Source organism: Caretta caretta, chromosome 3 (assembly GCF_965140235.1).
Source record: "Caretta caretta isolate rCarCar2 chromosome 3, rCarCar1.hap1, whole genome shotgun sequence".
Lineage (NCBI taxonomy): Eukaryota > Metazoa > Chordata > Testudines > Cheloniidae > Caretta > Caretta caretta.
In genome coordinates this window covers 4,272,966-4,415,368 of record NC_134208.1, presented here as the reverse complement: position 1 = coordinate 4,415,368, position 142,403 = coordinate 4,272,966, and the positions used below count along the sequence as shown (strand labels likewise).

At 53.6% G+C, this 142,403-nt stretch overlaps 2 protein-coding genes and 1 long non-coding RNA gene across 4 annotated transcripts; 1 reads left to right on the top strand and 2 right to left on the bottom strand.

Moving 5' to 3' along the window:
- Window positions 1-29,019: 29,019 nt before the first annotated feature.
- Window positions 29,020-120,132, bottom strand: KCNK3 (potassium two pore domain channel subfamily K member 3). The gene is made up of 2 exons (XM_048846072.2): window positions 118,227-120,132; window positions 29,020-38,092 (listed from the first exon to the last, which is right to left on the bottom strand). Exons 1-2 carry the CDS (start codon window positions 118,507-118,509, stop codon window positions 37,206-37,208), a joined length of 1,170 nt encoding a protein of 389 aa, XP_048702029.1. The 5' UTR covers window positions 118,510-120,132; the 3' UTR covers window positions 29,020-37,205.
- Window positions 118,343-137,614, top strand: LOC125634807 (uncharacterized). 2 transcript variants are annotated; one of them, XM_075126285.1, is made up of 4 exons: window positions 118,343-118,455; window positions 122,891-122,998; window positions 134,256-134,341; window positions 134,551-137,614. In XM_075126285.1, exon 4 carries the CDS (start codon window positions 134,668-134,670, stop codon window positions 137,158-137,160), a length of 2,493 nt encoding a protein of 830 aa, XP_074982386.1. In that variant the 5' UTR covers window positions 118,343-118,455; window positions 122,891-122,998; window positions 134,256-134,341; window positions 134,551-134,667; the 3' UTR covers window positions 137,161-137,614. The 2 variants fall into 2 exon arrangements, with proteins under 2 accessions (XP_074982386.1, XP_048702017.2); XM_048846060.2 differs by lacking the exon at window positions 134,256-134,341.
- Window positions 123,704-125,201, bottom strand: LOC142071494 (uncharacterized). Its single transcript, XR_012667520.1, has 2 exons — window positions 125,028-125,201; window positions 123,704-123,855 (listed from the first exon to the last, which is right to left on the bottom strand). It is a non-coding gene; the product is annotated as an uncharacterized LOC142071494 (long non-coding RNA).
- Window positions 137,615-142,403: the final 4,789 nt, after the last annotated feature.

Sequence of the window (142,403 nt, the reverse complement as noted above, 5' to 3'; positions counted from 1 at the left end):
GATGACCATTTGCATCGGTGCATTCATCAGCCATGTATGCAATTTTTTTGAATGTGATGAGAGAGTTCTTCACTTTTTCAGCTGTTGAGTCTTTCACTGTTGCACCGCACGCTTCTAGCCAGTCAGTTGAGTTTCTTGCAGAAAGACAGCGAGCATTTGCTGGTCTTGTTCGGAACCAGTGTTCAGCTTCAGGATGAACAAGTGACAATGCACTTAACATTGGCCTCCAGTTTGCAGTGTGTGGTATCTCTTGCTTAAATAGAAAGTAGGATGCCACAGCCATGTTGGTTCGCATGAACTGTGTTGTGTAACAGCCTCATTAACACTCACCGGTGTTGTCCTTGGTCAGTGGAGACTCGGAGTTCAGAGGTGCTTTCACATGAGTTCACCTCCCAGGTGGGGGGCAAGAAGGCACCTTGCTCGTTCCTCCAGCTGCTCACTGTTCGCTCTGGCCACTGTTGTTCGTTGTGCCACCATTCACGCCATCGCTCCGTTCCCAATGGCCCTGCGCCGTCACCTTCAGCTGCCACCTGCCACTGTGACCTCTGCGAGTGGGTCTCTGGAGGTTCCACCCAGCTCTCCGTGATTTCAGCGGAGCTCTCAGTGGGGGAACCTCGCTGTTAGAGCAGCCTGGGTCGTCTCTTCCACAGAAGCACTATCCCCCAGCAGGTCTAAGCACGGAGACCTGATTATCAGTGATTTCAGCTGTAGTGGTCACTTAACAAAACAAGAGAGGATCTATGGAGCCTAATCAGCTCTGTCTTTAAACAGTGGAGAGGGGCAGGTCAAATCGTACTTGTGCCTCCGGCAGACCACCAAGCAAAACACCTGTCCCCACCCTCTCTTGATGCCCTCACTCAGTGGAGGCTAAGTACCTTTCTACTGCCCTTTACTCCTACAATATAAACAACAACATTTCATTACCCCCTCCCCCCTGCATTCAAGTGATTTGTAACCCAACCCCAGCCAAACTCTATCACTTGGGCAACACAGCTCTGTTTGCTGGATACGTAGGTAGATTAGGTGGGAATGTAAATACAATCTGGTCCTGAAGCCTTTCCCCGCAGCAGCCGCCAGCTCATCACTGGTTGTCAGGGAGAGCTCATTTAGACTTTGCTTACAAATCATCATTTGAAATGATTAGGTTGGCCAACATCACCGAAATGAATGCACTGACACTGTCATAAAAAACAAGAGCGGTATAAGGAAGCTAGTCTATGTTCATACTTTTCAAATCTATGATACTTTTTCAGATACATGTATTTTATCATATACTGTATATGCTTTTAAGTGTGTATTAATGTTTCAATTTCAATTCAAACATCCAAACAATCCCTACATTGGCAACACTGCATGTAACTAGTTCCCAAAACGGGGGGTGGGGGGTTGTTGGGGAAATTCAGGGAGGTATACACCCCCTATAGGGTGTGTGTGTAGGGAAATCCCTGCCCCTCTGTGCCAGAATGAGGCCAGCCTGCCTCATTACATCGATTCATCCCTTCTTCCATTCCTTGTAGGCTTTCTGCTTCCTTTTAATAACCGGCTTGAGATGCTTGATCATCCAGCCTGGTCTGCAACCCTTCCCTATGAATTTATTCCCCTTGCTGGGATGCAGGCTTCAGCTAGCTTCTGCAACTTTGACTTCAAATAATTCCAAGCCTCCTCCATGTTCAGATCCTTGAATTCTTCAGTCCAATCCACTTCACTAATTAATTCCTTGAATTTTTTAAAATGTGCACCTTTGAAATCAAGAACCTTAGTGACAAACCTATTACTGGCTTTTCCTGCATTTAGTTTAAACTGAATTAGCTCATGATCACTCGAACCAAGGCTGTCCTCTACCACCCGTTCTTCTGAGAGGGCCTCAATACACACCAATACCAAATCTAAAATGGCCTCACCTCTTGTTGATTCACTGACTATTTGGTGAAGAAATCTGTGAGCCATCACATCTAGGAAAATCTGGATCCTACCACTGTTAGTAGCACTTGTCCTCCAATCTATAGCTGAGAAATTGAAGTCTCCCATAATCACACAATTCCCAGTAGTATTTATTTAATTGGAGACATTAAAGAGGTCTCTATCCACACCCAGCAGTGTCCCAGTGTAGCCTCCGGTGGCTTTCTTCCCCAAGTGATTCGGACCCAAACGGATTCTGTTTTACCCATTCCATCACGTCCCATTTCTTTGCAGTCTGCCGCATCATTAATATACACTGCTGCTCCGCCACCTTTACCTGGAGTTCTGTCTTTCCTGAACAGCACGTACCCTTCAATCCCTGCATGCCAGTCGTGACTACAGTTCCACCTTGTTTCTGTTATCCCTAAAATATCTGGGTTCGCTTCCTGCACCAGGAATTCGAGCTCCCCCATGTTGCTACCCGGGCTCCTTGCATTGGTGTGCAGACGTCTTCGTTGTTTCTGCTCGGCTTTGCCCAGACTCCTCCCCGATCGGGTCCAGTCATTCTACTGCCAGTATCACCCACCATACTGTTAGTGTCACTGGTATCACCGCTACCTTTCCTCTTGTCCATTCTCCTACCCTCCGCTGGTCCTTTCTCCATTGCTGTGCCCTCTCTTACTTGATTTGCCTCCGGCTCTCTATTAGAATCAGGCGTGGAGATTACATGAGCATCTCCCAGCCATCTCCCCCGAGTTCCTCGTTTTAAAGCTCTTTTAATCAGTTGCGCCAACCTCCCAGAAGTCGATTTCCCTCCCTACTCAGGTGGAGTCCATCCCAAGGGAACAGTTCTCTGTCCGTGAATGCCTCCCAGTGGTCAAACATCCCAAAGCTCTCCTGATAGCACCACTGCCTGAGCCATCTGTTGAGCATCATAATCTTGTCTCGCCTTCATTATCCTCCTCCAGGGACAGGTAGAATCCCACTGACGATCACCTGAGCCTCCATTTCTTTAAGCATCTCCCCAGCCTGCCACAGTCTCCCTTGATGTGTTCCAGTGAGAATCTAGCAGGATCGTTTGTTCCCACGTGAAGGACAATCAGTGGAGTCTTCCCTTCCCTGTTAGGATCCTCTTCAGCCTCAGGTCCACATCCTGTATCTTAGCTCCTGTCAGACAGGACACCCTTCTGTTCTCCGGATCAGGCCCGTCTGTTCTTCTTAGTATGGAGGTCTCAGTCGCATAGGCCTGCCTATTCTTGGTGTTGGTGCAATTCTCCAGCCTTTCTCCTCCTGTTCTCTCTGGTAGGGTCTGATCTGCAGAAAGCCACATATCTGCTGCTGCCGTTGGAGTCAGAGAAGCTCAGCACATCAGCCCCGGTGATCCCCTGTTCTGGGGTCCGTGGGTAGAAATATGGGCTGTGTCTCAGGTTAGGCACCCCAAAATCAGTGGCCACTTTTGGAAATTTGGGTCATAACGGTCTTGTGCCTCAGTTTCCCCATCTGTGAATAAGGAATAATTATCCTGTTTCTCCCTTTCTAACACGCTCTGAGATCTAGGGATGAAAAACACTTCAGAAATGCTGTTGTATTTCCATGTTGTTGTAAGCTACTCGTCAGAGCAGAGCTTCCCAAACCTTTGCCTAGGGCTGACCTCCTGTCCATGGAAAGATTCTTCCCTGGACCCACCTTCCCCATCAGTTCCTGATTCCATGACATCCTGGGGTTACCACAGTGGCTGCTGGCCATGGTAAAAGGGATGCTAGTGTTTTCTGCTTCTTTGCATGTGATTGGGCAGCTGGATACAAGCAGGCACCAGCCCCATGTGACCAGCCAGCTCTCCGTGGACCCCACTTCTGCAGATCCCTAGTGTGATCCAGGCTCCACAGACTGGAAACCACACCTGTAGAGGAAACACTTTGCCATGGCTGAAATGCAGCCACCTCGGGGGCAAGATGCAGCACCCGTTTAACAGCTCACAGCAACACCGCACAAGAGTTCAGGGCAGGAAGGGAAGAAGAAGATGTCACACTGACACTTCAGGGGGCATGTAGGGATGCAGAATGGATGTGCTAGAGTTGAAATTTTGCTTTGAGTACCCAGGGTAACCCCTCTACTCACCTGTAAAGTACTGTGGACTCTTTATCCAGCACAAGTGAGCAGGGCTTCTGTTTCACATCTCATTCAAAAGAGAGCATGATGCCGGGGTGTTGACTCAGAAGGGAGAGTGCCCGCTACTGGATCTCCGGCACCTTGATCACATATTCCTCGAAGCCACAGCTCTGCTGATTTCCAGGGTCCAGCCTCACCTCTTGTAAGGCACTGAGGAGCGGGAACTGTCTCTACCTGCCCCAAATCCCCCTCTTGGTGTACCCCAGCTGCCAGTACCTTGCTGAGAGCCTGATCCTCCTTTCCCATAGGCAGGGCTTGATTTGTCATGGAAGAGCTGCTGGGGGCCAAGCACTTTTATTTAATTTCATAACTGATGTGTGTTGACCTGAATTTTATGCGTTAGTTGTTATGGCTCGCTACTGATCGCATCCAACCAGAAGATTTATAGGTTTTTGTCCAATGCAGGGTCCAAGAACTCAGAGAGTTCTATATCGGGAGAGGACTCTTGGGGTGCTTGGCAAAAACACTTACACTGAGGACAATACCAAATTGATAAAAGCTTTATTGAGATTAACAAAAGAATAATAAATGCTGTGAAACTTATGACTGCAAAACAGTAAAAGAATTGCAAAACTCCTAGTGGTAACATTCCTATTATAAGTACTTTAACCTAAAATACTCACACCCTTCCTTGAGGGCCCGGTAATAGGAGGTGAAGGACCAGCCTTATTCCTGGCATGCCCGATAACACGATGGTGCTGGCTTCCCCAAGTAGTTGGGAATGTTGAGTAGTTATACTGTACTGCCCAAGGTTAGCGGATAGCGTGATGGAAGATAGAATGACGGGTCGATAAAAAGATAGTCTATAGACTATAGGAGAACAAAGAGAAGAAAAAGCTCCCTAAGATATCCTTACATGGTATTTTATAGGGTTCTGACACTATGTAATTCAGGCCCAATCTACTATACCCAAATCTTATTTCCGTATCCTACGGTTAGTGGATTCTGACCTTTACTCTCTACATATTAAAGGACTGTCTCACTCCAAAAACTGCCAGCCTAGGCTCTCTTGGTGACTTCCAGGTTTGTGATGTACCCTGCAGTTACCAACCGGTTGCAGATGTTGGATAAACCTATTCAGTGTTGTGTTCAGGGACCATTTTTATCTGTGTCAAAGGTTGCCAGCTTTCATGCTGACTTACTCTTAACTGATCATACTTTTAGCTATTTAGCTGATCTTACTGGATACAGGCCGGGAGGCTTCTTGAATTTCAGCAAAATTTATTCTATGTATAATTATTAGGAAACACATATTGTATGCCTCAACACATCCTAATTTCATAGGAATTAATACTAATAAAACATAAGAATCATATACGAAATGGATTAATTCAAAAAGAGAAACATATTATTTGATACAGCTGGCTGGATTAGTAGGATATAATAGCTAGCAAAGTAATCCTATGGGCTACATGTGGCAAATCCAGAGGGGCCGGGGCTACGAACCGCCAGGCCCAGAGGGGCCGGGGCTCAGCCCTGGCAAGTCCTGGCACAAATTAAGCCCTGCCTGTAGGTTTGGAGCTGAAGAGCTGGTCAGCTGATGGAGATACCCTGTGATCCCAAGAGGAGACAAATGGGCCCAAGAAGGGGACAGAGGCTCGGAAGCAGGACAGTGGGCGGGAGCCCCAGCCTCCTGTAGGAGAGGCCTCCAAAGATGAGGCCCATTCAGCAGGCCAAGGTGTGATGCTGGCCATGGGTGTTTTGGGGGCTAGGGGCATGGGCAGTGGACGGGAGCCCCAGATAACAGGAGCCCTTCCCTTCCTCAGACTCAGGCCCTCTCTGGCGATGAGTGGCAGCACCGTGCGAGGGGGCTGAGCTCTAGCAGAGAAGAGCAGTCCTCTTCAATGGACTCAGCTGCAACATGGACTCCCAGTCACCCCTAGTTCTGCCGAGGGGCCACCATGGCTGCACGGGCAAGGTGGGCTAAGCAGGGCGCCCCGCCACCCTTCCCCAGCCCCCTCCACTTCTCCGCTGAGCAGCACTGGGCCGCCCTGGCCTTCAGGAGCTGCCTTTGTTGGACAGGTCCTTATTGGCTTTGGAAAGGGCCACACCAGATGAGGCACAAGGATCACCGTGCTCCTTCCGACCAGAGACGGGCCAAATCCCCAGCCAGAGCTGGGGGTTGAATCCCCTCCCATTTGGCCTTATTCCTAAGTGGAGTGCGCCAGTTAGCTTAACGAGGAGGACTGAACTGGGTTACGTAGCTTCCTTTTCCTCCTGGATTAGCCAGTCCCAGCCCGTGGCGGGCGGCTCTCTGGCCTCAGAAAGAGCGCTGTTTGGTTTCTGTCAGCGACTCCACAGCCAGTTCGCTCGGTTTACCAGCAAAAGGACGGGGGGGAGATGAAGACGCTGCAGCCCCGGCTGAGGATCTGGCTAAGAGTCAAGCTGGGTTTTTTCCTTCTCAGGCCTCACCCTAGTCACAGAGATTTTTCAGGTCCAGTGCTGCCCTGGGAAGCCATTGGTTTCCACGATACCCGGGCAATCCCCTTGGTTTCAATCACTCCTGTGTAACCGAGGGTACCATCTGGCTCTGCATTTGCAGTTCGGCTTGGGAATCTGTTGCTGATGCCAGGGCCAGAGTGAAATCCGGCTTGCTCTCCCCGAGCTGTGCAGGGCCAGCAGTCCTAGAAGGCAGCGAGCTCTTGTTTTGGTCCGTAGGGTCAGCTGATTTGACCCGGAGATGGACACAGGCCAAGGGGGCAGAGCTGCATGGTCACAGCAGGGCAGACTCCAACCTACAAACATCTAAACCCATACATCGATGGGGCTGAAAAATCCAGCTCCCAGCTTGGAACGCATGTCGGCTTTGTGAAGGGGAAGGGGATCAGCCAGGGACCATGAGCACAGCACCGGACAGCACCTCCTAGGTCATCAAACCCAGTCTCCTGCTATTGCAGGCACAGAATGCTGTTCATAAACGCATTAGGCGCCCTCTTCGGTTGTTGGCCTATCAGCATCTCTTTCGAGGACCCCAGCCGCTCTTCCCTGGACCTGATCCGCTAGAAAGTGGAATGTTGGTTTCACGCCTGGAAGGGCAGCTCTGAGCCGGGGCACGGGGCAGCAGCAGAGTCTGGAAGCTGCCGGTCTAACCTCCGCAGGGTCACCAGGGTGCAATGGTCTGCCTCTGACCACATCAGGGGACAGCGCCCTTGTCTGTCATGCGGATCGGTTTAGACCCTGCAAGCGAAGCAGGGTCAGGTTGGATTAGTGTGTGGATAAGAGACTGCTACGGGTAATGCAGCAGACTGCTGCAGGGACTGAGCCATGAACCAATCTGGGTCAGCAATGAACTCAAATGCTAGGATGGTGCTCATGAGCGATGCCCAGAGGGCAACTAAAACCAAAGTCCTGACTCCGCCTGATCTCCTGAGGAGGGGTGTTAACTCTGGTGTCCTGGCCAGAGTCACATTTGGGTAATAATACTGCCTATCTACAATTCCCTTCACATTGTCCACTGGAGAGAGAATCGTTCTACATTCTGCGCTACACTGCTGTGTTCCACCCCAGAGGTGGCTGCATGTGCAACTGTTTGTCTGTAAATGGGCATTGTATGAATGGCAGTTTTGTTATTGCTATCCACAAGGGAGGAGGTGGGGTACAGAATCTGGTGTTTCCATGATCATTTGCATACTGGATCTTTTCCTTAGCTTGCAGCTCTGCACAGGCTCACCCCAAGACACTGGTCATGAATTGGAAGTTGATATTTGTGCTGGGGGATGGGGAACCAGAGAGACACGAAGCCAGCATTTTCTGGTTCTTGTCTGAAGCAGCAAAACAAGTAGTAAAGTAACGATCCAGGACCTTAGTCAGGGTTGGAAGGCTCAGAATATCACCTCCATATTTTGCAAAGTCTGTGCAGTTTCTTTGCTTCCCATTCCTTTAATGCATCAATGCTTATTTCTTAAAAAAGAAAAAAAAAGAAAGCAAACCAACAGAACTCATGTGCATGCAGGCCAGAGTTCACAGGCAGCCCTACAATAGCAAACCAACGTATGTAGTCTCCCCAACTGAGCAATCGTCTACAATAACAAAGCAATGTACACAACCCACCTTAATTGAACAACCCTATAATAACAAATTGGAGAAATCAGCCCACTCTAAATAAGCAAACCTATAACAAATCCATGCATTTAGATCTTCTTAACTGAACAGCCCTACAATAACAATCCCCTGCATGCAGGTTGTCCCAGGTGAGCAACCCTACAATAACAAACCAACGTACGCAACCCACCTCAAGTGAACAACCTTATAATCACTAAACCGGTATGCTTAGCCCAGTGCTCATGAGCAATCCTACAATAACAAACCAGCACACACAACATGTTTTGTGCGGCCTGGCCCAGTTTGTCCTAATTGCTAATCATTGCCCAAGGGTGGCTGAGGGCGAGGGCAGCACATGAGCGGATGCAGGTGCCTTGAAGGTGTTAGCCGTGAAGCCCACTAGATTTGCGGTTGGATTTGAGGAAGCATGTGTTGTTATTCCAGTGGGTCTCGGGGGTGAAATTCACCCCAGGCACTGATTAAGCCGCACTGCCAGCCGTCTGCATGGGGATTACTTGCACCCGGAGTTTTATAGTGCCAGTTCCTAGCGATCTTTTTGCCATACAGAGACCGGGCTCAGATTCCAGCTGTTACTTGGAGATGTTAGATAGCTGCCTTAGCAATAACAGGGCCCTGTCCAGTCCAGGCTCCTCCCCATGTATGCAGTGTGTGGGTCAAACCAGACATTTATCTCTCCAGACAAGCCAGAATCCTCGTCTGACAAATGGACTCAAATCCATCCTGTCACCCTGCCCGAGAGGAGAAACGCGGCAGGAGATCAAGGGAGGTTTTTCCGCAGATGTCAAAATTGGCTCGATTCCAGTTGCTTAAAATTGTCTGATTATCCTCCAGAGACAGCTGTAAACTTGCAAAGCTTTCCTGCAGGTTCCCGTGGTGCTGGGCGGCTTCTAGGGACCTCCCACTTCAGTGTGTTCTTGCAATTCCTACGGGGCCCTTGTATGGAGCTTTCCTTCGTTCCCATGGGTCCTTCACAGCAGAACATCCCACCAGTTCCCAGTGGTTCCTTCTGTGGGGAGTAATGCCCCAGGCCCCCTCAATTCACAGCCTACCTGTGGGGCCAAGGGGTCCCTTATGCGGCACATTCCCTGACGCATATTGGCCTTCATCTTTTGCAGTTTCCAGTGGCTCATCCGGAGGCAGAACACTCCTACAGAGTCCTTTGGAGCAGAAGATCCACGCAAGTCCCAGCGGTCATGTTGTAGGTACCTCAGGGCTGAGCAATCCCAGAGACCCTACATGGCACCTGTATTTCCCCTTCATGATCTGCCCAGGATCCCTAAACCCCAGGCTCCTCTGCCACCACCTCTCTTGGGTAGAGACTCACATCTCTCTCCTTCCTCACTGGGGCTTTCCCAGGCTTCCCACTTCCTGGCTGACACTGCAATATCCCCAGCAAGCCAGACTGCCTAAACAGGCCAGCGTCCGTGCTCTGCTCTCTCTCCAAAGGCTGTGAACAGCTGCACTTGCCAGCAGTTGTCAGTTACCACCCAGCCCTTTCTAAGCAAGCACATTTATTCTTAAGGTGAAAGCATGAAAGAGAAAACATCTTAAAAACAATAAAAGAACCGACACTGCCTGCTAACAGGCTAACCAGATGGCACCCCAGCTCCAACAAAGGCTCTAGGAGGAGTTGGTCCTTCCAATCCCACCAAGGGGCTTTTCCTGTCATTACAAGCCCATAACAACCTTAGCTCAGGGCCCCCTTGAATAGCTCAGTGTTTCCTTTATACAGCCTGGGCTTTTGATCTTCAGATTCCAGGAACAGGTAATCAGCAGACCATGGTGCCCCCATAGGGCATAGCTTCAAAAGGTTGGAGTTTTGAATCACTGGGGGTGGGAGTGGGATTTGCATTCACCTCCCACTAGATGTTTCCCAAGAAATCAACTTCACACACATTATCCCATAAGACCGTTCTTGTCCACCACATTGGTCAATACAGTCCTTTCACCATCCAGGCCCACCATCATACATGACCATTGCATTGAATACAGTGGACTCCGGCCACACTTAGACATAATTTGATAAGGTTGTTTCAAGGATATTGCAAGAAATTGCCCTGTCCATCGCAAGGTCCCTCCATTCTCACAGCTGCCTCTGAAATAGGACATTCCCACAGAGCCCCTACAAGCAGGACAACCCTGCAGGTCTCCAGGAGGGAAGTTCTGAGAGCAAGGACTCTGGGAGGTGACCATAAAAGCACCAGGGTTTCATTTTCTGCTCACATGCCTCAGGATTAACTCCACTGAAATTAGAATGGTTCCATTGGACAGAGGATGGGATTGATCTTATGGGACTGAAGGGGGACTGGGAAAGCTGGTGGCAATTCCCAGCTCTGCTACACACTTCTTGTGTGGCCTTAAGCAAGTTATTTAATCGTCCTGGGTCCCATAGTCCCCATCTGTGTGTCATAGAGTTTAAGGCCAGAAGGAACCATCAGGACATCTCCTCTGACCTCCTGTAGATCAAAGGCCACCAACACCACCCAACACCCGCACAGGGAACCCAACAATCAAAATTAGACCAACGTATTACACTGAAATGGGGCTGATAATACCTCCCTACCACAAAGGGGTGTTTTGTGAGGTGCTAACAGCGATCAGAGCCACATAAGAACCTTGATTGGTAGATAAAATTGATGTGAGATCAGAATCAGGGCTGGGGTATAGCGTATTGGTCACCCTGGGAATAAAGACGCTACTTCATGAACTCCTTTCCTAGTGGGGGTGTTATCTGAGACAGTGTGGTCCAGAGAACAGGGGCCAAGAGGTTAGGAGCCCTGGGGTTTATTTCAAGATCTGTCATTAATATGCTGTGCTACCTTGCACAATTCACTTCCTCTCCCTTTGCCTCAGTTTCCCCACCTGTGAAATGGGGTAATAGCATTGACTGATGTGTGCTCATTGAGATTAGCATTTTGACCCAGCCCATCTCTGCAGTGTGAGTCCAGCTCTGTTGGAGAAAAAAAGTGGTTTGCAGACTTTGGTTTGAATTTGTAAATGAGTTTGCTTTGCCTGTGTCCCTGCCCCCTTTGTGTTCATTGCCCATAAACCTTCTGCTGAATGAATTTGTTGTCAAGAGAGCCAGGGAAAACGGAGGGTTTTGAACGAAGAGTGGGGAATATTCATGGGAAGTGAAATTCAAATTTGCCTTTGTACTGGGGACACGGATTGTGAGAGGTATATGTATCTGCCCAGTTTGTATTATTATAATATTGTTGTCTTTGCACCTAGGAGCCCCAGTCATGGAGCAGGGCACATTGTTCTAGGTGCTGTACAAATTAAGAACAAAAAGACAGTCCCTGCCTCAAAGTGTTAATAGTCTGAGTTAGGAGGTATACAGACCCTGAACTGGGCCTGAAGGGGGTTAAATGGGCTCAGGTAGCCCCGTCCCTCTGGTCCTGATGCTCATGCTCCAGCTGGAGAAGCGGGTTAAAGGGAGCTCAGAAGCCCAGGTAAAGGTGCTGGACAGGCTGCAGGAGAGAGGACTCTTTTGGAAAGCCAGACAGATGGTTGAGCTTGAAGAGGGGAACACAGAGTGGGTGAGGCCCACAGGCTGAGCCTTCTCCAACCAGCACCTGCTTTGAGAACCAGCAGGTCCTGCAGCGCCCTGCTCCTTAGTTTTAACCAAAAAAGAAAAGAAAAGAAAAGAAAAGAAAAGAAAAGAAAAGAACAGTTGGCTGTTTTAGACCTTATCTGAAGGATCACATAAGTAAGAAGTAGCCCAGGGTAGCAGACTTAGACTCTCTGCAGGAAGTAGGGTGACTGGATAGAAAGTGTGAAAAATCGAGAAGGGGCTGGGGGGTAATGGGTGCCTATATAAGAAAAAGCCCCAAATATCGGGACTGTCCCTATAAAATTGGGATATCTGGTCACCCTAGCAGGAAGGACTCTACCAGTGGGACCTGATGAAGAGGGAGGGTCTGCGTCCCTCTACTACACCCTACCCAAGAGCAAAGGTCCAGATGCAGGTTGGGGCCAAAATACTTCCATCCAGGGGCAGGAACCAGGCACCTCTGCTTCCCCTGACAGAGAGCCAAGGGGCTGGAGGACAGATGCACTAATTGCTAGGCCACCTGGCCTTCCAAGCGCCCTCTCACATACCCCTCTCTCTGTTTCCTCCACAGAGGATGCAAGTCAGCTACAGGACCCAGCTAGGAGATTTTGTCTTTTAGCTCAACCTAGAAAGGCTCATGCTCTTAACTTGAGAGGTCATGGGTTCTATCACCAAACCTTGATGAGACCCAAGAACCTCTTAATGCCAATTGGCCAGGGGGTTACAGGAATAGCCTGATTCTGGTATGTACATTCTAGTTCATGAAAGAATGTCATATGGGGGCTCAAATGAAAGGCAGTGGCTCACTGGTCCTTCATGTTATGTATATATACTGGAAATATGTTTTAAACTCTATCAAATGTCACTATCAATATACCTCAGTGCTCTGGTGTTCAGCAAAGTGCTGGTCCTGACCTGACTCTTACAAGCTGACGTGTCCTGTTCCTGTGGGAAAAGCAGACCTGGTAGTTTTGTGAGTAGCCAATGTCAGGGGCTGGATATCGAACACTTCAAAGGTACTCGGGCTTGGGGTGCACCTATTCTTAACCTGCAAGGCAGAGTAAGGACTGGCAGAGCCCAGAGGAGAGTGCTTGGGTGGCTGACAGGCTGGGGGTGTTAGGAAGCGGACAGCTAGCTAAACCCAAACCAGATTCTCTCCTGGGGGAGGCCAGGAGTAACAAAGTGAGGCTGGGGGTAACATGGTCTGGAGTACCCTGAGAACCATTACCTGGAACCATACTTTGCTTATCCAATCAGTGAACAGAAAAAAAAACCCATGTGACTTCTTTGCCCAATGAATGTCTCGCTGAACTATCTGCCGCCTCCTTCCTCCTTTTTGTTGCTCTTCTCTGATTTCCCTCCCGCGTGTGTTTCTGCCCCTACCACACAGGTACGACCGCGGAGCTGGTTTGACTGGAGCCTTCAGCAGACCCATAGATGTTCAGGCCAGAAGGGACGGTCATGCCCACCCAGGCTGGGCAGGGCTGTAGCGGTAAACAAAGAAGAGGGCAAACTAACCTTAGGCAGTGGTACGATAGGCAGGAAAGCTGTGCAGCGATGCCTTTATGCTGAATTGGGTTTAGGCTAGGATGACAGCGGGGCAAAAACCAGACGTGCCATTAAAATATATTTCTGGCTGAGCGTAACCAGCCAGTACGTAACACGCACGTCAGCTGTGGGGGTTGTGCGGCTCGGATTTGCTTGTCACAGCAGAGTGGGAATGAGTAAATGCTTATCCGTGAAGGAGAGGTGGGTAAAGTGCCATATTCCCCAAATGAGTAAACTGTTTACCCGTTGTAGCAAAGCGAAGACTCGCTGGCACGGCATCTCCTGCTGGTCGTCTGGGAATTAGCTCTTTTCCAGCCTATGGCGCGCCCTCTGCAGGCTGGTGTCTCGCCTGCCTCTGGCCCCGTGACCCTCCCGGACCCCGGTGCCCTTTACCTCGGGGTTCTGCCCCAGCAGTTACCCCACGCTCTGGGTCTCCCCTCTAAACTCACCTTGCCTCAGTGGCTACTGCCAGTCCTCATCTAGCCCCTGCTCACTGGGGCAGATGGGTAATGGCCACCCATCACCAGCAAGGGGGTAGGACCTGCTGCCTTCGCCTATCCCCGGGCTGCCCCTCTGCAGCCCCAGTACCTCTGGAGGCCTTCACCAAGGCCTGCAGCCTGGGGGTTTACCAGGCTGGAGCTCCCCAGCTCCTCTTGCCCTAATCCCCAGCACTGCTCCAGTTTCAGGTACCGTATGTTCCCCAGCAGCTAGGCCCTCTCCCTCCAGAGTTCACAGCCCTTTCATAGGGCCAGCTGTGGCCTGACTGGGGCGTGGCTGCGGCTGTGGCCCCCAGTCAGCCTTGCTTTTCCCAGCTGCAGCCCTCTCCAGGGCTGCCTTTATCCCCTGTTCTGCAGGAGTGGGGCAGCCATCCCCACTACACCTGTGTTTACCCTCCCCTGATCTCCGGCTGAGCTCAGGCCAGCGGGTGTCACCCTGTGATTCCTGCATCAAACCCAGAACTTGTGCTTGCCTAGAGCAGGTGGATTAGAAAGACACACCCAGTCTTGATTTAAAGACTCCAAGTGATGGAAAATCCATCCTGTCCCTAAGTAAATTGTGCCAATGATTAATTACCCTTGGGGTAAAAAAACCCATGCCTGGCTTCTAGGCTGAATGTGTCTAGCTTCAGCCTCCAGCCACTGGATGGCGTTAGAGAGACTATCATGTCCCTGCTCTATGTAGCCCAAAACGCACTGGGCCCAATTCATCTCCATTGACTTCAATGGATGAGTCGGGAGCATTCACTTTTCTTATTAGCTGCCGTGTCACATTCCAAGCTGGCTTCTCACCTGCTGACTGCTCCCACCCTCCGGTTTCTATATCTGGGAAAGCTAAGCTACCTTGTCTACTCAGCTTGTGCAAACGCATTCAGTCCCCAGGCCGATCTGCCTGGCAGAGGATCACTGCTGCTTAAACGGTGCCATACGGCACGCAGATCCCCGCGTCTGACGTCTGAGCCTGGCTCTCTCCTAGGACGATGACATAGATGCTCTCTGGGATGGGTGACAACGTGGATGGAGGCAGGCTGCTGTTTCCTGAGCACAATTAGCAATTAGACCACATCACCGTGACATCTCTGTAGCTGATGCTTCTGGCATGATGCACCGCGGGTTGGCTGCATGCAGAGAGCTTTGCAAACAGCTCTCGGGGCTCTTCAAAAGGAGGTGGGAGATCTGCGGCTTGGAAATGGGGACTGGGAGGCTGCTACTTCAGATGCTAACATCTAGATTACTTTGCACTGGCACAAACTGTTAAACTGCAGTCTCTGAAGCCTTCATCCGGAGGAGAAAAAGCAGGCAGGCAAAATTACGGCCTTTGTGGTTAAGACGCAGGAGAGGGTGTCAGGAAATGGGGTTTCGTTTCCCATCTCTGCAGCTGATATCTTGTCTGACTTTGGGGAAATCACTTAGCCTCTTGCTTTGCTCATCTATAAACTGATGCTAATGATCCCTAGTGCACAGGCTCATTGCAAAGCTAATTTAATTGGCCTTGTAAAGTGCTTTGAGATCCTGGGATGGAAGGTGCTACAGAAGTGCAAGGGATTGTAATGAACTGGTGTGTGTGTGTGTGTGTGGGGGGGAGACGGAGACGGAGACTTGAAGGCTAGGACTATAACAGGATTTAAAAGAGAACTAGATAAATTCATGGAGGTTAAGTCCATTAATGGTTATTAGCCAGGATGGATAAGGAATGGAGTCCCTAGCCTCTGTTTGTCAGAGGGTGGAGAAGGATGGCAGGAGAAAGATCACTTGATCATTACCTGTTAGGTTTACTCCCTCTGGGGCACCTGGTATTGGCCACTGTCGGCAGACAGGATACTGGGCTGGATGGACCTTTGGTCTGATCCAGTATGGCCATTCTTATGTTCTTATGTACCACTGCCCTCTAGTGGTTGGAATCAGAACCTCCGTACTGTGTGTCATAAGTCCTATATTGCTAACAAGTACAAAACATACAGAGCTTATAATCTAAAGGGAAAATGACCTGAATTAGGGCCATAAACAGACTGAAGGAAGAGAGACAGGGAGATGGGAACAGATCACGTCATTCCTCAGCTCTGAGAGTAGGTTCTCATCTTAAGAGCTGTGTTGCTTTTATTATGGAGACATGGTACCTTCTCGAGAGATGGATCTGAAGCTGCGGAAAGCTGAATTTTCCACCCTCTCTAAATTCTGCTCCCAAAGTCTGATCATCCTGAAAAGTGAGAGGTCAGGTCAGGGTCCAGGGTAGACATTATTAGGAACATTTAAATTCATTTGGCCTCTGGATTCCTGTGGTACAGGGCACCCTAAATAATCAGCCATTTTTAAAGTTGCAAAAGTCCCATGCTTGTTTGTGCACCAATATGAAAATGTACTGAAAGCACCAGCTGCGACCTAGACAGTGTGTGTGTGTGTGGGGGGGGGCGTGGACAAGGGCTAATCAGGAGCGTGAAGGAATTGGCGCTCTGAAAGGAATTTCTGTTATACAGAGGCCGTGGAAGTGCACCACCGGAGCCGTGCTTCGAGACATGTCACAACGTATAAGCAGCCGTGCCGAGCGCAGCAAAGCAAAGGCTCCATGAAAGATTAATGTTTGCAGGCAGAGAGACTGCGGCATCCAAAACACACAGGCCTCACGTCACCCTCTCTGTATTAGCTAAGCCTTATGGACACATCCTGTTAAAAACAAACTTGATCAATTACCCCTCCTGCGATGGCTTCTCTGCAGCCATGTGGAAGGATTTAGAGTCAATTAACTCCCTTAATTAAAGGTATTTGAGTATTTTAATTATCTTCCTGACCAAATATGAACCTACCAGACAGCCTAGGGAACAAGATCAGAACATGTCTAGCTGTACCTCTGGTATGTTTCTTAAAGGGACAATGCCACAATCAAGCAAATTTTCGACAGTTTTAATGAAAGAGACACTGGTTTTGGCAGGGTTGTGTGTTGGCCCTTTAAGGGGCCAACACACAACAGCTTGTTACAGCTTCTTCCTTAGCCCAGCTAGTAGTGGTCTGTTGTGTAGTGGCGAAGTTTCCAAGTTCAAATCTTGTTGCTGAGGTAGTTGCAATTTGACCTTGTTTTCACACACCTCAGGACCAGGAGAAACATTGGGCATGTTTAGTTTGGGCATGTTTAGTTTAAAGACAAAAAACACCTGAGGGACCTGATAACAGTCTCCAGATGTGTCAGGGGCTGTCATAAAGAGAATGGGGATCAGTTGTTCTCCGTCTCCGCTGAAGGTAGGAGGAGAAGTAATGGGCTTACTCCGCAGCAATGGAGAGTTAGATTAGATATTAGGAAAAGCTTGTTAACTCTGAGGGGAGTACAGCTCTGGAATAGGCTTCGAAGGGAGGTTGTGGAATCCCCCTCACTGGAGCTTTTCAAGAGCAGGCTGGAAAAACACACTTGTCAGGGACGGTCTAGGTTTGCTTGGTCCTCTCAGCGCAGAGGGTCAGACTACATGGTCTCTTAAGGTCCCCTCCAGCCAGACATTTCTATGATTCCATGATTTCCAGGGGTGTTAAAAACTCCCCCAACAAAAGTAGGTCTTAAGAAATCAGAATTTCCGCCACACTGTAACAATGCATGAGAAGCTGAAAATGGAACTGACCAGAGCTGGGAGAAACGTTTTCATCCAATCATTTTTTTCAACAAAAACGTGGCTTTTCAACAAAAGTGGTTTGGTCAAAATTTTCAATGAAAAGCCTTTTTTTAAAACCCAAACCCTTTCACAAAAGTGAAAACCAAACATTCTGGAAATTGCTTTGAAAAACCAGAATGTTTGGTTTTCACTTTTGTTTTTTTCATTTAAAAACACCTGCTTTTTCCCCCCTGGAAAATTAAAAAACCAAACAAATACCCCCTCCCCTGCCCCCAAGTCTCCCACAAACCTTATTTGGCATTTTTTGAGCAGCTCCACTAAAACTGAAAGGGGGAAGTGACCCAGTCTAGTTCCATTGCCTAAAGCCCATGCCCGAAGGCAGAAGCTGCAGAATGCCCGGACGCTGCACAAACGGAGAGATAGTGGGAGATGGTCTCTACCTGTAAAGCTCGCAATCGTTAGGTTGTTCTCTCCTTTTCAGACAGGGGCGCAATGAAGTGAGTGGCCGAAGGGCAGACAAGGAGCCTGTGGCTAAATCAGGAACCGAAAACAGATCTCCTGTGTCCCCGTTCAGTGCAGTAGTCACTAGACAACCGTTTCTCTCTCAATGGAGGGCCAGTGCTTAGATTCCCAAGTGGCAAATATTTGGGAAATCCCATAGCTAGACTAGATTAGCGATACAGGGTATGTCTACGTTGCATTGTAAACCTGGGTCTGTGGGACCCAGGCTTAGAGACTTGAATGGGCTCGTGGGCTTGCACGTGATTGTCCACACTGCATTGTAAGCCTGGGTTTACAAATTGCTGGACACGGGCCTCACAGCCTTGCTAACATGTCCGTACAGCACTCCCCTTCTGACTCGGGTCTGTAGCTTGAGCTGCATCCACACTGCAGAACGCCATGGCACACTTCTGGCTCACCACAGGACTTGGGCTGGGTCTAGTGCTTCCTGGCCTGAGTCAGGCAGATTTGTGGGGGACGGTAGGGGATGCTGGGCTCAAACCTGAGTCGGAGCCCAGGTTACAATGCATGTAGACAGACCCACACTGCAGGGGACACATATTCCCCACCCCGTCCCTTGCTCCTGTGCGTCTCTGGTTAGCAAGCCACCACGAGATTCATTGCCAGCACAGGTTTCTCAGGAGCATTTTCGTTTGCACCGCGAGCTGGTGACGAGAACCAGACAGATACCCCAGCAGGAGAGGGGATGGCAAGACTTCTCCTTTCTTATTTTCCTGGGATCATTTGCATCTTGTTCCCAAATTAAGCCAGTAGCATAAATAACCACTAATTCTCCTACAAGGCAGCTAATGCGCTGCAGGAAGGCTGCCGTGCTCCCTAATCACAGGGAAGAATTTTAAATAGTTACAGTGGATTGTAAATATTTGTACAGGGATGTACAAAGAAATGGGAGCGCTCACGGGGTGAAATTCATCCCTGTCCAGGGGACTGAATGTGATGCGTAGGCAGCATTAAAGTCCCACTTCAGCCCACAGGGCTAAAATAGGACTTAGTGGGTGCCTAGATCTTGTGCTGGATTTCCTGCGGTGATCAGAAGCCAATGCTCTCGCTCCGGAAACCAGGACTGGGCTGGCTGAGAATCCTCAGCCTTGGCTCCCCATGCGTTGTGTGGAAGAGCTCGGTGCCGGAGGCCTGGTCTACCTTCAAAAGCTACGTCACTCAGGGATATAAAAACTCTACCTCCCTGAGCAGTGTAGCGAAGCCAACCTAGCCTCCCCTGTAGACAGGGCTAGGTTGGTGGAAGAATTCTTCTGTCGACCTAGCTACCGCGTCTTGGGGAGGTGGATTGCCTACGGGAGAACCCCTCCTGTTGGCATAGGTAGTGTCTACGGCTGTAGCTTTCCAAGTGCAGACAGGCCCTGAGAAAGGGCGTCACAGAAGCCAGCAAGCTGAGCGGGAAGTTGGTAGCTAGCTGGTTGGGGGGTGGCTGAGGGGCTGGTAGCTAGCTGGTAGCTAAGCTAGCTGGTAGGAAATGCGCAGGAGAGGGGCGAGACCTGTGTTCACCACAGCAGTGTCTTAGGGTACGTCTGCACTGCAGTTAAACCCTGGTGGCTGGCCTGTGTCAACTGATTTGGGCTACGGGGCTGTTTAATTGTAGATGTTCGGACTTGGGCTGGAGCCTCCCCCCTACAGCCCAGGCCCCAGCCTAAGCCCAAACACCTCCATCACAAACAGCCCCACAGCCTGAGCGTCACACGTCTGAGTCAGTTGACCTGGGCCAGCCATGGACGTTTAATTGCAATGTAGACATACCCTTAGAGTCTCGTAAGGCCCTGGACAGGAAAGCAGGGCAGGAGGTTGCTGGGTGCTGTCAAACTCCTGCTGTACTTGATCTCTGTGGCTGCATTTCAGCAGCGAGTGATATGGTCCCTGTACTGAGTTTCTAAAGTGATCTAGGATAGAAAGGTGCTGCAGAGATAGAAGAGAGACACTGGTAACACTGCCTGCAGTGACTCAAAAGCATGGGTGCCTATCTCAGGTCAGACCGGTAGGAACCAGGGCACAAACCCCACATTGGCTGTGAGTTCTATACTTAGATCTCACCAACCAGTGGTCAAGTGTAAAGTCCCCAGGCACTGTAACAGCCCTCACATGGAGTCCCAGACAGTCCCCTTGGGTACACCGACCTGTCTCGCCACCCAGGTGAGCCTGCCTTTGTGATAGAGGGTCCCTGATACCACGAATCACAGCTATATTCAGGTTTCAGAGTAGCAGCCGTGTTAGTATGTATCCACTAAAAGAAAAGGAGGACTCGTGGCACCTTAGAGACTAACAAATAGTGAGCGGTAGCTCACGAAAGCTTATGCTCAAATGAATTTGTTAGTCTCTAAGGTGCCACAAGTCTTCCTGTTCTTTTAGCTGTATTCAGGTTACTCCCAGTCTCAAAGAACCAGTCACTTACCCCAGGTCAATTGCACCTTTGGTCTCACACCAAAGACAATGCTTGTAGCCAATCCGATAATAAACTATATAAAGGTTGATTGAAAAGAAAACCAGAGAGTTATTGACAAGGTTAAAGCACGTAAAAATAGATACACCAATGAGTTATACTCTTAAGTTTTAAAAGGTAATAGACGCTTCTATAATCAGCAAGCTCTAGATGTCTTTAGGGCTAACCCAGGCTAAGCAGCTGGGATCTCTTATTTATACCTAGAAAACTTTGCCCCATAGAGTCCAAGTAGCAGCGGGCTCAGCAATTCCTTCTTCTTAGGGGTTTTAGTCTCTTCTGGCTGATGGGAGCAGTCCCCTGCGTGACTCATCATCATGGGAGGAGGCAGAATAACAACAAAAACGTCTGTTGTCCTCTTGTTGATGATAGGTAGAGAAATTCCAGTTGCCATGTCCCACAGTAGCTCCTCTGGTATCAACGGACCTTTCCTTTTGGGAAGGGCGTAACACCTACTGCCGAAGATCACCCTTCCTGCTAGTTACCTCTCTCTCCTGTCTGGGCTCACAATACAACTGTTCAGATCTGACCTTACAAGGTGGGATGCCAGTAAGTGAGATGCAGCAACTCACCAAGTATTCAACAAAGTCTGAACACTAAACACCTTTTGATCACTCTGGTACCCATTTCAGCAGGGCTAACACACAGGGGTGAGTCTAGCTAGGTATCTGTCAGTGTCCCACGAAGACCTGGGGACCTGGGCATGAGCTGGCACCCGGTCTGCCAGCGTCACAGGGGTGCTATGTCTATGGCAGCTCAGAGGTGAGCTGGGACCTTGGGATCCAATGTTCTGTTGCTTTGGGAGCTACTGCGGTGGGCAAAAGGAGCAGCTGCTGCCTTGAAGTCAATAGCTAATGTTGCCCTCGAGCGTCCCACTCTGAATGTGTTGGGGGGCTCTTATGGCAGAGTGGATGGTGGGTTGCTACAATTCAGAGAGGTACAAGGGGAGCAACCGGGGAGAAAAATCCTTTGCTGGCATATACCTTTCAGGGAGCGTCTGGTACCCGAGCCTGGTCGGGCCTGAACCCTGTGTGCACTGGGGATGGAGCGGCTCATGAGATAAGCAGCTCTCGTGGTAAGCCAGGGCAGATTTCTTCCTTTCAGGGCTTAATGTTATTAGATTAGAGGGCGTCTCAGGGCTGCTATCGACTTGGTGTGAACTGAGCACGTATTATCCACGTAAAAAGAAAAGCAGTTGCGAAACTGGCAGAAAAGGGCATTTATTTGAAAGATTATCGCCAGGTGTGTTGGTGTGTGGCTCAGCGAGCTCTGAAACCTGGCCCAGGCAAGGAGCCAGGGGACAAGCGCCATGGACTGGGAACCCACCATGTCTCACTAGTTAAACAGGATGGGATTTGGTCAGTATGGGAGTGGGAGACCTCCCAGGATGCGGTGGGAAGTGCGGCTGCTGCTCAATCAATAGGGCACATGACCCAGAGGGTGCTGTGCTGGGCCTGCGGGAGGTGCTGTCGTTTGGATGAGACGTAAAACTGAGCTCCTGACCACACACGGTCATTACAGAGCTTGTGCTGTTTGCTCTCCAAGAAGAGGTGCTAGCCTCCAGGTCTTGGCCAAATCCCATTGCAGGCAATTCCCTTCCTTTCCTTTCCTTCCCCTCCCCTCCTTTGGAATACAGAGATTAAAATCACCCCCACTGCCAGGATGTGTTTGATTTCTTGTGTCTCCCTCTCCACAGGAAACAGGGTGGCACCTCCATACGTTCCCAATTGACAGCTGGGTGCCTGCTAAGCAGGGATTGGGTACTGAAGCAAAAATATCCTAATATCTCCTAATGTTACTTAATGTTGGAAAACGAATTCCGGTGAGTGGGCTCAAAAAACCGAGCCGCTGGGCCTATTAGGGCACAGAGCAAGGAGCTTACGTCTCCCCGCGTGGACCTGGTGAGGGCCTGTGCACAATCTTCTCGGAAAGAAGATCAGTCTGCTTCAACCACAGAAGAGGTACAGCATGGGCAGGGGCACATGTCCTCGCCCCCTGAACAGGCCCTGGGGTCCCCCTGACCTTCCCACAAAGTTCTTGGCAGCTGAGGTTATTTGTGGGTCTGTCTGGTGGAAGGCTCGGGCCCCAAAGGACCCATGAGAGTTGGGGGCCTAGGACCGTTGGGTGGAACATTGGGACTCTGAAGGTTTTGTGGCCGTTGGGGGGTGGCTGAGGGGCTGTCAGTGGAAAGTTGGGGCTCTGACGGTATCGTGGCCGTTGGGGGGTGGCTGAGGGGCTGTCAGTGGAAAGTTGGGGCTCTGAAGGTTTTGTGGCCGTTGGGGGGTGGCTGAGGGGCTGTCAGTGGAAAGTTGGGGCTCTGACGGTATCGTGGCCGTTGGGGGGTGGCTGAGGAACTGTGAGTGGAAAGCTGTTTTATCAAAGGATCTGTGGAAGTTATGGATTTACTGCATCAGTTTGTTTGGATTGATCAGACATGGAGGGTGGGGTGACAACCGGGCAGCTCAGCTGCGTTAGAAGGGTGGCCTCAGAAAGAAGCTGGGTAGGAAGTTCTTAGAGCCTTGCTCTGCAACGGGACACCTGCTTTCCCCTCTAAGTTGACTCAGCTGCCTGGGACCCCGCACGGCCCGGAAGAGGAAATGTTTTGCGAGGGGCAGGAGCAGGGATTCCTCACCTGGTGGCTTGTCGGAGAGTCCCCCGTACCCTCCCCACAGGGGCCCTGGTGGAGGAGCACATGGAGTGCTTTAGGACAGCCAGTCCCCAGGTATTCCCCCTCCTCCCCAAAAGGCACTTGGACCCATTTTGCCAACCACGTCATCAAGAGAGGCTCTCCCTGCCTCAGTGACGCCTGCCACTGCCCTGAGCTTCGTTGATCCGCCCGCCTGTTTGGTGGGCTCCAGCCCGTCTTTAGCTTTCTCTGGTAGATTTGGGGATGACGGGATCTGAGCTGGAGCTCAGTCACTGGAAGGTCCAGGGACACGAGCATTGCACCTTGCAGCACCCTTGCCAGGAAGCAGGAGTGAGAACTTAGCTGGTCCTTGGTATCTTTCCATTGACTTCAGTGGGCTTTGGATCAGCCCCTCAGATACTGTTGTGCTCTATTAATAACCATGTTACAGTCAGACGCAGAACCCCGAGTCAGGAACAGGGTGGAGGAAAAGGATGGCTGAGTGATGGCTCAGTTTCCTGTTCTGCCTCCTGCATGACCCTGGGCAAGTCAGTTATCCACCCCGTGCCTCAGTTTCCCATCTTCACCATGGGAGTATACCACTGCTCCACTTCACAGCAGAGTTATCAGGATAAACACAATAAAGACTGTGAGGTGCTCAGAAACTAGGGTAATAGGTGCTGTGTAGGTACTGAAGATAGATAGCTAGGGTGTGCTATTAACACAGAATAAGAGCCGGTCCAGATTGCCTTATTGTTCTGTGTTTGTACAGCACCTGGCACAATGGAGTCCTGGTTCATGACTCCAAGGCACTATGGTAAGACAAATAATAATAATAAGAAGAAAAAAGTGCTGTTGCAAACAAAGCAGAGGCGGGGAGGAAAGATGAGATCAAATTTATCTGGCAAATTCTGGTATTTCCCATCAGATCATAAGTGCTGACCTGCTCCACGTAGGGAGCGTCGAATCGTGGAAGTCAACAAATGGCTACGCAGGTGGTGTCGGAGAGAAGGCTTTGAATTCTTCGACCATGGGATGGTGTTCCAAGAAGGAGTGCTAGGCAGAGACGGGCTCCACTTAACGAAGAGAGGGAAGAGCATCTTCGCGAGCAGGCTGGCTAACCTAGTGAGGAGGGCTTTAAACTAGGTTCACCGGGGGAAGGAGACCAAAGCCCTGAGGTAAGTGGGAAAGCGGGATACCGGGAGGAAGCACAGGCAGGAATGTCTGTGAGGGGAGGGCTCCTGCCTCATACTGGGAATGAGGGGCGATCAACAGGTTATCTCAAGTGCTTATATACAAATGCACAAAGCCTTGGAAACAAGCAGGGAAAACTGGAGGTCCTGGTGATGTCAAAGAACTATGACGTGATCGGAATAACAGAGACTTGGTGGGATAACTCACATGACTGGAGTACTGTCATGGATGGTTATAAACTGTTCAGGCAGGGCAGAAAAGGTGGGGGAGTAGCACTGTATGTAAGGGAGCAGTATGACTGCTCAGAGCTCTGGTACGAAACTGCAGAAAAACCTGAGTGTCTCTGGATTAAGTTTAGAAGTGTGTGCAACAAGAGTGATGTAGTGGTGGGAGTCTGCTATAGACCACCGGACCAGGGGGATGAGGTAGATGAGGCTTTCTTCCGGCAGCTCACGGAAGCTACTGGATCGCATGCCCTGATTCTCATGGGTGACTTTAATTTTCCTGATATCTGCTGGGAGAGCAATACAGCGGTGCATAGACAATCCAGGAAGTTTTTGGAAAGCGTAGGGGACAATTTCCTGGCGCAAGTGCTCGAGGAGCCAACTAGGGGGGGCGCTTTTCTTGACCTGCTGCTCACAAACCAGGTAGAATTAGTGGGGGAAGCAAAAGTGGATGGGAATCTGGGAGGCAGTGACCATGAGTTGGTTGAGTTCAGGATCCTGACACAGGGAAGAAAGGTAAGCAGCACGATACGGACCCTGGACTTCAGGAAAGCAGACTTCGACTCCCTCAGGGAACGGATGGCCAGGATCCCCTGGGGGACTAACTTGAAGGGGAAAGGAGTCCAGGAGAGCTGGCTGTATTTCAAGGAATCCCTGTTGAGGTCACAGGGACAGACCATCCCAATGAGTCGAAAGAATAGTAAATATGGCAGGCGACCAGCTTGGCTTAATGGTGAAATCTTAGCGGATCTTAAACATAAAAAAGAAGCTTACAAGAAGTGGAAGGTTGGACATATGACCAGGGAAGAGTATAAAAATATTGCTCGGGCATGTAGGAATGTTATCAGGAGGGCCAAATCGCACCTGGAGCTGCAGCTAGCCAGAGATGTCAAGAGTAACAAGAAGGGTTTCTTCAGGTATGTTGGCAACAAGAAGAAAGCCAAGGAATGTGTGGGCCCCTTACTGAATGAGGGAGGCAAACTAGTGACAGAGGATGTGGAAAAAGCTAATGTACTCAATGCTTTTTTTGCCTCTGTTTTCACTAACAAGGTCAGCTCCCAGACTGCTACGCTGGGCATCACAAAATGGGGAAGAGATGGACAGCCCTCTGTGGAGATAGAGGTGGTTAGGGACTATTTAGAAAAGCTGGACGTGCACAAGTCCATGGGGCCGGACGAGTTGCATCCGAGAGTGCTGAAGGAACTGGCGGCTGTGATTGCAGAGCCATTGGCCATTATCTTTGAAAACTCGTGGCGAACCGGGGAAGTCCCGGATGACTGGAAAAAGGCTAATGTAGTGCCAATCTTTAAAAAAGGGAAGAAGGAGGATCCTGGGAACTACAGGCCAGTCAGCCTCACTTCAGTCCCTGGAAAAATCATGGAGCAGGTCCTCAAAGAATCAATCCTGAAGCACTTGCATGAGAGGAAAGTGATCAGGAACAGCCAGCATGGATTCACCAAGGGAAGGTCATGCCTGACTAATCTAATCGCCTTCTATGATGAGATTACTGGTTCTGTGGATGAAGGGAAAGCAGTGGATGTATTGTTTCTTGACTTTAGCAAAGCTTTTGACACGGTCTCCCACAGTATTCTTGTCAGCAAGTTAAGGAAGTATGGGCTGGATGAATGCACTACAAGGTGGGTAGAAAGCTGGCTAGATTGTCGGGCTCAACGGGTAGTTATCAATGGCTCCATGTCTAGTTGGCAGCCGGTATCAAGTGGAGTGCCCCAAGGGTCGGTCCTGGGGCCGGTTTTGTTCAATATCTTCATAAATGATCTGGAGGATGGTGTGGATTGCACTCTCAGCAAATTTGCGGATGATACTAAACTGGGAGGAGTGGTAGATACGCTGGAGGGGAGGGATAGGATACAGAAGGACCTAGACAAATTGGAGGATTGGGCCAAAAGAAATCTGATGAGGTTCAATAAGGATAAGTGCAGGGTCCTGCACTTAGGACGGAAGAACCCAATGCACAGCTACAGACTAGGGACCGAATGGCTAGGCAGCAGTTCTGCGGAAAAGGACCTAGGGGTGACAGTGGACGAGAAGCTGGATATGAGTCAGCAGTGTGCCCTTGTTGCCAAGAAGGCCAATGGCATTTTGGGATGTATAAGTAGGGGCATAGCGAGCAGATCGAGGGATGTGATCTTTCCCCTCTATTCGACATTGGTGAGGCCTCATCTGGAGTACTGTGTCCAGTTTTGGGCCCCACACTTCAAGAAGGATGTGGATAAATTGGAGAGAGTCCAGCGAAGGGCAACAAAAATGATTAGGGGTCTGGAACACATGAGTTATGAGGAGAGGCTGAGGGAGCTGGGATTGTTTAGCCTGCAGAAGAGAAGAATGAGGGGGGATTTGATAGCTGCTTTCAACTACCTGAAAGGGGGTTCCAAAGAGGATGGCTCTAGACTGTTCTCAATGGTATCAGATGACAGAACGAGGAGTAATGGTCTCAAGTTGCAGTGGGGGAGGTTTAGATTGGATATTAGGAAAAACTTTTTCACTAAGAGGGTGGTGAAACACTGGAATGCGTTACCTAGGGAGGTGGTAGAATCTCCTTCCTTACAGGTTTTTAAGGTCAGGCTTGACAAAGCCCTGGCTGGGATGATTTAACTGGGAATTGGTCCTGCTTCGAGCAGGGGGTTGGACTAGATGACCTTCTGGGGTCCCTTCCAACCCTTATATTCTATGATTCTATGATTCTATGATTCCACTGATGGACAGCAGTAGAAGACGTTAGCTAGCTAGATCTCAGCTCCTCAGAGGGAGGTGATCGGACTGAGGCCTGTATGATGTGGCCTACGCTGCCCCTGCCGTCACGTATCCCCTTGTGTCGCAGTGTTACTGTGGTGACAGGCTCCGACGGCAATAACTCTGAAGGCTTCTGCCTTCACAAGCGGTCCCAGGACTTTCTGAGAAGATCCAGGGGCTGGTCAAACGAGGCAGAAGTCCTGGAAAAACACAAGGCTGCAGCTTTTTCCATGGGAAATGTCAGGAGGCAGGAGAACAGGCTCTTCTAATTAAGAAACCTTCACATTTCAGAGATGCAAAAATAAATACAAGTGCAAAGAAATGGCAGATGCCTGGACCCCACTGGCAGATAGCTGGTTTAGGATTAGATCCCTGGACTCCAAGATCTAGGTTCCCAGGCCCCCACACTCCTTGCTTGCTTCGTTCCCATACCCTTAGTCCCCTCTGCTCCCATCTCCTTTGTTCTCCATCTCTTCTCGGGTTCTTTCTCTGTTCCCAGACTTCTCTCTAACTGCTGAGGGGCCCCTTGCTCTGCTGGCTCCCCCTCCGCTATGGACTCGCAGCTCGCGGAGTGACACCCTAGTTTCTCTATCCAGCTGCTCCTAGTCTCTCCTTGAATTCCCATCTCTCCTGGTCCTTTTTCCTTCTCGCGTGCAGCGTGTGCAGCCCAGTCCTTGCAGGCAGCTCTGCAACAACAAGCCAGGGAAGGAAACAATTTCAGGAAGGAAACAGCTAATTAAAAATCTGGGTGCAGTACTGCAGAAGGTATTGGAAGGGGGAGTTCAGGTAAGGGACCAGGCCAGCATCTTGCAGCTTGGTTGCCTGTAGCAGATAGTTCTCATAAACTTATCTGCTGACTGTGAAGATAAAATTCAGCTCCAGTTTGATCCTGAGAAGCAGTGTAGTCCAGTAGGCAGGGCAAGGGCCTCAGGACTCCTAGTTTCTAGTCCCATGTCTGCCGGTGACCTAGGGCAAGTCCCTTCCCCTCTCTTCCTTGTCTATTTAGCTCTTTGGGGTAAGGGCTATCTCTTGCTATGGGCATTTACAGGACCTTGCACAGGGATGGGCGAACTCCGGCCCGGGGGCTGCATCCAGCCCTCCAGACATTTTAATCTGGCCCTCAAGCTCCCGGCAGTGAGCAGGGTCTGGGGCTTGCCCTTCTCCGGTGCTCCAGCCGGGGAGTGGGGTTGGGGGCTTGCCCCGCTCCATGTACCTCCCGGAAGCAGTGGCATGTCCTGCCTTCGGCTCCTACACATAGGGGCAGCCAGGGGGCTTCACATGCTGCCCCCGCCCCAAGCGCTGCCCCCAAAGCGCCCATTGGCTGGGAACCTAGGCCAATGGGAGCTGCAGGGGCAGCGCCTGCAGACAGGGCAGAGTGCAGAGTCACCTGACTGTGCTTCCACATAGGAGCTGGGGGCGGGACATGCCGTTGGTTCTGGGAGCTGCTTGAGATAAGCACCGCCTGGAGCCTGCACCCCTCCTGCACTCCAACCCCCTGCCCAAGCCCTGATCCCCCTTCTGCCCTCCGAACCCCTCTGTCTCAGCCCAGTGCAACCCCCTGCACCCCCAACCCCTCATCCCCAGGCCCACCCCAGAGCCCACATCCCCAGCTGGAGCCCTCCCCTCTTCTCCCCCGCGCCACCCCTGCCCCAACCTGGAGCCCCCTCCCACATAGTGAACTCCTCATTTCCGGCCCCACCCCTGAGACCGCACCCCCAGCCAGAGCCCTCCCCACCTCCCCATCCTGTGAGCATTCATGGCCCGCCATACAATTTCCATACCCAGATGTGGCCCTTTGGCCAAAAAGTTTGCACACCCTGACCTAGCACAATGAGGCTGTGATCTCAATTAGGGCTGCAACAGTAGTGCAAAGACTCATAAGTAATCTGAATATAATCCAGATTGTCCCTTGAGAAGAAAAGGCAGAAGCAACGCTGAGCTTTGAATCAGACTTTATTTCTCTCTATAATGAAAGTAAAACAGCAGTACAAATATGCTTTGGCATGAGAAACGGATAACCTTTGTCTGACGGTGTTTAACTCTCTCCATGTCTAAAGATGAGAAAGACGCTAAGAGAAAACGTCCCAGAGTCATCAAAACCCTGTTCCAAATTCCCCCCAAATGCTCCTTTACGATCGATATTTATATATTTATAGAGATATGATGAATATACCTTCATCTATAATAAATATCTTCTCATATCTAACAGTATGTACATGTCATCAAGTATTAGAAACACATTTTTCATTCATTAAAAGGTGAGACATGGGTTTGGCTCGTGCTTTGAAAATGCTGCTCTGGGAACAGTTGTGTTACATTGTTTGTCACCGCTAACCCAGCTACATCAAGTTATAAAATCACCAGTGTGGGGAATCCGCTGCTTAGTGCGTGTTACCGTGTCCCGCCCTGGAGGTGCCAACAGTTATAAGAGCCTGCTATGGACTCGCAGCTAACGGAGGGGTGCCTTTTGCCCAAGGAGACAGAGTGCTGTGCTTTGGGTGCAGAAGGTCCCGAATATGATCTCCGCTCATGGCTTTGGTGTCTGTGGAGGGATGGAACTCGGGAGACTACCGATTGGGAAGAAGGGGTCAGGGAAGGTGAGAGGGACGAGAGATTTTGCTTTTGCTTTGCAAAACACTTGGCAGGAAAATGAAACCAGACGGCTCTCTACGTGCACCCACGTAGAACGCCCAAATGCTCTGCAGCTGCCTTGCACCGAGCTGGGGGTTGGAGCCCTGGGCACAAACTACTTCTGCCTTATCTCATTGCCCATGGAGCTTCTTATCCGGGCAGATCCTGGGCTCCCCCAGTGACAGTTTTTCAGGTGTTTTGGTGAAAACCAGTCTAGATTTCTTTTCTTTTTTGTTGTTGTTAAAACATTGTGTCCAAAATGTTTCCCTTTTCCCCTCCATAGCTTGAGCTTTGTGTGTGCTCTCCCCGTCCATGTGTGTGTGTGTGTGTGTAAAGCAATAGCTTCCATTTTTTAGGCAAAAAACAATTTCCCCCAGGAAGCCAAGTGCCACTGATCTCCCTCCCCCTCCTTTACCTTTTCCATAAATATGCACCTTTACCGATGAGGGTTTCCACCTCTGCCTGCTGTCCCCCCTCCGACCGCACCCTTATAGTCAGGGTTTATGCAGTACATCAGCCTGTTTGACTGCATCTTGCATTTAAGGGCAAGCTGCATACCAGATTCCAGTGACACAAGATAAGTTCATGGAGGATCAGTGCATCAGTGGCTACAGCTAAGATTGTCTATAGCTATTGTCTATAAGAAAATCTGTAGCTAAGATTGTCAGGGACACAACCCTATGCTCTGGGTTTCCCTAAACCTCTGACTGCCAGAACCTGGGAGCGGACGACAGGGGATGGATCACTTGATAAATCGCCCTACGTAAAAGGATAAATGGACCCAAAGCAGATATTAGGAACGGCAATGTGACGAAGTGGGACTGTTCTTAATGTTTCCTCCGAATATTGTGGCGGTGCCTCAGTTTCCCCTATGCAGTTCTTAAGTATCTAGGTGGTGGGGTAAGGGGGTATGATCATTGCAGAGCCCTAGAGGGCAGGTATGTGCAGGAGTCTGGACACAGAGAATGGCCGACACCCTGTTTCCTGGCAACTGATGGCCTGGGCCCTTCCCCTCCTGCAAGGTGAAAGCTGAAGGGTTGGAGAACAAAGGAATGAGGTGACCACCTGGCCCAGGAAAGGAACAAAGCCCAGAGGAGGAGGGGCTGGAGAGAGTTTCAGTTTGGGGCTGGCTGGGACATGGAGTAAAGGGCAGACGTGGTTGTCTGGCTCACTGGGCCCAAAATGGACCCGGCTGAGGGGTCCTGTTCTCTGCACCTACAAGCTCTGTGTTAGACCATGTTCCTGTCATCTAATAAACCTCTGTTTTACTGGCTGGCTGAGAGTCACGTCTGACTGCGAAGTTGGGGTGCAGGACCCTCTGGCTTCCTCAGGAGCCCTGCCTGAGCGGACTCGCTGGGGGAAGCACACGGAGGGGCAGAGGAGGCTGAATGCTCCGAGGTCAGACCCAGGAAGGTGGAAGCTGTGTGAGTTGATTGTCCTGCAGACAGGCTGCTCACAGAAAGGCGACTGCCCCAGAGTCCTGACTGGCTTCACGGGGAGCAGTTCCAGAGCATCGCCCAGGGACTCCGTGACAACTATACAAAAACCTGTAGGAGAACACTTCAACCTCGCTGGACACACACTAGCAGATGTAAAGGGCGCCATCCTACAGCAAAAAGACTTCAGGACCAGACTTCAAAGAGAAACTGCTGAGCTTCAGTTCATTTGCAAATTTGACCCCATCAGCTCAGGATTAAACAAAGACTGTGACTGGCTCGCCAACTACACAAGCTGTTTCTCCTCCCTTGGTGTTCACACCTCCACTGCTAGAAGAGGGCCTCATCCTCCCTGATTGAACTAACCTCGTTATCCCAAGCCTGATTCTTGCCTGCATATTTATACCTGCCTCTGGAAATTTCCACTGCAGGCATCCGACGAAGTGGGTATTCACCCACGAAAGCGCACGCTCCAATACGTCTGTTAGTCTATAAGGTGCCACAGGACTCTTTGCCGCTTTTACAGATCCAGACTAACACGGCGACCCCTCTGATAGACGATCTCTGTTTACCCTAGGGCCAGCCCATACATTCTTACCTACAAGCTGACCTTATCTGCATTTGTTGGGAGCTGCCATGCCCTGGGTCCGAGCCCTGGGTTAGCACGGTTGCAGTATAGACCCAAAGGGGGTTAGCCTGGAGCCAGGGCTCAAGCATGGGCTTACATTGCAGTATAGACATACCCCGAAAGGCCACCCCCATTGCTGGACCAAAACCTGGGATCCTAATAGCCCTGAGATCTGGGTCTGAACTTTATGCTTGAACTCTAAGTTTAGAATGGGCTGAACCAGCCCCTCAGGTCTAAATCCACCCTCAACTCTGGGCACTTCTGGTCCAGCTGTGGACTTGGTATCTCCCCCCCCCCCCCCCGCCTTTTCTCTGCAGCAAGATGCATGGATAATGCATTGGCACAGGGAACACGAAACAGAAGCTTGTTTCCTTTCAGGGTCGTTTCCCTCTCCTTATGGATTGTTATTGCAGGGTTGCTCCTGAGCACTGGGCCATACACACTTGTTTAGACTGGAGTTGCACAGGAGTGCTGGGCTGTGCACACTTGTTTGCCGATGTAGGGTTGATAGGACTTGACTGCTTGTTGTCAATTTTAGTTTAGCAAGTGCACTGAAGTGTGGCTTGCTAGCTCTTTAATGCACGTCCTGGACAGAGAGGTCTCTGTGATGCAGCAGTGCATTTGGGCAGTGCCTGGCAGAGAACTGAGACAGATTTCTCGTTGCCTTGCTCCCCTTGATTATGACTTGGGGAATTGGTTTTGTTTTTGGCCTTCTGTGCTGCAGTACGTGGGACAAACAGACACACTCTGGGATGAAACCTCAGTGGAAGCATCTGTGTCAAAAGAAGAAGATATGAAGACTGGCCCAATGTGGGGTAAAATGCTGGCACCATTGAAATCAATGGCAAAGAGCCCACTGATGTCAGGGAGGGCCAGGATTTCACCCTGGAACTTTTGGGGACATATTATTTGGCTACGTTTTGAAATGAATCTCGTGGGCAATCTCTCTCCCCTAACTCGGGTGGGGGGGAGGGGTTGTGGATCGTTTGTATTGCGGAACCTTATCATTTTTTTATTGAGGAAAATAAAGTTTCTCATTTGTGCGACGTATCAAAAATGGCCTGTCTGGAGCCAAGGCTTTCTCTCATTTGACGCGTCTATTTCACAGTTTTCGTTCGGAAAAAGCTGAGCAACGGAACTGGAAGAAGGAATTCCCCGGATCTGGCAAAAGGAGCCATGGGACCTGCATGTTCTCAGCACCCTGGAGGCTGCAGTCACACCTGCCCAACAGCTGGCTTGGCACAAAGGGGCTGGAGGCCAGGGGTGAACTGCCTCCCAGGGAATTCCCCCATGCAAGTGGTCTCCACGTGCCCGATGCAGAACCGGTTCCACCATCTCTACACCACCTCCATGGGAGCCCCAGGATAGGAGCATGTCAGGGGTGGGGAGCGGACAAATGCAAGTGGAGGTTTGGCCTGGGGATTCTTATGTCGTGGGTATTTTGTGACCGATAGGAGCCACTGAGGAAGGGGCACAGGGTAGCACACCCTCAGGGCTGTCCCAGCTTGCACTGGGGGCCACGACTGTCCCAGGACTGGGAGAGCGTGAGCCACCTTCCCTCCGTCCCTGAGCCAGCCTAAGTGCTGACACAGAGGTGTTCATGGGCGCTCCGTGTGCCGAGGGCCCATGAACGGGTGCTGGGCCCCAGTCAGGCAGGGAACCAGCTGATCAGACCTGCTGGGGTATGTTTCCACATTATTACTTGACCTCCCCTTCAGCCTTGGGCAAGCCACATAACCTCGCTCTGCCCCCTCGCGTTTCCCTTGGGTCGGACGGGGCAAATGACCCGTCCCCGCCCCGGAGTGGGGCTGGCAGGCTCAGCCCATTAACATCTGTGAAGCTCTTTGAGATCCTCAGCAGGAAGAAACGTGCAAAGAGAGAAACAAATCAGGGGAAGGGGGAAAGGCAGGTCAAATTTGGGGCCCATCCGTCTTTACTGCTGCCTCTTTAAGCCCTCGGCTCACTGGGAGGGGCGGGATGTCACTGCAGCCCCCACCTTGCTTTGAGATGTGCAGGGGGGTGGTAAATCCTGGGCGAGGCTGCGGGCTGCTTCCTGGCATCCTCACAGCTTCCTGTCCTGGCAGGGGCCTTTGATCCCATGCCAGACTCTGTCCCTGGGAACGACTGACATTATGATTCCCTCCCCTGCCTGCCCAGAGCCCTCTCCCCTGCCTGCCCAGAGCCCTCTCCAGCCCAGCAGTGGCTACCCCTGAGGCTAAGATCTCCCCTGGGTTATGCTGATGATGGGATTGAGATCAGAGTGCAGAAAGGAGAGGCAAGGGCGGGCGAACCTGCCTGAGGGGAGGGCAGGCTGCTTCTCCCCAAAGCCAGGGTGCCTTTCATTAACCCTTAGCCACAGGAGACGGGCGGTAACCGAAGCAGTCCTCCCTCTCCGCCCTGCCCATCCCCCCCATGGCACTCCTTGGCACTTGGATGGAGCCTTCCACCTGTTGGGGGGCATCAGCTCTTGGGGTCGTGTTTGGGATGGTTCCCGCCTCACCTGCCCTGTGCTGCGTTTGTCCATTGCGGTCCTCCCTACCCAGACGTCTCGCGTTGCCACTGCCGGACGGAGCAACGGGGACAAAAGCTGAGCAGGAGATCGGCAACTGAACTGAAGAAATGACCTAGGTACAGAATTTCTGATCAACTCTTCTTCTTGTGAAAGGGAAAGAAAGGCACCCAATGCCATGGGGCGCCCACAAACAATTACCAGAGCCCTGCCTGCCCCAGCCTCACCCCCGCGGCAGCTGCTTCCCTGCACAAGTTGCATATTGAGAGTCGATGTGCCGAAAAAGGCACCGGGGAGGTACTCCCCAGATGCGGGTGTGGGAGGAGAAAAGGGGACGTGGCAACCCTCTGTGTGAATGCAGTAGCCCCACCCACTCGAGTCCCGACTCTTCTCCGCCAGCCACAAAGTAGCAGCAGATCTTACCTACAGATCCCTTGCTCAGAGTTCGTATGAAAATGCAGTTGTGGTCATGAAAAGGAGCATAGCTATGTAAAAACAGCCCCTTCTTACCTATCAGATTTGCTCCACCGGGGTAGCCCAGAGTCCTATCTGCGGTAGATGGTGGGAAATATATGCTTTATTCCCATGAGCCCAGCAGAGCAAATACAGCTGTCGAGGAGGGGGGTTGGAATTTGTTCTTTCACCATCAACCGAACGCTTGAACTATTGCGGTCGTTGATGTGGGAGAAGGAAAGAACCCAGATCCCACGAGGAAGGGCAGCACTGAAGTGAGTGCTTTTGGACCGTCCCTTTTCGGAGCAGAACCAAATGTAAGGGGAGGCCACAGCAGCCGCTTCTCCGGATTCAACGTCAAGCGTCTTAGGAGGAAAGTCTCCCCAGCCCAGCGACGTGCAATTCCCATCCCTTTGTGGCTAAGACTCGGGAAGACAGATGGTTTTGTTAGCCACCCATGCGTAAATGGCTAGATACAGAAACTTGTCCATAACACCCACTCCCATTTCATTATTGCTCACCACGGAAGAGACCTAGACACTATCAGCCATGGAACAGACACACCCTTCTTCAGAACACAACAGGGTTGTATTAAATAATAAACAGAAAGGGTCGGTCGCTTTTATTTCCCAGGCTCGTCTTGCACTGTCTAGGGCGGGTCTCTACGCTTTCCTGACATGGATGGATACACTGGTTTGGTTTAGGGGGTGCTGGCCCAAATGCAAGAGGAGGTGCCTATCTCCTCATCTTCAAGGATTGTTGTAGCTTTCAACCACCTCTCAGCTGCGATATATAAGAAGCCACAAACCTGCGGTTTGGTGAATAAGAACCAGTTAAAAAAGGACTCCTCCTGGCCCAGATCTGATTTCCATCCCAGTCCTGCCGGAATCAGAGAGCCGGCTACGTGACACCCAGCTTGTTGTGGCAGGATCACGTGCATAGGAATATACAAAGCTTCTGCCTAAGACCCTCTTAGCCTGATTTGCTCGGTGATGCAGCCACGACTTTTAACCAGGAGGCTTTGCTGCCCTGGAATCCCCCCTTTTTTTTCTGAACCGATGTTAGCAAATGATGTCGAGGGGACAGGAACTACTATTGGAGGAGGAATGAGCAGATGGGCCGTGGCTAGTAATGCTCTTAGATCCGAAAGTCAAAGGTGGGAACCATCAAGAAGTGGTTGATGTAACTTACCCGCGGATAGGGTGGAAAGGGTGTCAGCAAGGGTGGCACCATTCTAGTCGGAGACATAGAATCAACTACATCTCCCCCTATGGCGTGTAAGTTACGACCCACTCTGCCTTATCAATGTGTCAGTGATCCCAGTGTTTATATCACCTCTGGCTTTGATCTCCCAGTAGAAAACATACAATCCTTTCCAGCTGGCCTAAGAGCAGAGACTCGTCCCTGGTGCCAGACCTCCCCGCAGGTCGCAGCACAGTCCTGCGTCCCATGGGATTTGGGACCAGCCCATGGGATTACCGAAGGGATTATGTTGGGAGTCATGTCACAACGCCATTGATGTCACGCCATGTAACAACGATGCAGCCAAGCGCCGAGGCCATGGCGTGATGTTAAGAGGCAGACATGACTGCGTGGCCACTCTGTGAGCCGGTATGCGGCAGATGCTGGGAAACTGGCAGTGCATCTTTTACAGAAACACAGCGAAGCTCCTGGGGAGGAGGAGATGGAAACAGGAAGAAAGCCCCTGTCCAAGACCCCTACTTGCTTCTTTGGCTGGGAATATTTTGTGTGTGTAACTGACCGACCTGCATGAAAGGTACAAAGTTGGGCGTGTGCACGAACACACACGCACATCTACTCTCTCTTAACCTCCAGTGCAGCTGCGAAGCTACCCCCAAAGTGTATGACATACCGGCGCGTCCGGCTCACCGGGACAGCGTGGGGTGAGGTTAGAAGTGCAGCGGGGTGCGTAGCCCAGGTATTTATCTAGGGCAGGGCGTGGGCAGGGAGATGTGCTAAGAGGACACTAGGTCCACCTGTCAGTCCAGAGAGGTATAAATAGAGAGATGCAAACATAGACGGGATCTGCCTGTACCAGAGCCGATCCGATGCGCACCCCTCCGTCGGCTGTTTCAAAAGCTATCCGTGTATTCGCTTCAAGTTTCACATTTCATGGAGTTGTTGCAAAATGATGCAAAAGAGTTTCTCAATGAAAGGAGCATAAGAGACAGCTTACCAGCTTCCACGTGTGTCTACATCTGTAGCTATACGTCCATATACGCACGCACAGACACACTCGTCTGCACGCACATTTGTGCAGCCAACATACTCCCCGTCTCTCGGGCTGTCCCTTTTGGAATCGGTCTGTTGAATCTCAATAAAATCTGACCGTTTTCCTTCACCCGGTTCTGCTGGTCTCCATAAGTTTCCTCTCTATATTAAAAACGAAGGGTCCTCAGTGTTGTGTGTGCATGGTGGGGGCGGGGGGCAAGGGGCGGGGGAGTTACACAGAGCTGCGGCGCTTCATGAGTCCCTGCAAGGCCGAGAGGCTGTGCAGTCCCGTGGAGACGGAGCTGATGGCCGAGCGCTGGGCGTTGCAGAAGCATCTGTTGGAGGGGGTGTCGGGGTAGCGGCTAGGCGAGGAGTGGCTCTGCTCCACGCACGTGTCCGAGGTGGACAGGTCCCTGGGGATGATCATAGGGATGGAGTACTGCAGCTTCTCCCGGCTCTTGTACCACAGGCATGAGCACATGGACTGGAAGTGGAGCACCTCCGCGTAGACGTTGCGGAATCCGCCCCCGCCCCCGCCGCCCCCTCCCACCGCGGTGGTGGACGAGGTGGTGTCCGTGGTGTGCACGCTGCTGGCCTGCCCGTTGTGGGTGAGCAGCGCTCGGTGCTCGGCATCCCGCTTCTCGTCCTCGGCGTTCATGGTCATGAAGCGCAGCACCACCAGGTTGAGGAAGGCCCCGATGACGGTCAGCCCCGTCAGGATGTAGACGAAGCTGAAGGCCACATACTGGGGTTTGGTCTGCAGCGCCTCGTCCTTCTGGAGTGCCACGTAGTCCCCGAAGCCGATGGTGGTGAGGGTGATGAAGCAATAGTAGTAGGCATGGAAGAAGCTCCAGTGCTCATAGTAGGAAAATGCCGCGGCCCCAATGCACAGGGTGCTGATGCAGGAGAAGAACCCAATAGTGACCATGTTGGCCATGGACACCTCCGTCCGTCTCATGCCAAGGCACTTCTTGATGCGGTGCAGAAGGTATTTGACGAAGGTGTTGATCCTCTCACCCAGGCTCTGGAACATGACGAGTGTGAGCGGGATCCCCAGCAGGGCGTAGAACATGCAGAAGACTTTCCCACCGTCTGTGCTTGGGGCTGCATGGCCGTACCCTACGGACCATAAATACAAAGCACATTGCCTGGTTAGTACACTCCAAACCCTACTCTCTTCCCACCTTCCCCTTCCTTAGCTATTGTTTAGGGGTACCCAGATTGGCCATACCAATGGATACCCCTATGGAACAAACTACCAATGGAAGTGGTGGATTCTCCATATCTTGATGGCTTCATGGCTGCCTTTCTGGAAGATGCTGTAAGTCAAACACAAGTTACTGGGCTCAATGAAGACATAACTGGGTGAAATTCTCTGGTCTTGATATACAGCTCAGACTAGAGGATCTAACGGTCCCTTCTGGTCTTAAACTCTGTGACTCAACGAATCCTTTCTGCAGGATATTACTATTATTTATCTTTATTATGGAAGCTCCTAGAGACCTCAACCAAGATCAGGACCCCATTGTGCTGGGCACTGCACAGATACACAGAAAGAGGCAGTCCCTGTCCCAGAGAGATTACAATCTACACAGACAAGACAAAGGGTGGGAGAAAAGACAAATGCACAGTGCCTAAGACATCTGCTGCTGCGGTACTTGCAGCTTCTTCAAGGGATGATTAGGAATTGCTTCTGGACTGAGTCCAACAGCAATAAAAACCTGCAGCTGATCAGCTTTATCTTCATCCTGCAGTTACAAGAAATAATTACAGATGGTTTTACAGACTAAGAGGATAGCATGACCTCAACAAACAAACAAACAAACAAAAAAGGAAAAGAAAAAGAAAGAACATATAAAGCCCCTGGCATGATCAAAAGCCAGCAGAGGATCAGAAGACCTGGGTTCCAAGAGATTCACGGACCTTTAGGGACTGTACTGCTGCCTCTGGCTTGTAGGAAAAGGTTTGCTAGTAATCAGTTGCTCTGATCCGAGAGATGGGCCAGGACCAAACCCTCGAAGCTCACCATCCCCTACCTTTGTTTGAATACTAGGTTGTCTTAGAACACAGCCTTGAGGAATCACGTTAACTAACTTTAGACACAACAAATCTTGCATCTCGGCAGGGGGTTAGACTAGACGGCCCTTGTGGTCCCTTCTAGCCCTATGGTTCTATGATTCTAACCTGGGGTGAAACACTGGCCCGGCTGAAGTCAAAGGCAGAACTCCCACTGACTTCAGTAGGGCCAGGATTTCACCCACACGACTGGCACTCAGTGTGGATGGGTGCCGGGGCATTTAACATCATGTCAGTGGGTGGTGATCTGGTTAACTCTATGGTTCTAGTAGGCTTTACCCATGAGCAGCTGACACAGTGTTAAACATCACGGTGCCTGTCTACACTGACAACGAAGTCATGTTTAACCTCTTAGGTAATGTGACTTTTGAAGGTCATGGCCTCATTATCTAGTGAAGACAAGCAGGAGATTGGATCCAAATTTGGGTCTGAACTTGACATTTCACCCCTTATCTAATGCTGAACTGAACCCCTGGATCTAAACGTCCCTCAAAATTCTGGAGAAGGGCCCATCCAGATGACTGGGGATGGATCACTCACTTATTACCCTGTTCTGTTCATTCCCCCTGTAGCAGCTGGCATTGGCCACTTTCAGAAGACAGGATACTGGGCTAGAGGGGCCATAGGTCTGCTCCAATATGGCCGTTCTAATGTACTTCTTGTCCTACCTTCAGTGGACATGTCGAACAATTGATCACCATCCTCTCTAAAACAGCCCAGAACAGATGTGAAGACTGTTATCGGGTCCCCCCTCAATCCTCTTGTCTCAAGACTAACCAGGTCCAGTGTTTTTAACCTTTCCTCATAAGTAAGGTTTGCTAAACCTTGGATCAGTTTTGTGCTCTCCTCTGGACTCTCTCCAATTTGCCCACATCTTTCCTAAAGTGTGGCACCCAGAACTGGACACAGTGCTCCAGCTGAGGCCTCCCCAGTGCTGAATAGGGCGGGACACTTACCACCCTCATCTAACATACGACACGCCTGTTAATACACCCAAGATGGAGCCTTTTTCACACCTGCATTACATGGTTGCCGCATGTTCAGTTTATGATCCACTGTCACCCCCAGATTCTTACAACACACATAAGTTATGGCAGAACAAAGCCAAGAACCGAGCGGGCCATTGAGTTGCCTGTTTCTGAGGAGGTGGGAGGAGGGCTAGTGGAGGAGGTGGAGTTTGAAGGCAAGTGCAAAGGGAAAAGGTAGACTTCCCCCAGGCATGAGCGAAGGCGTGAAAGTGTGTGTGAGAGGAAGGGATGAAGAGGTGCAGACCGAGCAAGGGCAGGAGCGGGAGGAAATGAGATGGGTGACATAGAGCGGGGGTTGGGGTGGGGTGATGGTCTTCAAGGTGAGGCCGAAGAGCTGGAGACGAAGAGAGTCCAGGGTTGTAGCAGTGGTGAGAAAGGCACCAACAGGGTGGGTGGCCAGGCTGAAAAGCCAGAGAGAAGGTTAAACTGATGAAGGCAGAGACAACCAATGGTCCCTTCTGATGATCCCGATGGTCCCCTCTGACCTTAAAGCCTATGAGTCCTTGAATTTAGCCAAGGGGTAAGACAAGGGTGGGGAAAAACTCCATCAGCCCAGCATGTTCTCTCTCCATCTCCCCTTCTCCTGCCTGCATCCTGGCTCCCTTGAAATGCCCATCAATTCCTCTGAGGGTGAGCTCTCTGGAGTGGGGACGGGCATCTTTGTTACTTGCCCACCCAGCCTCCAATGCATGGGAGCTCTGCCCTGGGCTGGGGTTCCTAGACACTGCCTCGGTGAGAATGTGGGGCAGTCGGGGGCACCTGTGCAGTGCCCCCGGGGATATAATGTTCACGCAAAGCCCCTGAATCCATCCAGATTTCAATTAATCTGTTTTCTCCACGGTACAAACCACGTGCCAAATTCTGGTAAAAGGCCTTATTCCTTATGACTGCCACCCGTATCTGTATCCAGTGGAGCCTGCGGGCTCGGCAGAGCCTTTGTGGGAAATGTGCTTGACTCAGAGATTTGGCAGGGATCAAAGAAACCTGGTAACAGTCTGCTCCTTCCTGACTGAGTATCCTGGCCATTGGTCTCTGCAGAAGCCCATGATACACCTCCTCCCCGTTTATAATGCTGTATGGACACCATGCACACAGAGAGGGAGCTGCGATTTAACAGGGGGTTTCTTGCGCCCATATCATACCTTGTCAGTCTTTCAGCTTTCTCATTACGTCACAGCTAGCAAGGGCAGGTTGGAGGGGGCGACTTAGGGGTCTGAGCTGCAGGTTTGAACTCTTGGAGCCACAAGGTGGCTTGCCCCATTTGCTGGACAGCCTGGGGCTAGGCCAGCCTGAGCCCGCCACCCTGAGGGGAATCAGGCACTTGGCCATTAAGAGAAGCAGGTGGCTGCACTAACGAGGGAGAGCCAGGCTAAGCGGTGATAAAGCCCAGGAGGGAGGCTCTTATCCAGGTAGAAGCTCAGCACAAGAATGAAAGCTGGGGGGGACTCCAAGCCAAGCGAGGACAAGGTCTCCAGGCACAGTGCCCTGGGAGAGACCCTGACCAAGAAAGGAGGAGAAGGAAGAGGAAGCTGAGAGTCTCGGTAGAAAGGGACCTGGGTGAACTACAGAACAGGTGGAGGAATCATAGAATCCTAGAAGATCAGGGTTGGAAGGGACCTCCGGAGATCATCTAGTCCCACCCCCTGCTCAAAGCAGGACCGATCCCCAACTAAATCATCCCAGCCATGGCTTTGACAAGCCAGGCCTTAAAAACCTCTAAGGATGGAGATTCCAGCACCTCCCTAGGGAACCCATTCCAGTGCTTCATCACCCTCATAGTGAAATAGTGTTTCCTAATATCCAACCTAGACCTTCCCCACTGCAACTTGAGACCATTGCTCCTTGTTCTGTCATCTGCCACCACTGAGAACAGCCGAGCTCCATCCTCTTTGGAACCCCCCTTCAGGAAGTTGAAGGCTGCTGTCAAATCCCCCCTCACTCTTCTTTTCTGCAGATGAAATACGCCCAGTTCCCTCAGCCTCTCCTTGTAAGTCATGTGCCCCAGCTCCCTCATCATTTTCATTGCCCTCCACTGGACTTTCTCCAATTTGTCCACATCCTTTCTGTAGGGGGGGCCCAAAACTGGACGCAATACTCCAGAAGTGGCCTCACCAGTGCCGAATAGAGGGGAACGATCATGTCCCTCGATCTGCTGGCAATGCTTCTACTAATGCAGCCCAATATGCCATTGGCCTTCTTGGCTACAAGGGCACACTGCTGACTCATATCCAGCTCGTCCACTGTCACCCCTAGGTCCTTTTCTGCAGAACTGCTGCCGAGCCATTCGGTCCCTAGTCTGTAGCGGTGCATGGGATTCTTCCGTCCTAAGTGCAGGACTCTGCACTTGTCCTTGTCGAACCTCATCAGATTTCTTTTGGTCCCATCCTCCAATTTGTCTCGGTCACTCTGGACCTTATCCCTACCCTCCAGCATATCTACCTCTCCCCTCAGCTTAGTGTCATCTGCAAAGGATGGAGGAGTGGAGTTAGCTGTTCAGTATAGGGACCCAGAGTAGAGGGTGAGCCAGAAGCGGTGGACGTGAGATGGTGACCCCACTGAGGGGGGGCTGAGTCACCAGAAGTCACAGCCCCAGAGCACCCATCCACCAGGCGGCCCTACGGAAAGGACAGAGCTGCCATGCCATGCCTGGCCACGAGGGGGTGGCTAGCGGTGAGTGGATTTGTTTACAGTGAGCTGGCGGCTGTCTCCCACCCCAGAGTTGGCTGCATTTCCAGAGTTGGCTGCATATGTAGCTCCTGAGTGGTGCTGAGATGGAAGGTTCGACGGGGTGAGTTATCGGCGGTGCTGAGCTCCCAAACTCCCATTGAACCTGACTCCAAGCGGTTTGAAAATCAGGCTGTAGGTGCCTTGAAAGTGTCATTAACAGAACAGCCCAACGGTGGTAGGTTATGGCTCACCTGCCTCAGGGCATAAGATCGCAACCAGCTCGGATCAGGAAGAACTTCTCCCGCATCTGACAGGGCTGCCCTCATTACTGGTATCTCCCACGCAGCCCTGTCCCTACCAAAGACCACATACCAGACTAGATGGGACCATGATCGGATCTGGTGTGACAGCTCAGGTGGGCCAATCATCTGCTCCGATATGCCAGAAGACTGGACGGGCTGGGCCAATGATCTGAGGCAGTGTGGCAAGGGGTGGGATACCAGATAGCCTGATCTGGTTTGTCTGGTCTGAGGCCTCAGGTGACGTCTCCGGGGTGTCACCCCCGTGGCTTCAGCGGAGCTGTGCAGAGATCCGCCAGCGGAGGATCCAGCTCTTGGTGCCTAAATGAGCCTTGCAGCGAGACCCTGATTTCTCTCTTCAAAACGTTGTATTTATTTATTGCGAAGCTCCGGGAACTGCAGATGGAGCTTTGCTAACCAGATCAAAAGGCCGTTCCCTTTTGCTTCCATAAATACCTCTGTGCGGAAACCTTTCGTAACACCCACCAGCAATGCCTCGCCTCGAATCCCAACGGCTACCCCTATGGCAGCAGCCCAGGAGGGGAAGGGTGGAAGCACACCAAACGCACGACAGGCAGTGCCGTGTCAGGGCACTAACCCTGTCCATCTGGCTAGGTCCTGCCGTGGTGGGAACCACGACTCACCACATGCGGGGAGGGAATTGTGTACCCATTACAGCACCTCTAGGCTGGGGCTAAAATAACCCCCTCCTGCTTCTGCAGCTCCTGGGCTCTGACCCTACTGTCGTTGAAATCAGCAGGAGATTTGTCATGGCTGGGCTCTCAGTCGCTCTCGGGGCCTGATCTGGAGAGGTGCTGAGCACCCACAGGTCCTGTTGCCCTGAATGAGGTGCTTGGGCAGCTCAACCCGGCTCTGGATCAGGATTATAAATGATCCGGGATGGTGTGGGGGGGTGCAGCTGACTCTCCGGTTCTGGGTAACGTCTACAAAGCTGTATCGTTGCAAAATGTGGCATCCGGCGACGTATTTCCCCCCGGATCTGGGCAGACAGGGATGCGGGTGTGCGGAACCAAAGCAAGGGCTTGCTTGTAGCTGGGCTTGATTTTATACCCCAAGCTCCAGCGTTCAGGTGGGAGGTTCTAGACTTGGGCTTGGCTCTAGCGCGATGGGCGAGCGTTGCTCGCGAGGGCACACGAATGGACAAGCTGCTTCTCCTGAGCTTTGTGAACCTTGAAGACTCCTGCCTGAAAGCCCTTCGTGCCAGGGCTTTAGGACAACCACGGCAGCAGTGTGGAACCCAAGCCAACCTCAGAGTGGTTGGCCCTCGACTGAAATCGACAGCCTGGCATCTGGCTTCTGCCCCAGCCCTGCATGGCTCCCCACACAGTTTCCCTAGAGCCAAAAGGAGCTAGAAAGTTACTCTGAAAAAAGGTCTGCTCTAAATCCAGATCCCACCATTGTCTATTGGGTCCTGGATTCTTAGGCAGGGAAGGACCAGCCGCTCATCCAGTCTGATCACCTGCATGGCACAGGCCATTAAATTTCACCAAATTGCACGCCTGCGTTGAGCCCAACAGATGGCGCTTGGCTAAAGCGGCTTCTGGAAAAGACCGGGCAGCACGTGAACCCCCCCACTTCGGGGACCCCCGCCCCTTCCCCCCCGCAGCCCTGCCCATACCCTGCCCCTTCTGTCTCCCCTCGCCCGCTGGAGCCCCGAGCCCTCCCGCCCCATCCCATGGCCAGAGGAGCCCTGGCTGAACCGCCCCGAGCACCCACCCTCCTGTCCCAGCTGCCCCGAGCTCCAGGCTGCTGGCACAAGCTGGCACAAGCCTCGGGGGAGTGAGGGTGGGGCCACGGCCTGTGTTAGGGGAGGCTTAGCCTGCCCTGGCCTATTGTATCCGCCGCCCATGCAGAAAGCTATCCCATCTGGATCTGCAGACATCAAGAGATGAGAATCCACCACTTCCCTTGGTACCTTGCTCCCATGGCTAATCGCCTGCACTGGGAACGATTTGTGGCTTCTTTCTGATTCGAATGTCTTGCTTTAATGTCCAGCTTTGGTCCTTTGTTCTGCCTGTCTCTGCTAGGCTAAATAGTTTAATAACCAGCAGTGTCTTCTCATGCAGGCCCTGCTACACTGATCAAGTCACCTCTCAATCGCCTTTGATTGAATCCTATTCCTTGCACTTCTTGGCGGAGTGTGAGGGCCACCTTGGGGTGCATCCAGCCAGAGGGTGGGTGGCCACAACCCTGCCCCATCCTTCTACGGGAAGGTGGCAGGAGCCTTGTGCGCGGGTGGGGAACAGATGTTGCATCTGCCGTCCTCAGCACTCTGCGGGCAGACCTTTGGCCCGCTGCTGCTGGGTGGGGCCCTCCTCACTGCATACCCCCATCTCGTGGCAGTGGCTTCTAAGGCCACTCAGGTGGCCTGAGTAAGACACAAGGATGCCCCCCATCCCTAGAAATCTCAGCTCTCCGCCACGTGGCCCAGCGTGCTCTGGGAGAGCTCTGCAGGCGGTCCCTCCGGCACCACTCTCAGGAGGCCTGATTCAGCTCAGGATCCCCACGGTGCAGCCCGGAGGTCCCCAAAAGACACCTGTGGCTCAGGGAGATGCTGCAAAGGCAGCTGCTGGGAAGCACACAGCACTCCCCCTCTCCCCATCCCCCTTCCCAGCTGCCATGTCCTGATGCATCACCCTGCGAGCTGAGGCGGGGAAGCTGTGGGGAGGGAGGGGATGCGAATGCCAGTGCTCGCCTCCCCCTCCCACAGGCAGCTTGTCCTCATGAGTCCCCAGTCTGCAGGGAGCTCTATCAGTTTGCTTCACTGCAGAGAAGCAGGGAACGCATAAGTCACCGACAGAGACGGCTGGTTAAAGACCAGCCAAGCTTTGCATGTCGGCCCGTCAGGTCTCTGCAGCCCCCCACGCCTGCCTGGCATCCTGCTCCCCGATGGTCGCAGCCCGCTTTGCAAGGGGAATCTCGGGGCAGGGAGCTGCTGAAAATGCAGCCTGGTTGCCTGCCCTCAGCCCAGCCCGACCCTGCAGGCGAAGATGCTGCACAGAATTGGCTGGGGGAGGATGATTTTCCCTGTGAGTCTTTTTGCTTTTGTCCAAATTTGGGCCAAAGCCCCCCAGCTTGACAATTCTTGAGCTTGGCTTTTCGACACGACCTCACAATTATTCAAGGAAAATATTTGGAGTTTTATTGGCCAAAATGGCCACTCTGTCGAAAAGCACTAGTCCCTCAGCCAACCCTTTCCGTGGGGAATTTCCCAGTCGGCTCTAGTCTCAGCCCAGTTAGGATCAAAGTTTCCTGGGTTTTCTTCCAGTCCCTTCACTAACTTCCCCTCAAGGGACCCGAGTCGCTTGACACTTCACCCGTGGGATCTTTGCCCAAGGTTGGCTGCTCCTTGGTGGCCGACCAAGCGAGGCGGTGGGCACATACAGCAGCAACGAGGCAGGGCCCAGGACAAAACAGTATCTTAAATCAGACTTAGGCCTCAGGACTGTAATAGGAGGCCAAATAAATTCTTCAGGGCCCTGCAGATGTTGACAGCACTTCCATCCCTGGCCCCCTCCCATGCTTTCCCGTGAGCATAAGGCTGGTAACCTGCCATCTATACAACAGCATCGGAGTTCACACAGCGATCAACACTCATTCAACGGACCCCCAGTTGTTAAGGGAACACCTCAGTGACATTTAACATAAGATCGGCTAGACTAGGTCAGTCCAAAGGTCCATCTAGCCCAGTATCCGGTCTTCCGACTATGGCCAATGCCAGGTGCCCCAGAGGGAATGAACAGAACAGGGAATCATCAAGTGATCCATTCCCTGTCGCCCATCTCCAGCTTCTGGCAAACAGAGGCTAGGGACACCATCCCTGCCCATCCTGGCTAATAGCCATTGATGGACCTGTCCTACATGAACTTATCTAGTTATTTTTTGAACCCTGTTATAGTCTTGGCCTTCACGACATCCTCAGGCAAGGAGTTCCACAGGTTGACTGTGCGTTGTGTGCAAAACTGTGTGTTGTGTGAAAAAAAGCCCCGAGAAAATTGAACGGCAAGGATCCCAGCTGGGATATGATCCAACTGGAGAGGAGGGAATTATTTAAGCTCAGTACCAATGTGGACACAAGAACAAATGGATATAAACTGGCCACTAGGAAATTTAGACTAGAGATTAGATGAAGGTTTTTAACCATCAGAGGAGTGAAGTTTTGGAATAGCCTTCCAAGGGAAGCAGTGGGGGCAAAAGCTCTATCTAGCTTTAAGATTAAACTTGATAAGTTTATGGAGGAGATGGTATGATGGGATAACATGGTTTTGGTAATTAAATATTCATGGTAAATAGGCCCAATGGCCTGTGATGGGCTATTAGGTGGGGTGAGATCCGAGTTACCCAGGAAAGAATTTTCTGTAGTATCTGGCTGATGAATCTTGCCCATATGCTCAGGGTTTAGCTGATCGCCATATTTGTGGTCGGGAAGGAATTTTCCTCCAGGGCAGACTGGAAGACGCGTGGGGGTTTTTCACCTTCCTCTGCAGCATGGGGCACGGGTCACTTGCTGGAGGATTCTCTGCACCTTGAAGTCTTTAAACTACGATTTGAGGACTTCAGTAGCACAGATATAGGTGTGAGGGTTTTTTTCGTAGGAGTGGTGGGTGAAATTCTGTGGCCTGCGTTGTGCAGGAGGTCAGACTAGATGATCATAATGGTCCCTTCTGACCTAAATATCTATCCAACTGCCCCCACCACCAAACCTCCAACAAACCATTGCTACAGCAGATGGCAATCACAGCCTCGCTTCTTTCCTAACTTCCCCAGCAAACTCGGCTACACGAGTGGTCCCTTATGGGTCCATCAAGATTTATTCTTCACTTCTTTGTGGCCTGAAATAAAACAGCTTGGAACGTATCCACAAAGCTAATCTCTCCAGCCCTGGGTACCCTGTCCTGGCACCGCTTGTCGCCCTGTGCCCTCCTCTTCTCTTTGCAGTTCTGCACCCACCAGTTGACTTGTGTCTCGAGGGAGACTGGAAGCTCTCAGAGAGGGAGGGGCTGCTTTTTATGCCTAAATCTGCAGGCCAGCAGGGACCAGTACGCCCATCTAGTCTGACCTGCAGAATGAGCTGCCTGCACCTGGCCCAGGAGTTCTGGCTGAGCCAGAGTGTAGCTTTTAGAATTAGACCCCCAGTCTTGATTTATAGACTTCGTCCCGCACCCTTCCAAAAAAATGTCCACCGTGGGGAGGGGGATGATTTGGAGAGCGAGCCCGGCCCATGCTCATTCTCCAGGGATGGCTCCTGTCTTGCGGGGCTGGGCCTGGCTCCCCGCTCTGGGGGCTGTGCTCTGGCGCATGGGGCCCCAGCACGGCTCACTCCAATCTGGCCTGGCCACCCCCCGTCATGACAGAGGGGCAGCTGGGCCAAACCTGAGTGGTGCTGTGACCAAGTCACAATGCCACTTGGAAAAGGGGGGCCAGGGTCCAACTGCCCCTTTTGCCCCCAACCCCCGTCCCTCCCGGAGTGGCCCTGAAGATGATTTGATTGAGGTGTCTGTTCAGCACCCAGCACAAGGGGGCCTGACCCAGACTTCTGGGTGCTAGCATCCTACAAACGGGGCCTGGTTTGTTGGAGCTGATGCAAAGACTCCCAAGGACTCCAGTGCCACAGAACTGGCCAGTTCTACACCCCGAGCGCCAGGGAAGTACTGCTCTGTGGCTTGGTTTGCCTCTCTCTCTAATGGGATAAACCAACATCTTAGCACTGGGCACCCGCTAACCAGGGGAAAATTCAGAGCCAGAGGGTGGATCTCTATGGACATTTGCAGGACTTGCTTCCCTTTCCCGTTGGCATTTCAGTCCAGGACCACAAGTGTCCAACAGATGCTGCTTCTATAACATTTTGCATGATAGGACTCCCGCCACCATGAGCCATTCCTCACTTGTGCACTGCCAGGGATGTGCCCGGGTGCCTCTTTGTGATTCCAGAGATGGTAGGAAGCCACCAAAGGTGGTCTGAGCACGACTGGACGTGGCTGCAGCATCAGATGAAGTAGAGATGTTTTCTGACATGCGCTGGCTGGTGCGCTGGGTGGAGAGGAGGGAGCTAGGGGTAGGTCAGGCTGGAAAGGAAGAAGTGGCCGGAGCTGAGGCACAAGGTGGTCAAGGCCTAGAGGAGGCGCCGGAGAGCGAGGGGCCGGGTTTAGTGACCGAATCTGTGGGGAGGCGAGAGGATTTGAAGGGGAGGAGGCTGGAGCTGTGGACAGAGAAATGTGAGGGACAGGAGGCTTTTGGGAGGAGGAATTCAGTCTTTGTCCTGTTGAGTTGGAGGGACACTCAAGAGGAGAAACAAGCCTGTCTCCTGTGACGAGGAAGGATGGTCTCAGAGCTAAGACACTGCACTCATGAAAGCTGGGCCCGTTTCCCAGCTCGGCTATTGGCTCCCCATGAGACGCTGGGCAGGTCACGTGGGGTAGGCCTATGCTGGAGGTGTACTTCCTGCACTGGCATTCCTCGAGCTAGCGTGCTAAAACCAGACGTGGAGCCATGGTGGTGCGAGTGGCTGGGAGGACTCACCACCCGAGTGTGCACCTGGCACTTCCGATCGGTCCGGAGCACTTGGGGTGGCTAGCCGCTTGGGGCTTCGGGCTAGTTTTAGCACATTAGCTTGATCAGAACTAGCATGGGTATGTCTCCTCAAGTTTGAACTTACCCCCTGGCTCAAAAAGGTGATGGCTTAGTGGTGAGCCTCGCTGCCTTCCGACCAGCTGACCTGGGTTTGATTTCTAGCTTACACAGTGGCTGGCTTTTGGGGAGGATCTAAGGGTGTGATTTTTGCTTTGGGTGTGGGGGGTTCTGGGTTCAAATCCTAAACCTGCCTTGGCTTTTTCAGGAAGGATGTTGACAAATTGCAGAGGGTCCAGAGAAGAGCTGTGAGAACGATTAAAGGATTAGAAAACCTGTCATATGGCGATAGACTCAAGGAGCTTGATCTATTTAGCTTAACAAAGGGAAGTTTAAGGGGTGACTTGATCAGTCTCTAAATACCTACGTGGGGAACAAATATTTGATAATCGGCTCTTCAATCTAGCACAGGTCTAACACGATCCTATAAATTGAAGCTAGACAAATTCAGACAGGAAATAAGGGATAGGTTTGTAACAGGGAGGGTAATTAATCATTGGAACAATTTATCATAGGGTTAGCAGGGACCGTGAGTCTAACCCCTGCCAAGACACAGGATTTGTTGTGTCTAAACCATCCAAGGCAGATGGCTCCAGCCTCCTTTCGAAAACCTCCATGGAAGGAGCTTCCACGACCTCCCCAGGCGTCTGCTCCATGTCCTGCTGTTCTTACAGTGAGGAAGTTTTTCTTGAGATTTAATTTAAATCTGCTCAGCTGGAGCTTGACCCCCCTACCTCTCGCCCTGCCCTCTGTGGCAAGAGAGAATAGCTTTTCTCCATCTTTTTTACGGCAGCTTTCCAGCTGTCATGTCCCTCCTTAATCTCCTCTTTCCCAAACTACACATACCTAGTTCCTTCAGCCTTTGCTCACATGGCTTTCATTCCAATCCTCTGATCATCTTTGTCACTCGCCTCTGGAGCCTTTCCAGTTCCTCTCCATCCTTTCTCTACATCGGTGACCAAAACTGGACACAGTCCTCCAGCTGAGGCCGGCCCAGTGCCGAGCAGAGAGGTGCCATCACTGCCCGTGACTTGCATCACTGGCTACCTTTAATTCAAGACCAGCTCTTTTTCTAAAAGATCTGCTCTAGAAGGATTGTGGGGCAGGTCTCTGGGCTGTGCTATACAGGTCAGACTACATGATCACAGTGGCTCCTTCTGGCCTTGGACTCTAAGAAAGTGTACATGTACCCTTAATGTCTCTGGGCCTAAACTGTACAATGGGATCATTAGATTGTAAATGCTTTGGGGCAGGGACTATCGCCTATTGTATGTATGGACAGCACCTAGCACCAATGGGACTGTGATCTCCCTTGGGCCCTCTAGGAGCTACAAGGAAAAATACATAATACACTGTGCAACTAACAGGTAGCATTGTCCAGTGGCTAAGACACCAGATTTGCTTCCCTGCAACCTGGGTTCTATTCCCACCTCTGCTACTAACCAGCAATCTGACTTCGGGCCAGCCCCAGTCCCCAGCCTGCCCAATACTGAATTCATCTTTCTTCTCCAACCCCCGACACCTCGGCCAGTTCCCCCGCTGCCTGGCCGGGGGAACCATCCCGCCCCAGAGCGCTTGGAGCTGTGCAGGGCTCTGGCAATTCCTGTGTGAGCTGTTAGTGGAGAATGCAGTCTGGCGCGCTTCCTGCCACGTTATTTATAGTGCTGCGTTGCTCAATTGTTAAATACCTCGACAAATATGTTGGAATCAAAGATGAAGTCACGTTCACCTACGTGTGAAAACCATTTCGACGTGACATCATTATTTGCAAACAAGGGCCCTGAGATAATTAGCAACCTCTCTTTTTGAAACTGCAATCTGCACAGGTAACTCCTCCACCCCAGTCTATCCGGCTTCCATGTTCCCTAACCCGTTGTTTCATCTTCTTTAACCCCGAAAGAGCTGAACTCTCTCTCTCTCTCGGGCACTATAAAAGAAATGGTAGGAAACCTAAGAAAACCCCGGCTGTCCAATTTTGACAATACTCTCCACCTCTTGCAGGTCTTTGAAAAGGTTAAAGAGTCAGACCCAAACAAGCTGAAATCCCCATTTTGCATATGGGGAAACCGAGGCAGGGAGTGATTAAGGCACCTTAATCACCTAAGGTGCCTAAAATCAGTGGGTTAGGCACCTAAATATCATGGTGACTCTGAGCATAAGTGACTTGTCTAAGGTTGTACAGGGCGTTGGTGGCAGGGCGAGGAATAGGACCCACAGGTCTCTTGCTTTAGCCATAAAACCAACCTTCCCTTGAGACATTCAGCAAAGGGGCCAGCACTGCATGGATTGCTACCTTCAGTAAGAATTGTGGGGTACAGGACACCTGAAGTTCTCTGACTTATCGAGGTCACAGGTAGATTCCTCAAGTCCAAGGCCAGAAGGGACCAGTAGATCTGGTCTGACCTCCTGTATAACACAATCCATGCCTGCCTGTTGTACACCCTTTTGCTCCACTGGATTCAATCGGGTGGTGGCCCCATGCAAATCTAGCCCCGGCGAGTAGCACCCAGCAGCTGTTACTGCCCTGGGCACTGTTTGGTGGTGTGTGTGTGTTGGGAGGCGGAGGGGGCTCTGTCCATTTCCTAATGGGCTGCTGCCCATGTCACCTAACCCCTGGTGACCCGCAAACCAGGACCAGCACTAACGGGCCGGCCTCAGACGACAGGCCGAGGGTGGGATGGTCCCTGGAGACCAATCTTGCCCCAGAGGGATGGGACAGAGTCACAGAAAGCAGCCTGCCAGCGAGAGCCCTGAGGCTGTGGAATAGTCTCCTCAACTGGGGAAATGCAGGGACATGTCTCCCCAGACTGCCCAGAGCCCTGGAGAAGAGGGACACACGCTGCACTAGCCCTGGGGAGCTGGTATAGATGGGACCTGACCTGTCCCGTCTCCAGATGCTAGGAGGTGAGCCCTACTCTGCTGGGCCTTTGTGCTGAAGGCCAGGGGTGGGAGGAGACGCAGGGTGGGGAAGGGGCAGGAGGTGCCAGCTTGCTTTAGGGGCACACCCCTCCCATCCATGCCGGCCCCCAGGCAGAAATCCAAGGGTGGTGTTCTCCCCTCCGCCCCATCTGGGGGGCTGCACTCCAGGGCCACCCAGAGGATTCAGGGGACCTGGGGTCTTTGGCGGCGGGGGTCTTTCCACTCCAGGTCTTCGGGGCACTTCACTGAAGACATGGAGCGGAAGGACCCCCTGCTGCCGAATTGCCACCAAAAACTCTCGTGGGGGCCCCTGTGGGGCCCGGGGCAAATTGCCCCACTTGCCCCCCCTCTGGGCGGCCCTGCTGCACTCCCAGGAGCAGCTCAGCCCCCGGCCCGGTCCTCTGCCTTGGGGTCACTTTCTCTCCTCCCTTAATCCCTCTCGCTCTAATGAGACGAGAGACGGGCTGCCAGGTGAGAGCTGCTTGGCACTGAGCTGGCAGGCAGTGGCTGGGGGGATTGCTGTGCTGCCGGCTCTGGGGGTGGGAGGAGCCATTTCGGGGGAGAAAGAGAGGGCAGATCCCCCACAGGGTCCCATCCAGTCTGTGCCGGAGGGGGACAGATTGTTCCCCAGGCGGCACTGAATTTCCAGCCCTCCTGCTGGGAGTCTAAGGGGGGCCTGGCAAGTCCCGCGCCATGGGAATGACCCCCTCAGGCAAGGAGGTGGCCTAGTGCCATGGACCTAGGGGTACCGCCTCCCCTCGGCCACTCCAATCATCTCCACTTGCCCAGGGCAAGTTTTCTGGCTTGTGCCCGCCCCAGTCTTGGGCCCCAGTGCTTGCTGTGCCCGCCCCATTCACCCCCTCGCTCTGGCTGCTGTTGCACCAGCCCTGTCCCTGCCCTCCCAGCTGACGGCCCCACAAGTGCCTCTGAGAACCGCGCAGCCTTTGAAAACTCCCTGGCGAGAGCCCTCCGGCAGCTGCTCCCTGCCCCTAATCCCTGGCTACGAACCATCGGCCGTCGAGGCGGTATCACAGAGCCCAGCACCCGGGGGCGGCCGAGCTCCCGACCCCAGGGAGAGGCAGGCGACTGAGGCAGGCCACGAGGGGCTTCCTGCTCCTCTTTCTGTGGAGGTGACTGCCCAGCCCTTGCATGGGGCTCCCACAAACACATCTCCTGCTTGGCTGGCTACATCCGCCCAGGGGCCACTCTTGGGGGGGGAGCTTCTTGCTGCCCCAGCCCTTCCTACCCCCTAAGGCCCAGCCTGCCTTGGGTTGAATGAGGTGCACTAGAGTCTTTACCGAATGCCGGGAACTGACTCTGACTCGGGATCAGATCCTCCTCCCCAGTGGCTCTGTGAGTAGCTAGCATGGGGGACCAGCCTGGAGGAGGTCCCGTTTCCCATCTGGCCAGTCTATTGTAGGTACTTGGATGGCCTCCTTTGCTGCAGTATCTGAACACCTCCCAATCTGTAGTGTGTTTATCCTCCTAGCAGCCCTGTGGGGCAGGGCAGGGCGATTATCCCCCTTGTACAGATGGGAAACTGAGGCACAGAGAGGCCAAGTGACTTGCCCAGGGTCACCCAGAACGTCTGTTGCAGAGCAGCAAATTGAACCCAGATCTCTCAAGTCCTAGGGTAGCATCCTAACCCATAGGCTTTCCTTCCTCAATGGAAGCACCCAGGGGACAATGCTCGTTTCTCTACTTTGAATAATCATTGCTCTGTAAATCCAGCAGCCTCAATGGATGTGTCTACACTGCATTGTAAATGTGGGTCTGTGGGAGCCAGTCCGAGTCCACTTTTGAGCATCCACACTGCATTGTAAACCTGGGCTTACAATTGCTGGCCCCGGGTCTTATAGCCATGCTCACGCATCCACATTGCACTGTGTAGACCTTTTGGCTTGAGTCTGCGGCTGGAGCTGTGTCCACACTTCAAACTGACAGGCTTTGGACCTGAGTCACAGCGGGACTTAGGCTCCGACCCACCTCCCTAGCAGGGTCTTCGGACCTGGGTCCTGAGCACTTCCTGACCCCAGTCAGAGCAATGTGTGTGTTGACATAAAGAGGGCTGGGGGGGTCAAACCTGAGCCGGAGCGCAGGGTTAGTGTGCAGTCTAGACATATCTAATGTGGCCGAGATTTAGGTGGTCTCAGAATTAGGGTAAAATAAGAACGGCCCTAGAACGTCACTCAGAAGAGGTTTTGTTGAAATCTTCCAGATTCCCATTCCTCCAGCTCTGCTGGGCCACCCAGGGGCCCTCCTGAGATTTCCTGATGGGATAGGAGGCCAGTTTTGGTAGTTCAGGAGTTTCGAGCACTTCTCTGAACTCAGCCTCAGACTCGAGCTTTGGACGTTCTCTCTGGCTCGGAGTAAAACACGATCCCTGAAACCTAGCACTTAAGGAATGCTTCTCATCACTAGACTTCAAAGTACTTTACAAAAGAGTTTGGGATCATTATCCCCAGTTTACAGTGGGGGGAAACCGAGGCACAGAGCAATGAGGTGATTTGCCAAGGTCTCGCCCAGTAGGCCAGAGCTGGGAATAGAGCCCAGATCTGCCAAATGGCTGTCTGGTGCTCTAACCACTAATCCACACTGCTATCCATATAGGCTGATCCAAAGCCCTGAGGCACTAGAGGAGGGTCATGCGAGCCTCCTGTTACTAGGTCCCCAAGGAGACAAATCTCAGCTTCCAGTTAAAATTACGTTTTCAGACTTTTTCTTGGCAAAGGTAGCCCTGAATCTATGGACAGATGCCACCCCTGAATCTCTAACCCAGCTGCAACCAGCCCTATGCAGAGGAACCTGGGCATTGCCAGAGGGCATCAGACCAGAGCATCATCCACTCTCCGTCCTGGTTCTGCTGAGGACACTGGAAGTGCCCCGTCCTGTCACTTGGAGGTAGGCCCCAGCCTGAGGGGCCCCTCCCTCCTGAATTTTGATCCTTGCTCATGCCATCCTGGGTGTTCTCACAGTGCCAATGAACACCTGATCCTCTCCTGAATCCAGGCCCAGTTCAGTGCCTTGCCCACCGAGCCGGCCTTCTGCCCATCCAGCCTGATCTGAAGCCAGTGGAAAGCCCTAGAGGCACCAAAAATCACTAATCGCGTCTGCAAGTCTGAGCCAAAGTGCTGTGGATCTGGCTCATTAGTATTCATGGGCATTTGTCTCTCTAGGGCTGTAGGTTTGCAAGTGTCAAGGCCAGAGCTGGGGAAGGACAGACAATGGCTGGGAGAAAGGAAGGGTCATTACTCCCCTTTTACAGATGGGAAAACTGAGGTACAAAGACTCAACGGTCATTAGGGGCCTCACCTCCATTGAACTCAATGGGAGTTAGGAGGCTAAGTACCTTTGAGGAGCTGCGATCTAAGTCACAGGCTTGTTACATGGGGCAAAGCCAACTCCAGAGTCCTAGCCTGGTGGCTTAATGCTAACCCCATGCAGGGAGGCCAGAGAGGATCCGGGTGCAGCAATCAGGCCAGGAGCCGGCGGCTTAGAGTTTGCACAGATTTCTCTGGGTCCCCCGCAGCCGGGCGGAGAGGGGGAACCAGGCCCCTGGGTCTGAAGTATTCTGCAGCCACTCTGGCCAGTCGCCTCCTGGTCTCACCCTGCCTGCTCTCCTCAGTACCTTGACAGCAAAAACGCGTCAGGAATGGGACACAGCTGTTACTGGAGCGCACCGAGCCCCCAGCTGGGACCACGGCGGGGCCTTTAATCTGCAGCCAAGGGCCTGCTTTCCTTCCCGAATTCTTAAGCCTCTTAAGACTCGGCTCATGCACCCGGGCGCCGTAGCATCGTAAATCCTGAGCCAGAGGCCAACAGAGACGCTTGGAAGAAGAAGCAGCTCCCCCCTCCCTCAAGCAAGTTATTTCTTACAGACGAGGAGTCTCAATTAATCCCCTCCCCCCAGCCAACTCCCGCCCCCGATGCCCACATGCCCGGCTTATTTATGGGAAAGAGGCACGTGCGGAGCAGGAAACTACTACTGCTGAGTTCAGCCGGGCTTATTAAAGGGCCAGTACCGCTCTGTGCTGGGACCAGAGCTAGAGCCAGCCCGACTTGCTGCTCCTTCCACTTGCAGGTCCTAGGCACATGGAAAAGTCCCACTAGGGCATCAGTCTGACAGTCAGCCAATTCTGGGTTGTTGCCTGCAGTCTGTTCTCCCCCAGGACCGTCCGTTGGGTCATCTCCCATTTTGTTTAGGGACCTCTTCTGCCACCTAAGAGGACTCTACAGATAAGACACCTGGGGAGTAAGGAACATTATCCCCACTGGGCAGATGGGTAAACTGAGACACAGAGCAGCTAAGGCCAAAAAGTGTCTTGAAAGAAAAGCAACGAAACCCTTTTGGAAAGTTAACTCCTGGAACAGATTCCCGTGGCACAAAGCAGCTTCGCGGTCACCTGGAGGCTTTAAATCACGGTAGGGCGGCTCTTTGGTAAAGAGACACTCTAGCTCAACTGGCCGTGCTGCCCTGGGTGCAGGAATCACTTGGGTGAAGTCCCTGCCCTGTGCTCTAAGGGAGGTCAGACTGGCTGGGCATAGCGCTCCCTCTGGGGCTTAACCCCAAGGAATGCATTTAGTCACCTACATAAGATTCTTCAAGCACCTAAATACTAAATTTAGGCACCTCCGTTTGAAACACTTGGACTGAAGGGCTCGGCCAAGCTCACACATCAAGTCGCTGCCATATGTAAGAGCAGACAGAACCCTGGAGTCCGGGACTTTGTCGCCTGCTCTGTTCCTCCGAGATATACTCAGCACGTGACGTAAAGTGGGGCTCTTTGTTCGAGAGCAGTTAGGTTCGGCTAGTACGGACCACGCTATACCAATGCCTGGCTGTGATAAGAACTGAACTGGCTTAGGTTTCCCCAGAGTGCTGTTCACTCCTGCTAAACTCCATCCCACAATACCCTGCGATTCCACAACTCAGCAGCTGGCACAAGCCGATAGAAAACTTATCAAAACCAAGTTCCAGTCGTTCTGTGTCTTAGTGCAAGCTCAAGAGGGGCCTGCCCGGACCAGTCCCTGGAACGCTCGCACCCCAGACGAGGCACAGAACAATAAGGTCAGGAACTGGGATGAACTGATGGGTCGGATGTGAATGATGTGCAAAGAGTTTTGTAGCTTGTGAAATCATCCTATAACTCCTCCTAGCTGACGTGTGACACTGGGAGCACACCTGCAGTGTATGCTGCACCTAACAACGCTGCGTGGGCCGGCTTCCCGCAGACAGTATCATACAGAATTGGTTTTCTGTACCATGGTGTTACTGGCTCTTTGGTCTCTTGAGTGTACGTCATAACGAACCAAAGAGCGGTCAAACAACTGACTGTACAATGCATCAGCAGCACTGATGTTATCTGATTGACGGCCTGGAGAGATGGGGTCGGGGTGGAACACCAGGCTAAAGCCCGCAGGCTAGGTGCAGAGGTACCGAACTGGACTGACCCCCTGTTACTGGGCGAATGATCAATGTAACAGTGCACTGCTCAATGGCCCATTGTGCATCCCCAAGGCACAGTCTGCCTGCCTGGCCCCAGCTGGCCAGGAGAACGTCATGGCTGCGCTGTCCTCTCCTGTGCATGGGGCTCCTCTGGGCAGCGAGATGGGAGCTGACAGCTTTCCTTAATGCCAGGCCAGATCCAGCGCTGCTGTGGGAACAGCTACCAGCTGCTGTGATTGCACGAGCAGAGCATTGGTGGGACAGGTCAGCTCCTGGAGGGGAAAATCCAGGGGCCTGCAGGAAGTGGCAGTTCCCTCAAGTCGTCCTTAGCCTGGTGCCACCTTTCTACTGGATCCTGCCCGCTTGTGCATTGCCTGGCACTTTTTGCAGAACGGGGGCATCAGTGTGGGTCAGATTCCAGCTACGTTCTACCTTTGGACCCTCGTGCCATGTTAATCAGCTTGGGAGCTTGAGAGAACCACGGGGTTGGTCTGTGTTGGTGCTATAAGAGACTGTTGCTCGCGCCAGGAGCAGGCCCGGCGTGACGTCCGGTGTCATCTCAGAATAGTCCTGCGGGAGTTAGTGGGCCTGGCACAGTGTGATTGCGTCCAAGGCCCAGAGGTTATTGTGGGCTGGAGGAGGGGGAGAGCCGGCCGCTCTCAAAAAGTCGACATGGCTTTGGGGATGTGATGGAGAGGCTGGCCGCATCCCGCGGGGCCCCTCCATGCTTCTGGGAAGATATTGGGAATGTGACAAAGCCGCCTCCCCTGCCAAGCCAAACAGACGGCTTTGCTTCATCCGCGGCCTGGTAAAATAAAAGACGCACACTTTATAGCTGAATCCCCTGATAGATTCACAGCTCCCTGGGCCGGGCCGCATTCCTCAGGTCAGACTCTTTGGCCGGCATTTTTCCTTGTTACGACAGGGCTCTCCAGTTCTGTGTGCAGAGCCTGGAATGCGCTCGCTGCCCAGAGACCCCGACCCCCACGTGTTTCTCCACGCTCTGCCTACTTCGCCCGGTTACACTTCAGCCCTGCTGAGCTAACTTCCCAGCATGCCCTGCGTTACCCCCGGCCTGTTCTCTAGCTCAGTGCTACTCAAAGTGGTGGTCCGTGGACCGGTGCTGGTCCGCGAGCCACCAGCAGCCGGTCTGCACGCACATTAGAAAAAAAAAATGCCAGTCCCCCACATCAGATAGCTTGAGAAGCACTGCGTCTAGCTGCTGTTCGCGCCCCTATGCTCCATCATCCTTCCTCTCCATCTCCCTCCCCAGGCCTCAGCTGCTCCAGGTGTGGTATGAAGGCCAGAGGCCCCCCGGGCTCACAAGTGGGGCCAGCTTTGCAGGGCAGCTCTGCACGCCGGATGCACGCTGGGGGGGCAGATCCTTTGAAAATCTGCTGGAGCGATCTTTGGCAAACCCAGCTCCGGATGCGGAGCCTGCGAACAGCAGGCCCTGAAACCTGGCCCTCAATGCTCAGTCTCAACTTCCGGCGCTGCTAGGACCCAGAGTGTAGAAAATTGTGTTTGCTGCTGGTGCATCTGGATTCTCTCTGCTGGAGATGCACAGAGAGGGGGGAGTGCTGGGCTGGAGGGAGGAGGGCACAAGAGCCGGAACAGGCAGGCAGGAGAAAAGGGGAGAAGGAATCACAGAAAGCAGCAGGAGCTGCAGGGAGAGAGAGGAGGAGGAGCCTCTTATGTACCTCGCTAGCACCTGCAGGAGCCTGGACTGTTAACTCCAGCTTCTCAGGGAGCTTCCTGTGTCCTGCTGCTTCCCTGGACCCACTTGAGGAGAACAGGCCGTCAGCTGAAGTAGTAGGAGCCAGTTAGGCCCTTAAGACGCTGACATCTTCCCTCGCTCAGGCCCTGCTACCAGCCTGCCTATTTGTCCCCTTCAACTGAGTGTTGAGAGCCACTATCGCGGGCACAGAACAGCAGCCAGGAGTGAAAGAAGAAAACGCCCCTTGGGGGCAGCATTCAGAAAAAGAAAGCAAGCAAAGGAAGCTTTTCTGTCTAAGCAGGAAGGAGCTCTCCTGAGACACATAGACACGAATGTCCACGGTGAGCCTTCAAAGTTTTGAAGAGAGCCTTTCGAAGGTTTGGCCCAAGCGAGGGGGCATTTGAGCTCCCCGCCTCAGGGGCCAAAATGTTGTGGGCCGGCCCTGGATGGAGAAGACAGACTCTCAGTGGCAGTGGGTCAGCTGGGGGGTGGGCTGGGTGCTCCAGAGGAGGTAGAGGCCATGCCCAGGCTGAGACCAGGCTGTCTCTCTTCCAGAAGCCCCAGGGGCAGGGTGAGTAGAAATCCCTGCGCTCCAGCCAGACTCCTACCACGGCACATTTCGCGAGAGGGGGCCAATGCGAGATGCTGATTCGGGCTAGTGACGGTCCGTGCAGTGAGCTCGGCAGCCAGCGGGGAATTAGGAGCCGGTTTAGCCTTGTAGCCAAAAGGCTTCATGTCCTTTGGCGATGGCATTATGTCCCAGTTACCTTCGGCCTGAAATTGACAGAGCTGCAGCGCTAACGGGTGCTAATCCAACCCGCATCAGCAGCATGGGCGGGGGTGTCCTTCTGCCAAGGGCAGCCGCTGCTGGCTCTGGGGACGCTGCAGCATGGCAGCCCTGCCACCAAAGACGGACCCCAGCGTGCCGGGGCTGATCCGTCCCAGCCCCGCTCTCACACGGGCTGCTCCTTTCAGCATGGCAGGCCTCTTCGTGAAACGTGACATGCACGACACACAACAAACCCGCGGCACTAAGAGGGAGCGCCAGATCCGGGGAGGAGTGACTTCAGGGAGTGGGATGAGATATTGGGAATGAGGAGCTAAGGGAAAGCAGAGAAACACGGCCCCTGCAAGGAAGTCAGTCACTGCCTACCCTTCCTGTCTGCATCGTTTCCCTCCCCTTTTGTCTGTCTGTCTTTTCTGTTTAGATTATGAGCTCGTTGGGCCAGGGGCTGTCTCTCGCCACATCTATGAACAGTGCCTCGCGCAATGGGGTCCTGACCTCCATGGGGGTCTCTATCCAGGTAGCTGTAGGAGCTGTACCTGGGACAAAGCCCAGTGCGGTGAGGGCCGCTGCAGGAATTCTCGCTCTGAATAGGAGTTGCGGGGGCGTTGGTTCCTTATGGCAAGCTGGTGCATTGCATGCTCGGCTCTGCAGTGTCTGCAGGTGCCTGTGTGAAGGTGAGACCAGCCGCGTGGGCTGTATCTGGCCTGCAGGCTGCATTTTGACCCTCCCAGCGGCTATTTCAGTGAGCTGCCCATTTAGCGGCATTGATTTTCAGTGCAAAAATTAAAACCAACCAACCAGCCCAGCAGAATCATTAACGTCTCAGCCAGCAAAGTAGAATTAAATGCCACTTTGGGTTATAAATTCTGCCTCTGCTGAATAATACATAACCAGATTCTGTTCAGTTGTATCTTTAGCACATGGTACGTTTCCTCGGCTGACTATTAATAGCATATGGGCTATTTTTTCCCCTCTAAGTTGTCAGGTTTTGGTGTCACTTGACACTAAATAGAGAGGAAAAACAGCTCGTCAGAATGCGTGATACTAAAAACGAATGGCTGGGGGTTGGGGAGTCTTTTGAGAAACGGCAGCGTGACCCAAGTCAAACTCTGCTCTGCTTTAGTAAAGAATATAATAGCAACCCTAGGAATCGCCAGCCCGGGGGCCATCTAGCCAAGCCCCCTGCCTCTGATGGCTGCTGCAGAGGAAAGCGAAAGAAACCCTGCAGTGACAGCATAGCCTGCACCAAGGGAATCTTTCCTTCTAACCCCTACCAGGAAGAGGTTGGTCAATACCCCGGAGTGGCGGCAAAATGGTCCAGTGGCTACAGCACTCGCCTTGGACTCAGGAGATGTAGGCTCAATTTCCTGCTTTGCTACAGAAGTTCTCCGTGACCTTGGGCAAGTTACTTAGACTTGATGTGCTTCAGTTCCCCATCTGTCCAATAGGGTTTCACAAGCTACTTCAGTGCTGGGGCCAGATAAAGACCATAGCTAAAAGCATGCAGGTCTATTCCTCTAACAGAACTCTGGATGTTCTCTCTATCAATGTCCTGTCCTTTTTGGAATCCTGCTAAGCTCTTAGTCCCAACACTCTCTTGTGGCAATGAGTTCCACAGGTTCCTTCTGCACTGAGTAAAAAAGCATTTCCTTTTACCACTTGCAGTGTTCCATTGGCCAACCCCTGGCTTTGTGATGATGAGAGTGCAAACAGGAGCGGCCCCTGGGCCTTCTCTCCACCGTTCATTGTTGTGTGTTACGTCCCTTGTTATTCGCCTCTTGTCTGAACCGAACCGGCCTGGGCTTTTCAGTCTCTCCATGGGATGGATGGCGCTTCAGGTCTTGACTCCATCTTGTTGCCCATCTCTAAACCACGCCTATTTCTGCAATCTCCTGTTTGAAGCAAGGTGAGCAAGCAGAACGAACACAGGTTCGTTTGAAGCCAGGTGAGCATGTCCAGCCACTTCATATAATGGTCCTTTTGGTTCAGTCACTCTGCTGTCCCATCTCACCCCTTATGCTATCACCATCTGGGGCCAACTCAGCTCCAACATCCTAGTGCACTGGGCTAACAAAGTCCCCTTGTGCTGGCCCAGCGAGGCACCCTGAGGGGAGGCAAGGACGGCCTCTGGATCTGCAGCCAGCTGTGAAGCGCAGGCCTGTTGCAGCTGGGCCCCGGCAAAAACCCAAAGGCAAAAATAACCTCAAGCCTTGCAGAGTAACCTTGAGATTCCTTCTGTGCCAGCACGTTTGCCGTGCCGAGCTTGGCATTTCTGAGCACTGCTGATGGACGGTACGGTCGAGCGCCTCCCACCCTCACAGACTACGCACCTGCGGGACAGCCATGTATGCAGAGGGACCCAGCAGCCACGGCTGCAGTCAGGGTGCTGGGACACACGCAGCATCCAGCACGGGTGGCCATTGCTAGGGTCGCTTTAATCACAGCTCTGAGCTGCTGGCCAGGGACGTGGCATGTAAGGAAAGGAGGGAGGAGAATAATTTATCTCGCATTAAAAATGCCAATTAGCTAATTTAATCACCTGCATCCGCCTATTTCTAAAGCCAACCCTAGCCAGCACCAAGCTGTCTGTCACTTCCGACTCTGCTCTTGCTAGACCTAGCCTGGGCTTGGAAGGGGAGATGAATGACTCAGGAGTGGAAGCAGGCTCTGGGGTGAGGCTAGGAGGTGAAGTCTGTCTGGGGTGAGGATCTAAGCTGGGGGGAAAGGAGGGATTAGGGGGAGCTATGTTAGCGGCGCTGAGCCCCATGTAGCCAGCTGGCTCCCTGCAGAGCCCCGATTAGACGCTCGGAGCTGAACGTCACGAGGCACACGTCTTCGGAACGAACTCATGAGGAACCAGCCCGGCTCCTGCCAGGGTTCTGTCTCTTTCATACAAACAACGTCCTTTACAAGACTGAATGCAATGAAAGGCGTGGCGGGACCCGAGATGAAAGGGAGACGCTCCCTCTGAACTGAGATGCAGACGTTTATCTGCGGAAACTAAGATCGAACTCCGATTTATCTGCCCTCTGGAGAGAAGGCGCCAGTCAAGGGAGTTTGTCTCCTCTGCATCCTATGTGCCGGGAAGGGCTCGAGGCAGAGAGGACGCAGGGGCTGGTTGCCCACTGTGATGCACTGCACGTCATGGGTGCTGGGCTGGTGACGGAGAGTCCACCCTGGAGGGCTGTGTTCTGCCCTCAGCTCCGCCACCGATTCCCTGGGTGGCCTTGGGCCAATCCCTTCGCCAAACACAGGCGACTGAAGTGCTTCTTGGGGCAGCGGCCATCTCAGCATTTGTACAGTGCCCGGCGCAACGAAGGCTCAATCTTGGCCGAGGCGGCTGCGATAGACCTAATACTAGACAGGTAATCACTGCAGCATGGCCAGTGACTCAGGTGCTTTTTGCAGCTGGCTGAGCTGGGCCCTGGGGTGGAGAGGGAATGGGGCCCAGAGAGGCCACATAGTCTGCAGTGACCCCCCCTCAAGGTCATTCTTGGCAGTATCATTGGTGTTCTTATAATGATGGGCTTTAGCCACCAGGTGTTCCAGGGCTGCGAGCGAGGGGAGCTGGCACGCCCAGGCTAACACGCCGACTTATACGAAGGTCCCATGGCCCATGACCACCAGCGCTCAGCAGCCTCTCTGTGTCCAGGCCAGTGGCACCACTTGGTGAGGGATGCACGGCTGGCTCAGATGTCGGGGGGGGGGCGGGGGGAAGCTGGCAAGGACGGGGGGAGTGCAGGGGTCTGCTTGGTCCCTGGCGATGTGGGAACCTAATGTAATGCCGTGCCAGCTTCTGTGGGTACCTGGCATAACATCCCTTACATCACGGCATATGAGTATGAGACCTGACCCTCTCCCCACCACAGAAAATGGGGAACCCCCCATCTGGGAATGAACGCTCCTGCCATAACTTCACCCTCTGCTCCCTGGAGGTGCCCAGGAGTGAGGGTCCTTGCTATGGGTTTGGCAGCCAGCTGTGACTCCTCCCCGTCCTGCGAGAGGGTAGTGGGGGGCATGTAGGGGCTGGTACACAGCTTGGGGGCTGAGGGAGTGAGGATATCGCAGACAGCTTCCCCCAGCACAAGCCACAGCGCAGGGCTGGAGCAGCTAAGCCTGGGACGTGGGGGGGCAGGGCCAGGGGGGGCTGAGGCATTGGACCAGAGCGAGGGAAGGCGGGGGCTGCCGAGGCCCAACGGGCGGCTGGGGCCGCTGGGAGTGGAATTGGAAACGTTCGTAATCCTCCAGTCCCGGAACGCTTGATTCCCTGGTAATCCCCCCATTTCCCTGCGAGGCGCCGGCAGGACGCCAGGGCTCTATTTGGAGGGATTTGGGGGTGCTCCAGGCTCTCCTTCACACAGGCCAACGCCGTGGCCAGCAGCTGGTCTCAGCGCGTGCCTGAGGGCTGCATTCATAACGCACGGGGGGCGGCTTGGGAGGCAGAGACATTCCCAGCTAGCCCCAGGAGAGGCACCCAGCAGCAGCCCGCCCTTCCCCATTCTGCCCTCTGCACCCTCCACCCAGGACCCCGGGAGCCGCCCCACTCGCAACGACAACGAGCTGACATTTGGACAAGGTCTCCCACCCCAGGGGGCTCCACAAACTGGCCACGCAAAAGGCAGCCACCTCTGGGGTGGAACACGATGGCAACCTAGCACAACGGGATAGGACAGGAGCCCTTGTCAGGCAGAAGGTAATTCTCCTTGTAGGCATTTGCCCGAGACACTGGGGTCTAACGCGCTGACTCTCAGGAGAGGGCCACGAATGCTCAGGGCCTCATTTTTCCACCTCGCGGGACAGATTCCACGCCGCAGAACAGCGCCCCCTAGGGGGCATCAGGCTCAGAAGGGAGAGCGCCCCCTGCAGCGTGACGCATCGGCAGCACAGCACCCCTTAGCGTGGTGCCGGGGCACCCGAGTCCACACTGACTCCCCTGGAGGAGCACATGCTATCGAGTCTCCCACCGTACACCCTGAAACACCGGGCCCATTTGTGCTGCATTAGGGGCAGCGCTGACTGTGAGGGGAGACTGCCAGTGCTTCATTTGTGCCACAGCTTGCCAGGGCTGAGCCCCGGGCATCTCTGGGCCCGGCAGTTCAGAGCCCCGGCACCTCTGGGCCCAGCAGTTCAGAGCCCCGGCACCTCTGGGCCCGGCAGTTCAGAGCCCCGGGCACCTCTGGGCCCGGCAGTTCAGAGCCCCGGCACCTCTGGGCCCGGCAGTTCAGAGCCCCGGCACCTCTGGGCCCGGCAGTTCAGAGCCCCGGGCACCTCTGGGCCCAGCAGTTCAGAGCCCTGGGCACCTCTGGGCCTGGCAGTTCAGAGCCCCGGCACCTCTGGGCCCAGCAGTTCAGAGCCCCGGCACCTCTGGGCCTGGCAGTTCAGAGCCCCGGGCACCTCTGGGATTGCCACATCAGTTATGAATGTAAAAAAAAATGGCACCCCTTTTATTACAAATTAAGCCCTGGAGAGCACCCCCTGTAGATCCTCCCCACTCACTGCAACACCCTGCGTTTCTCCTAGCCAAACATTGCTAGGCCTGACCATGCTTCGCTTAGATCTGCCCAGATCCCAGCCCCCAGAAATGAAGACGCCCTAAAATCCCGCCTGTCCCACACAAAAGGAGGCTCTTTAGATACAGGAACTCAGTGTTATTCAATGGCCTTGGGACGGGATGATGGGAACGCAGGCGTGGACAAGAGTAACAAGAAGGTTTCTTCAGGTATGTTGGCAACAAGAAGAAAGCCAAGGAAAGTGTGGGCCCCTTACTGAATGAGGGAGGCAACCTAGTGACAGAGGATGTGGAAAAAGCTAATGTACTCAATGCTTTTTTTGCCTCTGTCTTCACTAACAAGGTCAGCTCCCAGACTGCTACGCTGGGCATCACAACATGGGGAGTAGATGGCCAGCCCTCTGTGGAGAAAGAGGTGGTTAGGGACTATTTAGAAAAGCTGGACGTGCCCAAGTCCATGGGGCCGGATGAGTTGCATCCGAGAGTGCTAAAGGAATTGGCGGCTGTGATTGCAGAGCCATTGGCCATTATCTTTGAAAACTCGTGGCGAACGGGGGAAGTCCCAGATGACTGGAAAAAGGCTAATGTAGTGCCCATCTTTAAAAAAGGAAAGAAGGAGGATCCTAGGAACTACAGGCCAGTCAGCCTCACCTCAGTCCCTGGAAAAATCATGGAGCAGGTCCACTTACATGAGAGGAACAGTCAGCATGGATTCACCAAGGGAAGGTCATGCCTGACTAATCTAATCGCCTTCTATGATGAGATTACTGGTTCTGTGGATGAAGGGAAAGCAGTGGATGTATTGTTTCTTGACTTTAGAAAAACTTTTGACACGGTCTCCCACAGTATTCTTGTCAGCAAGTTAAAGAAGTATGGGCTGGAGAATGCACTATAAGGTGGGTAGAAAGTTGGCTAGATTGTCGGGCTCAACGGGTAATGATCAATGGCTCCATGTCTAGTTGGCAGCCGGTGTCAAGTGGAGTGCCCCAGGGGTCGGTCCTGGGGCCGGTTTTGTTCAATATCTTCATAAATGATCTGGAGGATGGTGTGGATTGCACTCTCAGCAAATTTGCGGATGATACTAAACTGGGAGGAGTGGTAGATACGCTGGAGGGCAGGGATAGGATACAGAGGGACTTAGACAAATTGGAGGATTGGGCCAAAAGAAATCTGATGAGGTTCAATAAGGATAAGTGCAGGGTCCTGCACTTAGGACGGAAGAACCCAATGCACAGCTACAGACTAGGGACCGAATGGCTAGGCAGCAGTTCTGCGGAAAAGGACCTAGGGGTGACAGTGGATGAGAAGCTGGATATGAGTCAGCAGTGTGCCCTTGTAGCCAAGAAGGCCAATGGCATTTTGGGATGTATAAGTAGGGGCATAACAAGCAGATCGAGGGACGTGATTGTTCCCCTCTATTCGACATTGGTGAGGCCTCATCTGGAGTACTGTATCCAGTTTTGGGCCCCACACTACAAGAAGAATGTGGATAAATTGGAGAGAGTCCAGCGAAGGGCAACAAAAATGATTAGGGGACTGGAACACATGAGTTATGAGGAGAGGCTGAGGGAACTGGGATTGTTTAGTCTGCAGAAGAGAAGAATGAGGAGGGATTTGATAGCTGCTTTCAACTACCTGAGAGGTGGTTCCAAAGAGGATGGTTCTAGACTATTCTCAGTGGTAGAAGAGGACAGGACAAGGAGTAATGGTCTCAAGTTGCAGTGGGGGAGGTTTAGGTTGGATATTAGGAAAAACTTTTTCACTAGGAGGGTGGTGAAACACTGGAATGCATTACCTAGGGAGGTGGTAGAATCTCCTTCCTTAGAAGTTAGGGCAACAAAAATGATTAGGGGTCTGGAACACATGAGTTATGAGGAGAGGCTGAGGGAGCTGGGATTGTTTAGTCTGCAGAAGAGAAGAATGAGGGGGGATTTGATAGCTGCTTTCAACTACCTGAAAGGGGGTTCCAAAGAGGATGGCTCTAGACTGTTCTCAATGGTAGCAGATGACAGAACGAGGAGTAATGGTCTCAAGTTGCAGTGGGGGAGGTTTAGATTGGATATTAGGAAAAACTTTTTCACTAAGAGGGTGGTGAAACACTGGAATGCGTTACCTAGGGAGGTGGTAGAATCTCCTTCCTTAGAGGTTTTTAAGGTCAGGCTTGACAAAGCCCTGGCTGGGATGATTTAACTGGGATTTGGTCCTGCTTCGAGCAGGGGGTTGGACTAGATGACCTTCTGGGGTCCCTTCCAACCCTTATATTCTATGATTCTATGATTCTAAGTTTTTAAGGTCAGGCTTGACAAAGCCCTGGCTGCGATGATTTAATTGGGGATTGGTCCTGCTTTGAGCAGGGGGCTGGACTAGATGACCTCCTGAGGTCCCTTCCAATCCTGATATTCTATGATTCTATGACTAGCACTTTCCATTTCAATTGCTTGGAACGCCCCTGATGGCCAGGGTCCAGCACCATCTGCTTCCCGCGTAGCCAGGGGTCTGGTGAGCAAGAGCCAGACCGGGCTGGGAGCTGCGTGGATGGCCCGGGGCAGGAGTCTGGGTCGGATCTGCGGACAGCGAACCAGGCAGCTTGGGAGGTGCGCGGGCAGAGCCTTGTGTCACGTGTGGGTCGGTGGATCGGTTCCCCGGGCCCAGCCTCACCCTTGGCACCAGGCTCGCATGCATGTCCACAGAGACGCTCCTTCCCACCCTCCTCCTCCTTCTTCTCTTTCCTCCCGCCAGCCCTGTTCCTCCAGGGTCCGTCCTGCAGCCCCACGCCTGCTGTCAGCTCAGATCCGTCGTCTGCTAGGGAGATGGAACCCTCCACGAGCTGGGGGCCAGCCAAGCAAACACGGGAGCGGCCAGTGTCATGGAAAATCTCAGCGGCAGCCAAGGGGAGTGTTTGTGCCAACAGAAACTGGCAATTTTTCGCTTTGTGTTGGAGCCTGGCCAGGCCTGTCCTGTGTGGGTCTCGTTCCAAGCCCTTCTCCCCAGCTCCAGGCAAACATTCCTCGAATCATCCCCACCCCGCTCGCCGGGTGCCTCCCCCTCTTGTTAGTGCAATGGGGTCACTGCGACCACGACTCTCCCCCGAGCCAGCTTGCTCTGTGCAGCCACCAGGAGCCAGGGGCTGGGAAGGCGACTTGGGCAGTGCAAGGATGGGGACTTCAGCCCCAAAGGGGAGCCGTGTTGAGAGTGCCATGGGGGCTCTGGGTTACTAATGGGCTCGGCGGGAGACCATGGGAATGGGCACATTGGAAACACACCCAACGAAATGAGAAAAGGGCAGCAAGTCAGCGGCCTTGAACCCCCACATCCAGCTCTCTGTGTCCCAGGCCCGTGGTGGCTTTTACTCCTCTCCCCCCGGCAGCCTCCCAAGAGGCTCTGCCATTCTTCCCTCTTTCCCAGTTGCTCAGATCCCGCCCCCTTCCGGGTTAGAACATCTGTCCACAGAGTTTAAGGCCAGAAGATGCTGTGAGACCCCCCAAGCCTGACCTCCAGGCTAGCACGGGCAATTGCCCCTCTATGGAGCCCAAAGATCGCCAGTGAGACCAAAGCACATCAGTGCTCAGGGGATTTCAGGGCCACAGGCAGAGAATGGGGTGCCCAAGCTGGCCCTGCTGCCCGAGGCCAACCGACACTGGGCCACGCTATTACAGCCCCCCGGAGACTCGACCGTGACATGCCCCGGGGGGAGAAGAAGAGGGTGCAGCAGTGCCCGAGGCCTCATGATAGCAGGGAAATGACGTGAGATCCAGCCAGCTGATCCCAGCCAGCAACCCGCACTTCACGCTGCAGAGGAAGCTGAAAACATCCCAAGGTCACTGCCCATCTGAGCTGGGGGAAAATTCCTTCCGACTCCACGTACGGGGATCAGCTCGGCCCTGAGCCTGTGAGCAAAAACCAGCCAGCACCTGAGCGACAGCCCTGGCCCACCCCAGCCAACGTCCCGTCTCCAGTCAGGGACATCCCTGATGCTTCAGAAGGAGAAAAACAACCACACACAATGCCTGGGGGAGCGGGGCGGAGAATCCTTCCTGACCCCTGCCAGTAATTAGCTGAAAGCCTGAGGCATGAGATTCTAGGGAAGCACTGGGACTCAGGACTTCATCCCCACGGGAGACGCCGGGACTTGGGGTCTCAGCCCCGGCACTTGCTATGAGACGTCAGTCCCGAGTCCCAGCACATGTCGCAGGGCTGAAGCTCAGAGGCCCAGTGTCCCCTTCCCTCCCTGCAGGGCGAAAACCCCAAGCCCCTTCCCCCTCTCCCCCATGGGGCTAAAGCCCCAAGCCCCTTCCTCCTCTCCCCCATGGGGCTAAAGCCCCAAGCCCCCTTCCCCTTCTCCCCGACAGGACTAAAGCCCCAAGCCCCCTTCCCCTTCTCCCCGACAGGGCTAAAGCCCCAAGCCCCCTTCCCCTTCTCCCCGACAGGACTAAAGCCCCAAGCCCCCTTCCCCTTCTCCCCGACAGGACTAAAGCCCCAAGCCCCCTTCCCCTTCTCCCCGACAGGACTAAAGCCCCAAGCCCCCTTCCCCCTCTCCCCGACAGGGCTAAAGCCCCAAGCCCCCTTCCCCTTCTCCCCGACAGGGCTAAAGCCCCAAGCCCCCTTCCCCTTCTCCCCGACAGGACTAAAGCCTCAAGCCCCCTTCCCCTTCTCCCCGACAGGACTAAAGCCCCAAGCCCCCTTCCCCTTCTCCCCGACAGGACTAAAGCCCCAAGCCCCCTTCCCCTTCTCCCCGACAGGACTAAAGCCCCAAGCCCCCTTCCCCCTCTCCCCGACAGGGCTAAAGCCCCAAGCCCCCTTTCCCTTCTCCCCGACAGGGCTAAAGCCCCAAGCCCCCTTCCCCTTCTCCCCGACAGGGCTAAAGCCCCAAGCCCCCTTCCCCTTCTCCCCGACAGGGCTAAAGCCCCAAGCCCCCTTCCCCTTCTCCCCGACAGGACTAAAGCCCCAAGCCCCCTTCCCCTTCTCCCCGACAGGACTAAAGCCCCAAGCCCCCTTCCCCTTCTCCCCGACAGGACTAAAGCCCCAAGCCCCCTTCCCCCTCTCCCCGACAGGGCTAAAGCCCCAAGCCCCCTTCCCCTTCTCCCCGACAGGACTAAAGCCTCAAGCCCCCTTCCCCTTCTCCCCGACAGGACTAAAGCCCCAAGCCCCCTTCCCCTTCTCCCCGACAGGACTAAAGCCCCAAGCCCCCTTCCCCTTCTCCCCGACAGGACTAAAGCCCCAAGCCCCCTTCCCCCTCTCCCCGACAGGGCTAAAGCCCCAAGCCCCCTTTCCCCTCTCCCCGACAGGGCTAAAGCCCCAAGCCCCCTTCCCCTTCTCCCCGACAGGGCTAAAGCCCCAAGCCCCCTTCCCCTTCTCCCCGACAGGACTAAAGCCCCAAGCCCCCTTCCCCTTCTCCCCGACAGGACTAAAGCCCCAAGCCCCCTTCCCCCTCTCCCCGACAGGGCTAAAGCCCCAAGCCCCCTTCCCCTTCTCCCCGACAGGGCTAAAGCCCCAAGCCCCCTTCCCCTTCTCCCCGACAGGGCTAAAGCCCCAAGCCCCCTTCCCCTTCTCCCCGACAGGACTAAAGCCCCAAGCCCCCTTCCCCTTCTCCCCGACAGGGCTAAAGCCCCAAGCCCCCTTCCCCTTCTCCCCGACAGGACTAAAGCCCCAAGCCCCCTTCCCCTTCTCCCCGACAGGACTAAAGCCTCAAGCCCCCTTCCCCTTCTCCCCGACAGGACTAAAGCCTCAAGCCCCCTTCCCCTTCTCCCCGACAGGACTAAAGCCCCAAGCCCCCTTCCCCCTCTCCCCGACAGGACTAAAGCCCCAAGCCCCCTTCCCCTTCTCCCCGACAGGACTAAAGCCCCAAGCCCCCTTCCCCTTCTCCCCGACAGGGCTAAAGCCCCAAGCCCCCTTCCCCTTCTCCCCGACAGGGCTAAAGCCTCAAGCCCCCTTCCCCCCAAACTGCAGGGCTAATGCCCTAAGCCCCTCCCCCTCCCGCTGGGCTAAAGCCCCAAGCCCCCTTACTTCCCCCGATGGGGCTAAAGCCCCAAGCCCCCCCCCCCCGGAACTAAAGCCCAGAGCATTGAATTGGGTGGGGGGGACCTCCAGGAAATAATCTTTAAGAATTTAAGCCCTGCTCAGAAGGGATCCTGGAGGCTGTTGAGCCCTCCCGCCCCCCCACGTGTGTCCATGTTTGCACGTATGTGCGTTTGCATAGGTGCGGGTGCCCATGTCTGGGTGCTCAGCCGTTTGCCCCGAACCTGCCTCCAGCCCTCCCACTCCAGCTGACAGGGACGGCGGGTTACATAATAGAAACCGTGACAACCCGCCCCCCGCCTTGCCCCCCCCCCCAGGAGGATTTCGACGGGATTGGGTGATCTCCCACGTGGCTCAGCTAAGCCACGGCTGGAGATAATGACTGACCCAGCGGCTGAGGACAGCTCTGGCCTGCGGTCGCTGGCCGAAAGGGCGCCTGGCCAGCAGCCAACGTCACGGCCCGGCCAAAGGGGCCAGAGCTGGAGGCCCCGTAAAGCTAGGGGGTGCTCACGCAGGGGAGACAGAGCTAGAGGGTGCCAGGGACCCATAAAGGAGCGAAGCCGGGAGAGTGCTTGGGTGGAAGACCACCAATGACACCCCCGGGTGCTGCCAGAAGTGGGTGAACACTCTCCCCTTGCCCGGCCAGCAGGGGTGCTGTGCTGCTGGGGGTGGCCACCTTTTGATGGATAGAACCTGCTGCCCCTCCTGCAGCCCCCCCCCCCCAGTTTAAAGACATCCCCAGCTATGGCTGAACCCCCCCCTCATTCCCAAAACAGGCCCCCCTCACTCCAGGCCCCTGACCCTGGGGCCAGACCTGTCTCCCTGCCCCTGGCCCAATAATGCCACGAGACACCCCGCCCGGCCCTGAATTCCAGAAATTTTGTGGGTAGCGTGTCCCCAGAAACCCAATTATCAACGCCCCGGGCTGCCTCTCCTGCTCCCTGCATCGCCTCCGAGTTGTTCCCCCACACCCCAGTCCTCCTGGCATCATCCCCACTGTGCCCCTTGGTTATCCACCCCTTCAAACCCCCAGGGCGCCCCCCCCCCCCCGCCATTTGGGTGGGCACCTGGCGACAATTCCTTGTGGAATGATCAGGGAAGCAGAGTTTGGCTGAACAACTAAATTCACGGTAAAGAGGGTCCCTGCAAGCCCGTCTGCTTGACGGGGGGCCGGGCGGTGTCTCTGGTCCTGACCCTGGAGAAGAGCTCTGGGGATGGGGAAAATCCAGGCAACCCCCAAGGGACTGAAAGCAGCTTTGCAAGGCAGGGGGCAGTGAGCGCCTCGTCAGCCAACGGTACATCACACAGCCCCTCTCATCCCGAGAGGGGAGCAGCAAACCACACCCGGTGCAAACTCACCCCTCACTGACATGCAGCCACCTCTGAGCTGCAACGAGGCAGCTGTTTACCCGCACACACAACAGTTTAGGACGGAGAGCAGAAAAGCCTACCCCCCTGAAACAGGGATGGCGTTGGACCGGGAGCCCCCAGTGCTTTTGTGACAGTGGGCTGGGTCACCTGACATGCAACATCCCCATTCAAAACACTCTGGGCCACGAGCCGGGTGGCACTACTCAGTGTGTGTCACGTCCCCGGTCTGGCACAGGAGGACCCGGCCTTTAGCACAAGTGGTTCATGCTCTGAGCTCTGGGAGTCCCAGGTTTGGTCGCTGGCAGCTGCTTTCCCCCTAGCCCGGAGGGGAGTTCTCCCTGGGGAGGTGAGTGAAGAACCGGGGCCCAACATGCTGCTGTCTCACACAAGCGACTGGAGGAAACTGCCATTCGTCATAGACCTCCTGCTGCTTATTTACACAAGCAGTTGGTGAGCAACCTAATTATCTGCTAATTAACCAGGCTTTGCCCGCCTGCCAGGGGAGCGCTGACAAAGGCGTGGAAGGGCGTGGTTAGTTCCCGGTGTCTTGCCGCTGAGCCAGGGCAGTAGAGTGTGTCTGAGGTCTGGGAGCCAGGCGTTTCCCTTTTAATCCCCGGGCCAGGCTAGTTCAGAGGTGGGGACACAGACTTGCTCTGCGGCCCAGTTCCAGGAGGGCTGAAAGGCAGCTGGTGTCACACTCACGTTCTACACCCCCTGGGACGGGGAAGCCAAGCAAGCCTTCTCCTCCAGCGATGCTTGTCCATCTGGGTCAGCCCAGCCTGCCTCCCATCAACAGTGAGAGTGCCCTTTCCAGCCAGACATGACCCCCCTTTTACAGATGGGGAAACTGAGGCACAGAGCAGGGACCTGACTTGAGAAAGCAGCTCAGTGATTAACCTCCGGAGAGAACCCAGGCCTCCTTCTGTCTCTCTCCCAGTACACTGGGCTGCCTCCCATCTCTTCCAGTATCCAGCAGCATCTGCTGCAAGGGACCTTCACCCTACTTCTCAGAGACACGCCCCCACCCCAGAGATGGGCTCTCTGGATCTTGGAATCTGGATGCAGATGATCCAAATAGGTGGCCCACGGGGCTGGAGTAAAACAAAAGGGATCCTAGCCCCATGCCTTGGGTGCCAGCTCCTGGAGCAAGACAAGGTCAGAATCTTAACTTTCTTTTAAAAAGATTCTGTTTCCAGCCTTCATGGATGCAAAGAAAAGCTTGGAAACTTCACAAGGGTAACCAATGTCTGTCTGAGTCAGCAGAGAGCCTGAAACAAGAGCTCTAAGATGCGTGAGTGGCCCCATTTGTAGTGATCCTGAAACTTGCCACCACCCCAAAAAGGGGCGAGGCATAGCATGGGGATGAGAGTTGTGCCGAGGGCCCCAAATTGCCCTATTTCAGCCCTGGAGGCATGGCACTCTCCTTCCCAGAGTGTGGCCTGTTCTCGCTACGCTACCAGCAATCCAAACTCCTGCCCAAGACACAAGAGCTCCTAACCCTCCTCAGCCCCACAAACTACCTTCCGCTGTCTGATCGCCTCCTGTTTCTGAGCTACTGAGCCCGGGACGTGGGCAGAGCTGTGTGGCCTGAGCAGGGCTGGTAGCTGCTCTTTCGTATGCTGCATTCACCCCTGGGTGCTCAGCTTTCTGCTCACCCCCAGGCATAGCTGCACTGGGCACCCTGCAGGCCAGGAGTCAGGGCTGTACCTTGTGACCTGATCATGAACACCTCGCCCCCAGGCAGCTGCTCCTCCTGTCTCCTCCCGCTCTCGTCTTCACGCCTCCTTCCATGCTGGAACTCCCTCCCCATGGCCACCGGGAGACCTGCGCCCCCTGCCCCGCTCCCCCTGCATATCCCACCCTGAAATACGGGGCTGATAGACTGGGTCAATTCTCTAGCCTACCCAGGGCTGTACCCATTCCCTAAGGAGTGTGGGTAGGCAGACAGACAGACACACAGACATAGACAGATAGAGAGAGGGAGCGGGGTGTGCGTGTATGGGGATAGATAGATAGACAGATAGATAGATGGAGGGGGTGTATGGAGATAGACAGACACACAGACAGACCGATAGATAGATTAGATTAAATAATTACTTCAAAACAAGAAATCATCATATGCTCCCACCCACTGTAAGAAAAAAAGGATTAGGAAACCAACCTGGGAGATAGGGTGACCAGATGTCTCAATACGATCGGTATCATCCCGATATTAGGGGCTTTGTTTTATATACTCTACTATTTCCCCCCCCGCCCCTCCCCAACACCCCCAAAAAGAGCCCTGATTTTTCACACTTGCTATCTGGTCACCCTACCTGGAAACGATGCAAGAGACCCAAAACAAGGATCAACACTGCTGATGACACCCATCCAACACAAAGACAAAAAGTGGAACCAGCTATAACAACGCCACAAAGCACCACCTCCAGGAGAAACCAGGGCACCCAGACCCACCACATGGACACTACACAACCCCCCAGCGTCATCAACCTGTCAAGAGTACCCCTCACTGGACTGAATTATCTGTCCTCTCCAAGGGACGGAGCTTCTGCCCCACCACAGAACCCGGTACCGTGCTAACAGGTGGAGAATTAGAAGAATTCTTTTGCCGACTCTTTCTCAAAGAATTCGTTCACAACGAAGATGACACCACCCACAACTACCCCATCCCCACCAACAGTCATAAGAAAGAGAACCATCTGACTGGACACTCCACAGCAGCCGGAACCACCCACTTTACCGTTACATGGATTGCTTCAGGAAAAAAATTGTCTCAGAAATCCTTCACAAATGTCACATCCATTCAATCTTTCCTCCAGCCAGAGGACAACCATACAGTCCCTGAAATCCAACCCCCACAGAGTGATCAAAGCAGCAGACAAAAGGAGAACCATCGTAGTCCTCAACTGTAGTGACTATGTCAATTAGGCCAACTAACAGCTCTCCGACAACACCTATTCTACAGAACGCAAAGAAGACCCTGTGCCACAATCCACATAGGAATTTAAGGATTGCACCAAAAAACTCCACAAGAAACTCTACATCCTCATCCCCCACAAACCCACTCCAGGGACCTTCTACATGCTCCCAAGAGGCACAAGCCAGGGAACCCAGGCAGACCCATCCTATCAGGCTATAGCACTCTTACTGAAGGAATATCAGGACTCACAGAATCCATCCTCAAATCACTCACCACACAAAGGGTCAGTTTCCTCCAGGACACAACTGACTTCTTCCAGAAACTCTAAAACATTAACAACCTCCCTCAGAACCCCATCCACACTGCCATGGATATCACCTCCCCTATACACCAACATCCCTCACCATGACAACTTCGCTGCCTGCCTCCAATATCTTCCAGTCAGGAGATGAGAGACTGAGCCAGGGACATGATAACAGCTTTCAGGTACATAAAACATTGTTACAAAAATTGTTCTTTTTAACCTCTGAGGATAGGACAGGAAGCAATGGGCCTAAATTGCAGCAAGGGAGGTTTAGGTTGGACATTAGCAAAAACTTCCTAACTGGCCAGGTGGTTAAGAACTGGAATAAATTGCCTAGGGAGGTGGTGGAGTCTCCATCTCCAGGTTTTTAAGAACAGGTCAGACAAACACCTGGCGGGGATGGTCTAGTTATTACATAGTTCTGCCTTGAGTGTGGGGGACTGGACTAGATGACCTCTCGCGGTCCCTTCCAGTCTTACCCTTCTATGATTCCGTGGTAAGATGATGGACAACACTCGGAAATCCACCTCAAATATCTCACCAGACTCATCCATTCCATCCTCACCCACAACAACTTTATATTTAACAACAAGCAGTTTGTCCAAACCATGGCCCCGGTGATACAATGACACAGACTCGATCAGCAGGCTGGTTATTTCATTGACTTTCCAGGCAGGCAGTGTAGTCTAGCGCCAAGGACACCTGAGGTCTATTGCTGGCTCTGATGGATGAGCTCAGTGAAGTCATCTCTTTGCTCTGCAACTCTGTTTCCCCTTCCACCCTGTGTCTATCTTGTCTAGCTAGACTGTAAGTTTTCTGGGCAGGGCTGGCTGGATGCGTTCGTACAGCAGCCAGCCCACTGGTCTTGGTAGGGCATAGAGATGGGAGAATTTTTTCAGCTTGAAACCTTTTTTGGGCAAAAAAACTCCCCGCAGATTCAGTGAGGTGGAAACATTTTGCAGACGGGTGTTCATTTCACCAAACTGTTGGTGGAAACCACCACACAGCCCCGGATTCCAAAAAAAAACCCCGCAGATTCAGTGAGGAGGAAACATTTTGCAGACGGGTGTTCATTTCACCAGACTGTTCGTGGAAACCACCACAACACAGCCCCGGATTCCAAAAAAAGTCAAAACGTTCTGATTTTTGGGTGCAGAACAACTTTCCATGTCAGTTCGATTTTTAAAAACCGCTCAAAAATGCTCAAAATCCAAAGGAAACGTTTCAGTTTGGGCCAAACAAAACGTTTCGTCCAACCCAAAACATTTTAATTTTTTTTTTAACTTTTCAGTTCACGGAAAATTTGGGAACACTTTGGTTTTGGTTCAACCTGAAATGATTCCCCCCCCCAATTTTTTGGCGTTGCCAGTGAATGGAACAATGGGTTATGCACGCAGCTCTGGTTGGGAGTTCTGGGTGCACTGCAACCCAAATAACAGCTGAACACAGGACAATCACCCTTCCAGTTCCAGAAAAAACCCGTGGTCCAACTAGTCTCAAAGCTTATCCCCAAGAGTTGCCCATGTCAGCTGCATCAGAGGGAAGTGTGACACCCCACCATGCAGCACCAAGAAGATCAATTTTCTTCCTGACCCCAGCTAGTGACCTGTTTGTGCCCTGAAGAATAAGGATTTCCAGCCTTTGCAGTTTGATCCTCTGGAGAGTCTGCTCTCATTCAGCCAACTGACCCAACCCTTTAAGAAAATATTGCTAAGTTGCATCATGTGGCAATGAGTTCCACGGGTTAACATACTACATGTATCTCATTTATCTATTTCTGAATTGGTTACCTTTTAATTTCCTGTTTGTGTCCCAGGAGCACAACCCTGCCACAGCCCTCAGATTAAAAACTTCAAACGTCCCCTATCATATATTATCCCTAGGGTTTAAGGCCAGAGAGAAGGACCTTTACAATCATCTAGGTTGATCTCCAGCATAACACTGGGCATGAGATTTCATTTATTCCCATATCTATGCCAATAAGAGCTGGCTGAACTCACGGGCACCTTTTCGAAAGGCAGCCAGTCTTGATTTAAAGGCTTCATGCTGAGCTGTGCCAACGGTTAATTAACCTGATAAAAAATGGCACCTTATTTCCAGTCTGAAATTGTCGCTTTTCATTTTCCAGCCATTGGCTCTTGCTCTGCCTTTGTCTGCTAGACTGAAGAGCCCTCTCCGCCACATGGGTACTTATAAACCCAGATCAAATTGTCCCCCAACCCCCAGACTGAGCTCTATAAATCGCTCACTGTACAATACCCGTAGGTCAACCAGGTCTAAACGATCACTCCTGTTACAGAAGGGAAGAGCAAATAACAATGTGCAGCATTTCCAATTGTTTCACACCCCTCATTAATTAATTTATTCCCCAAGAGCCGGGAAAGTGACTCTCGCCAACCTGTTAAAGTGACTGCTGCTGAATAAACGGAGAAGATTTTCTGGGACGTAGAGACGGTGGTTATCACGATCCCCAAATCAGAGGACCGGTCTCCACTAAGCACAATAGACCTGCTCTAGCTGCTCCATTGTTTCCAGCACGGACAAGCCTTAGGCACAGCGAGAGGAAATGACCTGCCTCTGGTCCCACAGCAAGTCGGTGGCAAAGCCAGGGAGCGAATGCCGGTGTTCCATCTCCCAGGACTATGATCGTCAGCCCTGCTCACACCTCTCCCTTGGTCGTTCTCTTTTAGGAAGGCTGTGGACTGGGACGCAGGAGAACTGGGAATCAGTTCTTGGCTGTGCCATGGGCCAGGGACACAGGGGAGAGCTTTCCAAAGGGGGTCACTCCCATTGGTGCCTTTGTGAAACTGCCCCTTTAAAAAAAAAAAATAGAAAAAAAAATCTCACTTTGCCTCAGTTTCCCCATCGACGAAATGGGAACAATAACCCTTTCTTTCTCCCACCCTGGGCTTGTGCTATCTATGCAGATGCTAAGTTCTCAAAGGCAGGGACTGTCTGTTAGGATTTGCCTTCTGGACAGTACCTAGCACAGGGTCGGCAACCTTTCAGAAGTGGTGTGCCAAGTCTTCATTTATTCACTGTAATTTAAGGTTTCGCATGCCAGTGATACATTTTACCCTTTTTAGAAGGTCTCGCTCTATAAGACTATATTATATAACTAAACTATTGTCGTATGTAAAGTAAACAAGGTTTTGAAAATGTTTAAGAAGCTTCATTTAAAATTAAATTAAAATTCTGATCTTATCCTTGCCCTTGCTTTTCCTTGCCGAGTTTTCCAGTGTCCCCAGGGAGGCAGCGGGTTGAGCAGGGCCAGCGGCTGGGACCCCAGACTGGCAGCGGGTTGAGCGGGCCAGGGGCCAGGACCCCAGGCTGGCAGCAGAGTACCACTGAAAATCAGCTCACGTGCTGCCTTTGGCACGCATGCCATGGGTTGCTGACCCCTGACCTACCACAAACACACTCTGATAGCAGTTGTAACGAATACTTTGGTGGCAATTGTGTCTTTGTCGATCATTATTGTTGTGCTTTGGTATCACTGGATCAGGCCTCTGTCGCGCTAGGTGCTGTACAAACACAGCACAAAAAGACACCAAAGAGCTGAGAACTGAAGAATAAGACAAGAGATGACGGATAGTGACAGACAGATGGGCGAGTACAAGGAAACAATATTGGTCAGCACGATGGGCTGTGTTCTTCTTTTTCTCCTTCACAAGAGACTCCTCCCCTCCCCTCCAAATTTTACTCAAACCCAGGAAACCAAATGAACGCTCTCATCTACTGTTTGTGACATTAAACTCCCCATGAGGCACGTGGGGATTTATTCGAGGAGCCAGCGCCCGCTGTAAATCCAGTGAGCTGCCGTCACTTCAGCATGAAAGCCGCTTGATAAATAGTTAATTGGCGGCATAAATCAGGGCGTGGGGAGCGATCACCACGCCAGAATGCGCCGTAGGTTTCCACTGCCAGCCCCGGCCGCCGGAGCCCTCTGAATCTGTAGTGACCCTTGTTTTTTCAATTTGACATCAGCAAATAAATCACCCCCCCCCCCTTGGCGTTTCTGTTCCCTGGGCACATGCTGTTTATGCGTCGCGCTTAGTCAGCCTTTTCCTGGCAAGTTTAAAGAGGCAGAGGCCTGAAAAGCCAAGGCGGGGGCAGGCTGGAGTCTCTGTTGTCATTAATGGGTGTTATCTCTTTGGGACACAGAGGAGAAGTCTTATAGACCGGGCAGGACAAGCCCAGAACGCTGACAGGTTTTAAAGCAAATTCAAGAGGCTTTTGTTTCGGGAAGGGTTTCCCTGCAAAGTGGATCCCAGCCGGGGGGGGTGGGGGCGCAGCCAGGGCTGTCTCACGAGGGGTGGTTTGGAGCTAGAGGGGGCACCGAGATGTGGCGAAGATGCTCCAGAGGAAGGGACCGATGTGATAATCTAATCTGATCTCCTGCATAACTCAGGGCCGTAGCATCGATGTAAAGCGAAGAGCCCAGGGCCTGCTCAGACCCAGACCCCCTGAAGGAGCCGCTAACGAGGCGCACGCCGGGCACTGAGAGGGAGCAAGGGAGTGGAGTAGCCGCGGGTGAGCTGTGTGACCCATCACGGTCCAGCAACACATCCTTTCTGGGGGCATGGGCGCTGGTGGAAGTCACCAGCCAGAGTGTCGGCCGGACGTCGCCACCAGGGACCGTGCCAAACCCTTCGAACCCCCAACACATCTGCTGTGGGGTGGGTGTGGCTCACCAGCCGGATGGGGCTCTGACTGTGGGGGGGCATGACGTTCAGGGGACCTCGGGAGCAGAAGTGACAAGAAGCCCCCATCGAGCTCCCGGAGTGATGCAACCTGCAGGAGGAGGATTGGAGGAGCAAAAAAGCATGTATCAGCTGCTATGAGGCTCCTGGGGGTATCTGCCTATTTCTGTAGGGGACAAGGATACCGTGGGAGGAGAATGGGATAAAGGCCCACACAGAGGAGAGAAGCTGGAGAGGGCGAGAGACCAGCAAGGGTTAGAGAGATTAGATGGAGAGGGAGTTTAGAGGCAGAAACTAGAGAGATCAGAGACCAGGGAGGTGGGCCCGAGGTGCAGTAGAAGTACAGAGTAGAGAGGGATCTGATAGAAGGAGAGAGGCAGGCTCCCCGATATTGCAGGGCGGAGGATCACAGAAGCACTGGGAGACTCAGACAGGTACCTGGAGGGATTACGTACACACAGAGATCTAGACCCCCAGGGAGAGCCAGACGCATGTATACACTGTGCTCCTGATCTTTCTCCCGTGCAGCCACACTCTTTCCATTATTCACGAGCTGCGCCAACACCCCCCTCCCACTCCTTGGCACAAAGCCGGGAAGAGGAGAACTCAGCCCCCGGGTGCCCAGACTTTGCAACAGCAAGGGCTGCATTGGCAGCTCACTGCCAGCCCAAAGGGTAAGTCTGATCGGCGTTAGCATGGGTTGCAGAACCCCACACCAAAGCACGCCCGGCCGCCGGGCTTGAGCGCATTTCTGCCTCCCCGGCTAGAGGCTCAGCTTTGCCTTCAACCTGAAGGTTTTTTGGAGGCTGCCTTTGCTCCTTGGGACTGCCGGTAGCCCCTCCCCCCTCCTTTTCTCCAGTGAGATCTACAAGCCATCTGTTCAGAAAGATACAGAGGTAGCATGGCTTAGTAGTTAGAGGCATCACAAAACCTCCCAGCTCTGACACTGACCTGGTGGATGACCTTGGGCAAGTCACTTTGTGTTCCCCATGCCTCAGTTTCCCCATCTGTAGCCTGACCCTCTCAGGAGTTTCTAAACTTCTTTGGGATCCTTGGGCTGAAGATACTGCACTGGGGCAGAGTACAGTCACTGTCTGTCAGTCTGGAGGAAGGCAGGAACAGGGCTGGGGCAGGGTAGCGAGCAGGGCTGGAGAAAGGCAGGAGAAGGGTAGGGAGCCGGGTGGGGAGCAGGGTGGTGAGCAGGGCTGGAGAAAGGCGGGAGCAGGGTGGGGAGCAGGGCTGGAGGAAGGCAGGAGCAGGGCTGGGGCAGGGTGGGAAGCAGGGCTGGAGGAAGGCGGGAGCAGGGCTGGGGGAGGGTAGCGAGCAGGGCTAGAGAAAGGCAGGAGCAGGGAAGGGAGCAGGGTAGGGAGCAGGGCTGGAGGAAGGCAGAAGCAGAGTAGGGAGCAGGGTGGGGAGCAGGGCTGGAGGAAGGTATGAGCAGGGCAGGCCCAGGAGCGAGCCCAGCTGCGGGCGTGAACATTGAGCAGCCAGTTGGTCTCCCGCTCAGCCTGGCTGATCCCACCCAGTCAGGCGGAGCGGTCCCTCGGGCGGCCCTGCTGTGCTCCTAGGCTGCCCAGAGACTGGCCAGGCGCAGCGGGAGGTCCTCACTCCTGACACCTCCCCTCTGGAGGTGGGTCTCTGCATCCAGCCAAAGGGCCTTTGTCCTTGTCTGTTCCCAGGCTCCAGCCCCTAGCACAGGGGTCCAGATCAATTCGGTCGGCTCCACAGGTGGTCGAGCCAGACTCCTCAGGCCAAGACTATAACAGGGTTCAAAAAAGAACTAGATAAGTTCATGGAGGATAGATCCATCCATGGCTATTAGCCAGGATGGGCAGAGATGGTGTCCCTAGCCTCTGTTTGCTGGAAGCTAGAAATGGTGACGGGATGGATCACTTGGTGATTCCCTGTTCTGTTCATTCCCTCTGGGGCACCTGGCACTGGCCACTGTCGGCAGGCAGGATACTGGGCTGGATGGACCCAGTGTGGCCGTTCTTATGTTCAGTATTCAGGTTACTCCCAGTCCCAAAGGACCAGTCACTTACGCCAGGTCCAATGTACCTTGGACCTCCCACCAAAGACCACGCTTGTGGCAAACCCTCTAATAAACTAAGTAAAGGTTTCTTCACTGAGACAAGAAGAAAGAGAGTGCTTCCCAAGGTTAAAGCAGGTAAACAGAGATACACCAGGGAGTGACAGTCTTAGGTTCCGAACGGGGCTAGGAAGTGCAAACTTTCCATGTCCTCTAGAGTGAACCTGCACCGCAGCTTATGCTTAGAAATATTGCCCTCTCCAGAGCCAAGCAGCTCAGGGACCCAGTTCTTTCAGGTCACATATTTTTGTTCCCTTCTCCCACAGATCAAACTTATGGGTCAAGCGTCTGCGCCTGTCTCCTCTCCATGGTTGGGGCGGTGGGAGGGGAAGGGGGTGTCAATCAACAAAGTCTTTGTCCTTTGATGTTTCCCATTGGCTCATTTGCTTTCACTGGCCCTTCTTGGGGCAGGCCAAGCACTGTACATTAATTACTGCTTCTTTCCGTTCCAACACAATTACAGAGGTTTCCAATCCAAGCACTCAGTGTAACTTTATACCACAGGCTACCAATACTGTAAGTGTGAGATCAATATATGCAGCACCATACAAGCATTTCAGCAAGTCTAAGCACTCAACTTATTCTGATCAACTTAACAGCTGTTTTAACAATGCTAACACACTAGTGAGCCAGACTGGTTTCCAGCTATGCATTTGTCAGAGTTCAGTGAAGCCTAGGGGCCCTGGCATGAGCAGGCATCTGCTCTGCCAGAAACATAGGTGGAGCTCAGAGAAGAGCCACAAGAATGATTAAAGGATTAGAAAACATGTATTACAGCGATAGACGCCAGGAGCTTAATCCTTTTAGTTTAACAAAGGGAAGGTGAAACGGCAGATGAAATTCAATGGTGACAAATGCAAAGTGATGCACACTGGAAAACATAATCTAACTATACATACTAAATGATGGGGTCTAAATTAGCTGTTCCCACTCAAGAAAGAGATCTTGTGGATAGTTCTTTGAACACATCCACTCAATGTGCAGTCGCAGTTGAAAAACCGAACAGAATATTACGGGGCTATTAGGAAAGGTATAGATAATAGGTCAGAAAATATCATATTGCCTCTATTGAAATCCATGGTACGCCCTCATTTTGAGTACTGCGTGCAGATCTGGTTGCCCCATCTCAAAAAAGATATATTGGAATTGGCAAAGGTACAGAAAAGGGCAACAGAAATGATGAGGGGTCTGGAACAGCTTCCGTATGAGGAGAGATTAAAAAGACGGGGACTGTTTAGCTTGGAAAAGAGACAGCTAAGGGGGGATATGACAAAGGTCCATAAAATCACGACTGGTGTGGAGAAAGTGAATACGGTTATTTACTCCTTCTCATAACACAAGAACTAGGGCTCACCCAATGATATTAACAGGCAGCAGGTTTCAAACAAGCATAAGGAAGTATTTTTTCACACAGTGCACAGTCAACCTGTGTAACTCCTTGCCAGGGGATGTTGTGAATGCAAAAAGTATAACTGGTTCAAAAAAGAATGAGGTAAGTTCCTGGAGGATAGATCATGGCCCCATTGCTTAGTGCAGGGGGCAGCTCACTGTAATCCTGTCAGTTTTTTACCATTGGTAATTCCTCCCCACTGGCTGGGGTCAGGGAGGCCCTGTTCACAGATCCACACCTCCCTTGGCCAAACAAAACCTGCCCGAATCATGCCCCAGAAACTTTCCGGGTCTCCTCTGCCCCGCAGAGACTGCTGTTGGCAGAGGTGGCGAGAGGTGCCCTCCCGCCCCCCAGACATGCAGCTTTACTAACTTCGGAAGAACAGCAAGGAAGACTGGTGTCACCCAGGGTAGCCTTCACGCGCCTTTCTCCAGAGTAACGGTCTCTGTTGCAGCCCGTCTCTCCATCACTGTCTATTTCTGATTTGGTGGCAGGCTGGACAGGCTGGATTACATCAGTAGCTGGGCTGAGCTTGTACAGCACCTGGCACAGCAGGGCCTTGAGCTCAGTGGGGGCCTCTCAGTGCTGATAGACACAGTCCCTGTCCCAAAGAGTTTAGACAAAATCGGGGGGGGGGGGGGGAACGGAACTGAGGCACACAGCATTGACTTGCCCAAAGTCACCCACCGGGTTAGTGGCCGATCCAGGAATAGACACCAGCTCTCCTGAGTCTCACGCCAGTGCTCTAGTCATTAGGCCATGCTGCCTCTCACTAACTGGCACAGTTCCTATTTCAGCTTCCAGCAGGGCCTCCTGTTTCCCACTTCCCATTTCCAGCCTGTGATCCGCAATGCGGTGCTAATGGAGGGCCTGGCCCATGTTTTGCACATCCCACTGCAGGAGACCAGGGACACGGGACTCTCTCGCCAGCTGGGTTTCGCACCTTTCGTTTTGATTTCACCAAACCGGCCCAACTCTGGTGACCCAATCTGTAAAATTTGGCAGGGCTGCACAAACAGGATCTTCGTTTCTAGTGAAACCTTCGCAACAAAACACCAGCACCCGAAAGGTCCTTTTAACGCAGGCCGGGTTTGGCAGGTTGCAGCGAAAACTGAACACCCAGCAAAACCGTTCGCCCAGGAAATGCTCCAGAACCAAAGAGTGGAACATTTGGGGTGTGGGGAAGTTCCTGTTCACATCCTTGTCGCCAAGGGGGCTGTGATCTAGACCAGGCTAGCGGGGCGAGCCGGCTGTCTGAGGTGTGGTCTAAACTTGACGCAGCCACTTCACTCCGGGGTATGAAAAAGACCCAGCACGGTCTACAGTGGGGCTCACGGCATCTCTCGGGTGTGAATTATTCACACGGCGTCTCTAGCAGAGCAGGGACCTGACTACAGGCCTCTGAAGTCTCTAACCACTGGACTGTCTTTCCTCTCCATCAGCCTCCTCCGTAGTCTCTCTAGATTTCATCATCCGTCTCTGGCATTTTCCTTCGTCCTCCTCCCCAACTTCCTCCCTTTCCCTTCATGTCGCTGCCTCTCCCCTTTTCTGTCTTCGGTCCCCATTCCCTCTCCCCCCCAGCACACATGCACCCCAGGGCTGCGTTCACACTGGCTGTATGGGGGTGGGGCTTGGATCCAGGGCCCAGCCTGGTGCAGGGAGCCTGGCCAGAGCCAGGATTTCTCCTTCGCCTCCTTGAGACAGAAATGACTTCCCCGGCCTGCAGGCCGTCAACAGCCAGGATCACCGCATGAGGCGGTGCGGGAGGGGGGAAGGGGAGTGATGGCTTCACGCCAAGGGCAGATCTGAAACCCGCCCCCCCCCCCCCAGTTCAGAGGGGTTGCGAGCCCTGCCGCTGGGAGCTAAGCCCCGAACAAAGCAAAGTTTTGTCAAGGTGAGCTCCCTGCTCCCAATCTGCCCCCCCTGACATTTCGGGGGTTTGAAATCCAGGCCTGCACCTCTGCGCCCATCTCCTCTATATCCCTGCCCGCTCCCTCTGCAGCCTCCACTGGTACCCGCTCCCCTGAAGTCCCGTCTCCAGGGGCCTGTAACACAGCCCCAGCCAGGCCAGTTTCTCCCCGGCTTGGGCGTGGACCAGGGCCAAGCTGCACTTGGAGTGTTTCCCAGAGCCCGGCTTTGGCCGAGGGACCGATCAGCACTGGAAAGGCTGACAGAAGAGGCTTGTGATGGGATATCGCAGGGATATCCCCCTGCAGCTCTCCTGGGCCATCCTCAGATTTGCGGGCCACCTTTCTACTGCCCTGGGGAGCCCCCCACTCTTCACGCCCCACGCCAAGGGCTTGAAGCGGGCTGGAGGAAAAAAAAGCCTCAAGGGCCCGAAGAGAAAACGTCCCAAGCCTGGACAGCGGGGGAGCGAGACACCCGATCCCTGCGATTCCAGCCCTGGTTCTGGCTGACAGCCCCACTGACGGTGCATTAGCTGCACCCCGAGGAGGAAAGCTCCTTACAGGGCACAGGCCAGGGAATGTGCCCAGGGGGATGGCACGTGAGGGGGACCTGCCACAGCACCAGCCCTGTGGAGGGAGGGCAGGAGTCTTCCCCTCACCAGAGGCTACTGCTAGGCACCTGGAATGGTGCTGGGGCAAGGCCAGGTGCTGTACTCACCAGAAGATGCTGCCACGAGGGGAGATCAGCACTTGGGGCTGGGGGGATTAAGAGCTGAAGCTGTCTGGCATAGCTAAGGGGGGCGGGACAGCTGTCTGCAGTAGGGGGTAGAGGCAGTGAGGGAGCATCCGTGTGCGTTCCGGCCTGTGTGTGCAAGGTCCAGTCTGCATCCGTGTGCGTTCCGGCCTGTGTGTGCATGGTCCAGTCTGCATCCGTGTGCGTTCCGGCCTGTGTGTGCAAGGTCCAGTCTGCATCCGTGTGCGTTCCGGCCTGTGTGTGCATGGTCCAGTCTGCATCCGTGTGCGTTCCGGCCTGTGTGTGCATGGTCCAGTCTGCATCCGTGTGCGTTCCGGTATATGTGTGCATGGTCCAGTCTGCATCCGTGTGCATTCCGGTATATGTGTGCATGGTCCAGTCTGCATCCGTGTGCATTCCGGTATATGTGTGCATGGTCCAGTCTGCATCCGTGTGCATTCCGGTATATGTGTGCAAGGTCCAGTCTGCATCCATGTGCATGTGCGCAGAGCTGCAGGCAGAGAGCTAGCCAGCGGGGCATTGCACTGCTTGGGATCTTACGGTGGCCGAAAGAGCTCTTGTTTAATTCACAGCATAGCAGCACCAAGCTGGGAGCCTGGCCTGGCGGATAGTGGGCTGGGCCGGGCCACGGGAGCTCTGAGCGCTAGTCCCTGCCCTGTCACAGACTCACAGCGTAACCACAGGGAAAAACACTCATCTCTCGGTGCCTCAGACCCCCCTCTGTAACATGGGCATAATGGGGCTTCCTTGGTCTCTTTAGCTTGCAGGGACAGTGCATCTGGGCAGCGCCTAGCGCAATGGGGCCCCGATCGCCGCTGAGGCCACTGGGCATTGCTGTGTAAATAATGTCGTACATTTTGTGATGAAGTGGGATTGTTCTTAATGTTTCCTCTGAAATACTGTAGGGATGCCTCAGTTTCCCCTATGCATTTCTTAAGTCTCTAGGTGGTGGGATAAGGGAGTTTAATGGTTGCAGAGCAAAGGGCCAGTGTACATAAATGGCAGACACTCTGTCTCCTGGCAGCTGATGGCCTGGGCCCTTCCCCCTGGTGAGAGCTAAAGGGTTTGGAGAACAAAGGAATCCGGTGACCTCCTGGCTGGGAAAGGGACAAAGCCCAGAGGAGAAGGGGCTGGAGAGTGAGTCAGTTTGGAGCTGGCTGGGGAAATGGAGGGAGGGCCAGATGGACCTCTGGCCTCCCTACCCCCCCAAGATGGACCTGACTGAGGGGTTCTGTTTTCTGTACCTACAAGCTCTGTTTTAGACCGTGTTCCTGTCGTCTAATAAATTTCTGTTTGACTGGCTGGCTGAGAGTCCCGTCTGACTGCGGAGTTGGGGGGCAGGACCCTCTGGCTTCCCCAGGACCCCGCCTGTGTGGACTCGCTGTGGGAAGCGCACGGAGGGGCAGAGGAGGCTGAATGCCCCGAGGTCAGACCCAGGAAGGGGGAAGCCGGGTGAGCTGTGTGTCCTCCAGACAGGCTGCTCCCAGAGAGGAGGCTCCCCCAGAGTCCTGGCTAGCTTCGTAGGGAGTAGTTTCAGAGCATCGCCTGGGGACACCGTGACACTTTTCCGTCGCGAAGGAAACGTATGGGTCGCCTCACCTGCCTCTGAAAGGCAGCCACCTCCGGGGTGAGCATGGCAGCTGCTTAACAATGCACAGCAACGGCCCCCTGATAGTTCTGGAAGTGAAGGACCCTCTGGCAAGGGGAATTGTAGGGAGGCACAAGGCAATTTACCACCAGTCAGACGTGACCCAGGAGGCCGGGCTGAACCCTCTTCATGCAAAAGGATTTCAGTGACGCCAGGAAATCAGACCCCTGGTCTCACAGCTGAGTGGGAAACAGCTCCTCTGACATTGGTTCAGGCCTGACTTCCCAAGGAGAGGACAACCTAGGGAGTCATTTCTACCACTTCCTGAAGCACCAGCCCCCCTCTTGAGGTCTCCTATCCAAGGGCTGACCCACAGCAGCCCCTGCTTAGCCTATAACAGGCTCAGAGGGCTGCTCCCACACCTAACCACCCAGGATGCTGTGAAGGCCACATGTCTGTTTCTGAGGCCTTGGCCACAGAATTAGGCTTTCATTTCACAAATATAAAGGCTGTTTTCAGCCCCTGAGGACGGGAAGACTCTCCGAAAAGCCACGCACCAAATGTAAATTGTTGAGTCTGCAGCCAGACTGGAACAGTTGCTCAGAAAGGTATGAAGGGCCCTGTTCATCTCAGGAGGGTGTTGACTCTGAAACCTAATGGTGTCCTGTTAAATGGCACCAGTGTTCACTCTTTCACTGCTGAATATTTTAGCGGAATTGGCCAGCCTCTACTTTTATCTCACCATCTGAGGCTGCTTGGCCCCGTTGCCCCTTACCAAAGCTACCAGAGCGCACTGGCCTGCTCCCCTGACAGCTGCTACAATGCAGCTCTGTGCTGTCGATACAAAAGTCAGCGGCAGATGAAAAATGCAGGAGCAGGGGTAAAATAAATGAAATTGAAGAGTAAAATGAATTGCTCAAGGGGAGCTGTGCCGAGTGTATTATTCATTTTCATATTTAACTTAATAAAAACCCCTCCAGCTTTTCCAATTACCTGAGTCTGTCCCAGAATTCTTGCTCTGCTGCACTGGGGAGTAGCTGGAGTTAGGATCCGTTTGCCGCAGGGCACATGGGTATGGAGGGAAGGGGACGGGTGCAGGACACGTGCACCCCAGGTATATATGGGGGTGCGTGCACAGCGGGGTGAATGTGTGCACACACGTGGGATGCGTGTGAATGTCTGTATTTGTGAGTGTGCGTGTATGCACGCAGCTGGCAGAAGGCGGATCTGAACGGCACTGTTTCTGCCATTGCTGTCTCTTGGGGTGGGGTACAACCTGCCTCCCTTACAGACCCTCCCCGCTGCGAAGAGGAAGGCCCCTGTTTATGCCGGGGGCTTGATTTCAAAGGCCCTGATGATCCCTGCTCAGGGAGCTCTCAAAGCGGGGCAGGTACCAGCTGGGAAGTACAACTCCAGGTTTAGAACCTGCACTGAGGTCGGGGGATTGTTACCCAAGCTGGGCCAGGGGCCGGTTCAGCCCCTTCTCTCACCCCGCAAGGCAAGGCCGTTCCTGCCCAGCCTGGTGGAGACAAGCCAAATCCGTAACAGCTGCCTTTCCATTGTGGCAAATTGCCCGCACTACTTTGATGGGTCTCGTGCTCTCTCTTCTTGGGGGGGGGGGGGGGGGTCAGTGCACCGTTTCTCACCCCTGAACTCGGGTATTAACTGCCCCACTAGTGTCCTAGAGGAGGGGAGTGGAGAGGGAGGGACCCGGGCCCGCCCTCTACTCCGGGTCCCAGCCCAGGGGCCCTAGGGATAGCGGCAAACCACTTGAACTAGCGGTTCCTTCCCCTGGGCTACTTCCCTCTCCGGCCCTTCAGCTTGTGGGGCTTCCCGCCCTCCCTCTGCACAAACCAGGTGTCCCTTTACCTAGGGTCTTGGTCTTCTGAGCCCACCGCCGCACTTCTCCAAACTCTCCTCTGCTTCCCTCCAAACGGCTCTCTGGTCCAGCACCAATCTGCTCCGCTTCAACTCCTCCAAACCACTCTCTGCTCCAACTCCAATCCGCTCCGCTTCAACTCCTCCAAACCGCTCTCTGCTCCAACTCCAATCCGCTCCGCTTCAACTCCTCCAAACCGCTCTCTGCTCCAACTCCAATCCGCTCCGCTTCAACTCCTCCAAACCGCTCTCTGCTCCAGCGCCAATCCGCTCCGCTTCAACTCCGCTTCAACTCCTCCAAACCGCTCTCTGCTCCAACTCCAATCCGCTCCGCTTCAACTCCTCCAAACCGCTCTCTGCTCCAGCGCCAATCCGCTCCGCTTCAACTCCTCCAAACCGCTCTCTGCTCCAGCGCCAATCCGCTCCGCTTCAACTCCTCCAAACCGCTCTCTGCTCCAGCGCCAATCTGCTCCGCTTCAACTCCTCCAAACCGCTCTCTGCTCCAGCGCCAATCCGCTCCGCTTCAACTCCGCTTCAACTCCTCCAAACCGCTCTCTGCTCCAACTCCAATCCGCTCCGCTTCAACTCCTCCAAACCGCTCTCTGCTCCAGCGCCAATCCGCTCCGCTTCAACTCCTCCAAACCGCTCTCTGCTCCAGCGCCAATCCGCTCCGCTTCAACTCCTCCAAACCGCTCTCTGCTCCAGCGCCAATCCGCTCCGCTTCAACTCCTCCAAACCGCTCTCTGCTCCAGCGCCAATCCGCTCCGCTTCAACTCCTCCAAACCGCTCTCTGCTCCAGCGCCAATCCGCTCCGCTTCAACTCCTCCAAACCGCTCTCTGCTCCAGCGCCAATCCGCTCCGCTTCAACTCCTCCAAACCGCTCTCTGCTCCAGCGCCAATCCGCTCCGCTTCAACTCCTCCAAACCGCTCTCTGCTCCAGCGCCAATCCGCTCCGCTTCAACTCCTCCAAACCGCTCTCTGCTCCAGCGCCAATCCGCTCCGCTTCAACTCCTCCAAACCGCTCTCTGCTCCAGCGCCAATCCGCTCCGCTTCAACTCCTCCAAACCGCTCTCTGCTCCAGCGCCAATCCGCTCCGCTTCAACTCCTCCAAACCGCTCTCTGCTCCAGCGCCAATCCGCTCCGCTTCAACTCCTCCAAACCGCTCTCTGCTCCAGCGCCAATCCGCTCCGCTTCAACTCCTCCAAACCGCTCTCTGCTCCAGCGCCAATCCGCTCCGCTTCAACTCCTCCAAACCGCTCTCTGCTCCAGCGCCAATCCGCTCCGCTTCAACTCCTCCAAACCGCTCTCTGCTCCAGCGCCAATCCGCTCCGCTTCAACTCCTCCAAACCGCTCTCTGCTCCAGCGCCAATCCGCTCCGCTTCAACTCCTCCAAACCGCTCTCTGCTCCAGCGCCAATCCGCTCCGCTTCAACTCCTCCAAACTGCTCTCTGCTCCAGCGCCAATCCGCTCCGCTTCAACTCCTCCAAACCGCTCTCTGCTCCAGCGCCAATCCGCTCCGCTTCAACTCCTTCCCTTGTCTGATTGAAGCAGGGGGGTTTTAGCAGGTGACTGGCTTCAGGGGCTCTAATTGGCTTCAGGTGCTTTGATTAATCTGTAGCAAACTTCTTCCCTCTACAGGGAATAAGGCTCCCTTCTAACCCTCTCCTGCTGCCCTCTGGCCATGCTCTATCATACCATGCACAGTTCGGCTGCGTCGCGACTGCTTGCTAAGGCTCATTTACTGAGCGTCAGGGCATCCCAGCGTGAACCAGCCAGGGATCAGGATAGAGACGCACAGGAGATGCTAAAGGAGCCTATGTTTGGCTGGGCTCTCTGGCTGTGTTGGGTTTCTCAGCATCTCTGCTGCCTGAGTGGGATGCAGCCTTGAACACGAACCTCGGTCCAATCTGCCGGGAGCATCAGAATAAACAGAAAGTTCTGCCGGGTCCCATCTCGTCCAGCCCCCGGCGCCAGCGCGGGATCGTTCCCTACACTCTGTTCTCCAGGGTTTAGCCCAGGCTGCTTTGAACTGTCCCAAGCGATGTGGTTTTAGCCTGGTCCCTCGGGAGCCTCACACTTCTCAGCTCCAGTTCATCTCCTGGCCCCCAGTTGGACCCTCTTGGATCTCCGTGCCCTCCATAATTAGCAATGTTAGAGATAGTCAGGAATTCAGCCTCATGGCTCCTAGGGAGCATTGTGAGTTCCCTCCCACAGATGGGGAAACTGAGGCATGGGCACTCACCCGAGGTCACACTGGGGGAGCTGGCAGCACTTCTGGACATCAGGTCCTTTGTTTAAGGGTCCAAATGTGAATTTAGGGGCCTGTCTGGAGGCACCCAGGTGGGACAGCCATGCCCTGAGGTCATACAGCAAGTCAGCTGCAGACACACTGATGGAGGCTGGCTCTAGGCCTTGGCCTTATCCCCTGCAACATCCTCCCGCTCGCTCTGGGACCCAGGATACTGAGAGAGAGAAGAGGCTCAGGTTTGTTCCTGGGAGAGGCTGGTGAAAGAAGCAGGAGCTCCTGGAGGGAGGGGGTCGGGGTGTGTCTAAGGGCAGCCAGGTGGGTCTGGTGTTCTTAGACACCTAGAGATGGACTGAAGCTATTCATAGAATCATAGAAGATTAGGGTTGGAAGAGACCTCAGGAGAGGAGCTATTGTTCATCTCCTTGCCCAAGCCCTTCACCTGGGTATCAGGGCAGCACTGTTGCCTACACTGCATTCCCCAGGAGGGTGGCCAGTCCCAAGTGATGGGGTTCCCACCCTACACCTCGGTGACTCTTCCCCCATGCAACAGATCACTGGCAGAAAACACCTCCTGAGGGTCCACCTCCAGTTCCCTTTGCACGTTTTTATTCCCTGACCCTTGGATGCCCCGGTGAAACGCTACCCTCTGCTAGCTCCTCACGCTGAAGGCTTGCGAAGTGCTTTACTGTTCAGCAACGGCCAGTGTCCCCGTGCGAGAAGTATCCAGAGAAGGGACTTGTCCAAAACCGCACGGCAAGTCAGTGGCAGACCTAGCTCCCAGTGCTCACTGCTAACACCTCCTTCCCCAGACCACTCTAGACCCCCCCCCCCCTTTTCGGGCCTTTGCCCCTTCGGGACATGAAGTGACAACTCGCATTGCTTGGCACTGCTCTGATCTGTATGAAGCGTGATCAGCACCACTGTGATGGGTCCCACATAAACAGTGCCAGAAACAATATTACTCCCTAGGACTTCACAGCTGCCCTTATACTGCAGCAGGGTTGGAATTTAGCTCCTCCTGTTGCAAACAGCACAGGCTCTTGCCAGCTGGGTGAAAGGAGAATCCCCACCAGCTCTGCTCAGTATAGTGACTATGAAACACAGCAGAGCCATGCAGGAAACAAACACAAATAGTGCAGTGCAAATCTGATGAGGTTCAACAAGGACAAGTGCAGAGTCCTGCACTTAGGACGGAAGAATCCCATGCACCGCTACAGACTGGGGACCGAATGGCTCGGCAGCAGTTCTGCAGAAAAGGACCTAGGGGTTACAGTGGACGAGAAGCTGGATATGAATCAACAGTGTGCCCCTGTTGCCAAGAAGGCCAATGGCATTTTGGGATATATAAGTAGGGGCATTGCCAGCAGATTGAGGGACGTGATCGTTCCCCTCTATTCGACATTGGTGAGGCCTCATCTGGAGTACTGTGTCCAGTTTTGGGCCCCACATTACAAGAAGGATGTTGGAAAATTGGAAAACGTCCAGTGGAGGGCAACAAAAATGATTAGGGGCCTGGAACACATGAGTTATGAGGAGAGGCTGAGGGAACTGGGCTTATTTCATCTGCGGAAGAGAAGAGTGAGGGGGGATTTGATAGCTGCTTTCAACGACCTGAAAGGGGGTTCCAAAGAGGATGGAGCTCGGCTGTTCTCAGTGGTAGCAGATGACAGAACGAGGAGCAATGGTCTCAAGTTGCAGTGGGGGAGATTTAGGTTGGATATTAGGAAAATCTTTTTCACTAGGAGAGTGGTGAAACACTGGAATGGGTTCCCTAGGGAGGTGGTGGAATCTCCTTCCTTGGAAGTTTTTAAGGTCAGGCTTGACAAAGCCCTGGCTGGGATGATTTAGTTGGGGGTTGGTCCTGCTTTGAGCAGGGGGTGGGACTAGATGACCTCCTGAGGTCCCTTCCAACCCTGAGATTCTATGATTCTATAAAATGTGTGCATGCCAACCATCATTACACTAGGCTGATAAGCCTTTGCTTGTGGTGTCATTACTTTGCCCCTTGGAGCAGGGTATGAGACTGGCGGGGGGCAGAGCTGTGGGGCTGGTGGAAGGCCTGAGTGACAAACCTGTCAAGCCCTGAGCAAACCTGGCAAAGGGAAATTCGGCAAAGCAGAGGAGAGGGGCGTTTGGATTGCCGGCTGAGTGTGGGAGGCTCCCCTGAGCCAGCAAGTCCCTCTGGGGGGCAGCCGGCGCTCAGAGCCGCGGGGGCTCTGGCTTTACCCAGCACTACACAGCTGGCAGGCGATTGTGTCGCATCTGCTCAGTGACAGACGCTCTGGACGCGAGACGGAGACCTCTCCACACCCTTCCCCCTTAAGCCCGCGCTCAGGGGAAGATACTCCATACACACGGCATCCAGCGATCTCCCTGCGCCGTGCGGCCCTCACCTGAGCCCTCTCCCTGACAACTCCACAGATTGGCCACATCCTTGGAGAATACAGCGTAGGGAATGGTGCTGCCCAGATACCCAGGGGAGGGGCAAAGGCATGGAGATGAACCATAGCTGCTTTCCATCTCCAATCTCTAGGAGTCTAAGAACATCAGACCTGCCGCCCCAAAGGCTGGGCCATGCTGTACAGACTCAGTCAGTGCAGGGGGGCCAGATCTAGGCCTGAAAGGACTCACCCTAACCGGGCGCTATCCATCAGGTGCAATGGGTGTCGTGCCGTGTGCTTTGCAAGCGAGCCATTAACGACAGGCTGGAACCAAAACCTCAGCTCTGCAGCCACCAAAGCGCTAGGATCTCGCTGCAGACTTTGCAGGTCGGATCCGTGCCTAGGATAATGGGCCGGATCCCCAGCGGGTGTAAACCAGGGTAGCTCTGCTGGCTGACGGCTGAGGATCTGCCCCGAGAGGTAGAAGAGGGGGGCGTCTGACCCCGGGGGAGACACCAGAGAGCTGCTGGCCTCTCCGGGCTCAGAAGCAATCAGGAAAGAGGAACATGTGGCTGTCGCTGGAGATGACCCAAGGCCAGGGATATTCAGGACTGATGACGCTCGGCCAGCGAGATCCAGGCATGTGGCCCGGCTCAAATAGCAGGCCTGGAATGATAAACACTGGCGGGATGCAGAGAGGACAGCTGCTCCCAAATCCCCTTCAGCAGCGCCACAGAGGTTATTCGGCGGAGCCAGCTCACAGGGACTCGGGTTCAGCCCAGCCTGGCTCTTCCGGGCCAGATCCCCACAAGCCAGATTTGCACCCGGTCCCTTTCGTGTGGGGCCCGCATCCTCCTGGCCAGGGAATGAGGCTCCAGAATGTCTGTGGAGAATCACCCCTGGGAGGGCTCCGACCCAAACAGCCGATTCCCAAGTCTCTGCACCTCCCCCTGGGAACCAACGGGTCCAACTGCAAGCGCCTTGGGGCAGGGACCTGGTCGCTCCCAAACAGTGCACGGAGCCAGGGGACCCCCCTGTCTCTGATTGAGCTACGCAGGAGTAGGGGTGCGGTAGGAAAGCCACCTGGGGTGGGGGACGATGGGAGCTGGGGTGGGTTAGATGGGCCTTTTTGGGGGGGTGGCAAGAGGGGGAAGAGTATGGACAGGGGTGGGGGCACGTCACACGAAGTGCCCAGGGGCAGAGGGATCTCCCGTGTGAAGGAGCCCCCGGGGGGGCGGGGCGGGATATGCGCTGCGGGGGCTGGGAGGGATCCACCCACAGATGAGGATCTCGCACCCTTTAGCAGCAGCTCCGCGGTGGCTCTGTCTGCGGCTTGACTCCCTGCTCTTCCCCCTCATCCCCCGGCTGCAGCGGCAGGAGGAGCTGCCGGCCCCATGCAGCCAGAGTGAAAACAGGCTTGTCACCCAGGAAGCCAGTCGCAGGGAGGCCGTGGCCCAGGTGCATGCCCCCAGCAGGAAACGCGGGCGCTCTCCTGGAGATGCACCTGCATGCCCCCTTCACGTGCAGCTGGAGGCCATGTGGTCAGTGCCCGGTTCGGACCCAGCCATGCTGTCATGCCCCAGGCACGTGCTGCTTTGCCCACACGTGGCGTGCATTGATGCCCTGGCATGTGCACCTGTAAACTCACATGCATGCTCACGCAGGGAGAGGGTGCCCTCGAGTGCCCGCAACCCCTCCGTACATGCACATGCCGATACGCACACGCACCCTGCATGCATGCGCACTATGGACCGTCACGGCTCCTGGAGACGCGGGAGCTTGAGGCAGAGCTTTGCAATTAGCAAAGGGGCAGCCACTCTACCTAGCAGGGCCGTTACCCATTGGGGTCTGCCCCACAGAGGTCTCAGAAAGCCCCTTCTCTTGGCCACAACTCCGATCAAACGACAAGCCAGCGCAAAACACAGGGAGTTAATTCCTTGGCTCAAAACGAGCCCCGTGGCTGGACGAGGCAGCCCAGGCCCCTTGCAAGCAGTGACTAGGGCAGTAAGGAACCCACTGGCTGGGGAAGGACACAACAGATGGTGACGCTGTCCTTAGTATTCACTGCCTGCTCCTGCCACCTGCCCCAAAGAAGAGCACGCCAGCTAGACTGTCAGCCGCTTGGAGTGGTTTGCAGCGCTGCGATCCCAAGCCTGAGCTCACAGGGAGCTGCCAGGCGGGATGGGACCAGGGGCCCATGCAGCCCAGTGGCCCGTCTTGGACACTGACCAGCATCAGCTGCTTCAGAGGCACGAGCTGCTACAGCTGCTCAGTAATTCATGAATAACCTGCACATGGCGGAGCTGCCTCCCTCGTCCCTCCTGGTTAGGGGCTGGTGAGGATTTCCCCCAACTTGTGGGTTCTTGGGACGGTCTCCTGCCAAGCCAATTTTCCCAAAGCGCTCAGCCCTGCCCCATCCCTCTGATTCAGCCCGTGCCTTCTGCAGGGGCACCCGGCACCTGGCAGACACCCACAGGTGGCTCCCTGCCTCTGGGCATTCAGGGGAGGAGGGGACGTGGCCCCCACAGATCTGTTCCAGCAGTGGGGAGGATCCCACCTCTGCAGCATGCTAGGCCCTGTGGAGAACCAGAGCTGGGAGGTGCTGGGACCTACGTCAATTCTGCCTCTGTGCAGCAGAGAAGACTGGGGAGGCGAGGGGGGGTGCACAGGAGGTTGCAGGGGGAAGGTGGCAAAGACAAGACTCTCCTTCTCTCAGGGCTGGTGCCCAGAGCTATTAGGCAGGCAAAGCCCTTCTCCACCACTGCAAGTTGTGGGGGAATAACCAGCCTGGGCTAGCCTAGATTCTTGTCACGGAGTCCCTGGGCGATGCTCTGGAACTGCTCCCCATGAAGCCAGTCAGGACTCTGGGGCAGTCGCCTTTCTGTGAGCAGCCTGTCTGCAGGACACACAGCTCACACAGCTTCCACCTTCCTGGGTCTGACCTCGGAGCATTCAGCATCCTCTGCCCCTCCGTGCGCTTCCCCCAGCGAGTCCGCTCAGGCGGGGCTCCTGGGGAAGCCAGAGGGTCCTGCACCCCAACTTCGCAGTCAGACGTGACTCTCAGCCAGCCAGTAAAACAGAAGGTTTATTAGACGACAGGAACATGGTCTAACACAGAGCTTGCAGGTGCAGAGAACGGGACCCCTCAGCTGGGTCCATTTTGGGGGGCAGTGAGCCAGACAACCACGTCTGCACTTCACTCCATGTCCCAGCCAGCCCCAAACTGAAACTCCCTCCAGCCCCTCCTCCTCTGGGCTTTGTTCCTTTCCCGGGCCAGGAGGGCACCTGATTCCTTTGTTCTCCAACCCTTCAGCTTTCACCTTGCAGGGGGGGAAGGGCCCAGGCCATCAGTTGCCAGGAAACAGGGTGTCGGCCATTCTCTGTGTCCAGACCCCTGCACACACCTGCCCTCTAGGGCTCTGCAATGATCATACACCCTTACCCCATCACCTAGATACTTAAGAACTGCATAGGGGAAACTGAGGCACCCCCACAATATTCGGAGGAAACATTAAGAACAGGCCCACTTCGTCACATCTCTCCCCCCTTCGAGATCGAACTGAGCGGGGTCACTTTTCCCGGTGACCTGGGGAAGTTCGAAGCCACCAATGTTCCCATGGATGCCCCAGCATCTCTCCCATTCCTTGGTAGGAGTTACACCAGGCCCTTCCAGTTTCACGCCCTCCCTTAGGTCGGGGGTGGTCGATAGCACTAGCAGGCTGCATGTGGGAAGGTTTCTGCAGCCCATGCCCTTTGGCCACCCCAAAACCCCAGGGGGTCAAACTGGGATTGGGTTTTCTCCCAGAGCTCCAGTCTGGAGGGCTGCAATTCGGGCTCTCTTGGTCAAGGGCCCCCATCTTGACCTGGGCGACATACTGTTCACTTACAGAACTAGCATGGAGACATCCCTTTCTCAACAACCTTGTCTCCCCAACAAGCTGGCCAAACACAGCCACTTGGTTATAGGACGGTATACCTTTCTTAACAGCTTTCACTCCATCTGAGACCTTCTCAAAGCTATCCACACTGGATCTTTCAACAGGAAAGTCAGTGGATCCATTCACAACAGAAAATTTCTGGCTGTTAGGAACTGAAACTTTCTTGATTAAATAATTTTCACACCCTTCAGTTGCAGTAAACTGCTTGCAAAAACTCCATGAGGATTCCTTTCCCTAGGGGCTTTTCTATGCAACAATTCACCCCTCACAGAAATTCTGCTCTTACCCTCTTTACCTAGGGCTTGCTCTAGGGGAACACTTTCCTGAGCAACAACAGACTCTTTCTGGGTCTCCCTTACATCCAGAATCACCTCTGGCCCATCAGGCGGATTCCTACACAATCCCCTTTCAGGCAAACTTACAGACTTCCTAGATAAAAGGTTAGAAGCATTCTCCTTCCCTTTGCCACACACAAGTTCAGGAATCTTTTCCTCCTTGCTACAGGTTTCCACACCCTCAGTAGGTAACACAATCACACACCTTCATGCTCTCCTTGTGCCTTGGCTAGGATCTCACCCTGATTAGACAGAGTTGCTCCACCCTTTCCAACAACACACTAGCAACAGGCAAAATACAAGCACCAGAATTGTCTGGTCTCGGGGATTTTACATAGACCCTAACTGGATGCGACCTAGTTACAGGGCCATTCTCCCGAGCAGACACAAACTTAGGACCCTTCCCTTCCTGGGCTTTAGCTGAATCCAGAACCAGCTCTGAGACAACTGCACGACCCTCAACCATCACAGGCTGAAAGGCCCCTTCTGTCTGCTCCACAGACCAAGAAGAGCCGGACACACTTTCTCCTTTACCAGACAAACAGGTTGGGATCTCATTCCCTTTGTCCCAGCACACAAGGCTGGTCACAGACAACTGCTTGGAGATCAGGGTAGCTCCCTCCATAGGCAAGTCAATACCCCTGACAGACAGAGACCCATTTCCTTCACTGTCCCAATTCTCCACCCAGCTAACAGGTAAGGTCCAGGGACTCTCATCTTCCACTCTCCTCGCCTTCCCACCCTGCTGACTGGACACAGCCATCAGCTCACAAGGCTGCCTAGGCTCATCCAAACTTTCCTTACCAAGCACCTTGCCACTCCCCACAGATCCCCTGCCCTGCCTGTGTCTCCCCCCACTCAGCTGGGGTCTCAGCTCCCACCGTGCTCAGCCCTGCCCTTGCTGTCCCAGTGGGGGCAGGCCACTGCTTTCCTCACTGCATCAGAGCCAGCGAGAGTCCCCAGTCTGGTGTGCAAGGGGGCAGGGAGCATCTCTCTGTCCCACCGAGTCCCAGGGGTCTGGTTACAGGCAGGCAGGTAGCCTGAGCCTAGCGGCTCCTCCCTGCTGCCAGCCAGGTCATCTGCATTTTCACTGACCATTTCCCCCTCCACCGATTGGTTCCCTGGATTCAAATTCAAACCCTTGGCAGTTACAGGAGCAGGGCCTGGATCCTGTCCCAAAGAGACACAGTCACCCCACAACAGGGTCTCGCAGCTGGTGTCCTGGGGCACCCCAACGACCAGCCAGCCCCACTCCTCCTGGGTCTGCACAGGGATCTGGGCCATAGGCAGGGCGAGGGGCTTCGTCCCTGGGACCCTCACCCAGCTCACACAGGCCCTCAGCATCTGAGGCTGCACCCCCCAGGGCCTGACACCAGTTCTCTCTGTCCCAGGATCTCGCCACCCCAGGAATGTCTCCCCATTGACCGTCACCTTCCGCTCCCACTGGGGGTCCAAGGGGCCTGGCCCCAGGAAACTCCACACAGATATATAGGTTGGGGTCAGGAGTGGGAGCGTGTCCACCTCCTCACTCATCTGGCTGACGGAGTCTATGGCCTTGGGACCCAGCAAGGGAGCTAGACACCGGGGCTTTTCCGCAGGGTCCCCCTGGTTCAAATCTCCAGCCTGCTCAAAGGCAGTGAGGTGGGCATCCACATCCCACCCGCCCCCCCTTAACTAGGGGCAGCAATTTAGTCTCGAGGTTCCCTGCGGAACTGGCCCCCCGGGGTCTATCCCCACTCACCCTGGGGAGGTCCCCTAGGCCTCTCCGCCCCACCACCGCCAGTTCATGCTGCTGCTGCTTCTGCAGCTCTTTCTCGGGCTCTCGCTGTCTCCCACGGTCCTCTTGCTCTCTCAGACTCAGCTCCAGTCCCGTCCGTCTCGATCCCCCGATGGGGAACCCGATCGTGAAGACCCTCGTCTGGTCGGGGACAGGAGTCTTGGCGATGCCTGGCTCCCACTCCAGCTGCTCCCAGATCCTGCTATAGCCCCAGTTGGGGTCAGGAATCTGTTCCTTAGAGCGGTCATCCTCCTCCAGCTGCACGATGAACTGTGCTTTGGTGAACTTTCCAATGCTCAACCCTCTCTTTTTGCACAGGGTTACAATGTCCTTCTTAAGGAGACGGTGACAGGCCATCACTCCGCTCCTCCCAAGTTGTTGTGGACTCACAGGCCCGTGTGTTCTCAGCTCCCCACGGTTTCCAGGGAGAACCCCTAGTGTGCCAGCCCTTCTCGAGGTCACCACCTCTTTGCCAGGGTCGAGCTGCAGACTCCTCCGCCCCTTGGACTGCTCGCTGCAATCCCCAGGGGAACCCTGTTACTGCACAGTCCTTCTCGCTGGTCACACACTCCCAGGGGTTAACCGCCCCCCGAAACCGCTCCTCTCTGAGCCTTCAGCAGGCCTGGTCCTCGGCAATCCCTCTTCGTGTTACTGCTCCCCAGTCACTTACTGCAGGAAGCACCATCCACGGGGTGCAGTACATCCCACCGCTGCCACCAGTTGTCACGGAGTCCCTGGGCGATGCTCTGGAACTGCTCCCCATGAAGCCAGTCAGGACTCTGGGGCAGTCGCCTTTCTGTGAGCAGCCTGTCTGCAGGACACACAGCTCACACAGCTTCCACCTTCCTGGGTCTGACCTCGGAGCATTCAGCATCCTCTGCCCCTCCGTGCGCTTCCCCCAGCGAGTCCGCTCAGGCGGGGCTCCTGGGGAAGCCAGAGGGTCCTGCACCCCAACTTCGCAGTCAGACGTGACTCTCAGCCAGCCAGTAAAACAGAAGGTTTATTAGACGACAGGAACATGGTCTAACACAGAGCTTGCAGGTGCAGAGAACGGGACCCCTCAGCTGGGTCCATTTTGGGGGGCAGTGAGCCAGACAACCACGTCTGCACTTCACTCCATGTCCCAGCCAGCCCCAAACTGAAACTCCCTCCAGCCCCTCCTCCTCTGGGCTTTGTTCCTTTCCCGGGCCAGGAGGGCACCTGATTCCTTTGTTCTCCAACCCTTCAGCTTTCACCTTGCAGGGGGGGAAGGGCCCAGGCCATCAGTTGCCAGGAAACAGGGTGTCGGCCATTCTCTGTGTCCAGACCCCTGCACACACCTGCCCTCTAGGGCTCTGCAATGATCATACACCCTTACCCCATCACCTAGATACTTAAGAACTGCATAGGGGAAACTGAGGCACCCCCACAATATTCGGAGGAAACATTAAGAACAGGCCCACTTCGTCACAATTCTGTCTTAGACTTAGGAGTGAGGGGTTGCAGAGTGGTCAGCCCTCCCTCCCAAGGCTGCTCGGAGACCCTTCTGCATCTCAGGGCATTACCTGTCCCCACCGCTGTCGTGTCTGACCACCTTGCAGGCTTTACCATATTTATCCTGGCTGCCATCCGCATTGCACAGAAGGGGAAACTGAGGCATGGAGAGGCTAAGTGACTTGCCCAGGATCAGTCTGAGGCCGAGCTGGGAGTTGGACCCAGGTCTCCCTTCGCCCAGCCTAGTGCTCTAACCACTTGGCCAATCTTCCTTTTCCGTGCAGGGACGCTCAGCGGCACCCACCAGTGGCTTGCCCAGCTCTGTGGACGTTCACAAGATTGCTCTGGACTGACACCAGATTAAATGAGACCAGAATCCGGTTTAATGTTAACTACACCTGAACGGGTAACCCAGTCCCACTTTCACCAGGTGCAAAGGCAGCGAAATGCTGCCCAGGCGCACCTTGCAAATCTCTGCGCCCATGCGCGTGCAAAGCGGGGGTGGGATACTCAATTTATGTCAGCCCCATCGCCCCACTCTGCTGCCCATTCACCCCCCTCTTCCCATTCCAACTGGAAGTCTGTCCTTGCAGAGCCCAGGAAAACCCACTGCAAGCAGCTCAGAAGCGCCTTTCAATGAGCCAGCCCATGAATTAAATCCCCTTCCACTGGATACACCGTGCACAGGTCTGATTTCCGGCCCAGCTGGAGCAAGGGCAGCCAGTCACACATCCCTTAATAACGGAGCAAAGTTCAGTGTAATAAATACATTGAAAACAAACCGTTAGCTGGACAGAAAGAAGCCTGGTTGCGAAAGCACTTGAAGAATAAGCCGCTGAAGGAAGAGATTCCCTCTTCCAAAACCTGCCAGCAAAACTCCCCAGTCTATTGATTGCCAGCTACCCGGACACCGGTGGTGGTGGCCAGGTTGTGACGCGGCTCAGTGCTGCCAGCTCCCTCGGTGTTCTCGCATCTCATGCTTTTCGCTGTTTTCCTTAAAGGCTCAGCTCTGGGACGCGGGAGGATGTGAAAATCTCAGCTTCCATGTGTAAGGAAGCCAGGGCTGCGGAACAAAGCCTGAGGATCTGACTCCTGGGCTGTACCAGGCCAGAAGATCAGTACGATGAACCAGTGATGTGTTATTTTTAACAGGATGATTTTTTCAAGCTGATCTCACCAGGGGTTTTTTTGGGGTGGGGGGAGGGGACGGTTTTTTTTTGGGGGGGGGGGATTTTTAAACACCTGGGCTTGGCAATCATGCGAACATTCCACAAGCCCCACCTGCGGGGTGAAGGTCAAGAACTGGGCCTGGCTTCATCCCTGCATCTCGGGTGACCAGATGTCCCGATTTTATAGGGACAGTCCCGATATTTGGGGCTTTTTCTTCTATAGGCTCCTATTACCCCCCCCATCCCGATTTTTCACGCTAGCTGTCGGTGTCATTCCACTGATTTCAGCACCATTGCACTGGTGTTCGGTTGCAGTGATGCAGTAACGGCTCAGGCCCTTGATTTCCATTATAAGCCTGCCTGTGAACCGCCCAAACGAAGCCATTTTGCACCCGGCTTGTTGCCAGCAGAGAAAGTGGTGCCCAAATTCAAGGCAATTCCAGCAGACCCGTGTTCCGATGCAGGATTTGGGAGAAACCAGGTTGAATCTCAGTTTTAAAATTCATCGAAGGCGGGTACGCTGCGGCTCATCCCACGAGCAACTCACCTGAGAAGCTTCACGGGACGCTCATTTGGAAGCGCGTCCAGTGATCGTGGGAAAGCCTCCGTTTCGCAGTGGGGAGAGGCAGAGCTGGGAGGCTATTCACTCGCAGATTGGGACTGTCCGAATAATCCCTTGGGGGTCTTATAAAACTTAGCAAAGGGCCTTGTCTTCCATTGTTTTTAGCCCTTTTCCCCATTCAAAGAGCTTTCCAAGTGGAGCCCTTTGCTCTCCCTAAGCCCCGCTCGCCCAGCCCTGCTAAGGGACGTCAATAATTCCTCTATTGTCCCTGTTTTATAGATAGGGAAACCGAGGCATGGAAATGTAGGAATAGAACCTAGGAGTGCTGAATCCCCGCCCCCCTGCTCTGATCACTAGGTAACACTGCCTTTAAGATCAACAGCCTTCCTCTGGTTGGCTGGAAAACACCCAGCAAGTCTGCGCTCTGCACCAATCCGAATGAGGAAATCCGAGCACCTGTCACTTGAGCGTGGGCATGAAGCCACCAACTCGGATGGCTGAACTTCCAGGAGCCCGGCGGTGGGACAAGAAACAAACCCTTTGGGACAGAGCCATTGTCACAGGACCGATGCCTCCTGCTTCGAAAAGAAACATCTCCGTGTTCGCTGGCAGTTCAGACAGGGCTCGGAGCGAACGCAAGCCGGGTAATAAGGTGGCCATTAGAAGCTATGATAGAGATCTCCAGGGCCACCGAAGAAGCAGATTAGGAAGTGGTTACAGAGATAAGGGTGGCCCTGCGGGAAAGCCAGGACTTTGATCGGGGTAATTGCCCGCAGTGAGCAGAGCTGCAATGCTAATGCCAGGCGCAGGGATACCGGGAATGCCATACATTCTGTACAGTGCACGGAAGCTTTATGGGGCTGCAACGCACCAGAGACTCAGAACCTGGCTGTGCGGACGCACCCGATGCTGTGCTCACCTTCCCTCCCTGCCCCACGGCGCAGTCGGACAAAGAGCTGCTCGCGCAGCGTGGCTTCACCAAGCCCCCTGCCGTGCAGGGCCACAGATGCAACTGGTGCTGGGCAAAGGCTCGGAGGCATATGAAGAAGTGACAATACCCCAGATCCATGCTCCACACCCCGTGGGTTGGACTCAGCGGGGGCGTCAATGCACGTCAGTCCAGTACCACCTGCCTAAAACCAGCGGGAGAGCAGCAGCAGGCCCACGTCGTGTAGACAGATAAAACAGTGTGCGAAGACAATACCACCTCCAAGTGTGTGCAGGAGAGAGAGAGTCAGCAGAGCAGCAAGCTTTTCGCAGATGGCGTTTGATCACTTCAGCTCCGTTAAACTTCCTTGGACTTTACAGGCCAGATCCTCCGCTGACCTAAATCAACATCACTGTAGGGAAGTCACTTGGGGATCTGGCCCCATACAGTTAACTTAAGCACCCATCTGAGCAGAGTTTGGAGCAGGGAAAGGACGGAGCGGTGGTATTTTACCCAGCTCCAGCTGCAATCCCAGCGCAGCCAAAAGCTTCTGCTGAAAGGCTCAGCACTGAAAGAGCAAAGACATTCGAACAGGTCCTTCGCCATTCGGGCTCAGAGCATTTGAGATGCGTGGGGCAGTTGACGTGATGGCGTCTGGGGCCAAGTTAACTCGTGGTGCAACTCCGCTGAAGTTACACTGGGGATGGAGCTGGCAATACGCAGGCAGCCCCAGGCACCGGGCGATGCCCCAGCTCATGCCGGGAAGGCGGTGCTCCCAGAAGAGACGTGCTTTTGGTTTTAACCTCCTTTACTGCAGCGTTGCAGTGGGAGCTCATGTTCAGCTGATTATCCACCCCCAGCACCCTCACTGCTTCCCAGCATAGTCCCCCACCCTGTGAACACAGCTACATGCTCTGGTCTGAGAGGCTGGACTCCTCATTTGGCCATATTCAAACACATGGGGTTTGCTTGCCCCCAGTTTACCAGATTGCTCTGTATCAGTGACCTGTCCGCTTCATTATTTACCATCCCCCCTACCCTCTGGGTCATCTGCAAACTTTAGCAGTGATGATTTTCCTCCAGGTCATCGATAAAAATGTTAAATAGCGTAGAGCCAAGAACCGAGCCATGCGGGACCTCACTAGAAACACACCCATTCGACGAGGATTCCCCGTTTACAGTTACATTTTGAGACCTGTCGGTTCGCCACCTTTTAATCCATTTAATGTGTGCCGTGTTGACTGTGTATTGTTCTAGCTTCTTCATCAAAATGCCGCATGGTACCGAGTCAAATGCCTTACAGACGTCTAAGCGTATTATATCCGCGCTGCTACCTCTAGCAGCCAAACCTGTCACCTCATCCAGAAAAGATACCAAGTTAGTTTGACAAGATCTATGTTCTATAAACCCATGCTGGTTGGCATTAGCTATAGAACCCGATTGTAATTCTTTATTGAGTCCTGTACCAGTGTTTTGCCCAGGACTGACATCAAGCTGACAAGCCTATCATTACCTGGGTCATCCCCTATACTCTTTTAAACTATTGGCAACAACGTTAGCTTTCTTCCCGTCTTTGGAAACTTCCCCAGTGCTCAAAGACGGATTGAAAATCGACACGAACTGCCCAGAGATCTCCAGCTCTTTTAAAACTCTTGAGCTGCAGATTAAAAAAGGTCTAACTTTAGTAGCTGAATTACTGAATCTGAATCTTCCTGAATTACTGTTGTAATGGAAAATATTTCATCATCATATGCTAGGAATACATTATCCTACTTTTTCCCCAAATATAGGACAGAAATATTTCGTGAACACTTCTGCCTCTTCTGCATTATTATTGACAATTCTACCATTTCCTTCTAGTCACGGACTAATACCATTGTTGGGATTTCTTTTATTCCTAATATACTTAAAAAAACTCCATGTCGTCCTTAACTCTGGTGGCCATTCATTTCTCATTGTGTCCTTTTGCTTCCCTGATCAATTTTCTGCAGTTCCTAGCTTCTAATTTATATTCATTACTGTGATGAAGCAGGGGGCTTTCTTGTTGTTTTCAACGGTTTGCATGCAGAGGGCGTGGGACTCAGTTTCCTTGTATGTTACTGGTTTAACGAGGTGGTAGGAGAGGGAGTTTGCTGTTACAGAGGGGCAGTGAATGGCCTGGAGAATGGGTACCCCAGCGACTGGTGACCTGGTGACTGGGAGGCCCCGCTCGGGAGTCACAGCCGGTTCTGGCCAGTGGGAGAACAATGGGCTGCGGAGAGAGGACCCTGGTGACCTAACCAGCCAGTTCCAGCCAGAGGGGAAACAAAGGATGGATCAGAGGAGAGGCTGAGAGGAGAGGAGGCCCAGGCAGCCTGTTTACCTGGAACAGGAGACAAAGGACGGAGGCAGGACTTGGGGGACGGTAATATCAGATGCCCAGCTGGAAGGAGGGGGTTCTGGGCTGGGAGGAGAGAGCAGCCAGAACCCACCTGGAGGCTGGGGAGACCTAGACGTACTGTGCTGAGGGATGCCAGGCCTGAGGCTGTGCTGGGTTCGGACGCTCAATAAGCCCTCCTGTGTTACGCTGGCTGAGAGTCGCTCCGGGCTAGAGAACAGGGGGGCATTATTCCCTCTGGGTGTAGAGGCCCGGGGGTCCAGAGTGAGTGGACTCCCTGAGGGGGCCCACGGAGAGAGACAGGCTTGCAAAGGCTTAGAGAGGTGAGGTTCCAGGAGGTGGAGGGGCCAACAGCTTAACCCCAGAGAAGGTTGAAGGGGGTTCCTCCCAGGGACCGTACAGAGCCAGGAGAGAGCACGAGTCCTGCGAGTCCATGACAATTGCTATCAGCTGTCCCACTAGTATCCCAGAGAAGGGGAGTGGAGAGGGAGGGACCCAGGCCCACCCTCTGCTCCGGGTCCCAGCCCAGGGGCCCTAAGGACAGCAGCAAACCACTTGAACTAGCGATTCCTTCCCCTGGGCTACTTCCCTCTCCGGCCCTTCAGCTTGTGGGGCTTCCTGCCCTCTCTCTGCTTGGGCCAGGTTTCTCCCAACCCCTTGTGTCTGTGGAGTCCCTCTGCTCTGCACAAGCCGGGTTTCCCTTTACCTCGGGTCTTGGTCTTCTGGCCTGCCACAGCACTTCTCCAAACTCTCCTCTGCTTCCCTCCAAACTGCTCTCCTTCAGACTGCTCTCTGCTCCAACACCAACCACCCTGCTTCAACTTCTCCAGCTGTCTGAATGAAGGAGGGGGGTTTTATCAGGTGACTGGCTTCAGGTGCTCTAATGAATCTATAGCAACCTCTCTTCCCTCTACAGGGAATAAGGCTCTCATCATCCTGGGACTTACATATCTCCCCTCCATCACCCTCCTGCTGCCCTCTGGCCATGCCGTATTGCAATATATATATATATATAGCTGCTTTCACTTCCTCTCTAAGCCAAGATGTGTTTTTAACCCACATAGCCTTCTTTCCCAATTTTTCTGTCTCCTGGATTGGCTGTGCTAATGGCAGGATGATCAGGGACTTTAGAGTGCAGATTGTCAGATCAAAGTGAAAGCTTTTTTTACAATGGCTAGCCCAATCCGGGTTTACCGTGGTTCTTCCCATTTATACTACCCACCTGATCCCCTCTCAACAGCACATCCTGGGATAAGAGGGAAGGTGCTCTCATGGATCAGTAACTGTTTAAAAGACAGGAAACAAAGGGAGGAATAAATGGTCAGTTTTCACAGTGGAGTCTCCCAGGGGTCTGTACTGGGCCCGGTATTGTAAAACATATTCATAAATGATCTGGAAAAAGGGGTAAACAGTGAGGAAGCAAGGTTTGCAGATGGGAAAAATTACTTAAGATAGTTAGGGCCAAAGCAGACTGCGAAGAGTTACAAAGGGATCTCACAAAACCGGGTGACTGGGCAACAAAATGGCAGATGAAATTCAAGGTTGATAAATGCAAAGGAATGAACACTGGAAAACATAATCCCAACTAGACATATAAAATGATGGGGTCTAAATGAGCTGTTATCACTCAAGAAGGAGATCTAGGAGTCATTGTGGACAGTTATCAGAAAACATCCACTCGATGTGCTGCGGCAGTCCAAAAAGCGAACTGAAAGTTGGGAATCATTAAGAAAGGGAGAGATAGTAAGACAGAAAATATCCTATTGCCTCTATGTAAATCCATGGGACGCCCACAGCTTGAATACTGCCTGCACTTATTGCTGCCATGTCTCTAAAAAGAGATATTGGAACTGGAAAAGGTTCAGAAAAGGGCAACACAAATGAGTAGGGGGATGGAACGGCTTCCGTCTGAGGAGAGGTTAATAAGACTGGGACTTTTCAACTTGGAAAAGAGACGATTAAGGGGGGATATGCTAGAGGTCTGTACAATCATGACTGGTGTGGAGAAAGGGAATAAGGAAGTGTTATTTGCCCCTTCTCATAACACAAGAACCAGGGGTCACACAAGGAAATGAATAGGCAGCAGGTTGAAAACAAACAGAAGGGATTATTTCTTCACACAACGCACAGTCAGCCTGTGAAACTTGTTGCCCGGGGATGTTGGGAAAGTGTAACTGGATTCAAAAACAAACTAGATCAGTTCATGGAGGATGGGTCCATTGATGGTGATTATCCATGATGGGCAGGGATGCAACCTCATCCTCTTGGTGTCCCTAAACCTCTTATTGCCAGAACCTGGGAATGGAGGACAGGGGTTGGATCACTTGATAAGATGACCTGTTTTGTTCACTTCCTCTGAAGCACCTGGCATAGGCCACCATTGGAAGACAGGATACTGGGTTAGATGGACCACTGGTCTGCCCCAGTATGGCCGTTCCTATGTTTTTATGTTCTAAGTCTTCATAACTCCTTGCGTTTAATTTAAATTTTGCCTCCCCTCCATATTCTTGAATTAAAGCCACCAGAAAAATGGCACCTCTGTAGACCAAACTGCTAAAACTCACCCCAGAGAGCAATGGTTTGAGACAGTTACAAACCGTAACCCACTGAAAATACAAGTGTTGTCCCAGCCACCTCCGTTAGTAGGAGTGGAGTATTGCACAGAGAAATACAAGCCGCAAAGCCCAAAGCGTCAACGTGTTGGGGATCCCAATTCCATCATCTCAACAAAGCCTTCCTTGAACGAGCGCCCTTGATGTCCAACACGAGCAGCTGACCCTTGCCTCCCCCAGGAGATGCCAGCTTTGTCTCTTAGAGCCTGATGCACAGAAGACGGATCCTAAATTATTCCTTTACCACTGGAGTCGTCCAACCAAATGCTGACCTGGCTCAGCATGGCGCTCTTTTTAAACCAGCAGAGACATGGGGCACCAGAGCAGTAGTTTGCAATAGGTTAATAGATTCCAAGGCCGGAAGGGACCACTGTGATCATCTCGTCTGACCTGCTGTATAACACGGGCCAGAGACCTGCCCCACAGTAAGTCCCAGGGCAAAGCTTTTAGAAAAACAGCCAGTCTTGAGTTCAACGTTGTCAGTGACGGAGAATCCACCACGACCCTTGGGGAATTGTTCCAATGGTTAATTGCTCTCACTGTTAAAAGTGGACGCCTTATATCCTGAACATGTCTAGCTTCAGCTTCCAGCGATTGGATCCTGTTAGACCTTTCTCTGCTAGACCGAAGAGCTCATTACTAAATATTTGTTCTCCATGTAGGTACTTAAAAACTGTGATCAGGTCACCCCTTAACCTTCTCCTTGTTAAGCTAAATACAGTGAGCTCCTTGAGTCTGTCACTATAAGGTATGTTTGCTAATCTTTTAATCATTCTTGTGGCTCTTCATAGAATATCAGGGTTGGAAGGGACCTCAGGAGGTCATCTAGTCCAACCCTGACCAATCCCCAATTTTTGCCCCAGATCCCTAAATGGCCCCCTCAAGGATTGAACTCACAACCCTGGGGTTAGCAGGCTAATGCTCAAACCACTGAGCTATCCCTCCCCCTCTGAACTGTCTCCAATTTCTCAACATCCTTCTTGAATTGTGGGCACTGTTCCCTCTAAGCTGTGTGCATGTGTGCGCCCACACAGATCCTAAAGGCCGCGCACACGGCAAAACACCGCGTGCACAAAAATTTGCACAGAAGAAATTTTTTGCACACACGGCCTGTCAAAAATTAGAGGGAACGTTGATTGTGGGCACCAGCACTGGACACAGGATTCCAGCAGGGGTCGCACCAATGCCAAATAGAGAGGTCAAATAACCTCTCCACTCCTACTTGAGACTCCCCTGCTTAGGCATCCCCTGATCACATTAACATTTTTGGCCACAGCATCACACTGGAAGCCCAGCTTCAGCTGATTAGTCACCATGTCCCACAAATCTTTTTCATAGTCACTGCTACTTAGCTACCCACTGCTTCATCAATTGCAACCGACTAGGAAGGGGGTATTCTTTCTGCCCCAGGATGGAATGATGGCTCTTCTGCTTGATTTTGCTCGATCTTCAGTTTTACAATGCTACGAGGCAAAAGACAAGGCAAGGAGGGGTATTACTTCCAGAGAAAGGGTGCTGGGTAGTGGTCTCTTCAAACAGGCACTGGTTCTTTAAAGGGGCTAGACTCGTGTGGTAAGACAAATCCAGATCTCTAGGTCTGAAACGCGGCCGTGTCCCCAACTCCTTTCATCCATCTCCAGAGGTTACAGTCAGATATCTACACTGGCAAAAACCAGAGCCAATCCTGAAGCCTAGGACACCCCATGTGGTCCAGTACAAGCATCGCGCCACAGAGCCATGTTAAATCATCACAGACTAGGCATGAGCAGCATATGAGGTATTAAAAAAAAACAGTGTTCTTTGAAAGCTAGATTTCTTTAATCAAGGCCAAACATTCTTTCCCTGCAGGACCAAAAGAACACGTACTAAAGAAGGTCAGAATTTGTTCTGTAATCAGCACAGCACAAAACACGTGGGAATGAGAACCCCCAACAACTGAAAACTCCTCATTCTGCAAAAGGACGTAACTCAAAAGCACCAGCTGGCTTTTTCCAAACTTCATGAAAATTTTCCTCTGCAAAGGTCATTGACGACGATGATTATTCTTAAAGGTTTGAGACTACAAGTCCCACTATGCCACACTTAACTCTTTGAGGACACTGTAAATGGATGGCACTGGGCTAGAATTTAGCATCTGCACAGATTTCATCCCTCGATCTCAAAGTGTTTTTCAAAGAAGGGTAAGTGTTGGCACTGGCTGGAAATTTTCTGGTTTTCCATCAGGAAATGCCATTTCATGGCAGCCAAAACTTTCCAGGGGAATGGGTCAGTTTCATTTTGAAAATTAAATAAAAAAAAAAATTTGAAACAGAATGTTCCAATGCCCTTTCCAGCTGATCAGAATGGAACATTGCCCCTGGTTGTTATTTAAAACTTGATTTTAGTTGATAAATTATAACACAGTTTTTAAATGTCCTAATCAGAACAAAGCTGTTTGATCTTCACAGAACAAAGCGTGTCAGTTGTCCTGACGTGAATTCTTTTTCCGAAAATTCCATTTTGTGGAAAATTTTGAAATGTTTTGGTTTTCTTCCAGTTTGGAAAGAAAACAAATTTCAAAATGGCAGCACGTCTGACTTCCAACCACCTCTATTCAGTGTCATTACCCCCACGTCACAAGTGGGGAAACTGAGGCACAGAAAGGGGAAAGTGACTTGCTGAAGGACACACAGTGAGTCAGTGGCAGAGACAAACAATGCTCGGTTCTCCAGACTCCCAGTCTGGTGTCAGACCCACTGGGCCACACAAACAGTTTTATACCAACTCAACCTCAATGATAGTGCAGCTACCATTATTTAGAGCTTAGCCTGTATTCTGGGTGCACACAAAGCTCCCACTGGCTTCAATGGGAGCTCTTGGTGTGTGAAGAATGCTGGTCTTAGCCCTTTAAAAAACCTGCTGTGCCCCACCCCAGAGGTGGCTGCATTTCAGTGGTGGCAAATGGTCTCTGTGCAGCACAGCTGGGTGACTGTTGAACAGCTGCTGTGCCCCACCCCAGAGGTGGCTGCCTTTCAGTGGTGGCAAATGATCTCTGTGCAGCACAGCTGGGTGACTGTTGAACAGCTGCTGTGCCTCACCCCAGAGGTGGCTGCCTTTCAGTGGTGGGTGAGCATAAATCTTACCCGAGATGAACAAGAGGAGACATGATATATAGCAAGTAATGAATGGGACAGGAGAAGTGAATGAGTACTGGCAGTTGCCTTGGCTCATAACACAAAAACAAGGGGCTCTCAAAGTAACCAAAATGTGTCACGTTCAACACAGAGCAAAGGACACACTTTTGCACAACACTGAGCGGGCCTGTGGAACCCACTGCCATAGGACAGCACTATGGCCAAATGCTTAGCAGGATTTAAACAAGGGATTGGGCATTTATGTGGGTACTGAGAACATCTAGAGTTAGAAGAATTCACACACAACCAAGAATTTGGAAGGGTTAGTTATCAACCTCCCTGCTTCAGGGCATAAGCCGAGACCTCTCACTACTGTGTGGCAGGAAGAAACTTTCCCAGTGGTTACTCCCTAACAACCCATTGCAGAGATCTTTGCACCTTCCTCTGAGCCACTGAGTGCTACACAGGGCATGGAACCGAGGGACCTGGGATCTGCTCCTGTCCGATGGTTCCTATCAAAGCCGCACAAGTTTCTGCCAGTTCTTTCAGGAAGCTGATTTCCAAGGGACAAGAAATGCTGGTCCAGAGAGAAGTGTGTCAGGCAAAAGAACTCTACCACAGGAAGGAACAGACACTGTCAGTGGAGTGTTTATGGGAAGTCTCCCTGGTAGGGAGAAATGGATTGCGAGATCAGTAACGGTAATAAATGTAAGCAATTTAAAAGGGTAATTAGAGGAGGAGGGAACGCATGCAGCGCCCAGCTGAACAGATGACTCCTGCTGACAGTCAAAGGCTGCCGGAGCGTATTCCCAGCTGGCCAAGGAGGAAAGCGGAAAACCAGGCAGCTGAGACAGTGGAGGACAGTTGTGGGGGGAAGATGGGCAGATTTGTCAAACCTCTGTAGACACTGTCCCGAGGGTGAGGGGAGAGGATGGCAGGACCCCAGATCTCCAGGATGGGCTGGAGAGGGGGAGGCCAACGGGCAGCTAAACACAGCCCCTGGGTGTTAACCACACAGATGAACAACACAGATGTGCAGCCGGTGAGGGCTATGGTTCCCAGCACGCAATGCTCCACTGGGAGCCGAGACATGCCTGGCCACTTGGATCCAGGCAACACTGTGCATGCTGCGGCCTGCACCTCTGTACCCAAGAGGAGGCCAGCTGCAACCTGCTCTGTTTAATGCAAATTAGAGGCCCCATGCTGCAAGCTACCATCTGCTTCCTGCAAGATGCTGGGCACCCTGGCTTCTGTTGCCCTCCGGAAGGAAGGAGCCGCCCAGCCCTGTGAGGTACTGGATGGAAGTCATGGCCCTGCGGGGTCTGTGCATTGAACTCCTTGGCTTGGGTTGCCCCAGGGTTCGATATTGTAATGATGGAAACCGCTAGGGAAAAGACTGTCTAGAGTAGACATGGGACCCAACCCTGAATAGCCAGGCTTGCTACAGGAGGGATCCTGTCCCCACCCCATGGATCGGAACAGAGCCACTCTGGCACCCTAAGCTACCAGCCGCCCCATGGCTGCTGCACTTCAGTGTGGGGGGGGCCAGTATAGTTGCAGAGCCACAAATCAGCCAGCCTGGCTCTCCACCTGCCCCACCCCCCGCATAGCCAGGCTGGAAAGGCCCCCCAGAGGGCATGTGTGTTAGTGGAGCGGGGTGAATGAGGAGAGGGAAGCAGAGGGCAGGGAAGGGGCTGGTAGGGGGAAAGAGGGGAGTGGGAGAAGGAAAGAACGAAGCCAGCCAGGAGGGAGGAGCTCAGGCAGCCGCACCGTGGAGACGTAGGGCTGATAATTGGTGTGAGTCCATCCCCGTGTGCTCCCGCTCCAGAGGAAAACACGACACAGCTTAGCAGGATTTGGGACAACTGGCTGCCCACTCAGCAGGCTGGGGCAGGGCTAAGGGGCATCGTCAGGGTGTGTGTGTGGAGGGGTACAGGACTGGAACGGGGGGGGCTGCGGGTCAGGACTGCAGGGCGTTGGCACAGCGGGGCGGCACTGGGACAGCAGGGGGCGCTGCAGCTAAGGGTTGAGGTGCCCTGGCAGGTTGGTTTGGAGCCGGAACAGGTGCTATTCCAGCTCCTGATTGAGGCCTGCCCCACGTCTGACCTCACTGTCGCTGTCTGCACGATGGCTGCATGCCAGCCCACCTGCAGAGCTCGGAGCCACCCGCCACCTCCGGGGGTTTTAACACCACATCGAAGAATCCTGCTCTGAGCCGGATTCCATGACAGAGGGTTAAAAACACCAGTCTCCTGTCTACACCAGGGCTCACGGGGCTGCTAACGCTGGTGGAGTTCGGCAGGGGGTAGCCAAAGGGGGGAACACTCAGGCAACTTCCCTAGTGCGGACGGGGCCACTGCGTCTGCCACGAATCCCTCCCTTTCCTGGGACCAAAGGAAGATCGAAGACCACAACAGTGGGAGGGAAAACATCAGAAGTGGGTTGTTTTTTTACGGGGCTTGGTAGCAAAACAAGACCCTTGCGCGAGTGACGGCCAAGGCGGCTTTATTCTAAGGGATGATCATCTTCGAACTCCTTGGAGCCGTTTGCAGAGATAACCCTCGGTGGAACAAGGCAAATGCAGACAATGTGAGGTCATTTTCAATTGGAGCTTAATGAGGTTCTGCAACCAAGACGGCCCGGGCAGACAACGCGTCCTCAGCCAAAGGGATGTCCTAAATCAACCCCACAACAGGGAGATTTGCTTCAACACAGGAGCTCACAAAGAGCTGCCAACGGAGTCTTTAAAAAAGAGCAGTTTAGAGTAGATGAGACTAGACCTGGCCTGGGTTGCAGCAACATCATCTGGAATCCGGAAGGGACTTGCTCCCGGCTCTGGATCCAGTTTGCTCACTAACACCCCAGGCGCCTGGCACCTGATTCTACTCCAGATTTTGCAGCGGTGTAAATCAGGAGTGGCTCAACCGGAGTCACACCGGTGTAAAAATGGGGGTCAGAAATGAATCCGGACGCTGGAATTGGCCCTTCCTCGCTGCATCAAACTGCACCAATCTGCATCTGGTTCAGAAGCAGTCTTGCACCGGATTCTGTTCAGACTGACGCCGCGGTACATCAGGAGCAACTGCACGGGAGCCCAGAGGCGCTACAGGAGCCTAAAACAGGCGTGAGATCCCATTCAAGCCTGCCCGGCAGCAAATGGGCCAAATCACTGCTGAGTTGGGGGTTGGGGCTCTTGCCTGCTAACTTCCCCGGCTGAGAAGAGCCATGCCCGGGTGGGGGAGGGCGCGAGGTCCCACTTTGGGAATCGCTTCTGCTTCCACACGACACCTTTTAAAAATACCCAGGAGGGAGGAACCCTCCGCAGCCCCAGCAACAACAAAAGCCAAGCCCCGGGGAGTGGAAAGCCGCCCCCCCCCCCCGCCCCGCCTTTGTTTTCATGCCTTGCTGAATGGCAAAACAAGCGGCGAATTTGCAAACAATCCGCCCCCCCTCCCCTTTTTGCACGCTTGCAAATTGCAAAACAAGTGCGTGCGTGTGTGTGTGTGTTGTCACCGTGCAGAAAACCCAGCCCCAGAGCAAAACGCAGCCTGGAGTTTCCCAGGGGGTCCCAGACCGCTTCTCGGGGAGGAACAGTCCCTTGCCAGCAGCTTGCAAACCCTCCAAGTCAGGCCCGGCGCCTTGGCTCGGGCGCTCCCGCCTGTGCCTGCCCCATGCCCTCGGCACACCCCACAAGCGGACTGACGGGCTGCAGGGCGCTTTCCAATTCTTCCCCGCTAATCACCCCCCTTCGTTACCGGATCAACCAAACCCCGCGCCGCCTTCCCTGCAATCAACTCGACTTCCCTACACCACGGCCCGAACTCCTGCTCCGGGCCCCTTTGCCGGGGGAGACCTCCGGGAATTGGAAGTAGCCCAGGACTGGGGCTGACTCCGAAGGGGTCCAATCATAGAAGATCAGGGTGGGAAGGGACCTCAGGAGGTCATCTAGTCCCACCCCCTGCTCCAAGCGGGACCAATCCCCCACTTTTCGCCCCGGATCCCTAACGGGCCCCCCTCAAGGACTGAAGTCACAGCCCCGGGTTGAGCAGGCCAATGCTCAAACCGCCGAGCTATCCCGCCCCCACCCCGGTGCAAAGCGAACTAACCCGGGCTTTTAAGGACGGGGATTAAAAGGGGATGGAGAGAGAGTGTGTGTGTGGGGCGGGGGGGGGCCGTCACAGGGGGAGGGGGGGTGTCCCACCACGCGGAAGCAGTCACAGCCTCCTTTCTCCGGCCAATAACCTCACCCCCCCCCCCGCTCCATAAAAGCCGCTGGGGAGCCGCCCGCCGCCCGGACGCCACGGGGATGGGCGCGCCGGCCTTACCGATGGTGGTGATGACGGTGATGGCGAAGTAGAAGGAGCCGGCGAACTTCCACTGCACGCCGGCCTTGTGGGGCTTCAGCTTGAGCACCACCCACTCCAGCTCCTTGTACCCGTCGCTGCTCAGGTTGTATTTGCCCCTCAGCTCCAGCTGCTTCTCCTCCAGCCGCCGCCGCTCCGAGGTCTCCTGCTCCGACTCCAGGGCGTCGAAGACGGCGGCGCCCACCAGCAGGTAGGTGAAGGTGCAGATGATGAGGGCCAAGGTCCGCACGTTCTGCCGCTTCATGCTGCGGCCGGCGGCGGCGCCCGGGCGGAGGGCGAGGGTCCGGCGGCGGCGGCGGCGGCTGGAGCGGGGCTGGCCTGGGTCATGGCTGCGCCGAGGCACCCCGCGAGCAGCGGCGCTGGGGCCCGGGCTGCGCTCGCCGCCGACTGGCGCGGGGTGGGCGGGCGCCGCGGGGAGCTGTTCGTTCAGCACCACCCCCAGGAGAGCCGGCGCGCCCCGCCGCGGCCATATAAGGGCAGGGGGCACACGCGGGGAGACACGCGGAGCGGGGAGAGACACACACACACACGGAGCCAGGAGACACACACACACACACACGGGGCGGGGAGAGACACACACATACACACGGAGCCAGGAGACACACACGCGGGGCGGGGAGAGACACACACACACGGGGCGGGGAGAGACACGCACACACACGGGGCGGGGAGAGACACACACACACACACACACGGGGTGGGGAGAGACACACACACACACACACACGGGACGGGGAGAGACACGCACAGAGAGCGGGGAGACACACACACACACGGGGCGGGGAGAGACACACACACACACACACACGGGGTGGGGAGAGACACACACACACACACACACGGGACGGGGAGAGACAGGCACAGAGAGCGGGGAGACACACACACACACGGAGCGGGGAGAGACACGCACAGAGAGCGGGGAGACACACACACACACGGGGCAGGGAGAGACACACACACACACACGGGGTGGGGAGAGACACACACACACACACACACGGGGTGGGGAGAGACACACACACACACACACGGGACGGGGAGAGACACGCACAGAGAGCGGGGAGACACACACACACACGGGGCGGGGAGAGACACACACACGGGGCGGGGAGAGACACACACACACACACACGGAGCCAGGAGACACACACACACACAGGACAGGGAGAGACACGCACACACACACACGGGGTGGGGAGACACACACAGAGAGCGGGGAGAGAGACACACACGGACACACGGGGCGGGGAGAGACACACACAGAGAGCGGGGAGAGACACACAGACACACACACGGACACACGGGGCGGGGAGAGACACACACAGAGAGCGGGGAGAGACACACACACGGACACACGGACACACGGGGCGGGGAGAGACACACACAGAGAGCGGGGAGACACACACACACACACACGGACACACGGGGCGGGGAGAGACACACACAGAGAGTGGGGAGAGACACACAGACACACACACAGAGCCAGGAGACACACACACACACACGGAGCCGGGAGAGACACACACAGAGAGCAGGGAGAGACACACACACACACACACGGGGTGGGGAGACACACACAGAGAGCGGGGAGAGACACACAGACACACACAGAGCCGGGAGAGACACACACAGAGAGCGGGGAGAGACACACACACACACACACACAGAGCCAGGACACACACACACACAGACACACATGGGGCGGGGAGACACACACACAGAGCCGGGAGAGACACACAGACACACAGACGGGGCGGGGAGACACACATACGGAGCCGGGAGAGACACACAGACACACACGGGGCGGGGAGACACACACACATGCAGCTAGGAGAGACACACACACATGGGGCGGGGAGACACACACACACACTCAGACACAGAGCAGGAAGAGACACACACACACAGAGCGGGGAGAGACACACACAGAGAGCAGGGAGAGACACACAGACACACACACGGACACACGGGGCGGGGAGAGACACACACAGAGAGCGGGGAGAGACACACACACGGACACACGGGGCGGGGAGAGACACACACACACACACACGGACACACGGGGCGGGGAGAGACACACACAGAGAGTGGGGAGAGACACACAGACACACACACAGAGCCAGGAGACACACACACACACACACGGAGCCGGGAGAGACACACACAGAGAGCAGGGAGAGACACACACACACACACACGGGGTGGGGAGACACACACAGAGAGTGGGGAGAGACACACAGACACACACAGAGCCGGGAGAGACACACACAGAGAGCGGGGAGAGACACACACACACACACACACACATAGAGCCAGGACACACACACACACAGACACACATGGGGCGGGGAGACACACACACAGAGCCGGGAGAGACACACAGACACACAGACGGGGCGGGGAGACACACATACGGAGCCGGGAGAGACACACAGACACACACGGGGCGGGGAGACACACACACATGCAGCTAGGAGAGACACACACACATGGGGCGGGGAGACACACACACACACGCAGACACAGAGCAGGAAGAGACACACACACACAGAGCGGGGAGAGACACACACAGGAACACACACAGAGAGTGGGGAGAGACACACACACGGAGTGGGGAGAGACACACACAGGAACACACACAGAGAGCGGGGAGAGACACACACACGGAGTGGGAGGAGACACACACGGACACACACACACAGGGAGCCGGGAGAGACACACACAGAGCCGGGAGAGACAGACACACAAACACACACAGAGAGCAGGGAGAGACACAGACACACTCGGAGTGGGGAGACACACACACACGGAGCAGAGAGAGAACACACACACACACACATACACAGTAGGGAGATCACACACACCTCCAGAGACATACATACACACAAACACAGAGTGCGGAGAGACACACACAGAGCAGGGAGATCACACACAGAGCGGGGAGATCACACACACACACGGAGCGGGGAGACACACACACACAGAGTGGGGAGATCACACACACAGAGCAGGGAGACACACACACACAGACACACACACACACAGAGTGGGGAGATTACACACACACACATAGGGAGAGACACACACAGAGCGGGGAGATCACACACACACAAGGAGGTGGAGATCACACACACAAGGACGCACGGGGGAAATCACACACAGAGAGCAGGGAGACACACACAGAGTGGGGCGATCACACACACACAGGGAGGGGGAGCTCACACACACACAAGGAGGGGGAGTTCACACATGGGGGGGAGATCACACACATACAAGCACACACACGGGGGGTGGGTAGAGGGGGATGCCAAGGGAGACAGCTGAGTGTCTATTACATGCATCTAACGTCCCAGCCCCCTCCGCCCCACCCCCCCACTGTCTCTGGCCTGGGTCTGGTGTGGGGCCACGGCTGCCACTAGTCACAGAGACCCCCAGGGGAGTCTGACTCCAGTCAAAGTGCAGCCACCAGGCTCAGGGGCTCGAACGCTTCCTTGGTGGCTGAAAGCAGGCAGGGCAGGGAGAGCCAGAGAGCTGGCCAGAGAATGGGGTGAGGGCAGCGGGAGCTGCTCTGGGGAGGGGCCTGGCAGGGATCCCGGCAGGAGGATCCGGCTCTCTGTAACACTCTGGGTGCCAGGGCAGATTTGGTTTCGAAGCAGTTTGATTCCTGGGCTCTGGCCGGGAAGCTTTGGGTCAGAGCCACTAAAGCAGCAGGGGTGGGAGGAAGGCTGGGCTAGCACACAGGGAACTGGCTTGGAGATCTGGGCTCTGTTTCTGGCTCAGCCACAGACTGTCCTTTTTTTGGGGGGGGGCGGTATCTGTGCCTCAGTTTCCCATCTGTAAAATGGTGATAATGCCTTGCAGGGGTATTGTCAGGATACATACATTAAAGACAGTAGGGGGCTCAGATACCACGGTAATGGGGCCAGACAAGCACCTACGTGGATAGAAAACTGGAATGCATCCGATGAAGTGAGCACAGGGGGAAATCACACACAAAATCACTCACAAAAGCTTATGCTCAAATAAATTAGTTAGTCTCTAAGGTGCCCCAAGTCCTCCTGTTCTTTTTGGAATCATATGGTTTTCCAGCAGCTTAAGTGAGCGTAAAAGCAGGTCCCCAGTCCTCTCTCACGCTAAGCTCCCACTGACTTGAATGGGATTTTTGTAAGAGAGGGGGCTGCTGGGCTGGGCTTTTTCACACCCCCTCCGGAGCAGGTCTATCATGTTGCACACAGTTCCTGAAGTGGTGCAAATCAGCCTGGCTCTCTCTACTCTTGCAGTCAGCCTAGGTCTAGCTGACCCCCCGTTCTCAGCAGTGCATCATTCTACTAGCAGAGACCAGGCTACAGACTGTAAATTCTTCGGGACTCTGCATGCCTTTCTGATCTGTTTCGTATACAGCACCAAGCACATTGTCATTGGCAAGCAAACAACGATCATTTATGCCTGTTTAGACTGGAAATGGGCACATCTTGCGAAGTCCAGAACCAGATCAGGATCTGAAATCTCCCAGAGTGTGACGGGCATTTATGATAGGTGGATCTGGTAGCAGTAACTGTAATTACAGTTGTTCAACTCTTCCCATCTTAACACCTTGTGTTGCTTATAATTTTGCCAAACTTTAGCTGGGCTGAAATTTGCCGGCTGGGTGCCTGCCTCGGGCTGAAGTTTGGGGGAATTTTTCAGCCGAAATGGATCAGCTGCGTCTGAGAACAAGGGCAGCAACACAATGGGTGAGTGTGCCATTTAAAAAAAACGGACGAGCCGTTTAAATGCGTTAAATACTGTTAAAATGCGGTAGCACCCCTCTCCTTTGGAGCAGGGACTTGAAATTTGGCCTTGGTGTCAGGAACATGCCTTTTGCCATCCCTGTGAAAATCCACCAAAATCAGAGCAACCTAAGCCTTCGAAAAATTGCAAGTTCACACACGCTCGGTGGAGACGTCTTAGAATTTCACGGCTACCATCTCTGATGATTCTGTTTTCACTTTGCACGCTGCATCCTCCCACAGCCCTAGCCCATAGGGTGACTGAGCGTGATCCAGCCCCGGAGCTCGCTCTCCTGTGCTCCCAGGCCCCCGCCCCGCCCCACTCCGCTCCCTGGTGTCCACGCGGTTTGGAGGTGGAAGCCACCTGAGCCGAACGCAGAGAGGAAAAGAGCCAGCCTAGAGGTGGGAGGGAAAGGAGTAGATGGGACAAGGGGCCTGGTGAGAGTGGAATGGGGGAAGGAAAAGCCATGGTCTGGGGTGGAGACGTGGAGGCTGGAACTTGCAGGGCAAAGAGACTGGGACTAGGGATGGAGGCTATGACTGGAAGCTGGGGTGGGGAGGGGACTGGGAATCAGTTGGTAGTGTAGGAAACGGAGATCAGATCCCTGGGGAGAGGCGGCGGGGGGGGACACCTTAATTCTGGCCTTTCCCAACTTTTGAGTGCTTGACTTTGCAACCTGAATGTTCCTTTACTGGGGGGGGAGGAGAGGTTGTGTGTCATTGATATATATACATAGCTGGGTTTAAGACAGCTACGGTGTTGGTGTCTCTTCATCATAATACAGATGAGCTGATCGGTATTCTCCACAACATCACATGATCTGAAATGAAAACATCTTTGTTAAAACTGGAAGGAATGTTATTAGCAGCCAAACATCGGGGACAAAGAAAATGATAAATTACAAATAGTGGGCTTAAGCACATAGGTAATCAGCTGCCAACACCAGAAATATATTACAATTGTACAGCCTGCATATAGCAGTACTTTAAATACCTGAATGTGTGCAATTCAGGACAGCATTGTCACCCACAGCGTCCAAAGTCTGTGATAATATTGGGACTAGAATCCAGGAGTCCTGGCTCCTAAGGTTCTGCTCCACTTACCGGGCGACTCCACTCACAGACAAGCAGCTCCCTTTTAAAACCGCATTTAGACATTGCTTGAACATGGTTTGAATGCAAATAATGCCGAGTGTGAAAATTCCCCTGAACAGACGCGACCAGGGCTCATGGGGATGGAAAAGCAGGAGAATGATTTAATGCCACCGTTGCTCCTGGACCGGAACAGGGCACCAACGGGTATCTACATGGTCACGGTAAATTAACCGTGATCTGTCCCTCCTCGGGGAGCTTCCCTGGCCCGCAGAGGGAACAATTAGCGTTCACATCTCACTTTAAAAAAACGATATGTTTTTCGACATGTAAAATCCACTCGTTTGACAGGCTCCAGGCACGCATAGAACAGCGTAGCAGCAAGCGCTGCTGATTCACCCCAGCTGGGGATCTGGCACCGGAACCAAATCAGCCAGAATGGATTCCCCGCCCTGAAGCAGCCGCAGAGCTCCCCGGCAGCCAGCCACCTCGCTGCCCTTAGGGGTCAAGTCCTAGGGCCAGACCCTGATCTCATGTACACTGGTGTAAATAGGCAGCAACTTCACTGACTCCCATGTGAGTGAGCTCAGAGCCTAGCTGAGGGGCCCCTGAGCCTCCTGGTCCTGATGTGTGGGGGCTGTCAGCCATAGCTCCTCCACTGAGCCTGCCTGTCTCAACAGCACACAGCTGAGCAGCCTGGCACAGAGGCATGGAGAGTTGCCCAGCATGGACCAAGGCGAATGCCCTGTGGGTGGGATTTGCCCCCCACTCAGTGCCAAGGGGGTGACTGGCACACAGCAAGGGCCAGCACCGCAGAATGCCCCATAGGCAGTGTCACCCTCAGCGCTGCCTTAGGGTTACCGCATTCTGAGACGGACGGAAATCCAGGCTGGAGACTTACCAAACTCCTCCCGTGTCTGGAGGAAGCCAGATCCATCCCCGGACATCTGGAGTCCTGGACCGACACAACGCCCTGGTTTGCTTCCACGCCACCCCACTTTGATCTAGAGCATATCTTTTAGCACGTCCTCCAGCTGTGAGCTGACAGGGCCGGTGGTGGAGAACGTACCCCCCCCATCACCGCCCCCACATACTGAGCTGTTCCAAAGGTTAATCACCCTCATAGTTAAACATTCGCACCTTATTCCCCACCTTAATTCATCTGGCTTTGGCTGCCAGCCACTGAGGATTATCAATCACTATTGCTAGCCTAGCCCGCTCTTGCTAAGGAAACGCTGAGTGAATGCATTACTGCAGTGACCCAGGAGCTCTGAGCTGTCGCCATGCGGCACACTGCAATCGCTCAGAGCTTCCCCATTGCCAGCGGGGATCGGATCGGATCCTCTTGCTCCAAAAGCCCACGCTGCTGCCACCCGCTTGCACGATAGGAGAATCTCCCCCAAGCTGCTGCTGGTACAGGAGCTATAGAATCATAGAATATCAGGGTTGGAAGGGACCCCAGAAGGTCATCTAGTCCAACCCCCAAACACACAGGTGAGGAATTATGACACTATGACACACAGGTGAGGAATTATGGCACTTCTGCGTGGCCACCAGACTCCTGACATCAAGGGATCGAGGAAACAAGCCCCCGTTAGCACTAATGAGGGCTATGCATACTCGAGGAAGTGAGCCACGGATGTACCTGTTACAGCCTGAGTGGCTCATTGAAACTGTGAAATTCGGCAACAATTGACTATTAATATTTAATAAATCTGAATGTAACAGAAAGGGATTCTCTTCTCGGCCACTCCCCAGCTTCTAGCTATCTCAGTGAGCTCCCTGGCCATCCAGCTACTGACTCTGGGGGGCAGCAGAAGAGGCCTGTTATGATCAGGGCTGCATTACAGGTGTCTGCCTGCGCTGTGTCTGGCTGAGTTGAAATTTGCCCCTGTAGAGCGGGTTCCTCATGAGCCTAATTAATCAGACATTTTAGCATGGCTAAATGTAATGCAAACGAATATGGGTTTTAATGCAGCTAAATGTAAACGTGTACATCTGGGAACAAAGCCTGCAGGCCGCACTTACAGGGTGGGGGACTCGATCCTGAGCAGCAAGGGACTCTGACAAAAATTTGCAGGTCATGGTGGATAATCAGCCAAAGATGAGCTCCCTGTGGGCTAATGCGATCCTGGGATGTATAAACAGGGGAATCTGGAGTAACAGCAGAGAGGTTATTTCACCTCTCTGTTTGGCCTTGGTGTGACCCTGCAGGAGTCCTGGGTCCAGTTCTGGTGCCCACAATTGAAGAAGGATGTTGATAAATTGGAGAGGGGCCAGAGAAGAGCCATGACAATGTTTAAAGGATTAGAAACCTGCCTTGTCGTGACAGAGTCAAGGAGCTTTAGCTTAACAAAGGGTACATCTGCACAGCAAACAAACCCCCATGGCCGTGAGTCTCAGAGCCCGGGTCGACTGACTCAAACTTGCAAGGCTCATGCTGCAGGGCTAAACTGGCAGTGGAGACATTTGGGGTCCGAGACCCTCCCCTTGGCTGGGTTTCATAGCTCAGGCTCCAAGGCCAATCCCAATGAGCTAAGCTGCTCTTTTCAGCCCCGCAGTGGGAGCCTAAGTCAGTTGACCACCCTATTTTGAGGACTCAGTCTGGGCTTGTGTGATGCACGCAGAGCTCAGGTGAGCAAGGGGTGAGTCATACCCCAGGAGAAAAAGCCGACCTGCTGCAATAACATGATGCTAAATGTTCCAGCCTGTAGAAGCCAGTGACGGGGGGCCCAGGTCTAACCTGATCTGTGCCAGTGCAAGATACCTGCCCCCTGCCGTGGCAGCTGGAAAGAGCTGGCTGTTTGCAAAGTGGTTACAAGCAGCGCGAGGCAGAATGGATGAAGGGCAGCTCGCAGCAAACAGCTGGCCCCTGTCTGCTCAAATGCTCCAAACGGATTTGTCAGGGCGCAGCCTGCTGTGTCCCTAGGGAGACGATGGGGCTGCACCCCTTCCTCTAGCCATGCAGCGAGCACCCTGATCAGCAGGATCAAAGGAACCAAGGTGCTTTGCAGCAGGGGAAATGGCTGTTTGGGGGTTGCCTGCTCTCCCTAGCAGGTCCCATGCTTTGCTCCCAGCCCTGTCACTGGGGGGCACCTTGTCCTGCCCTCCGCATGCCTGCTGGGACTCTCAGTATCCCTGGGCTTGCAAGTCTCAGGCAGAGCAGAAGAGAGGATTCTCCTAGGCTAGTCCAAGGTGATGCCCAAGGCTGGCCTGAGGGGTATGCAGCCCTGGCCAGGGCTGGGAACCTCTGAACTAACCTGTCTGGGGCCCAGCTGCTCCCTCCCAACCAGGGCCTCTGTGCCTTTTGGGAGGTGATACCCTGCATCCACCCCGCCTCTCCCGCACTGCTTAGCAACGGCGCAGGGTGCCAGAGCATCTAGTGCCGGCTCCAGTCACTGCCGCGCTCCCATCAAACAGCAAAGACAGCCCCCACCTCAGAGCGCTGCCCCGTGGGTCGCCAGGCCGGCCCAGTGCGGGCACCACTGTCCATCGGAGCCTGCTGAGTACGTTTGTGGGCATAACTCACGCACCAAGGGCAAGAGGCGGGAGTGTGAGCAGGGGCAGGCTCCCGTGGGGCATGCCCAGATTTAACGCTCGCCTTCTCACTCCCTCCGGTTCAGACCTTTCCTCTGCCCCCCCACCCCCCCTTCACAGCCCCTCGCTGAGTGAGTCACACCAGCTCAGAGTCAGTGGGCCAGACTGGGTCGGGCCTTGGAAGGGGCAGAGCTAGGCCCTGCATAAGGGGTCTGAGGCGCTGTGGGGCTGGAGGCTGCTGGCTGAGGAAGCAGATGTATGTTGCCCCCAAGTTAGCCTCCCCTCTGAATCCGGTCCTTTGGCTGCAACTCTTCAAGTCCCACTGCAGCGATACAAACCCAGCGCCAGGGGCTGGGGAATGGGAACAGGGTGGACGGCCTCGGGGCTGCTCTCAGTCACTCCAGGAGCTCTGCAAGCACGACAAGCCAAGGATCTAGCCGGTCAAGCCGATGGCTAAGTGGCTGTTGGATGGATGTGGGACTGAGCCCCACACCTGGACAAGCCCATGTAAATGTACAGCTCTGGGCACGTTGCTTTTGTTATCAAGGGCGGGCCATTGAGTCAATGGGTTTGAATCCCGGCTCCAGCACTAACCTCAGGTGAGTTTCTGGGTCTCTTCTCGCCGGATGGTGAATGCATCGGGAAAAGCACCATCTCTGCCTGTGTATCTGGGCAGTCCTTTGTGCGCCGGGGCCCTGATCTCAGCTGGGGCCTTTACCTCACTGTCGTAAGACCCATTGCAAAGCCCAAAGTCCTCACCTGTTTCCTACTTTGCCAAAACCATTACGGCATGAATGGGAGTTTTGCCCAGGTGAGGACTGAGTGAAAGCTGTGGTACGTGGCCCCGACTGTTCCTTTGGCAGGAGAGAGAGTGGCGTACCAGGCCGAGATTGGGTCCCTCTCTGGGGGAATAACCAATTGCTCCCTGGTCAGGGTGTGGGGATGATCTTGGGACGGGAGGCTGAGTCCCCAGCAAGGTGGTTAAGCCGCCCATTGCTGTTCACTCTGGAGCTCGCCTGAGAGCAGGTTTTGGCCCCATGCAGCTCTGTTTTTGCTTACCACAAACACCTTGCTGTTTGCCAGACGGTGCCGGGCAGCATTACAGAACAGAAAGCAACACAATCTGTCCCTGCCAGCTGCCACCGCCCCCACCGCCGCGGCTCTCGGGCTGTCTTAGGAACAAGCAGCCAGGAGCTCAAACCACAAGCTGGGGTCCTCTGCTCAGCAAAACTCTCATTGAGTTCAGTGGGAATCTCTGCTCGGAAAATACGTGGGCCTGACGCTCAGTTACCCTGCTCCTACGCTGGCAAGAGGAGCAGGCTGGGAGATGGCTTTAAGCCACCCGGAGGCAGTGTGGCCTAGTGGATAGTGGGTTATCTGCAAATCTATGTGGGAAAACGGTCTCCTCTGTGCCAGGGACGGGGGAAACCATTTCCCCCATAGATTAGTAGATAATAAAGCCAGAAGGGATGACTTCGATCATTTAGTGTGAACCAGGGCCATAGAGCTGCCCTGGAATTAATTCCAGTTTGAACCAGAGCAGATATTTATATAAAAAAACATCCAGTCTTTATTTAAAAAGTTTCAGGGATGGAGGATCCATCATGGCCCTTGGTAAATTACTCCAATGGTTAATTACCCTCCCTGTTAAATATTTGCCCCTTATTTTAAGAGCAGCCATAGAGGGTCAGACCAAGGGTCCATCTAGCCCAGTATCCTGTTTTCTGAAAAAAAGAACAGGAGGACTTGTGGCACCTTAGAGACTAACCAATTTATTTTAGCATAAGCTTTCGTGAGCTACAGCCCACTTCATTGGATGCATGCAGTGGAAAATACAGTGGGGAGATTTATATCCACCTTGAATAGCTCACCTTAAGTGATCACTCTCCTTACAGTGTGTATGGTAACACGCATTGTTTCATGTTCTCTGTGTATATAAATCTCCCCACTGTATTTTCCACGGAATGCATCCGATGAAGTGAGCTGTAGCTCACAAAAGCTTATGCTCAAATAAACTGGTTAGTCTCTAAGGTGCCACAAGTCCTCCTTTTCTTTTTGCGAATACAGACGAACACGACTGCTACTCTGAAACCTGTTTTCTGACACTGGCCAATGCCAGGTGCCCCAGAGGGAATGAACAGGGAAATTATCAAGTGATTCATCCCGTCGCTCATTCCCAGCTTCTGACAAAGAGAGGCTAGGGGCACCCCATCTCTGCCCATCCTGGCTAATTTTCAGTCTGAATTTGTCTAGCTTCAACTTCCAGCCATTTGATCTTGTTAGATCTTTGTCTGCTAGACTGAACAGCCCTATATTATCTAGTGTTTGTAGGTACAGATAAACTGTGATCAAGCCACCACTCAACCTTCTTCATGTAAAGCTAAAAGGATTGAGCTCCATGGGTCTGTCACTGTAAGGCAGGTTTCTAATCCTTTAATCATTCTCGTAGCTCTTCTCTGACCCCGCTCCAATTTATCAACATCCTTCTTGAACGGTGGGCACTGGCACTGGACACGGATTTCCAGCAGTGGTCGCATCACTGCCAAAAACAGAGGTCAAATAACCACCCTCCTGGGATCTATTCCTACCTCTGCTGCTGGGTGACCTTCAGCAAGTCACATCCCTCCCCGTGCCTCAGTTTTCCTATTTGTAAATTGGCAGTAATGATACCAACCTGCCTTTGAGATCTACAGATGAAAAGTGCTATATAAAAGCCAGGTATTATTATTAGTCATCCTGGCTGTCTCTGTACTCTAGAACAATGCAAGACCCTGCCCAGCCCCTGGTGTAATTTAGAGCAACCCCACAGCTGCTCTAACATACACTCTGCCTCTCACAGCCACTGGGAAGCAGAGAACAGCTGCAGTGCAGCGCATGCTGGTCATGTCCTGGATCTGCTCCGTAAATCGAGGGGCATGCATGGCAAGGGCTCTCTCTGCCATCATCTACTGGTGAACTGGAGGGAGAGACAGAAAGACTCAGACCTTGTTTGCGTGTTTCAAAGGCACCGTCCCAGTGTGGACCTTCTGGTTAGGTTTTGTGTAAGCGCTGGGATCACCCAATGCTATTCTCCCTAGAGTGTGACAACGGGGGGCTAGAGACCTGGGGCTGTGGGCCCTTCGTCTGGCAGTCCCTGGAGCTGAAATCACCAGTGCTGGGTTACAGGGTGGAGCCTATTGACCCGACCTGGCGTCATGGTGAGGGGCAGCAGCGTGGTGAGGGACAGGACAGAGGTGGCAGCCAGGGGCTGTTCATGGAAGCCACCCAACAGGCCCCATGAGTGCAATGGGAGGAGTGGGGTGTTAAAAGGATATTTGTCCATCAGACATTCACACCGGCAGCTGCGGAAACTGAGGCAAAGGGGGAGTCACTGGCGGATTTATTGGTGCTGAGTTTTCCCAAGTTAGGGCATTGTCCCTTTCCCCCTTACTGAAGTGTCATTGTTTCCTGGCCAGACTCGGTGCTCGTGGCAGAGGGGAAGCGCTACCCCCAGGAGAGGTGTCTAGGTCTTGCCCCGGTTTCTGGGCTGGGGCTCGAACCAGTGTGCTTGCAACATTCAAGGGGATCCCCGAGAGATTTGAACCCGGCCCTTGCTGCTGCCAACAACACTGGGCAGAAGGAATGCATCTAGACCTGGGGTCCACCTCCCTGCTCCTGTGGGCTAAGGCAGAGGCCCCTGTGCCAGGCTGGGGGTAGGGGCACGTGTGGGGGACACACTTCCCGGCCAGCTGAGCCTGCCATGGGGAGAGGGATCAGGCCGCTCCCGTGCGATCGTCATCGGCCCTGTAACAGCATTAAACCCACTCCCGGCCCGGCCTTAAGCTCCTCGCTGCCCATCTGTCACAGCCCTGCCAGGAGCAGGCTGGCTCTCTGGGCAGAGCGAAGCGGGCTGGGGTGGTGCCGATGGCAAAGACACCTGGCCGGGACCGCAGCCCGTCTCAGGGAGCCTAGGGAGGGGCTGGGAGTGGCTCCATAGCAACGGGTGCCCTCGAAGCAGCTCCAAAAATCCTGGTTTCTCACTTTAAGGATTGGATCTCCCCTCCCCAGGCCCTGCTGGGTCCAGCAAGTCGGGGACAGGGGCTTTGAGCCGCCTCAATGCCCTTCTGCCGGCAGCCCGAGACTGACTCTGCCACATGGCGCAAATCAGGGCCACCTGCTGGCTGCTCTACCTTGTGCCAGGCTGCCAGAGGCCTGGGGGGAAGGGGAGGCTGGGAGGAGCCATCCGGGGCACAACGGGGAACGGGGGTTTGTGGCCACTTGCATGTTCTACCATGTGTTTTTCCCTCCCTAGCGGAGGCAGAGAAACCATTGAAAGAGGAGACAGAGCAGCCGTGAGCTCCCATTCCTCTCCCATTCTAGCTCCACCACTGTTTACACGGAAGCAGGAGCAGCCTTTCCCCTTGGCTGCTGCAATCTGCTAGGAGACGCGAGTAGTTCTTCTGGCTACAGCCATTCCCCAGCACCGCTTCTTTACTCCTCCGGCTCTGCCCTGCACCGAGCCTGTGGGCAGCCAGCAGGGGTGACTGGGCAGTGGCGGGAGGGGGTCTGGGTGGGGGTCACTGGGGACAGATGGAGGATTGGGGGGGCAAGGCCCAGTGTTGCAGCTTGTGCATCAGGCAGCAGCGCCCCAGGGAGCCCACGTGGCGGCATAGGGGGATGTGGAGGTGCAGGGAGAGGGGCTGGGCTGGGGGGCTGAGTGGGGCAGGAATGGGCATGTGGGAGGGGATGATGCTGAGCCGTGAGCTTTCAGAGGGAGTGGGGGAGAAGGGCGGGGTGGGATGGAGTATTTTGGGGCCCCACGGGCTATGAATGGGGGGCAATGGGAGACTGAGGGGAAGCTCTGCTGGGAGCCAGGGCTGGGGGCTCTTCGAGGGCATGGGGAGGGCCATGCTGATCAGTGATGTTCACGGCCAAGTGAATAATGACCAGGGTCCATGCAGATACGTAGCCAAACACCTGGGGCCAGAGGCAATGCGTAACTGCTGATGGACAATTTCAAGGTTCTGTGGGAGAAACTCTCCGCAAAAAAAGAAATAAAAATATAAACCCTAGTAGAAATCTGGGGTTGGGGGGCACGAGACCCTGCTTGCCCCCCATCACCTCTGCCTGGGAAATCCCCCCCGGTTGTTAGTTTAGAGTTAGGATTGCTCACATGCTCAATGTCCCCAGGACAGTCACCAAAACCCAAGGGGCCAGATTCAGCTCTGAGCCACAGCAAAGTGCACCCGGAGTTAGCTACTGCCTTGGAGGGAATCGCGACTGATTTACACCACTGCAACTTAGAGCAGAATTGGGCCAAGGAAACCAACAGCTAAGGCTGCCTCCGCACCCAGAGACCATGCTGGCCAACCCCACTCCCAGCCACCCCCGGCTCCCTGGCACGCCCCGCACATACCCAGCCACCTCTGCAGGAAGCCAAGCAGCCAAGTGGCTGTCCCATCTAATGCATAAACCGGACAGCTGTGACAATGCTGTGTGAGGGCCACTGCAAATGCTGGGAGAGGTGCATTTGTCCCTGCAGAGCCGCCAAGTCTCCATCAGGGTCTGTCTCAGTTGGACCCGCTGAGTGGCACTCACGGGGTGACGCAGGAGAACTGAAGGCTCAGAGGAGGAACGTCTTCAGCATGCCAGACCCCAGGGTCTCTCTCTTCCTCCAGAGTGAGCCACACGGCTTCACTGCCTCCTTAGATGGGACCTCTGGGCCTTCAGCACCCCTGCTTCACCCCGGGAACTCCTCTCTACGTGGCCCATTGAGGCTGTGTCTGCTCCTCAGGGACTGTTCGTTACCTGGCACGCAGCCCAGGCCGTGCTTTGGGTAGTCAGACAACTGAAGGCTAAAGCCTTGTCTGGGCTGGTGACCCAGACCCAGCCAAGCTGCAGGGAAGCTTCGTCTCTCCATCCCTCTGACCTCCGACCTTGGCCACATGCGAGCCCTGACTCCTTCCAGCAGCCAGTGCTTCTCCCCCACCTCCCACCTTCCCAGTCCTGGGGACACACTGCTCAGCTTCCCACAGAGAGGTGGAGCAATCTGTGGCCATTGGTTGCTTGGTGATTGGATCTGCCCTCGCCTTCATGGATTCTCCATTGCTCTGGGGTTGGCCTCAGCTGGCCTTTTCCAGTGACCCACGTAGTCCCAGACAGCCAAGCTACATTCACACCTGTCTTAGCCTGCCCTGAAATCAAGCGGTCCTTTCCCATCCCACTGGGTAACAATGCAGCATGTAGGGGAAACTGAGGCACACATAGCCCTCATAAAAATATTACCCCAAATTCCCACTTCTCCACAGCTTTAATCTAGCAGCTGAGACTGCTCATTTGAGTGTGAGCCACACGAATAACATTGAGCGCTTACATAGCACTTTACACCCATAGAGCTCAAAGCGCTCTACAAAGGAGGTCAGCATCACTATCCCCATTTTGCTGATGGGGAAACTGAGGCACAGAGTGGTGAAGTGACTTGCCTGAGCTCACCCAGCAGGCCAGGGGCTGAGTCAAGGATAGAACCCAGGTCTCCTGAGTCCCAGTCTAGAGCTCCTTTGGGATAGAAGGCCCTGATAAACATAAGGCAAGTAAGATCCTATTCTTATTGCAGGGCGCTAAAGCTGAGTGAACAGCTGGAGCTGATGGCGATTTCTTATCGTCTGAGCACAGTGGTGTAACGTTACTGGAAGTCACAAGGTAATGATAGAACAGACACTGTTACTTCTCTCAATGTATAGGCAGCTAGATCTTGGAGAGATGCTTATTGTCAGATGTGGTGCAGTTCGGATGAGAAGCTAAGCATTATCACCAGCAGCCAGCTTGGCCCAGATTCTCAAAAGTATGTAGATGGCAGATGCTAGGAGTAAGTCACCTAAATATCTTCTGCCTTGGTCTCTCTCTCTCAGACTGAAATAATTTCATAGATGTATCTTCTCCAATGAAACAAGGAAATTAACCATCCCAAATGTCAGAACCAGGTCTGATATTTTGAACAGACACTGCCTGCTAAGTCATTATGCAAGATGGACATCGTACCAAAAGGACTGAAGGTAAAAAATCCATTACAATCTACATACCACACAGACTATGCTGACAGCTTGTGCCACACGCTCTCAAAGAAACTGCGGAATCACCTGATCAACATCCTCTACAGCAAACAGGGAAAGATTAAGAATGAGCTCTCAAAAATGGATACTCTCATAAAAAACCAACCTTCCACACAAACTTCCTCGTGGCTGGACTTTACTAAAACTAGACAAGCCATTTACAACACACACTTTGCTTCTCTACAAAAGAAAAAGGACACTAAACTTTCTAAACTACTACATGCCACAAGGGGCCACAGCAATGGTTCCCTCAACCCACCCAGCAATATTGTTAACCTATCCAACTATACTCTCAGCCCAGCCGAAGCAGCTGTCCTATCTCAGGGCCGCTCCTTCTGCCCCTCCACCCCCACGAACATGGTACAGTTCTGTGGTGACCTAGAATCCTATTTTCGACGTCTCCGACTCAAGAAATATTTCCAACATACCTCTGAACAACATACTAATCCACAGAGACCTCCCTACCAACACTACAGAAAGAGGGATTCTAGGTGGACTCCTCCTGAAGGTCGAAACAGCAGACTGGACTTCTACATAGAGTGCTTCCGCCGATGTGCACGGGCTGAAATTGTGGAAAAGCAGCATCACTTGCCCCATAACCTCAGCCATGCGGAACGCAATGCCATCCACAGCCTCAGAAACAACTCTGACATCATAATCAAAAAGGCTGACAAAGGAGGTGCTGTCGTCATCATGAATAGGTCGGAATATGAACAAGAGGCTGCTCGGCAGCTCTCCAACACCACTTTCTACAAGCCATTACCCTCTGATCCCACTGAGAGTTACCAAAAGAAACTACAGCATTTGCTCAAGAAACTCCCTGAAAAAGAACAAGATCAAATCCGCACAGACACACCCCTGGAACCCCGACCTGAGATATTCTATCTACTACCCAAGATCCATAAACCTGGAAATCCTGGGCACCCCATCATCTCAGGCATTGGCACCCTGACAGCAGGATTGTCTGGCTTTGTAGACTCCCTCCTCAGGCCCTACGCTACCAGCACTCCCAGCTACCTTCGAGACACCACTGACTTCCTGAGGAAACTACAATCCATCGGCGATCTTCCTGATAACACCATCCTGGCTACTATGGATGTAGAAGCCCTCTACACCAACATTCCACACAAAGATGGACTACAAGCCGTCAGGAACACTATCCCCGATAATGTCACGGCTAATCTGGTGGCTGAACTTTGTGACTTTGTCCTTACCCATAACTATTTCACATTTGGGGACAATGTATACCTTCAGATCAGCGGCACTGCTATGGGTACCCGCATGGCCCCACAGTATGTCAACATTTTTATGACTGATTTAGAACAACGCTTCCTCAGCTCTCGTCCCCTAATGCCCCTAGTCTACTTGCGCTACATTGATGACATCTTCATCATCTGGACCCATGGAAAAGAAGCCCTTGAGGAATTCCACCAGGATTTCAACAATTTCCATCCCACCCTCAACCTCAGCCTGGTCCAGTCCACACAAGAGATCCACTTCCTGGACACTACAGTGCTAATAAACGATGGTCACATAAACACCACCCTATACCGGAAACCTACTGACCGCTATTCCTACCTACATGCCTCCAGCTTTCACCCTGACCACACCACACCATCCATCATCTACAGCCAAGCTCTGCGATACAACCGCATTTGCTCCAACCCCTCAGACAGAGACAAACACCTACAAGATCTCTGTCAAGCTTTCTTACAACTACAATACCCACCTGCGGAAGTGAAGAAACAGATTGATAGAGCCAGAAGAGTTCCCAGAAGTTACCTACTACAGGACAGGCCTAACAAAGAAAATAACAGAACGCCACTAGCCGTCACCTTCAGTCCCCAACTAAAACCCCTCCAACGCATTATTAAGGATCTACAACCTATCCTGAAGGATGACCCAACACTCTCACAAATCCTGGGAGACAGGCCAGTCCTTGCCTACAGACAGCCCCCCAACCTGAAGCAAATACTCACCAACAATCACATACCACACAACAGAACCACTAACCCAGGAACCTATCCTTGCAACAAAGCCCGTTGCCAATTGTGCCCACATATCTATTCAGGGGACACCATCATAGGGCCTAATAACATCAGCCACACTATCAGAGGCTCATTCACCTGCACATCTACCAATGTGATATATGTCATCATGGGCCAGCAATGCCCCTCTGCCATGTACATTGGTCAAACTGGACAGTCTCTACGTAAAAGAATAAATGGACACAAATCAGACGTCAAGAATTATAACAATCATAAACCAGTCGGAGAACACTTCAATCTCTCTGGTCACGCAATTACAGACATGAAAGTTGCAATTCTTCAACAAAAATCTTCAAATCCAGACTCCAGCGAGAAACTGTTGAATTGGAATTCATTTGCAAATTGGATACAATTAACTTAGGCTTGAATAGAGACTGGGAGTGGCTAAGTCATTATGCAAGGTAACCTATTTCCCCTTGTTTTTTCCTAACCCCCCCCCCCCCCCCCCAGATGTTCTTGTTAAACCCTGGATTTGTGCTGGAAATGGCCCACTTTGATTATCATACACATTGTAAGGAGAGTGGTCACTTTAGATAAGCTATTACCAGCAGGAGAGTGGGTTTGTGTGTGGGGGGGGGCAGGGGGGGTGAGAAAACCTGGATTTGCGCTGGAAATGGCTCAACTTGGTTATCATACACATTATAAGGAGAGTGATCACTTTAGATAAGCTATTACCAGCAGGAGAGTGGGGTGGGGGGAGGTATTTTTTCATGCTTTGTGTGTACACTTTCTTCTACACTTTCCACGGTATGCATCCGATGAAGTGAGCTGTAGCTCACGAAAACTTATGCTCAAATAAATTGGTTAGTCTCTAAGGTGCCACAAGTCCGCCTTTTCTTTTTGCATTTCATTTAGTTCTCTCTCCATCTAGGTCCTCAGCGTATTGAGATCGACAGGTTTCTTCAGAAGCTTCCTCCAACAGAGGGCCCATGGTCAGGGTGGGTCTGGACGCAGGTGTTTAGGATCTTGCTCCGCACGGCACAAGGCAGTGCGACCCCACAGGCAGAGTTATGGTGCTGGGCAGGCCGCCCTCAGGCTCTGCTGTGTTCTGCGGTGTTGTCATCCACGTAATGAATGGCCAGTACTGGGCCCCCGGGAAGTGTCGGCCCAGTGAGCTGAGCAAGTCCAGCCCTGTGTGTGCGGGGCAAGGGGTCTCTTCACATGTGAAAGAAAAGCCTGAGGGGGCTTTGACACCCTCCAGCCAGGCTTCTGCATGACGACACATCTCAGCTCTGACCCGCCGCCCCCCTGCGATCCCAGTGCTGGGCTTCTCCTGCCCCCTACAGCTCTGCCGATGCCCCCCAATCCTGACCCGCAGCCCCCTGCAATCCCAGTGCTGGGCTTCCCTCGCCCCCTACAGCTCTGCCAACCACCCCCAATCCCGACCCACAGCCCCCTGCTATCCCAGTCCTGGGCTTCCCTTGCCCCCTACAGCTCTGCCAATGCTCCCCGATCCCGACCCACAGCCCCCTGCTATCCCCATGCTGGGCTTCCCCCGCCCCCTACAGCTCTGCCAACGCCCCCCAATCCCGACCCACAGCCCCCTGCTATCCCAGTCCTGGGCTTCCCTCGCCCCCTACAGCTCTGCCGATGCCCCTCGATCCCGACCCACAGCCCCCTGCTATCCCAGTCCTGGGCTTCCCCCGCCCCCTACAGCTCTGCCGATGTCTCCCCCTTCCTCCCTGGTGGCACCGGCTGAGGCCTTAGGACTTGCAGAAGCCCTCAGCGCGATCAGGGGACCCAGCTGTGGGCGACAGTAGCAGTAAGGTGTGGGATGGGTCGATGGCAGCTGATCTGGATTCCGTGTTGCAGGGCTGGAGGCTCCCTGCTCCTGTTGCTATCTGAGAGGAGGCTGCAGTCCAGGGCAGAGCAAGGGGGAAACGGCGACCCCTCCGGCAGCCCTCGAAGGGAACGGAGAGAGGAAATCCAGTATGTGCCTCCCCGCTGGACACCAGCATGGGGCTGCTCCGGTCTGAGCCTGACCCTGCCACTGAGTCACTGTGTGGCTGCAACCATCTTGGGCCTCAGTTTACCCAGCTGTAAAACCTATCTCCCGGGGCACCACGATAGCTCCCTGCTCGGTCCTCGCTCAGTCAAAATGCCCAGCAGTGTCCATGGGCCCCTGGTCAGAGAGAGGAGCACTGAGCTGGTGAGTCAGCATTTTGGGTTAAGGGTGAGCAAGGAGCAGGGACGTTGACTCAGCAAAATCTCCTGCCGGCGTTTTCGCCAGGTGCTGTCCCCTGATCTCCGGCTGATGCTCCAAACGGGTGGGAGAGAAGAGTCGGGGGCTTGTTCAGCCACTGAGGTGTTCATGCAGGCTCAGGGTTGGAGGGGTTCACTCAGGCGGAAGGACACAAGCGAGGGATCTGCTCAGAAAGCATGCCCTCCCATCCCCTACATCCACCCCCAATCCCAGCCACCAGCTCCCCTCCCAGTCCCTAGTCTGCCTGCCCCACTCCCATGGAACAAAGTGCATTTGATCTGCCATGATTGCAAACATTGCTCCAACCCAATGTTTTGCACAGCAACTCTTAGAGCTTTGCCGAGTCTCCCTGTCCCGTGATTCCTGCTCCGGCCGCCAGCCTGTCCCAGCCCAGATGTGCGTGACTGATGCGTGGGAGCCCTCTGAACTGCAGTGCCAGCCAGCACAGTGCTCCCAGTCCAGATCCAGGTATGGCTGCAGCTTGAAAGCCACAAATGTATTTGCACTCAAGCAAGGCCATTTATTCCCCCCCAAATGTTCCTCTTCCTCCCTCTCCGCTGCATTGTTTCCTCAAGCTCTTTAGCCCAGGCGAGCTGTGCCAGCATAAGGTAGTTTCAGCCCATGAACCACAACTCGCACTGGACATGAATAGGCAATGCCATGCTCATTACCGAGGGCCACGCTGATTAGCAACGAGCAAGACTCATTAACGATGCTTATCCCCATCCGTTGCATCCCAACAGATGCCAAAGTGCTTTTCGCCACAAACAGGCAGAAATCCGTTTGCCCGCCCCTGGAAATGCAGCCACCTCTGGGGAGAAGCGCGGCAGCTGTTTAACTGCACGCAGGAACAGTTCAGGAATGGAAGTGAAGAAGACTCCTGTGTCCGGCTGAAACTGCAGGTGCAGCGTAGGGTGGCAGAATGCAACTGGTCACCGTGGAATTAAGCCGAGACACTGGGGTTAACGCACCACTGCTCTGAGGAAATGGGCCGTGGGTTTTTTAATGAGCATGAGTGGTGAGGACCTCCGCCGTACCCCTCTCGAGTGGGGAGCAGGTGTTTAGAGTAACAGTCCCTGAGGCACCAGGACGTGTGCAGAAATGTGAGAAGAGTGTACAGCGGGAATGCCCAGGTTAGTTGGTGCCATTTTTAACACACCCACACGGACTGCAGTTGTGAGCTGCTTGTGCGATTTCTAGCCCAGAGAGTGCCAAGGCGGGGGCATGGGTAGGGGGGCGACTTGTAGCTGATAGAGGTAGCTTTGCCTTTTATTGTTCTTAGCAGTAACACAAGGAACCTACAGTCCTGTATTCTGCAAGTTGGCAGAAGTCAAGTAGCCCATGACTCTTGGAATATATCAGATGGCCTCCTAGTTACCCTTGATTTTGCTCAAGAGAGTGAGTTGGTAATCCATCTCGTGTCATCCAAATCGCACTCCGAACACAGGGCTCTAAGGCACATGGCTCCAGCTGTTCAAAGGGAATTAGGTGTCTATATATTGTCGAGGATCTGAGCCCTGGTGCTTTCAAAGGGACCGCGGATTTTGGACCTCTCAGTGCCCATCTTAAGATTTCTGAGCATCCGTAACCCCCACTAACTTGGTTTGAAATCGTTGGCTCTGGGCACCTGGGAAAAATCAAACCCCAAGTGCCTCAGGTTGGGCTCCCAAAATTAGCAGCCCCGTTTATTGTTATGTGTAGCCCAGTCGCACCAACCAGTCACAGGCCCCCATTGTTCTGGGCGCTGCACAGACGCATCGTGTGAGACACTCGCTGTCCTGGGAAAGTCACGGTCTACACAGACAATGGGTAGAAGGGGAAACGGGCACAGAGCAGGGAGGTGACTGGCCAAGGTCGCATAAGAGATCGTGGCAGAGGCAGGAACAGAACCCGGTGCTACTGAGCACCAGGCCAGGGCCCCAGCCACTGGGCAACATGGACTCTTTGATGCACGCCCCTTTTCCAAGCATTTGCCGAGCAGCAATTGCAAGGCAGCCATCACCTCACGGGACTGGCAGAAGGACAGGGCAGTGCAGGAGTGGCGCTCCGTGCCCCCAGGGACAGCGCAGAGGGGGGAGCTCTGATGATGCCCAGGGTACCGAAAAGAGACCAGAGCATCCAGAGGGGGCTGTGGGCAACAGTTTCGCTTCTTAGGCCTCAGGGAGCTTTCTGCCATCTGGGGAAAGTTCATTTGAGCACAGCTTCCTCTAGGGCTGGTCCGAACCTGTGGAACGAACTTCCCCGGGAACTAAAAACAGTCCTGACTTCCCCACCTTCCGCTCTGAGCCCCAGACGTCGTCAATCACACACACAATGGAGCAGCCAGAAAATCAAGACAAAATGCAAGAGCTCCAAAGAACCCCCTATGGCGTTATATGGTTAAAATATGACCATGCGGATCATGGTTGCTACCACTGTTATACCCTCGCAACAAATCTTGTTCAAAGTGTGTCAAGTAAGGTGCCAATGGGAAAGTTATGATTTGCTGAATATGATTATCCTATTGGTATGCATGCATCATTTTTATATCTAAAGTTATGGATATTGGCTCTATACCTGTATTTCAGATGTGTTTGCTTCTGGCTAACACCCATGAGGTATTTAGCCAGCACAGTGTGAAAGGACTATTCAAGTTGCATGGCCCATCAAAGAACGCTTCACTCGCACTGGGCCACGGAAGACGCCTATCCACGCCCGATGAGCTGTGGACATTCTAGCTAGAATATGGCTATGACTCAGCGAAGCATGCAAGGACATGTGACTAGTCCATGTGACCCCAAACTCCATCTTGTTACCTGTAATTTTCCACAAGCTAGAACAATGGGTTTCCCTCTACAGGGCAGAAGCTATAAAAGGCCCTGGAAACACCTCCATTTTGCCTCTTTCCTGCTCTGATATCTGGATTATGGATTTATACTAATGGGAGCATTCTAACCAAGGGACTGAGGACCTTCCAAATCATTTGGAAGCAACCAGAGACTGAACAAGCCAGAGTTTATTTCATCACTGCTTCAAGCCTGATCCAAGAACTTTGCAATTATTGTGTGTATTTGATTCCTTTAACCAATTTAAACTCTCACCTTTCTTTCTTTTTATAAATAAATCTCTAGTTATTAGATACTAAAGGATTGGCAACAGTGTGATTATTGGGTAAGATCTGAGTTATATATTGACCTGGCTTTGCGGCTGGTCCTTTGGGATCAGAAGAACCCTTTGGTTGATTAAATTGGTTTTAAATAACCACTCCTCATTAAGTGTAGTGTCTGGGTGTTGAATCCAGGACCGGAATACCTAAGCAGGGTGCATTTCTGATTTCTTGTTAGCCAGTGTGGTGAGACAGAAGTTGACGTTTCTTGCTGGTTGGGTATATCTTATAGAAGAATAACCACCAGTTTTGGGGT

Bases quoted from the DNA above. Each gene is read 5' to 3' on its own strand.
- KCNK3 (XM_048846072.2), bottom strand. From the start codon at position 118,509: ATGAAGCGGCAGAACGTGCGGACCTTGGCCCTCATCATCTGCACCTTC. The intron at 38,093-118,226 runs GTAAGGCCGGCG...TATGGTCCGTAG, and splicing joins CACCGTCATCACCACCATCG to GGTACGGCCATGCAGCCCCA.
- LOC125634807 (XM_048846060.2), top strand. From the start codon at position 134,668: ATGGACATCGTACCAAAAGGACTGAAGGTAAAAAATCCATTACAATCT.